Here is a 122,238-nt window from a genome sequence, read left to right on the forward strand (position 1 = left end):
ACTGTGCCCTTTAATTGTCGCCACTGTGCCAATTTTCCCCATTGTCCCCACTGTGCCCTTCGTCGCCGCTGTGCCCCTTCCCCCCCCCCCGGCCGTAACTTACCTTTACTGGAGTCAGCCATCCACGTCCTCGACCCTCGCCTCGATGTCTTCTCCTGCCTTGATGACACTTCAGCCAATCAGGTTACCGGTAGCCAGAACCGGCCAACCTGATTGGCTGAGACGCCTGTCAGTCTTATGCAAGGAACGCACACCCCGTGCGTTCCGAGGATAAGCTTCCAGGGACCGGAGGGCTGTACTCGTACAGCCAACCAGCTGCCGATATTCAGATGGTCGGCGCCTCATGTCCGGCCATCTGAATAGAACAGCACAGCGGTGACAATAACATAGATTCATGCAATGCATGAATCTATGTTATTAGACTCATTGGCTGTGAGAGCCAGAGGGGGCGGCGCTCCAGCGCCCTCTATGGACAAACCGCCACTGGTATGAAACAGCAAAAATAAATAAATAATACCATACTTCTCTTTTAAATGTTGGTTATAAACCACATACTTCTCCCATACCTCCCAACTTTTGAACTTGAGCAAGAGGGACATTTTAGGGCTACGCGTGCCACTGCAAAAAGTGGGTGCGGCCAAACAATAGTGGGATGGGCTTGAGGGCAGTGGTTAAAGGGTTTGTAAAGCTTCGTGTTTTTTCACCTTAATGCATCCTATGCATTAAGGTGAAAAAACACCTTGCACTCTCGAGCCCCCATTTTACTTACCTGAGCCCCAAATCTCCGTGGGCGTGATCCCACGTCGTTCTCTCCATGGCTGATCGGCTCCTCATTGGATAGATTGATAGCAGCACAGCCATTGGCTCCCGCTGCTGTCAATCAAATCCAGTGACGTGGCCACCGGGGGGCGGGGCCAAATCATACACTCGGCGGCTATCCACGCCGAGTGTATAACACGGGAACGCAATCGCAAGGTAACCCTGCTTGGGAGAGAGCTTCCCAGAGGCGGTTAGCTCTTGCAGGGAGAAGTAGTGAGTGTACAGCTTGTATAACAGTGTAAATTTGCTGTCCCCTCAAAATAACTCAACACACAGTCATTAAAGCGGAGGTTCACCCTAAAACATCTATATACCATTACATCCAGCATACTTCCGACATGTACAGTATGCTGGTATTATTATTTTTTTCACTGCACATACTGTCTTATAGTTCTTTTTCACCCGGCTTCCGGGTTCTTACTCCCGCGGGGAATAGGCGTTCCTATGAAGAGGCGTAGATGATTGACGTGCGGTTAAGGCGCGTCACGCGTTCCGAAAATATCCGAACTGGGACTCGGCTCTATACGGCGCCTGCACTAGGCACTAGGAGCCGTGTAGAGCCGACTGCGCAGGCGCCATATAGAGCCGAGTCCCCGTTCGGATATTTTCGGAATGCGTGATGCGCCTTATCCGCAAGTCAATCATCTACGCCTCTTCATAGGAACGCCTACTCCCGGCGGTAGTGAGAACCCGGAAGCCGGGTGAAAAAAAACTATAAGACGGTATGTGCAGCGAAAAAAAAAAAAATACCAGCATACTGTACATGTCAGAAGTATGCTGGATTTAATGGTATATAGATGTTTTAGGGTGAACCTCCGCTTTAATGTCTAAACTGCTGGCAAAAAAGTGAGTACACCCCTAAGTGAAAATGTCCAAATTAGGCCCAAAGTGTCAATGTTTTTTGTGGCCACCATGACTTTCCAGCACTGACTTAACCCTTTTGGACATGGAGTTCACCAGAGCTTCACAGGTTGCCACTGGAGTCCTCTTCCACTCCTCCCTGACAACATCACGGAACTGGTGGACTTAGAGACCCTGCTCTCCTCCACCTTCCGTTTGAGGATGCCCCACAGATGCTCAATAGAGTTTAGGTCTGAAGACATGCTTGGCCAGTCCATCATCTTTACTCTTAGTTTCTTTAGCATGGCAGTGGTTGTCTTGGAGGTGTATTTGGGGTCGTTATCATGTTGGAATACTGCCCTGCGGCCCAGTCTCTGAAGGGAGGGGATCATGCTCTGTTTTAGTATGTCACAGTACATGTTGGCATCCATGGTTCCCCATGTTTTTTTTTTTTTATAATTGATTGAACTTTACTAGATGATTTGCTTTCCATAACAGATTTTTTTTTCTTTTACAGATCTCTGATTAAAGCCTAACTCCACACTGGCCCAAATGAGCTATTACTGCACTAGCAGGTGTGCTGTATTGACTTTATGTAGCATGAGCTTCATATAGTATACAACACTGTTTTGGCTGTTGGATGAAAGCTTTCCTTCCCACTCCTGGCCAGCCTTTATACTTGTAGTCAGCGTCTTCGAGTAAGAACTGCGATGACCCTAACAACCAAGGCCTGAGGTGTGCCTTGGCCTAGCTGGTCGGTATGCCTGAGAAGAGGGCATACCCTGAATGTAAGAATAAGAAAAATGTACAAGAGATATAGTGTGTATGAAGCTGGGGGAAACGGGTGGGTGGGAAACCTGAAATGGCGCCAACACCAGGGCCCGACAGGGGAGGCGGATTATATACTCAGCAGACTCCGCCTACAAATCCAGGCTAGCCTTCGGCCAGCCTTTATACTTGTAGTCAGCGTCTTCGAGTAAGAACTGCGATGACCCTAACAACCAAGGCCTGAGGTGTGCCTTGGCCTAGCTGGTCGGTATGCCTGAGAAGAGGGCAAAAGATACCTATTTAGGTGAAGAAGGGTAGATAACAATCCGGCCAGTGGAGTAGCGTGCGCCTGGAAGTCAACCGTATACGCAGGGTTTGACAAATCCCGGTCGCCAGGTCGCCATGGCGACTAGAAATAGCCTCCTGGCGACTTGGCTTGGAAGGTGGGCAAAAAAAAAAAATATATATAAATATATATATTTTTTTGTGAAGTCCCCAGCTCTTCCTTGTGTAAGCTGGCGCCATCTGGTGGTGGCCGTTAGTATTACAAGTTAAGCATTACAAGTTAAAGCGGTTGTAAACCTTAAATTTGCACTTTTACCTACAGGTAAGCCTATAACAAGGCTTACCTGTAGGTAAAAAGAATATCTCCTAAACCTGTACGGTTTAGGAGATATTCCCCTCGCAATGCGGGCGGCGCATGCGCAGGGGGGATCCACGGCGGAAGATCCGGCAGCCGCCGGACCTTGCCGATTTTAAATCTCCCGCGCGCATGCGCGGGAGTGACGTCATCGCCGCTCCAGCCAATCACAGCGCTGGAGCGGCGCCGCTCCAGCCAATCACAGCGCTGGAGCGGCGATACCCGGAAGACACGCCGGAGCAAGATGACATCTCGCTCGGCGTGAACCAGGTAAGTGTTGTTCACCTCGTTTTGAGGTAAGTATTTCATAATCAGCTATTATGCGGTGCATACTAGCTGATTATGCATTTTGCCTTGCAGGTAAAAAAAAATAAAAAAATGATATATGCGGTTTACAACCGCTTTAAACAGCAATTCTAATGTCATTTTTCACTATTTTCACTGCCATCTTCTTCCCTCTAATTAGAACCCCCATACATTATATATATTTTTTATCCTAACACCCTAGAGAATAAAATGGCGATCGTTGCAATACTTTCTTTCACGCCGTATTTGCGCAGCGGTCTTACAAGCGCACTTTTTTGGGGAAAAAATTATTTTTTTTAATTAAAAAATAAGACAACAGTAAAGTTATCCCCATTTTTTTAATATTATGAAAGATAATGTTACGCCAAGTAAATTCATACCCAACATGTCACGCTTCAAAATTGCGTCCGCTCGTGGAATGCCGACAAACTTTTTACCCTTTAAAATCTTCATAGGCGACGTTTAAAAAAATCTACAGGTTACATGTTTTGAGATACAGAGGAGGTCTAGGGCTCTCGCTCTACCAATTGCGGCGATACCTCACATGTGTGGTTTGAACACCGTTTACATATGCGGGCGCTACTCACGTATGTGTTCGCTTCTGCGCGCAAGCTCATCGGGACTGGGTGCGTTTCCTGGCTCCTAACTTTTTTAGCTGGCTCCTAGATTCCAAGCAAATTTGTCAAACCCTGCATATACGTATCCGGTAAGTATCCGCCAAGACAGGAGAAACCCACCGAGCCATGACTTGTGATAGAAGGAACCCCCTATAGAAACCGCTCAGAACTCAATAACCCATGGAGATGGATTGAGCCTGATGCCCGAGACAACCCCGCCATAAGAATGAACTGCTTGTGCCAAGAGGATGCATGGGGGAAATGGAGCAAGGGCCAAGCGAATCGAAATCCTTCAACCGGACACCAGTGAAGAGGCTCTGTGAAAATCCCCCAACCCCTGGCCTACCCATGCAGATATGGGGAAGTGAGAGGGTAAGTTGCAAAAAGGACAACTGGCAATAGCATTATGACACATGGAACCAAAATCAGGAACATAAACCAGCAAACATGACAACAGACCACCAGACATGAAAAACAACAACACCCCTCTGCACCTACCTAAGTATGATAACATAAGCAGAACCGTCAAGACCACTGTGCGTGAATGAACATGAAGACAGCCCCCCACCCCCACCCTGGTGTGAGTGGTAAATGAGCCCGAGTGACCTGCAGCGCAGACATAGGCCATTAACAGAACAATCAAGGCTAGTGTACCCACGGAGCGAGGTGGGTGGTCGTATAGGTGTAAGAATGAACGTGCAACGTATGACGTATGGTATACGGGCGAGAAGATTGTGGTCAACAATCATTAAAACTAAACCTCAGCCCGTATGGATCTGTACACGTGACAGATCCCGAGATGCGAGTACTAGCTAACTAACCCAGGTTGCAACATGACAAAGTACAATGAGACATGATGACCAACGAACGACAACCACGCCATGACAGACAGACGCTATGACCGACATGCTGGGGCAGAAATGACAGAAACGTGAGACTGGAACGCTGGGCCAGAAACGCAGAGACTGGACCGGAAACCCATGCCAGCAAAGCTGGGCTAGAAATGCATGACAGAAATGCTGGGCCAGAAATGCTGCGACTGAACGCTGAGACGGAAACGCAGAGCCCGAAATGCTGGGCCAGAACGCAGAGCCAGAAATGCCGGGGAAGAAACGCAGAGACAGAATGCTGCGACTGAACGCTGAGATGGAAACGTATGACAGAAATGCTGGGCCAGCAACGCAGAGACAGAAAAGCCGGGGCAGAACTACTGTAACGCAGAAAGAGCGAGAGAGACTGAAACGCAGAGAGAGCGAGAGACTGAAACGCAGAGAGAGCGGGAGACTGAAACGCAGAGAGAGCGACTGAAAACGCAGAGAGAGAGAGAGAGAGACTGAAAACGCAGAGAGAGAGAGACTGAAAACGCAGAGAGAGAGAGAGAGAGACTGAAAACGCAGAGAGAGCGACTGAAAACGCAGAGAGAGAGAGAGAGAGACTGAAAACGCAGAGAGAGAGAGAGAGAGACTGAAAACGCAGAGAGAGAGAGAGAGAGACTGAAAACGCAGAGAGAGAGAGAGAGAGACTGAAAACGCAGAGAGAGAGAGAGACTGAAAACGCAGAGAGAGAGAGAGAGAGAGAGACTGAAAACGCAGAGAGAGAGAGAGAGAGACTGAAAACGCAGAGAGAGAGAGACTGAAAACGCAGAGAGAGAGAGAGAGACTGAAAACGCAGAGAGAGCGACTGAAAACGCAGAGAGAGAGAGAGAGAGACTGAAAACGCAGAGAGAGAGAGAGAGAGACTGAAAACGCAGAGAGAGAGAGAGAGAGACTGAAAACGCAGAGAGAGAGAGAGAGAGAGAGACTGAAAACGCAGAGAGAGAGAGAGAGAGAGAGAGACTGAAAACGCAGAGAGAGAGAGAGAGAGACTGAAAACGCAGAGAGAGCGACTGAAAACGCAGAGAGAGAGAGAGAGAGACTGAAAACGCAGAGAGAGAGAGAGAGAGACTGAAAACGCAGAGAGAGAGAGAGAGAGACTGAAAACGCAGAGAGAGAGAGAGAGAGACTGAAAACGCAGAGAGAGCGACTGAAAACGCAGAGAGAGACTGAAAACGCAGAGAGCACTCTGCGGAGGCTCTTTACCACGTGATCAGTCGTGTCCAATCACGGCTGATCACGATGTAAACAGGAAGAGCCATTGTTCGGCTCTTCCTCACTCGCCTCTGACAGATGCGAGTAGAAGAGAGACGATCGGCGGCTCTACTGACAGGGGGGTATACGCTGATTGTTTATCAGTGTAGCCCCCCCGCGGATGCCCACAGTGGACCACCAGGGAAGGGGGCAACATGTGGATGGCCAGGTATGTACCCCATGGCCATCCACATGTTAAAAAATATTTGCAATAGATGCCAATCAGTGGCCACAAATGGGCACTGACTGGCAACGTGGGCACAACATATAAAACATATAAAAACTGATGCCCAGCAATGCTACCATCAGTATCATCAGTGCCCATCCATGCCACCTATCAGTGCCACCCATAAGTACCCATCAGTGCCGCCTATGAGTGCCCATAAGTGCCGCATACCAGCGCCGCCTATCAGTGCCACCTCATCTGTGCCCATCAGTGCCGCCTCATCTGTGCCCATCAGTGCAGCCATATCAGTGCCCGTAATTGAAGAAGAAAACGTACTTATTTACAAAAAAAAAAAGTAACAGAAAAAAATAGAAACTTAATTTTTTTCAACATTTTCTGTCTTTTTTTAGTTGTTGCGCAAAAAATAATATATCAAAGATTATTTTTTTATTTGTATTGTTATTTCTGGATGTTTTGTCAATGGAATGATTCATGCACCTTTGTGAGCGCTGTAATTATATTATTATATTTATTCCAGGTACAGCACTTTGTGTACAGCAGCTGCAATTATTATTATATCTGTTATTTAAAAATGTCCCCACTTGTTTCACTTTCAGCGCAAGTATATGTGTCATGTCTGCAGTCTCTGACCATCTCCTGTCATGTCTGCAGTCTCTGACCATCTCCTGTCATGTCTGTGATCTCTGACCATCTCCTGTCACGCCTGCGCTTTCTGACCATCTCCTATCACGCCTGTGATCTCTGACCATCTCCTGTCACGCCTGCACTCTCTGACCATCTCCTGTCACGCCTGCGCTCTCTGACCATCTCCTGTCACGCCTGCACTCTCTGACCATCTCCTGTCATGTCTGCAGTCTCTGACCATCTCCTGTCACGCCTGCACTCTCTGACCATCTCCTGTCATGTCTGCACTCTCTGACCATCTCCTGTCACGCCTGCGCTTTCTGACCATCTCCTATCACGCCTGTGATCTCTGACCATCTCCTGTCACGCCTGCACTCTCTGACCATCTCCTGTCACACCTGCGCTCTCTGACCATCTCCTGTCACGCCTGCACTCTCTGACCATCTCCTGTCATGTCTGCAGTCTCTGACCATCTCCTGTCACGCCTGCACTCTCTGACCATCTCCTGTCATGTCTGCAGTCTCTGACCATCTCCTGTCATGTCTGCAGTCTCTGACCATCTCCTGTCACGCCTGCACTCTCTGACCATCTCCTGTCACGCCTGCACTCTCTGACCATCTCCTGTCATGTCTGCAGTCTCTGACCATCTCCTGTCATGTCTGCAGTCTCTGACCATCTCCTGTCACGCCTGCGCTTTCTGACCATCTCCTATCACGCCTGTGATCTCTGACCATCTCCTGTAATGTCTGCAGTCTCTGACCATCTCCTGTCACGCCTGCGCTCTCTGTCCATCTCCTGTCACGCCTGCGATCTCTGACCCTCTTCTGTCACGCCTGCACTCTCTGACAATCTCCTGTCACTTCTTCACTCTCTGACAATCTCCTGTCACGTCTGTGATCTCTGACCATCTCCTGTCACGCCTGCGCTTTCTGACCATCTCTTATCACGCCTGCACTCTCTGACCATCTCCTGTCACGCCTGCAGTCCCTGACCATCTCCTGTCACGCCTGCACTCTCTGACCATCTCCTGTCATGCCTGCACTCTCTGACCATCTCCTGTCATGCCTGCACTCTCTGACCATCTCCTGTCACGCCTGCACTCTCTGACCATCTCCTGTCATGCCTGCACTCTCTGACCATCTCCTGTCATGCCTGCACTCTCTGACCATCTCCTGTCACGCCTAAACTCTCTGACCATCTCCTGTCACGCCTGCACTCTCTGACCATCTCCTGTCACGCCTGCACTCTCTGACCATCTCCTGTCACGCCTGCAGTCCCTGACCATCTCCTGTCACGCCTGCACTCTCTGACCATCTCCTGTCACGCCTGCACTCTCTGATCATCTCCTGTCACGCCTAAACTCTCTGACCATCTCCTGTCACGCCTGCACTCTCTGACCATCTCCTGTCACGCCTGCACTCTCTGATCATCTCCTGTCACGCCTAAACTCTCTGACCATCTCCTGTCATGCCTGAAGTCTCTGACCATCTCCTGTCACGTCTGCGCTCTCTGACCATCTCCTGTCATGCCTGCACTCTCTGACCATCTCCTGTCACGCCTGCACTCTCTGACCATCTCCTGTCACGCCTGCACTCTCTGACCATCTCCTGTCATGCCTGCACTCTCTGACCATCTCCTGTCACGCCTGCACTCTCTGACCATCTCCTGTCATGCCTGCACTCTCTGACCATCTCCTGTCATGCCTGCACTCTCTGACCATCTCCTGTCACGCCTAAACTCTCTGACCATCTCCTGTCACGCCTGCACTCTCTGACCATCTCCTGTCACGCCTGCACTCTCTGACCATCTCCTGTCACGCCTGCAGTCCCTGACCATCTCCTGTCACGCCTGCACTCTCTGACCATCTCCTGTCATGCCTGCACTCTCTGACCATCTCCTGTCACGCCTGCACTCTCTGACCATCTCCTGTCACGCCTGCACTCTCTGACCATCTCCTGTCACGCCTGCACTCTCTGACCATCTCCTGTCATGCCTGCACTCTCTGACCATCTCCTGTCACGCCTGCACTCTCTGACCATCTCCTGTCACGCCTGCGATCTCTGACCCTCTTCTGTCACTTCTGCACTCTCTGACAATCTCCTGTCACTTCTGCACTCTCTGACCATCTTCTGTCACGCCTGCACTCTCTGACCATCTCCTGTCACGCCTGCACTCTCTGACCATCTCCTGTCACGTCTGCGTTCTCTGACCATCTCCTGTCACGCCTGCGCTCTCTGTCAATCTCCTGTCACTTCTGCACTCTCAGACCATCTCCTGTCACGCCTGCGCTTTCTGACCATCTCCTGTCACGCCTGTGATCTCTGACCATCTCCTGTCACGCCTGCACTTTCTGACCATCTCCTGTCACGCCTGTGATCTCTGACCATCTCCTGTCACTTCTGCACTCTCAGACCATCTCCTGTCACTTCTGCACTCTCTGACTATCTCCTGTCACGCCTGTGATCTCTGACCCTCTCCTGTCACGCCTGTGATCTCTGACCCTCTCCTGTCACGCCTGCACTCTCTGACCATCTCCTGTCATGCCTGCGCTCTCTGACCATCTCCTGTCACGCCTGCACTCTCTGACCATCTCCTGTCACGCCTGCGATCTCTGACCCTCTCCTGTCACGCCTAAACTCTCAGACCATCTCCTGTCACGCCTGAACTCTCTGACCATCTCCTGTCATGTCTGCACTCTCTGACCATCTCCTGTCACGCCTGAAGTCTCTGACCATCTCCTGTCACGTCTGCAGTCTCTGACCATCTCCTGTCACGCCTGCGCTCTCTGACCATCTCCTGTCACGCCTGCGCTCTCTGACCATCTCCTGTCACGCCTGCACTCTCTGACCATCTCCTGTCACGCCTGCACTCTCTGACCATCTCCTGTCACGCCTGCACTCTCTGACCATCTCCTGTCAGGCCTGCACTCTCTGACCATCTCCTGTCACGCCTGCAGTCCCTGACCATCTCCTGTCACGCCTGCGCTCTCTGACCATCTCCTGTCACGCCTGCGCTCTCTGACCATCTCCTGTCACGCCTGCGCTCTCTGACCATCTCCTGTCACGCCTGCACTCTCTGACCATCTCCTGTCACGCCTGCACTCTCTGACCATCTCCTGTCAGGCCTGCACTCTCTGACCATCTCCTGTCACGCCTGCACTCTCTGACCATCTCCTGTCAGGCCTGCACTCTCTGACCATCTCCTGTCACGCCTGCACTCTCTGACCATCTCCTGTCACGCCTGCACTCTCTGACCATCTCCTGTCACGCCTGCGATCTCTGACCCTCTCCTGTCACGCCTAAACTCTCAGACCATCTCCTGTCACGCCTGAACTCTCTGACCATCTCCTGTCATGTCTGCACTCTCTGACCATCTCCTGTCACGCCTGAAGTCTCTGACCATCTCCTGTCACGTCTGCGCTCTCTGACCATCTCCTGTCACGCCTGCGCTCTCTGACCATCTCCTGTCACGCCTGCACTCTCTGACCATCTCCTGTCACGCCTGCACTCTCTGACTACCTCCAAGCTGTAAGGTTTTGCTGTATTGCTGAATGCTCTGTGTGGTTCGTTAGTGCTTACAGGAAGTTGCCCAGCACCGACAGAAGCTGCTCTCTCACACACTTTCCTTGGCTTGCACAATAATGGGCAGGACACCGTGTCACGTGGCCTCCGTAAATTCCCCCGCTGTATTTCTGAACGCGATGACATCAGTCGTTGGTGGAACTCTCGCGAGATGGTTGATGTAGTGTGGCCTGGCTCTCCCAGGTTCACGTAGTAGAAGGAGAAGCGGAGTATTAGACTGGAGGCGAACTCTCGGTGTACCGCGGCCCTGACCACCGACAGCCATGTCCGTGACGGCCGCTCGGCCTTCTTCTCCCCGGGAGGAAGGCGAGTTGGAGGACGGCGAGCTGAGCGACGACAGCGTGCGACCAGAGAGCCCTCAGCATGTCCGGCACCGGCCACCCAGCAGCCGAGGGCCCCCGCGTCCCCCATACAGGTCCCGTCCGCAGAGACCCCCGCATGGCTACCGCCCGCCACCACGAAATCCACAACCGCCGCCACCTTCCAGGCCCTCGTTCTGGGAGCGCAGCTATGACACGCTGGGCCGCTTCCGTTCACGGGGGAGAGGCGGAAGGTTCTGGGACCGGGAATGGGGGGACCGAGTGATCAAACCGGGAGGAGCGAGACCAGGCAACTGGAGAGCACCGTCCCCTCGGAAACGTATCCTTCCTAAAGTATAAATCTGGGATTGGGGGATCAGGATCCTGCGCATGCATCGCTGATGTAACATGGTTGTGTAACATAAGACCTTCCCTACTATGGGGAAAGAGGCCTTGTCATCGCTGATCATATGATCATATAGTCATGTTATAGGGCAATAGAGAGCCCTGGGTAGAACATAATACATTCCCTACTATGGGGAAAGAGGCCCTGTCATCGCTGATCACAGGATCATATAGTCATGTTATAGGGCAATAGAGAGCCCTGGGTAGAACATAATGCTTTCTTTCCTATGGGGGAAGAGGCCCTGTCATCACTGATCACAGGACCATATAGTCATGTTATAGGGCAATAGAGAGCCCTGGGTAGAACATAATGCTGTAGTTGCTGACAGTGATCACATGCATAAAATTCAAAAGGCTGGTTGTAATAAAGTCAATCGATTAACTTCTGTACAACCAGCCTGCCCATAAATGGATCGAATCTTGTCCTTTCCCTGCTGAACTGGCTGAAATTAAATCCATCTATGGGTGGCTTAACATTTGTGTAGGACCAGTTAAGACAGCTCTTATAGGGAAACATTGATTTTCACATGTCATGCTACATGAGGCTCCCAATGTAGGACCGTTTGTCGGACAAGTGTGAACCCAGCCTGAGGCTGGTTCACACTTGTCCTACAAACGGTCCTACATTGGGAGCCTCATGTAGCATGACGTGTGAAAATCAATTTTTCCCTATGAGAGCCGTCTTAACTGGTCCTACACAAGTCGGTCCGACTTTGAAAATGCTCCCTGTACTACTTTTGGTCCTACATTGATCCTACTTCAACCCATTGAATATCATTGAAGTCGGACCAAAGTAGTATCCTGTTCATGAAAGTAGGATGTATGTAGGACCAATGTAGCAGAGCAAAGTAGGATGAAAGTAGTGTAGTAGTGTGAACCCAGCCTTAGGCTGGGTTCACACTATACTACACGACTTTCATCCTACTTTGCGCTGCTACATTGGTCCTACATCCATCCTACTTTCATGAACAGGATACTACTTTGATCCGACTTTGTGATAGTCTGACTTGTTCTTTGACCAATCAAAACAATCCCAGAGTGAGATGAATTCCTTTTACTGCTGCTGTAATCACATGTCAGATGTCAAAAGTCGGATTGTTAGGACAAGGCTCCTACTTTGGTCCGACTTCAATGATATTCAATGGGCCTGAAGTAGGATCAATGTAGGACCAAAAGTAGTACAGGGAGCATTTTCAAAGTCGGACCGACTTGTGTAGGACTAGTTAAGACAGCTCTTATAGGGAAACATTGATTTTCACACGTCATGCTACATGAGCTCCCAATGTAGGAGCGTTTGTCGGACAAGTGTGAACCCAGGCTTGGAGCACAGTTTTAACCTGTAACCGCAGAAGCAAACATGTACATGTTTTCCCTATGTGATAGAGCAACACATTCTTTATATTTACCCAGCCTTCTTCCAAGACTGCTAGCTGAGTAATGGTTGATTCCACCTTCACAGAAATGCCAAATGCACAGGAGTTTAAAGGAAAAGTATAACCAAAGCTGTTTTGGTTGTACTACTCCTATAGGTCACGGGTGAACTTGGTTCTGCACTCTTGTGACCCATTTTCAGCTGACAGTGGGCTAAAGCCTGCTGACGTCAGTTGGGAAAGGCTCTAAAAGCATCCAGACCATATGGCCGGTTTCCACCCAGATACCTTGGTTTAGCTTCTTGGCAATCCGCTGAGAGCCTGAGCCAGCTGCTCCCATCCCCTCTACTGCCCAGTGAGCAAAAGAGGGGAGAGCTGCTGACTGACAGTCATTGCTCTCTGCTTATAGTGGAGGGGAGTACTGAGCGATCAGCAGTGTTTGATCGCTTAGTTCCCACTGCAGATCTGAGAGCGCTGACTGACGTGTTCTGGCGGGGGGGGGGGGGGGGGGGGGCGCGTACCTCTGTCAGAATACAACAGCTCAGTGGGGCAGATCGCTCTACTAACGTCAAAATGTGGCAAAATCGCATTTTTTTTTTGCAATGGTGCAGTGGGAGAGCAGCCTTTATATAATAATTTTATAATATTTACATAAATGCAAAAATGAATGTAAATTTAACAATAACCTTTGTTTCCTTAACACTCTCTTCAGTTAAAAGTGTTGTTAGATCTCCACCTAGAAAATTTAGTCATTCATCAAAAAATGAAAACTGTGAAGAGGAGAGCTTTGAAGATCTGCTTCTAAAATATAAGCAGATAAAACTTGAACTTGAATCCATTAATAAGGATGAAAAAAATCGCTCTCAAAGAACAGCAGAGTAAAGAACATGAAAGTGTTTCGGAAACCACCGTAGAGATCCCTGTTAAGGAAGAAAGTTCTACTGGTGATGCTGTAATTCTGGAGGCACCTGTGGAGGAGAAACCGCCGGTGAAGACTTTCCAGGCCTTTGAGCTTAAACCTCTCAGACAAAAATTAAAACCTATTGCCGAGAAGAAAGAAAGTATTGTGGAAGAATCCAGCCCAGCTGTGATTACCAGTGACACCGAGACTCATGAACAAGGTACAGTGGTGCTATGCCAATGCAGGCTCTCATTTTTTTTTTAGTGCGCTGAAGAACATTGTGATGGGAAACCTCCTCTGGGCGAATTCGTTTTTTTTTGTACTAGACATAATATTGGGTAGATGTGGGCACTTTATTTCAGAGATCTTCCCCTCTCAGTTGCCAAGGGGAAGAAAAGCTAGTATATTGGGTAGACGTGGGCACTTTATTTCAGAGATCTTCCCCTCTTAGTTGCCAAGGGGAAGAAAAGCTAGTATAGTAATGAGGATTTACAGGCAAAACCTCTTCTCCCTTTATTTTTTTTTATTTTTTCTATATTTATCTCTATCTATTTATTTATATGTGTGTGTGTGTAATATATATATTTTTTTTTTTTTTTTTAACTTTTGTATCTGGGGCAAACCTGTCCAAGAAGGATGCAGACATAATTCTTCCTTTCCCAAATGTATTCAAAACAAATATTGCCAAAACTGTAAGTCAACTTTTTAACAGGTACATTTTTGTGGTGATTTCTGGCCCCAGGGATATCCTGTACTTGATCAGAATTTCTTTTTTGTCTGTAGAACTCTTCTGACCTGGTCAGCTTTGGTCTTTGGCAATGATTAATCGGGTCTGTTAGAAACCCTGTTGGATTCAGAGTTTACTCATAAGCCGGCTCAAGCTGCCTGACCTTGGCTGCCCACACCTCCCCTTGCAGAACCTTTTGAGATCTTTGATAAAGCATTTATGTTGTGCTTGGCACATTGAATGCTGCCGGGACAGTTGAAATTTGTATGCCTGAACTATAGTTAGTCTGTGGGCTACTGTTAGAATGAATAAGGTATGTTTCCTGGTTCATGCTTCTAAGGCCCCTTTCACACTGGGATGGGAGGTGTGGTGGCGGTAAAGTGCGTCTATTTTTAGAGTCACTTTACGGTTGGAATTGCGGCGGTATTCGGCCGCTAACGGTACAATTTTACTCCCGCTAGTGTTTGGAAAAGGGTTAATACCGCCGGCAATACGCCTCTGCAGAGGCATATAGCCGTGGTTTCTCATTGCTTTCAATGGGAAGGAGAGATGGAGGAGCAGTAAACACACCACTCCTTCACCAATCCAAAAATGCAGCTAGCAGGACTTTTGGATTGGTCCTGCTAGCGCACCACTCCAGTGTAAAAGCCCTCTGGGCTTTCACACTGGAGCAACAGCAGCCGCTGTTTCAGGTTGGTTTGCAGGTGCTATTTTTCGCGAAATATCGCTTGCAAACCAAACCGCCCTAGTGTAAAAGGGGTATTACAGTTATATTAAGCTGCAATATAATACATTTTTAATTAGTGGATCTATCAATTTTTTTTTTTTTTTTTTTTTTTAGGTAGGATTGGGTTTAGTTGGTAATTTTATAATAAATATATATAATGTAATGCTGTGAAATATTTGCCCCCTTTTTAAGATGAAAAACATTTGTCACACTTAAATGGCTCGTATCATCAAACACATTTTATTACACAAAGATAATACAAAATGCAGTTTTTAATTAATGATTTCATTTATTAAGGCAAAAAAACTGTCCAAACCTGCCTGGCTTTATTTGAAAAAGTAATTTTTCAAATAAACTGCAATCAAGCTTTTGCAATAACTGGCAATGAGTCTTTCGCATTGCTGTGGAGCATTTTTGGCCCATTCTTCTTTGCAGAATTGTTTGCCACATTGGTCATTATACAGCATCTCAATTGGATTTAAGTCCGGGCTTTGACCAGGCCACTCCAAAACCTACGCTTTGCTTTGTTTGAACCATTTGGAGGTGGACTGCTTCGGATCATTGTCCTGCTGCTTGAGCCCACAAACTCATGGCCAGACATTCTCCTTTTTAGAATTTTTCTGGTAGAGCTCAAAGTTTATGGTTCCATCAATTATGATAAGTCGTCCAGGTCCTGAAGTTGCAAAGCAGCCCCAGACCATCACGCTACCACCACCATGCCTGACTGTTGGTATAATGATCCCATGACATGCTGTATTAGTTTTATGCCAGATATAATGAGACACAAGTCAATTTTTGAAGCCTGAAATGTGGCAAAAGGTCGCAAAGTTCAAGGGGGCTGAATACTTTCGCAAGGCACTGTATACTTGCTCACCTAATGGCAGGCACAGTAAGCACTATTCTTCCCAATGCTTTTCCGGAGGCCACAAAAATTGCTGAGTGAATTTTACTCCCTGAGGGAGTCTAAACCTATACATAGTAATATACATGTGCACATCCTCCACCTTCGTATGAAAGTGCTCAGGTACCTAGCAAAGTTTGTCAGGCAAGGTTGTGTTCTGTTTTCACCACACCCAGAACTATGCAGTAGAACAGATAAAGGCAGCTTACAAGGTGAATGGCAGGGGTGTGTGTGGTGTGTGTTTTTTTTTTTTATTTATTTATTTTTGTTTTTAATTCATTTTTTTAAACATATGGCCAACATTAGTATAATAACATAGATGTTTCTACAGCTCAATAACACTAATATGTGCATTGTTGGTGTACTGTTATTTTTTGATTGTTTTGTTCTATTTTTTTTTTTTTCAGAGCTTGATGAAATTGATCAGGCAGTTACCCCTGAAAGCAACACTACAGATGACAAAAATGAGGTATGTATTTTTTTTTTTTTCTGGAGTAAATATTGAACAGAATCGCATGTAACCTAGCAAAAAAGTATATTCGTTTTTATACAAATTTTACATTGGCCAAGTAAAACATGTAAAAGACTAAACTACAATGTTTTTGCTGTGCTGCTATTTTTCAGCGTATAACACGCACCCTAGTTTTTAAGAGGGAAGTTTCTGGAAAAAAAAAATCCACAACCCTTTATACATTACACAGCCCCCTCCCCCTGCACAGGGGATCCCCAGTCTCCTGGGACAGCGCTACCAAGCATACAAATCTCTGCCAGCCTTCTTATACACTGCTCCTCCTGTATCACTGTCTTACAGTAGCTGCTGACTTTTAATGTTAAGACACTTGCCTGTCCACGAATCCAACGGTGTCTTCACCCCAGCTCATTTTTCGATCAGCTCTCGGGTGCTGCCATTTCTTGTAAGGGAAACATTACCTTGCAGCTTTACAGCCTGTTCCCTACTGCATATGCGCAAAGTGCGCTTTATTTGCGTGGCAGCCAAACTTCCAGGTGGCTTTGCCACAAAGAGAATTACTCGAAGTGGGAGCGATTACCTGTCGAAGCCCCTGGGGTCAGGGCTCTGCTTTAATCTTTATTTCATTCTTGGTGACTTTGTTAATCGTAACAGTTAGCGATCATTCATGAATGAATCGTTTCTTTCTGCACTTCACACTGTCACCTTATGGCAGCTAACTGCAAAGCAAAACTGACAGCTACCCACACAGCGTTTAATGTGCCCTGGAGAGCGTGAATCTCCCAAACTCTGATACACACAACAATGAGAACACAGTATATGTGAGTCTCAACTCTGTGCTGTAGAGAAGAGAAACTGCTATGTTCAGCTTCACTCCTGGCTCCAGAAATCTTAAAGGGGAGTTCCACCCACAATTTCACTTTTTAAATATAAATACCCCTGTAATACACAAGCTTAATGTATTCTAGTAAAGTTAGTCTGTAAACTAAGGTCCGTTTTGTTAGGTTGTTACAGCATTTAGATAGTTTATAATCTAGAAATAGACCGTGGCCATCTTAAGTGTGGACATCATGAAGCCAGACTGTATGACTTCCTGGATTTCAGCTTTGCATATCTCGCACATGCTCAGTGCACAAGCAATGTAATAGGTTTCAGTCAGGTTTGCAAGGACTACTGGGAAACATGATGCCTATCCCAGAAAGCCTTGCAAATAGCCTAGGCAAATGAGGAGGAAGTAATGAAGGACTACAAAATAAAGATATTTACAAGCAACAAATTAAATAAAAATTGTCCATTCTGAACACTATGAGATTAGAGCATGCAGCACAGACAAACATAAAAAAATGGGTGGAACTCCACTTTAAGCAGTGAATGTGGTTAGTTCCACCTATCAGACATGACCCCTTTCTGTAGTTTTGCACTGCAATTGTGACAAATCCCCAGTGCACTCACAGCATTGTCTATACCTTTTAAAGCGGAGGTCCACTTAAAAAAAAAAAAAAAAATGATTAAAAGCCAGCAGCTACAAATACTGCAGCTGCTGACTTTTAATAAATGGACACTTACCTGTCCAGGGTGCCCGCGATCTCGGCAGTCTAAGCCAAGCAATCGTCTGTTGGCTGCCCCCACCGCCATCCTCGGTGAGGGAATCGGGCAGTGAAGCGTTCCCCTACTGCACATGCGCAAGTCGCGCAGCACGTCCTTGCTGTCTCCTGGGACCAGTGTGTTTTCCAGAGGGGGTGGGGGGGAGGGCTTGACTCCCGTGGGAGTCTATTCCCGGAAGTGGGTGCAAATACCCGTATTATAAATGTGACACCGGAGGGGTTGGAGGGTTCCGAAAAGCGGTTTGTGTGGCTCTCCGCTTTAAGAAGATTCTTTCGTTAGTAACCCCACACCATGCATTGTTCCTTTTACTAAACTTTCACCACAATGTCCATAATAGCTTAACTCAAAATTCTCATTTGTCTGTATTATGTTCTCTGGCAGCTATTCCATGTTACATACTGTAGCTAAATCATCTACATGCACCCCTTTCCACGCTTATTTCTGTGTACAGCAACCTCTGTATTCTGTGCTATCTAAAGAGTTTGAGGCTCTTCTTCCCTTTTTTTTTATTTTTTATTATATATAATTAGTAAGGGTATGGTAACTATCTGAATGTTTTATCCTATAAAATATTAGTAGTAACAAAGATTGGTTATTTTCCAGAACCCTGTCAGAGAGGAAGAGGAATTATCAGAGCTTCATTTGCGTCTTCTGGCTTTGCAGTCTGCAAGTAAAAAATGGCATCAAAAAGAACAAATGGTAATGAAAGAGGGCAAGGAAAAGTTATCAAAGGGCAAGGTAGAGCCCCAAAAAGAGAAGGTCCAGACAGAGCCCCAAAAAGAAAAGATCAAGACAGAGCCCCAGAAAGAAAAGACCAAAGTGGAGCCCCAGATTGAGAAGGGAAGCTCAAATTCCTTTACATCACGGAAAGTCAACAGTGCTGCTTATGCAGGTAATTCAGTCTGGGCTTCTGAGAGGCTTTGGACTTGTGGTATTACACTGCAGTAAATCATTTAATGCAGCTGCACACTGAATAGTTTGTTCTCTTATAGCAAAACAGGCGCTCAGAAGACAACAAACGAAAGCATGGAAAAAGTTGCAACAACAGAAAGCTGAAGAAAAGCGCAGAGAGGAAGAGGAGAAAAGGAAACAGGAAGAAGAAGAAAAAAGAAAACGAGAAGAAGAAATAAGAAAAATTCGAGACCTTTCCAACCAGGAGGAACAGTATAACAGGTTCATGAAGCTTGTAGGAGACAAGACTAAACGGAGCAAGGTGTGTTTTTTATGTAGGCCAGTATAATCACTACCACTGTTTTAGGCTTTGTATATCAAGTTTTATGGAAAAGCGATTTATCCTAATCGTAGAGTACAGGATGAGTAGTCCTAAACCATGGATTATAGGCCATTCCCTTCAGGCGATTGGACACTGCAAAAGCTTTGCCTTTTTTTTTTTTCCTTTGTGCATATCCTGAAGTACAGTACAGGAAGCAGATCTTTCCCCTGTATTTCCTTTTTTTGCTTCCCATGAGGTTGGTGGGGTTATTTGAGGGTGAAGATAATTGACAAAGCTTTTGCCAGTGTACAGTCATCTGAAGGTAATGGCATATAACCCATGGTTAATGACTACTCGTCCTTTATCGTGTACTGTACTCCAAGGTATGGAATTTAACACTTCTTTTTTTTTTTTTCAGTCTTTCGATGCAGATCAAAAACGATCTGAAAAGCTTGACAGCTCTGGATGTGTTTACCAGTATGACAACTATGAGGAGGTTGCAATGGATACAGACAGTGAAACAAATTCACCAGGTAAATTTTACTTCTCATATGATAGCCGGGAAATGCTGATGTTTTTGCAGCCTCCAGGACAAGGAACATACAGTATAAAGTGACCTGTTCACCCCTGATGCTCCAGACTACCAGTCCTCTTGTTTGCAATTTTTTTACATTACAGTACTTGGCTGATAGTGAGTAATGTACACCCTCTCTGTGTCTGAGGTCTTGCCTCGACACCTGGTTATAGAAGACAGAGAAATAGGACTGAGCCAGTGAGTGCTCCTGCTAGTTGCTAATCTGCATACCTATTCAGCAGAAATAAGGAAGAGTGTAAAATGTGAAGGTGGTATCAAACCTAAAGTGCAGTTTTGCTCAGACGATATACAGTACCTGTTGCCGAGAATGTGTTTCCAGCACGACGGCATTGTGCTGATTCTCGGCGACAGGGTGCCGACATCTCACACTCGCTGGAATAGGAAAAGCGCATTCCAGCGAGCGCAACATAGAAGCGACGGGGATCCGACTTTGATTCCCGCCAATTCTAGACGTGGCATTTGGTATGAATCATGAGGGGAAACTCCACGCCTAATTTTAAATAAAAAACCTGCATGGGTTCCCCCCCAGGGGCATACCAGGCCCTTAGGTCTGGTATAGATTGTAAGGAGAACCCCTACGCCGAAACAATAGCATGGGGGTTCCCCCAAAATATATACCAGACTCGGAACCAAGCACGCCGCCTGGCCGGCCAGGAAAGGAGTGGGGACAAGCGAGCGTTCCCCCCCCCCCCCCCGCCACTCTCCGGGGGGTCTTCTTCCGGTGCCTTCTTCGGGGCTTGCTGCCGCCATCTTCTTTGAAGCTCTCTTACTAGCGGCGGTCAGCCCGGTCTTCTTTGCCACCTTCTGCCTTCTTCTTTTCTTCCGATGTTGACTCGACGCTCCCTCCCGCTGTAAACCCGGGTGTGCGGTGCGCAATGATTTATATAGGCCTCTTATGACCCACTGAGCATGCTGGGACTGTGACATCATAAGAAGCCTATATAATATTATTGCGCACCACACACCCGGCATTACAGCGGGAGGGAGCGTCGAGTCAACATCGGGAAAAAAAAGGCAGAAGGCTGCAAGAAGACCGGGCTGACCGCCGCTAGCAAGAGAGCTTCAAAGAAGATGGCGGCGGCAAGCCCCGAAGAAGGCACCGGAGAGCGAGCAGGAGAAGAACCGGGGAGTGCCTGAGACTACACCGGAGAAGACAGAAGACCACCCCCGGAGCTGACTAATTATTTTTATTATGTTGTGTGTTTATTTATTTTGACACTTTTCCTCCAGGTGAATGGGTAGGGTTACGATTTACCCCATACTCATTCACCTAGGGTGGGGGGCCCCCTTTTTAAAGGGGGCTCCCAGATTTCGATAAGCCCCCCGCCCGCAGACCCTGACAACCAACGGCCAGGGTTGTCAGGAAGAGGCCCTGTCCTTAACATGGGGACAGGGTGCTTTGGGGTGGGGGGGCCACAGGGCGCTCGCTTGTCCCCACTTCTTTCCTGACCGGCCGGGCGGCGTGCTTGGATACGGGTCTGGTATGGATTGTGGGGTAACCCCCACGCCGTTTTTTGGGCGTAGGGGTTCTTACAATCCATGCCAGACCTAAGGGCCTGGTATGCTCCTGGGGGGGAACCCATGGCGGTTTAATTTAAAATTAGGCGTGGAATTCCCCCTCATGATTCATACCAAATGCCACGTCTAGAATTGGCGGGAATCCAAGTCGGATCACCGTCGCTTCTATGTCGGCTTTTCCCATTTCGGCGCTGGCTCCCGCGATAGGGCTCGTAGGTGGTCAATCTCGCGGAGAAAAGGAAGCGAGATTGACACTATCGCGGTCACCTACTTTACATGAAAATATTTACATATTCTTAAACACCTCGATGCCCAGTTGTGTTTTAAATTGCCTCTAGTAGAGCAGCTATTCATCCTTCTACCATTTTAAAATGGCACTGGGAACTGGGGTCTCAGTTGGGGTTCAGTTTGGACCATGAAGGCAATAAACCCAGGTGCTGAAACGATCGGCTCCTAGGTTTCTGATGGTTCGACAGTTGACTCTAAGGCTCCATTCACACTAATGCGTTTTTTGATGCTTTTTGACGAAATGCAGACAGCAAGTCCAACTTGGCCCAAACTAAAGTGGAAAAACTGGAGTTTGGCTTTAACGCCAAATGTTTATTTTTCTTTAAAACCATGCCTAGAGTGCAAACTCTTTTTACAAATGCTGCTGTATTTAGTAAATACAGTAAAACCTTGGTTTGAGAGTAACTTGGTTTGAAAGCGTTTTGAAAGACCAGCAATTTTTTTAAATAATTTTTGACTTTGCTATACAAGCGATGTCTTGATATAAGAGTAGCGTCATGTGACGTCACAAAAGTATAAAAGAAAAGAGAAGTGTAGCAATATGGTTACATTTAATTGAAGGTACATTATTTATCAACATATTGCTACACTTAGAGGAGCCTATCTTCTCTTTTATACTCTGTAGCTCCTGCTGCATTTTTGCTTCTAATCCCCTTGTGGTGGCTTCCATTTGTGGATGGACATTTTATGGTTACACAACTATCACATTGCTATAATCTTTTTATATGGACTATAAACTGAAGGACTTATGAATAAATGGTTGTGGAAAGAATCCTTTTGAGTTTCAATTATTTCTTATGGGGAAATTTGCTCCGATATACAAGTGCTTTGTATTACAAGCATGTTTCTGGAATGAATTATGCTCACAATCCAAGGTTTTACAGTACCTTACAGAACTTATTTTGTACTGCCCTTTTTTTTTTCTCTTGACTTTGCAACTGAAAAGTAAAGCAAATTATTCTCGGACTGTATTCATGATGAAGTGTAAAGTTGTGCTAGCCTATAACACTCAAATCTCCCTGAGGTGTTCTACTTTTTATACATTTCTTTAAAAAAAACAAAAAACTGTTGCATTTTCTTTTAGATGCATCGCCAACAAGACTACATTATTCTGCTTGCAACTCTGTGGGACATCTACCCTCTGCGTTGTGTGTAACAGATCAATATCCTTCAGATATGTGGGTAAGTGCCATACTAGTGTAATGAGTTGGTCTTGCCAGTAGTTTTTTTTTTTTTTTAAGTATTTGGCTGTGCATTTGGATTTTGGTTTGACCATTTTGGAATAATGGTTTTGTCCTAAAAATGTTGTACTTTTCTCTGAGATGCTTCTGTGATATTTGGCAGTTCTGGGTCTCGTCGTGGCTTTCTTCGAGACGGTTCTATTTACCTGATTTTATTTGCGACCTCTCCAACACAACATCTTTGTGGGCATGTAATAAACAGGCTTCTTCTGCATAACTATCCATTCTGTCTAGCCAAGCAAAAAATTCCCACCATAAGAAACGATCAAAGTCGATTTGATTTTTCTTATGGTGCGCAGAATCGCCGCCGGAAAACAATGATATCTGAATGATGCCTCTAGCTGCAGGCGTCATTCAGATATCCCCCCACAAAGCCCAGGACGTGATATGATGTCCACCCGGAATGAGATATCCCCTCTGTGGACATCATATGACTATGGGCAGGTAAGGAAGTGGTTAAAAAAATTAAATAAAAATTCTGTCTTTTTTTTATTTTTTATCACAGGACATGTAGATATCCCTTATGACAGTAGTAGATCATAGGGGATCCCTCTCCTCCCTATAATAAGGTTTACCTGTAGGGGTACGTCTACAGTTTGGGAGAGGTTTACTTTCGTAGCAGCCGGTGATGCCACCAGACCATGCGGCACTGTCCGTTCTGAGCTCTATGCCACTCTCGTTAATCCCCTACACGTGTGTGGGAGTGACATTGTGGCTCGGCCATTTAAACGTCCAGAGCCCGCAAACCCCCAGAAGGACTGTGTGAAGATGAAAGTCCCGGCACTGCTGGAGTGCTTCGTTTCATAGTAAGTCTGTCATAGTGTGTTGGTATGCGGTGCACATTATCCTGCAGGGGCCCAATCCCCCCCCCCCCACACCGGTTTACTACAGCTTTTAAGTGCACACGCATTGGCTTGTGGACTGGTAAAAACTGCTGCATTTATGTTAAATTTCCCCCATAAGTTTTGTGGTAGTATCAGATTGTGCTCCAGTAAACTTTTTAATGTAATGAATAATTTGCAGATTTAATATATTTTTATTTTTATATGTGCATTTTCAGCCACATCTCGGTGATATCTCAATGTATGCCTCTGTATTCTCTGGAGCTGCTTCAGAAATATCAGTCCCACCTCCACCACTTCCACCAGAAGAGCCAGAGCAACCCCCTAAGCCTCCTTTTGCAGATGAAGAGGAAGAGGAGGAAATGCTACTTCGTGAAGAACTTTTGAAATCTTTGGCTAACAAGAGGACTGTCAAACCAGAGGTAAGGATTAGATGCTAGAAGAGTTCTGCCCAATCCCTGAGTGGTGGTGTTTATAACAGGACTAACCTGTAATAAAACTGGTAGAAAACGCTGTCCCCTTCAAAGTTAGAGTATTTTCAGTATATATATATTGGATGTTTTAGCGTCATGATTCGGTGGTCATTCTTGAATCTTCTGGGTATGTTACTGCAAAATCCAAAATGGTATAAGGGCCAGTTCACACCACATGCAGTCCGGTGTGTTTTTTTTTTTTTTTTTTTTTTTCTGCATCAAAAATGCATGGAAAGTATATTTTATACGGTTTTTATTGGCATAGTTCACACCAGTGCTTGTAGTTCCAGTGCGTATCAGTTCCAAAAAAAAAAGTAAAACTGAATTTTTTCCTGCACTGGATTGTACTGGAATGCTGGAAATCGCACTGGAAGACTCATGGAACACTCATACCTGATTCTTTTTTGAGATGGCAGTCTTCTGCACAGTATCATATAAGCTTGGAGAGGGTAGCTTTATTGCTTAGCTTAGTGCTGTTGGTAGTAATAATAAACTTGATTACAGAAGGGAACGGATTGATGCCCCATCAGTGGTAGTGTTAAAGCTCTAGCTATCAAAAAAGCAGTCTTTATCAGTGTTTGTAAACACTGCTTCAGACCACATTCTACAAAAGATACAAAGTAACATTTTCTATCTTTCTGTTTAACCTGCCATATAGCAAAATGACGTTGGCAAAGTGGTCCTGTTATGCTAATCGGATGTCATATGAGCCACGGGGGCGCGCATTGCAGCGATTGGTGGTGCGGTGTGTCAGTCTGACACACCGCAACTCCAATCTAGGTAGAGTCTGACGGAGACTCTTTACCACGTGATCAGCTGTGTCCAATCACGGCTGATCACGATGTAAACAGGAAGAGCCGTTGATTGGCTTTTCCTCACATGCGAGTAGAGAAGAGCCGATCGGCTGCTCTCCTGATGTTGGGGGGGGTCTGCGCTGACAGTTTATCAGCGCAGCTCCCCCTTGGATGGCCGCCCAGGACCACCAGGTATGTTCCCCCCCCCCCCCCACTGGTGCTATTGCGGCCTACTTTCACCAAAATCTTCCTCCTTTGAGCACCCCTACCCTTCCCACTGCAATCTTGCAGGATAGCAGAAGTTAATACTGGCCAACTACAGTGGGGATCGAAAGTTTGGGCACCCCAGGTAAACATTTGTATTAATGTGCATAACGAAGCCAAGGAAAGATGGAAAAATCTCCAAAAGGCATCAAATTACAGGTTAGACATTCTTATAATATGTCAAAAAAAGTTAGATTTTATTTCCATCATTTACACTTTCAAAATGGCAGAAAACAAAAAATGGCGTCTGCAAAAGTTTGGGCACCCTGCAGAATTTATAGCATGCACTGCCCCCTTTGCAAAGCTGAGACCTGCCAGTGTCATGGATTGTTCTCAATCATCGTCTGGGAAGACCAGGTGATGTCAATCTCAAAGGTTTTAAATGCCCAGACTCATCTGACCTTGCCCCAACAATCAGCACCATGGGTTCTTATAAGCAGTTGTCTAGAAAACTGAAACTGAAAATAGTTGACGCTCGCAAAGCTGGAGAAGGCTAAAAGAAGATAGCAAAGCGTTTTCAGATGTCAATATCCTCTGTTCATAATGTAATTGAGAAATGGCAGACATCAGGAACAGTGGAAGTTAAAGCAAGATCTGGAAGACCAAGAAAAATATCAGACAGAACAGCTCGCAGGATTGTAAGAAAAGCAATTCAAAACCCACGTTTGACTGCACAATCCCTCCAGAAAGATCTGGCAGACACTGGAGTTGTGGTACACTATTCCACTATAAAGAGATACTTGTACAAATATGGTCTTCATGGAAGAGTCATCAGAAGAAAACCTCTTCTACATCCTCACCACAAAAATCAGCGTTTGAACTTTGCAAATGAACATATAGACAAGCCTGATGCATTTTGGAAACAAGTTCTGTGGACTGATGAGGTTCAAATATAACTTTTTGGCCACAATGGGCAAAGGTACATTTGGAGAGGAAAGGGCACATAATTTAATGAAAAGAACCTCTGTCCAACTGTTAAGCATGGGGGTGGATCAATCATGCTTTGGGGTTGTATTGCAGCACAGGGAACATTTCACGAGTAGAAGGAAAAATGGATTCAATAAAATTTCAGCAAATTTTGGATGGTAACTTGATGCCATCTGTGAAAAAGCTGAAGTTAAAGAGAGGATGGCTTCTACAAATGGATAATGATCCTAAACACACCTCAAAATCCACGGGGGATTACATCAAGAGGTGTAAACTGAAGGTTTTGCCATGGCCTTCACAATCTCCTGACCTCAACATAATTGAAAATCTATGAATAGACCTTAAAAGAGCAGTGCGTGACAGACAGCCCAGAAATCTCAAAGAACTGGAAGACTTTTGTAAGGAAGAATGAGCAAAGATACCTCAAACAAGAATTGAAAGACTCTTGGCTGGCTACAAAAAGCGTTTACAAGCTGTGATACTTGCCAAAGGGGGCAGTACAAGATATTAACTCTTCAGGGTGCCCAAACTTTTGCACTTTGCCTTTTTTTTCCCCCTGTAATTTTGAAAGTGTAAATGATGGAAATAAAATCTAACTTTTTTTGACATATAAGAATGTCTAATCTGTAATTTGATGCCTTTTGGAGATTTTTCCATCTTTCCTTGGCTTCGTTATGCGCATTAATACAAATTTTTACCTTGGGTGCCCAAACTTTCGATCCCCACTGTATGCCTGCTCTTTCCACCCAGCTTTTCCATTCTTAGAATCTGTTCAGCTTCCATGAATGAAGCGGGTTGAAGTGGACCTATCAGTCATGCACCCTTCATCCATTCAAGGATCATTTTTAAGTCGCAGAAGCTGTAGTGTAATGGCTTCTATGAAAGGAGTAGTGAGGAAGAAAGGGTGGGCATAGTCGGTCACTCTTGATGGAATGCCGGTCGCTGCCCTTAGTTCTCTTTGGCCCCACTGCATAAGATTACTGTTGCATGTGTTTCAGTCAGATGGTATGTAATTGTTCATCTTTGTTTTCCAGAAGCCGAGTAGTAATCTGCCTCCGTCACCTTCTATTGTTAACAATATTATGCCTGTGCCAAGGATAATGTTAACCACAGCCAGTGTGAACTCTGTCACTCTTCGCAAGAATAATACTCACATTTCTAGAGTCCTGAGACCTATAAGACGTGTTATAAAGGTAATATTTGTTTCCTAAAATGTACACCTGCAGGGCATAAAACCCTGAGAAACGATGATTGAATGCAAGATTTAACCTAACAAATCGTTTTCCCATAAATGATTAGCCAATGCGGTCTTCCTCAGATATGAGTGTCGTCTTCACTTCTGGCTTAAAATGTTCTGTCCGGCTGTTGTCTCAAGGCTGTGAAACCGTTTTCTTTCTCTTCCTTTGAGCGATGTAGGAATTCTTATGCCGCGTACACACGACTGTTTTTCATGATGAGAAAAATGCAATTTTTTTTAATTTGTCATTAAAAACGATCGTGTGTAGGCTCCAGAGCATTTTTTCTCGTCGTGAAAAATGACCATTAAAAATTTAGAACATGCTCTAATTTTTCTCGTTTTTTTCACGTCATGAAAAACGGTCGCATGTAGGCTTTAACGGCGGGGAAAACGACGTGCATGCTCAGAAGCACGTTTTGAGACAGGAGCACTCGTTCTGGTAAAACTAGCGTTTGAAATGGAGATGGCACATTCGTCACGCTGTAACAGACTGAAAAGCGCGAATCCCACCAAACTTTTACTAACACGAAATTGGCAAAAGCAGCCCAAAGGGTGATGCCATCTGACTGGAACTTCCCCTTTTATAGTGCCGTTGTACGTCACCGCGCTTTGCTCGAAAATTTTTTATTTCTTTTTTTCACGATCGTGTACGCAAGGCAGGCTTGACAAGAATCCCGTCGAGGAAAAATGTTTTTTTTTCTATGCCATTAAAAACGGTCGTGTGTACGCGGCATTAGACTTTTGGTTATACTGCGGCTTGGTAGATTTTTCTTTCTATTCTAGATTCAGGCTGGAAATGTGGCATCCTGAAAGTCTCTCCACTCAGGGCTTTGTGCTACCCATGAGGCCAATTGAGGCTGTCTCAGGCTTGTGCACACAAACGCAGGCTGCGCTTCTTGCTACAGGAGAGAGGGGGGGGGGGAAGGTAGATCAGGCAGCATCTGACCCCGAGCTGTCCCTGCCCCAATTGACAAATGTGGTGTTTTCCAAATTTATGTTTTGTTCTGACTGCGCTACATTTCTGGAGGTTTCTCCAGTAATCTACAATTACCGGTAGATTTAGGCTGGCTTTGGAAATCCTTGTAAATCTCTCCATTTTGCCCAGAAGTTTTGTTTTTTTCGAGATTGAGAGTTCAAGATCCTATTTTACGAAGAATATTGGGACACTTGCCTTTACACGCACATGAACTTTAATGGAATCCCAGTCTTGGTCCGTAGGGTTTAATATTGAGTTGGCACACCCAGCTCTTCTGGGAAAGCTGTCCACAAGGTTTAGAAGTGTTGTCAATGGGAATGTTTCACCAACTAAGGGGCCAAGCCCAACCCCTGGAAAATAACCCTACATCATAATCCAGTGCACAAAGCAAGGTCCATAAAGACATGGATGAGCGAGTTTGGGGTAGAGGAACTTGACTGGCCTGCACAAAGTCCTGACCTCAACCTGATAGAACACCTTTGAGATGAATTGGAGCAGAAAAACTGAGTTGGGCCTTCTCATGCACATTAATAATTGCTGTGAGAATACTGGTCACAGCAAGTATAAGAAGCCACACTATTTTTCATTGTGGGGGTTTAGGGGAATTATTTTGGTAGGAATTCTCTTGGGGTAACCAGCAGTGTCTTTGGTTGACTTGGATTGCTGTTCCCAGCACACGTCCTTGTGTACACATCACCAGGGCATGTCCCATCAGTGGCAGCGAGGGATCCCAAATACCTTCAAGTAGGGAGGAACCTGGGCGCAACCCCTATGCAATGTATTCCCTGGGAACAATCCAATCCAGTGTTTCTTGCTGTTCTAACTACATGCACCATCTGGTATTTTGCCTCCTCCTGGGCCATTTCCTCCAGTTCTTTACTGACAAGGGAGGAATTCCTATTTGCTATTGCTGGGGTACAGCAGCAGCTTTCCAGAATACTTGCCGGTTTGGACCGCCTTGGTCGCAAGTTAAAGCAAGACCGTTCTCCCCCCTCAAGCCCCCCCCCGCCCCCGTTTAACAGGAAAGGATCCAGAGGACAACGAAGACTCCAGCAGAAGGGGATGCAGAAGAATCAGAGGACTCTACTCCTAAAGGACCCCTGGGCCAGAGTTGATCTGGGATCCAAAAGGCCTTTGTACATTTTTTTTTCTTGTGGAAGTTGTCTGGCATTATTTGAAGTTGGCACTTCCCGAGTCCTTTATTCCAAAGGATGTTTAATATGCAAACTGTGCTCACCCTGAAAAGGTCTTCATTCTTCCAAAAATGTTTGCGCAACAATACCTTATGGAGAGTTGGTTTACGCAAAATTGTATATGCTCTTGATTTATTGTAATAACTCATATGCTCAGTGCAAAAGGTTCTGGTATTTAAAGATGACTGACAAATGTCTGAAAGCCCTCATTGAGGCCTCATTTGCTCTGGTGGATACAGTCTTGCAACTAGAAAATGCAGTGGTAGATGAGCGCCAAAGCCATAAGGTGTGGTCTTCTCACATGACAAAAGGGGACAATACTAGTAGCGAAACATATATAATCTCCTTTTCTTTTTTTTTTTTTCCTCTTGACGCATTCTCCATCGCCTCTCCCCAGATTGTTGGACTGTTTTTTGTCTCAAATCATTTAATGGTATGGCTTTTAAAACGAAGGTTTTTTTTTTTAAATTAAGATCATCTTTGCAGCTGTAATTCCTTCTGTGAAAAAGTCTAATAAGATGACTTTATCTGGAGTAGAAGGCATACTTCACTTGGGGACTTGCACCCTGGAGTTTCTCTTTGGGACAAATCTTCTCCACCCTTGCAGCTTGAACTGCTAATTTTAACAGGCTTTTGGGCTCGCTCCTTGATTTGGGACCTTTCCTATGTAGCTACCCCAATTCAATTTCACTTCTAAATCTGTTTCTCTCTGGGCTTCGTTAACTGCTGTTTGAAGTAGAGATGCACTGAAATTTCAGGCAAAATTTGTTTTATCGGCATTCAGCCAATAAGACAAACTACCGTGAGTTAACTAATCAGGGTGTGCTCTTGCACCACCAAGTGAAATATAAATAAGTATGTAGTGTGTCACAAATGCTGCTCAATCTTATTGTGTAAATAAATGTAAATAAATACCGATGAAGAATGAAATATAAAAGTGATGAGCGCAGTAATGAGTGAACAAGCACTAAAATCAGGGCTAGAGTAGCCTAAAAGTGACAGTGTAATATGCACAGTAGTGTGTGAACAAGCACTAAAACAGCCTAAAATAACAGTGTGCAATATAAACAAGCAAATGTCCCATATGTGTGATCAATAGTCTTCGTGAATAAAGTGATCTTCTAAAATGCTCTTCTAGGTAGTGGGCTCACAGAGCACTTACCTCCTGGCAGATGGATCTCTGCTTTACTAAGTAGCCCCTGTGTCAGTCTGATTATCTCCTGGAGTGATTGCCATAAATTGGTATCCGGCACTGTAGGTTATGGCTCAAATAGGTCCCTCGGTATTGCTCAGGATGTAAAGAAAAGATGGCCCATAGTGAAGTACGTAATATGAATTTAATAAGGTAGTAAAAGATGCTTGCAGGTAAAATGATCGTGTAACAAACGAGTTCCGTAATACTTCCGGTATTTCCTAGTGGTTTCCGGCCCTTACATTTTATGCCACGTCACGTGGCTTCATCAGAGGTCGTGACTCGCACATCAAAAACGTAACACGGGTGCGTTCTTACTGCGTTTTTAATGCATTTGTACTGGGAGGTGCATTTATTTTTTTTTGTCATATTTTTGCTCTGGAGGTCCTATAAAATTGGTGGCAAACACACAAAAATGTGTGACTTATGACTTATTTATTTTCCTTTCTTGGCATAGTCAATAGGAAAAAAAAAGCATAGATATCTAAAAAAAAAAAAAAAAGATGCATACATACAACTAAGGAAAAGCATAAGTGAATGAAATTTCTGTGTTCCGTTTTTGTATAAATTGTTAGCTGTATTTTTTGTTTTTTGTACTGCAGCTTCCAAGGCACAAGTCAGTAGTCGTAACACTGAATGCTTCTGACTCTGATGAGTCGGACCCAGAGCCACCCAGTCCGGGTCTTGGTGTTTTTGGAGGGTTGGAATCTATGATCAAAGAAGCCAGAAGAACTGTAGAGGTGAGCATATGTTTGCAGAAATATTTTGTACATGAATACTGAAAGTTGTCCCCTTCCCGATTTGTTCCATATATATGAATATGTATTGGGTATTACTAATAGTGTATGTACTGCTATCTGTTCAAAAAAAGTGTGTGTTTTTTGTTTTTTGTTTTTTTTGGTGTGTGTGTGTGTGTGTGTGTGTGTGTGTGTGTGTGTGTGTGTAACTTCAGCCATATTTTGTATAGCATGGGCGAAGGGTAACTGGCCATGCAGTGATTGCTGATGGGTCCGCTGGACAGTAGGTGGCAGCATTCGATGAGCAGAAAGATGGACGCCAGGGGGTTTCCATGACCAGCGTGACATCGCCCTGCCTCCGTTCGAGTCTTATGCAAGTTGGGTGTTTGTAACTCTGGGTCTACCTGTAGTTATTCAGTTCAACTCGTATATACAATTCGTAGTGTGTGTGTTTGTAAATCTTGCTTGCAGACATTGGAGTTCCTGCACTTGGCACTGTTTAGGGTACGATTATGGAGTTTAAATTGCTAAATTTAAAACCTAATAGGGTGGGACTTTAAATGAGGCTATGGCCATCCGGCACGTATGCCTCCATCCCCGGCAACATGAAATAGGGAAAATACGTTGTTGGGACTTTAATTGAAACAGAACTGTTTAGGGTACGTCAAGTTCATTTCCATGGACGAGATGCATTAAAAATGACTGAGGGGATCTGAAGGCCATTTGTAGGCTGTATGTATGTTTTTGTTTTCAAGTAGGTGCACAGGGCAAGCTTGTGTGTGTTTGTGTTTGTGTGTTTGTTTTGTTTTTGTTTTTTTTGTTTTTTTTTTCATACATGTATAACATTTATAGATCAAGTAGATTGTTTTCTAACTGTTGTATAACTTGGTATTTTTTTTATTATCAATATTTATTTACTTTTTTAGGCATCATCAAAACCAAAAGCAACTTCTAAATCTGAAAAAGAAAATGATCCTTTGAGGACCCCAGAAAGTTTACCAGATGATAAGAAGATTGAATATAGACTTCTGAGGGAAGAGATTTCTAGGTAATTTCATACTGTCCAGCAAATATGCTGTTGCTTAACCACATGTTGGAGTCTAAAGTGCAACCTCTTAATTTGTGTGCAGTCGGGAAAAACAGAAACTCTTAAAAGTGGACCAGACAGTAATGAGTGCATCTCCAGCAAATTCTGATATAGAAGTAGATGGGAACTGTAAACCTGTAAAGGACCCGAAAGTGGCAGAGGCTGAATCAAGACATACAAATCAAAAGTAAGTTTGTGGTGATAAACACATTTTTAGATTGTTGTACAGTCTTTTCTGATTTAATATCTTAACAGTAGAATGCTTTGTTGAATAGGAGTTTTATTGTTTTTATAACTTGTACACTTGCAGAGGAGTTGTTTATCATTCATTGGGGGGGGGGGGGGTTGCACATGATTCACAAAACAGGGTTATACTATTGGCTACATGATGATTGCACACCGTTGTGTCTTTTAGGCAATTTTCTATCCATTTATGAAGTGTTGGGACCCTTACTTTTTAACCCATTTATTAAATGAGCTAGAGTTTGGGATTAAACTAGTCATGTCTTTGCAGATGAAACGAAGCTATGCAGTGGAATAACAAATTAGTTTTTTAATGTTAAAAATTGTAAAGTTATGCACTTGGGGGCTAAAAACAATCATGCAACAATTATTGTAGAACAGCTGGGGGAGTCAATGGTTAAGAAAGATCTGAGTATTGTGTGTGTGTGTGTGTGTGTGTGTGTGTGTGTGTGTGTGTGTGTTTTATGATTATAGTGTTTTCTCACCTTTTTTGTTTACTTTGTTTGTACAGAATGCTCTTGGTTAAGGATGAGTCTGTCCTGAAAAATCTCTTGCAGCAGGAGGTGAAAAAAAAGGAATCGATCAAAAATGCAGAGCTAAAAATTACCAAACTCACTGAACAACTGAAAGCAACGGAAACCTTTCTGAATGCCAGCAGAGCCTTTCTCAAAAACTTACAGGAACAGGTGAGAATTTTAAATGAACATTTCTACATTTCCCTTATCTACACATGTCATCTTAGTTTTCTTACTGTTCCAAGTATATTGGGCCCTTTCATAACCTTTGCCAGTGTCCCTAGCTGAGCCTGCTTCCCCATATTAAAGATAGGCTATTGGTACTGATGACATCATTAGAAAATTGATGCTTCAGAATGTACAATGCATAGCAACTCGAGGTGGGTAGTGCTGTCAGTGTCATGCTCCGCCCTTCATGTTTTGTCATACGCCATTAGTGGGAAGGACTCCGTCAGTGTGTTTGGAGGAGGATCAGGTTCTTGCCTGCTTGTGACCTACTGTGTCACGTCATGGATGAAATAGAAAATAGGGTTTTTATACTTTTTTTTTTTTTTTTTTTTCTCTTAAAGTTCGCTGAGGGAGACCTATCCCACACCTGTGTGTTTTTGATATGCTCTTGTACTGCTTGCTGCGAACTGAGGCATGCTGGAAGTATGAGTGGTCATTTGGGGCTGGCCTACAGATCTTTGTTTACCAGTGTCCAATCTTTGTGTAGGTATGCCTTCCTGTGAATTTCAAAAAAGGAACTTTATGTGGTATTACAAAAATTCTATATTAAGTTCCATTAAGCTGAACTCCAGGCAAACCACCTGATGATCTGATGAAATGCATACAAGGATTCTGTTGTAACTGTCAATGGATTTGAATTTCTGTCCATCTAGTCCTGAGATTAACACAGCTCTACCATATAGCACAACCCTGTCTGGCAGTTCTTTTCTACAGTTTAGTAGCACTGATGGGTGTCTGAATGCTTAGGCAACCTAGAGGCCACGCCACACCTCTGATCCTCTCTTTGCCAGCTAAGAGAGTAGAGTTACCTGCTACTAAAATGCCATTTCTTTTGCTAGCTAAACTAATGAGGTGTCTCTCCTATGCAAATTCCTCACTGGTGAGCAAGGTTCTGCAGAGTGGTTAGCTCGCTAGAGCGATGATGTAAGTGTAGGTGATTTTTTTTTTTTTTTTTTTTTTCATAATGACTTAGCTGGCACATGATATGTTAATGAAGCAAAGTAATTCTGACATGAGCCTCCAAGGTGATGGTTTTCCTTAACCACTTGCCTACCAAGGGTTTTTTTTTTTTTTCTGTTTTGCTAGAGAATCTTGGCACTTCCAAACCTAAAATGTTTTCTGAAAGCATACGTGCCCAGGAGCATAAAATTGTAGTAGTTGGCACATTTTTATAGCAGATATTTAAATGGGTGCTTATCAAATGCAAATTTTTAGGTAAAAACACTTAAATGAATTTTAGTGCACTAAAAATAAATATAAATGGCTGCAAGGACAGTACCTTGTATAACCCATCCCACTTCCAGTTACCTTCTTTAATCCTGCTGTGAATGCTTTTGGCACATAGGGAAACACATTGCGTTAACTAGATTGTGCCTTCCGCAAGCTGATCCGGGTAGATGCTGTATAACGTTCTCATGAATCGCGCCTCGGGTGGTGCGATCTGATCACTGAGACGGCCCGCTGCCGGTACCATGTGACCACTGTAACCAATCACAGCAGGTAAACAAGTTGTAAACAATGGATGGCTTAATTTCAAGCTATTCATTGTGTACAATTGTGTTTTTAACTGTGATTCACCGCTATAGGCAAACATAATGTGTAAAAAAAAAGTATACTTTCCCAGAGTTAGTACCATTTTACTATAGTAAAGTTATACTGCTCTGGTCAAAGTGTGTTTAAAAAAAAAGAACTTGCTACTAAATTTTCCTGAGTACAAAAAACCCATAGTGAAACCCCATAATATAACCCCCAGGGTGCTCTCATTCTTAAATTTTCCAAGGGTGTATGTGAGCCCCCTTCCAGTGGTTGTGGTGGGAGTTGGGAGTTTTTAAATTTTGGCACCGTTATGTCGACTAATGTGGCCTGTACTGATGCTACTTCACCTGCTTGCATTCCCCCACCAGTAGTGCCTAGTGCACCTGTGCAAGCGGTTCTTTTTAACTTATTCTACAAGGCAGTGATTCTCAACTCCTGTCCTCAGGACCCACTAACAGGCCAGATTTTAAGTATTACCTTGGGGAGATGCAGACTAGAATACTGCAATTGCTGAGCAGCAAATTATATCACCTGTGATGTATTCTAGTTATCTTGCAAAACTGGCCTGTTAGTGGGTCCTGTGGACAGGAGTTGAGAACCATTGCTGTGAGGAGACATTCTTATTGTTGAACAGGGTTGTCTTGAGGCTTAAGACATTCTTTCTCCCTAAATGTTCGTTTCGTTCTACCTTAACCAGCACCTTAACTAGCATATCCTGTTCCTAGAAGAAACTTCTAGCCATTCTCTGGATGTGTTTTGCGCTGTGAGGGTTTAGATCTAAGCCACGGCCTTCTAGGCTTTCTGAGGGTTCTTGCAGGGTCTCCGTGCGTCTTGCTTTACCATTCCTAGATGGATCAGATGGATGCTAGATCATTATGAAATACTCACCTTGGTTCAAAGCTCCCTTGGCGGTCCAGGCACACTGCTCTGGCCGGCGACATCGCTCCTGGAGTTACTTCCAGGTATTGCCGGCTCCAGCATTGTGATTGGCCAGAGCTGTGATAACGTTGCTCCCACGCATTTAAGCGGGAGCCTCCGGTAATGGCACACTAGCTGAAGCAATGGCACGAATGAGAAAAAAATGGAACCTCATGTAGTGGGCAGGGTGATATGGGGACAGCCCTTTTAAACATTTCTGCCCATGTCCGATTACCAGAAGTTGGCATTCTGTGAATGTAATGCCTGTGTTCTACACTGTACTCTGAGATGAGGGATTTACAGCCAAGTCAAAAATTCACACTTTATTTTGGTTCTGAATCTTTCATTGCAATTTGTTGAGCAAATGTTTGACACCTGAGTAATTCTTTTTTTTTTCTTAAGATTGCCAAAGTACAGCACCGAGTTTTAGATACAAGGAGTCTTGCATTAAAATCTGGGGAAGAACTTGCACGAGCTAAAGCATTGGTTAGTCAAGAGTTGGGGAAAAGGAAGCTTGAGCCGAGCACTGTTAAAGTAAGTGAAAACTTATTGTGTGATTATCTTGTGATGTGTGTGTGTTAATCATTGCCAAGTTTTGAGTAACATTTTGTGAGCAAGATCGAAAAGCATTTATTTGAGCTTTTCCCGTACTGCAAGGCTTAACCAATCATTTGTGTAGAAGACATAGAAAAGAGGATTTGCTTACCCAATTCTCCACTCCGTTAGGCTGCTAGACCAGTTCCTACCGTTTCTTCTTCCCTTATACTCCAGCAGCCTAAGTTCACCCTCCTAAGGGAGCACTGTCTGGCAGGAAGCAGAGGATCGACTGAGAGTGCTATTACTCTACCCCAAAATAAATGGCAGTCAACCCTTGCATTGTGCTTTTTAACTTGGTATAAGCAATGAAATCCTTGACCAATTCAGAAAAACACCTTTTGTTATAGTCTAAATTTGTTCCTTCTTACTAAGGACTTGATGTCGCTGCACTCAATTGCTAATTCTTTGTGCAGCAAGAAAGTTGGTGTCCGTTAATGTGAATCTTTATTCCATGTTGTGCTTTAATGCCTTGTCTAAAGCTGGATATACACTATACAATTCAGATTTACCAAAACCATATGAGGTCAAACCTCAAGAGTTTCACTTTGTATGCGATCAGGCATGCCCTTGCACTACATGGTTTTAGTAAAGCTAAAGGAAATCGGACAACAAAAGTTCAATAGTGTGTATGGGGTCTAAGGCCTCTTCCACACGAGGCGGACTCAGTCGCTACGTAGACCGCCGGCTCAGCGGGAGATCTCTCCGCTGGGCCGGCGGATGACAAGTCATCTCGGCTCACTGAGCAGGGAGGGGCTTTTGCAGCACCGCTGTCTCCTATGGAGAGATCTGATCAAAACGAACAGCATGTCCATTTTCAACAGATCTCATCCGATCCGCCATGGACGGATGGGGAGGTATCGCCATCCGTCTGATTGGGTCGGATGTCAGCGGACATCGTCGTTCAGGTTCCGTTGACAAAACTAACAGGCGGACCTGAACGGTCCGACCGTGTGAAAGGGGCCTAAGGATCAAGAAAAAGATGTCCTGTATTGTCTGTATGAAAAACCAACATCTTTGTTCATTTCTATTTTTGTTTCCCTTTGTGACTGTCTGACCAGACCTTGACTTTTTTAAATGCTCTTAAGCGACCTGTTTTGTCTGGGTCCATTCTTTTTCTAAAAAACGCTGGGTTTGTTTTCCTTGTTAAGACTTTATTCAAGGGGTTTCTTTGATCAAACTACCCCTACCGCACCCTGGGCCTCTTAAAGTGGTGGTTCACCCTCAGTGACACGATTTTACCATCGAGACAGGCATTGTAGCGCGAGCTACAGTATGCCTGTCCCGATTTTTTTACCCCCGTACTCACTGTGTACTCGTACATTATAGATTTCGGCTCCCGCGGGGAATGGGCGTGCCTATGGAGAGGGAGGATGATTGACGGCCGGCCCTGGCACGTCACTCTCCCCGAAGACAGCCGGAGTAGGTCTCGGCTCTTCACGGCGCCTGCGCACAGGCTATGCGCAGGCGCCGTGAAGAGCCAAGCCTATTTCGGCTATTTCCGGAGAAGCGTGACGCGCCAGAGCCGGCCGTCAATCATCCTCCGTCTCCATAGGCACGCCCATTCCCCGAGGGGAGTCGGTATCTTCGATGTACGAGTACACGGTGAGTACGGGGATAAAAAAATCGGGACAGGCATACTGTAGCTCGCGCTACAATGCCTGATTTTATGGTAGAAGAAACATTTTTTTTTATTTATTTTTTTTATTTTATTTTTGGGTTTATAGGGTGAACCCCCGCTTTAAGAACCTTTATTTGGTTTTCTCTGCTCTGCAGAAACCACTCTTTGAACCAATCGGGCAACCCCCATACTTGGTGGCGATCACATCTGTTAGACGTATCTTTGAAATAGATTGGTAAGCGTGCCAAAAATACATATGAACATAGTTATGGGGCACCATCATCCAAAAATGTATAGACCAAAAGTTGTAATGTACAAGGGACTTTCTTGCTATCCCTAAAAGAGAGACTTCACAACACCTACGATTTTGGATTTATTTAAGGCGGAGCGCCACCGTAAAGTGGAACTTCCGCTCATTGGAACCCCTGGCCCCCCACCCCCCGGTACCACAATTGGCATCTTTTCAGGGGGGTACAGATAAGACAGGTATTTGCACCCACTTCCGGGCATACACTCTGCGGGTAGACTGCAAGCAGAACGTCAGTCATCGCCCCCCGTCATGTGCAGTAGGGAACCGGGCAGTGAAGCCTCAACGCTTCATTTCCTGGTTACCTCACCACTTATGACGGTGGGGCAGCCGGGCGACGAGCGATTGCTCACCTTCGGCTGCCGACGTCTCTGGACTCCAGGACAGGTGAGTGTCCATTTATTAAGTCAGCAGCTGCAGTATTTGTAGCTGCTGGCTTTTAATGTTTTTTTTTTACGGCGGAGCTCCGTTTTTTAATTTGTGTGTGTGTGTGTGTGTGTGTGTGTGTGTGTGTGTGTGTGTGTGTGTAAAAAAACACAAAAAAATGTGATATTTTTGTTTTAAACCTTTTTTTTTTAATGCAAACTTGTTTGTGTTATGATGTTTCTTTTAGGGCTACCAAAAAGTCCCTTTTTTATACTGTACAAATTTTGGTCTGGATGTGTCTGAATTAGCAGTTCTTGTACAACGCCATTTTTCACAAGGACAAAGTAGTTTAGTGACTTAAAGTGGTTGTAAGCCCTTACAGACCACTTTTACCTATAGGTCAGCCTAGGCTTACCTGTAGGTACAAATATCTCCTAAACCTACACGGTTTAGGAGATATTTGCAGAAAAGACTGCACCGATATCTACGGCGCAGAGGCACTGAGCGTGCCGTTGGTGAAGGTGATCATGCCATCACTGACCGCTCCAGCGAGCATGCGCGGGAGTGACGTCATTGCGGCTCTGGCCAGTCACAGCGCCGGAGGGACTATGAGCCTGTGTTCTGTACTTCAAGAAATGTTTTTTACAGGTAAGTCAAGATTCCATTTTTTTTTTTTGTCAATTTAGATCTAAATGTACGGTTTATGTTTTTAGCTAAATGAAATGTTTTGCATTTTGAAGAAATCGGTATCCTGGTTTAACCACCCTTATTATTTTTTTTAGGCTAGTAAGATCTTTAAACCAAATCCTGGATCGGACAGCCCCAGAAAGCAGTCTGCAGGGTCTATTGCACTTGAAAAGAAACGACTACAAGAATTGGAAAAAGAATATGCTCTGAAAATTCAAAAACTAAAAGAAATGCAAGCTAAAAAAATTAAAGAACAGACTATTCAATATCCACCTGTGATTGAAGAGCAACCAGAGTTTGTCCTACCACAGCCATCCCTCCTTGACCTCTCCCAGGACAAAATAACTCTTGACGCAGGGGAAATTGAGCCCGAAGATGAAGACTTATCTACCTCTGTTAAAGAGCGACGGCGATCATTCCGTGATTTAAACTCTTTTACCAAACCTAACTTGAAGCACCCGGAGCTTACGCCTTATAAGGACAGTAATGCTAAGCCTTCCAAGACTTCTACAGAGGGACCAGAACTGTTTATGGGTTTAAATATTGATGAACTTAAAAGTCTTAATTCCTCCAGCCTTGACCTGTTAGCAGAGCTTCTTTCAAAGGGAGATGCACTACTAGTATCCCAGGACAAACTGTCTTCAGGAAAAGTGAGTATTGTGCTTTCTTCTAAGCCCAGATTGTGCACATGGTCCCAACTTTTCAAATTTAGAATAAATTGCCCTTGCACTCAATTTTTAAAGCTTTTCAAAGTAAAACTTCTGCCAATTCTGACACCTTGAGCATCCTTCTATTTATATTGGCTAGAAAATGAAATTGTTACAGAGAGCTAACTTTATGGCCAAACTCTACCAATTGCGGTTTTAATATTTCAATGAGTGCCTTTACTGGCTGTAGAGGAGAGGCAGTTGGTAGGATTTTGGGCCCGTTGTCACCATGTTCTGCTGCATCGTCATAACGCACATTTATTAAGTTGCATTTAGACAAAGAAGCCCATTCCAGTGAATGGGTTGCTAATGCACTAGACAAGACATGCGGCATATTCTTAATACTGCATTAGAGAAGTCGTCGCCCACGCGCAAAAAATGAAGAGTCAGCAGCTACAAACACTGTAGCTGCTGACTTTTAATATTGGGACTCTTGCCTGTCTGTAATCCAGTGATGATGGCATTCCAGCCAATGTTTCCATCAGCTCTCGGGGCTGCCGCCGCCATTCGTAGTATTGGAACCCAGCAGTGAAGCCTTGCGGCTTCACAGCCTGTTCCCTACTGCGTATGCACGAAGCAAGCTGCGCTTTCTGAATGGCTCGGTGGAGGGAGCTGAACGTCTGAGTGATTGTGCCGCGATCTCCCGGAAGTGGGGACAGGTACCTTTAGTCCTCAGCACAGAGCAGTAATCCAGGCACATAGCAAGGGTGTATGAAAACCCTCGGCACAGGTGAATAATCTGGGCACCCAGCAGGGTATGGCATAGTTAAGGGTAAGTCTCTAGCACAGGACAGTGTCATCTGGGCACACGGCAAGGGTTAAGTTACTCGCCATCTAGCAGCAGCCTCAGTTGGACGGATCCAGGGAGGATGGTTGGGAGAGGAGGTCCAGACGGGGAATGCCAATAGTTTCACTCAGAACAGTTTCAGGTCCCTGGAGCTGTGTCCTGGCTACAGCCTCCAGGACCATTCTAGAGCTGGGCGCAATCTTTTGTCTAGGTAACCTAAGGCCTAGTGTCGGGTTGCCCCTGCCCCTCCTCTCTGGCCACACACAGAGAGCATGCAGCCTGTGTTTCCATTGGGAACAGCGGGACCATGCTGTACTCTCCAAGACGGAGGGGCGGCGCCTTTGTCGGCAGGCATGTAGCTTGCATGTGGTGAATCCACATGCAGACTGCCCGATGCTTGGCTGAGAGGCAGAAGAAAAGCCTCGGCAGGTAGCAGCTCTCTGGCGTCAAGCATGGAGGCTGGGGTATGTGATGTCAGGCAGCATGGCCATGCGGGGATAGTGTTGGGAAACGACCTAAGACTTTAGAGCAAGAAATTGTGAGAACCAGTGGCAGGGTGTACATGAGTTTTTGAAAAGGTCTAAACTAACCTAAAAAGTCGCCCCCCCCCACTAAATTTGAGGTAGCCTGATTTGCGCTAGATGTGTTCTTGATTCTATTGGTAACTTTCTTGATAAATACCCTTTGTGTAACTGTTGTGCCTTTTTAGGTAACTTATGCCAGAGTTTTATACTGCATCTTCCCAGTTATTGAATAAATTGCACAATTCCTAGAATTGGCAGTATGGGTACCCCCCCCCCCCCCTTTTTTTTCCCAATATGAAATGACCCATGATGTGATGAGGGTGTAACATAATTTACCCCGAGCTGACTGTTTTTATACAGGTTTTTTTTTTTCCTTTCAGGTGACTCCTGTGGATATGGATTTGATTGCCACTCAGACGAAACAGACCGATGTAAAACCTGTCCCTTTTGGGGTATATGAGAGCCCACTTCATGTATTTAAGTCTTATAGGTAAGAAAAAAACATAAGATAATGCTTTTTGGTTGTACATTGCATTGAATTGCAAATGTAGAAAATTACCATCGTTGCTTTTCATAACGTGCCTTCTTAAAGAAAACCTGTCATGTAGGAATTGTTGTGGCTAGTTCCTTAAAGAGGAAGTAAACCCTCTCTCATAATAAAAAGAAAAAACCCTGCAAGACAAAGGTATAATGGGCTAGTATGCATAGCATACTAGCTCATTATGAATTTCTTACCTGAGAACGAACCCCCCCCGCAGCGGTCCCCAGACACCACCTCTGGATTAGTGTCACCATTTGAGAAATTGCACAAATATTACAGTTCTGGTAACAACCCAAAATGTTGTGGTGTAGTTTTTTTTATTTTTGTTTTCACTTTCATTCTGGGTGATGATAAACAGCAAATCGAGTTAAACTCTGTAACTGGGCAGAGGCAGCAAAAGAAACCTAACAGAGATCGCAATCCCCCTCCGCTCCCCAACAAAAAAATGTTTTAATTATGCATTTAAAGCCAATGTCCATGTTTCTTGTCACTTTAAATAATGAATTTGGACCAACTTCACAAAGTCCTGCAGTGTCTCCAAGCACTGTATGTACTGCATGTAACTTCATCCACATACAGTACAAAATGCTGGGTTCCGTCTGTGAGCCCTGGTTCCCACTAGAGCGTTTTGACATGTCAGATTGGCGGCAATTGCTGTCAATGGCACTGTCGTAATCAAAAGCATTTTCTGTACTACTACTTTTTGCAATTTCGGACTGCGATTTACATTGACATATCTGTGCAGAAACCTGCATAGATGTCTCTGAAAAAAGATACAGCAGTAGTAGTAGGGACAATTATTAATTCCAGACTAGATTATGCAAATTCCCTCTACCTCGGACTCCCAAAATACCAGATTGCCCGTCTCCAAGGCGTCCAGAACACGGCAGCATGACTGGTGACAGGGAAAAAACCCTGGGAACAAATCATCCCGTCCTTGAGATCCCTCCATTGGCTGGCCGTAAAGGACTCATTCACATGAGTCACATTTAAAGCCCTCTGCCTGACGCACAAATGTGTACATGGTAATGCCCCCCCAATATTTAGTTGTGAAAATAAAATACCAAAACCCCAATCGCGTTCTTCGATCTACTAACCAGAAACTACTGAAAATCCCCAAAGCCCGCTACAAGACCAAAGGAGAAGGAAGATTTGCAGTCCAAGGACCTCGACTGTGGAACGTATTACCGACTAATACCCGAAATGGAAATTGATCACCAGGCCTTCAGAAAAAAACTCAAGACCTACTTATTCTGAAGGATAAACAGAATGAAAATGAATGCCAAGTGCCTTGAGGTGATTCAGTTTGCATTTGTAGCGCTATACAAGTTTTTCACTCACTCTGAAATCGCGGCCGAAATCGGGACTGGCATGCAGGAGTGAAATCGTGCGAGTTCAGCTGAACTCACACGGCTTCATTCCCGCAGTTCAGTGTGAATCTGGGCTGAGACAGACTTCCTAACTAGACACTGTTTAAATTAAACATATTGGAGGTATTCATCAGAGAAGCTAAAGAGCTTCCAATAGAACCATCTGGTCTTGTGCTCCTCGGTTTTTTCACAAAGGGCTGAAGTAAGGTCTTCCAGTTGCTCGATTTCATCATTCACCCTTGCGAGTCGTTGTGTGACTGTTGGGGCAGATTGTTTCCACATACCAGGAATGGAAGCTCGAGCTGCGTTTTTAACAGGTGCTTAAGAAAAGATTTGTGCTATTGCTTCTGAAAGTGCAAAGCTTAGGACACTCCCAGAAAATGTGTAAGAGTGCTTTCAGACGAGCCACATCTCCATCTATCGCTCTGAGGAAACAACTTGGCAAGGACTGATGGAGTTCTATACCAACGTGTCATTATCTTGTATGTGGTTTCCTGTTATCTGCTGCACAGGGAAGGTTTATGTGCAAAAGAGTATAAGCTCCTTTTGTGGGCCAGAGAAAGTCATCCTTGGCTCTCTTTCCCATTTAACAAGGAAGGAGGGGTCAGAACATGCATGAAGTTCCAGAAGGTATTTGTAAGAAGTAGAAAGATTGTCGAAATCGGGGCTCTTCCCAGACTTGGCTCTTCGAATGCATGCAATTCTCTAGGGAACAGTGTATGTTTAGGTAAAGCTTGCAAGAAATGGGACAACTGGAGTGCCCTCTATTGAGGCAGAAAAGAAGTGAAAGAACTGGGGAACAAAGTCCTCGTCGCAAGCCAGCCATTGGCACCTAAGAGTTGAGAGGTGCACATTGGGCCTTGAGGTGATGATGAGTTGCAGTAGGCATCAGTAAGTCTGGGTAGAAATCTTGGCTGTCCTATTATTGGTGTCGTAGGGGAGGGGAAGCTCTCCAATGAAGCCAATTTTAAAAACCTACCTATTGCTGCTAAGACAGGGCCTATTAGTGGGTGACTGGTAAGGTGAGATACGTTTTGTTTACCTGCCCATGGCAGCCCTGCAAGTGGTGCACCCACCTCTTCCTGTTCCAACATGACCCATAGTTAAAAGGGATTGTAAACCCTCATGTTTTTTTCACCTAAATGCACCCTATGCATTAAGGTGAAAAAACATCTGTGACAGCCCCCCGTTTTACTTACCTGAGCCCTGGAATGTGCCCTGTCGAAATGCACTGGATCTTTGCCTGGGGTTCTCGGCTCTTCATTGGCTAAATTTGATAGCAGTGCAGCCATTGGCTTCCGCTGCTGTCAATCAAATCCAATGCAGGGGGCTTCTCTGAGTCATGCACTCAGTGGCTATGGACGCCGAATGCAGGACTCAGGAGCGCGCCCACAAGTTGACCTCCAATGAGAAGCGCTCTTTCAAGGGGGTTATCTGAAGTGGGGAGGAGCCGAGAGAGCCACAGAGGGACCCCAGAAAGCGGTGTTCGGGGGCCACAGTGTGCAAAACGAGCTGCACAGTGGAGGCAAGTATGAAATGTTGTTTAAAAAAAAAATGGTAACCTATAGTATCACTTTAAGAGTCTGATGTCAAATTATTTGTATTAATTATGAATCCACAATCTTTTGCAGATTCAGTCCATATTTTCGCACGAAAGAGAAGCTGCTTCTGAGCTCTGTATCTTACAGCAACATGATCGAGCCCAAGACTTTTTTCTGTCACTTTGACCTTACAGGCACATGCAATGATGATGACTGTCAGTGGTAAGTTGGAATACCTACCAAGGTTTCCCTGTTCAGCAGCAAATGAGCAAATACTGAACGTAATACTTTTTTGCATTTTTTTTTTTTTTTTTCTAGGCAACACATGCGTGATTGCACGCTTAGTCGTAAACAGCTATTTCAAGATATTTTGTCTTATGACTTGGACTTGATTGGATGCTCTGAGAAAAGTACTGATGAGGAAATCGTAGCTGCAACTGGTAATATTTGCATTTGTGTATTCAATTCAAGTTTGTAGCCAAATGATAGATGCAATTTTACGCAAATGTTTCCCATACACCATTACCCTGATTTTATGACTAATAGTTTAATATGCAGAACTCTGGTGCAGGCCCCATAATGTGATGGTTTCTATATAGAGCAGTGTTTTCTTCACGAATATCAAAGCGCTTGCACCTTACATAGATAATGGCTTTCCACATGTCAGCATGTAGATCAACAGGCCATTCTCTCTGGAAACTGGAAGAACATGGCAAAGAGGACTCTAGCTGTACCTTGAATTGCTTTGGAAACGGACATGCTCTCCAGCCAGGGCATTGAAGAGGATCTAAGCTGTGGAATCTGTGTGCAAAAAGCTAGTCACGGCATTTGTCTATAGCTCGTCATGTCCCCATAATGTGCATTTTGCTCTAACCTGTCCGTTGCTGGTTATTTTTCTAAGAGTCAGGATAAAAATAAACTATGCACTTCTGAAACTTCTGTATAGGGAACATTTCCTCTTGCCCCTGTCATGCATAATGGTATATATGTGTTTTTTTTTTCTGTATAAAATGCACGAGCATGCTGATTTTGTTAGGCTTTGGATGTATGTAGACAACCAATCAGCCACACCAACTCACACCTATCTGTTGAGGTAATTCTCAGCCTAGTTTTGCAAGATGGCAGGGTCTGCCTGTAAGTGATCCTTAGTCTGTGAGCTCTGTGTGGGGGTGCTTTCCATATTGTTTGTTGGCACTGTGCAGTGCTTTCCTGTTCCAAAACTGCTGGCATTCTTTGAACTTGCTCTGAAGACTCCTAGGGACTGGGCTAGTAGTCGAAGTACAAACATCCCTCGTCGGCCAGTAGCGATCACTAGTTTTTATTAGAGGCTGGGCTCTTAAAGGGAACGTATATATATGTCCATGTTCCCAGCCGTGCCATTCTGCCGACATATATAGTCGTGCGGCAGTCCTTAAGAGGTTAAAGATGAAACATTATATTCCCCCATTGTCTTGTGTCTTTTGTAAAATATCATTTTTGTTAAACACAATTCGTAGTTGCTCTTTTCCCCAATCCCAGCCATCCCCAAATTTAGGTCAAAATAAGCCTAAATATTACATTTTGGACTAAGAACTGGCTGTATATGCCCCACAGCAACCAGTTAGAACTACATTTTGCATTCTCCAACTATCTTTTCTCAGGCAAGTTGTAATCTGATGTCCTGATGTCAGTCTGACATTTTATTTCCAACTTCTTTCCAGAAAAATACGTCGACCGGCTTTTTGGTGTTAACCGGGATAGCATGTCGATGGATCTGATGTCGGTTCTTCTTGTGAGTCATGTCAATGAGAGCCGAAATCACGGTAAGTTGTGTGCTTATTGTTTTATTTTTATTTTTTTACTTTTTAACTTCAGTAGGGATTGTTTGTAAATTCTAACTTTTGTTTTGGGGAAAGGGTTTCCTGTTCTGCAATTTAACTATTCCATCTCATTGTAAGTGTTGTAAAGTAGAGCTGTCAGCTACTTGGAACTGATTGTCCTTGCAGAAAACAAAAACCTGACCTACTCAGTAGCCAGTTTTAAACGATTTAAAAAAATCTCTCCCTCACTGGCCAGATCAGAAAGGTGTTAGTCTGTTTTTATTCTTTTGCTTGATTTCCCAGGAGGAGTAACTTCCATAACAGCGTTCCACTTACGCTTTGTGGTGATGGGAGCAAAATACAGTATGACATGGCCCTTTAAAGAGGGTTGTAAAAGATTTTTTTTTTTCGCCTAAATGGCTTCCTTTACCTTGGTGCAGTCCTCCTTCACTTTACCTCATCCTTCGATTTTTGCTTTTAAATGTCCTTATTTCTTCTGAGAAATCCTCACTTCCTGTTCTTCTGTCTGTAACTAACTACACCCTTTTTACCAGGTAATCGACATTCTTTGTAACTGTTAAGAACACAAATGTTTTATATCTGTTCATCCTGTGGAGATAAATTTGTATTATGTTCCATTTGATTCATTGATTTTAATTGAAGTTTAGTGCAATTGTGATTTAATATTTCTATAATCTTATTTTTCACAGTCCCTCCACACACTACATATAAAGATAAGAGAAAATGGAAGCCCATGTACTGGAAAAAACCTGTTTCAGATAGTAGCAGCAGTGATGAAGAGACTACAAAAGTGGTTAGCTGTGGTAAGATTGATATATTTGCCAAGTTAGGTTAAAAAAGACAGTTCGTTGAGTTCAATCAATAGAAAAGTAAATACATGGATCAAAAACCTGCATATCCTCAAATCCCACAGTTGATCCAGAGCAAAGGTTAAAGTGTTTGCTAACCCCCTCCCCCCAAAAAAAACATAATGCAGATTACACAGCACAGTGATGTTATCTGCCCCCCTCTAAACTGCAAAAAAAAAAGTCTTCCACTTCCTTTCTATAATGACCACGATAACCAAGGCTGCTCAGCCCTCACCACTGTGATCAGAGTACTTCTCTCCATCATACATAGCCGTCCTATCTGCTCTCCTCTCTCCCCCTTCACCCTCCTTCCTGCCTGTCGGCTCCTTCTGTCTCCGCCCCTTGCCCCCCTGCCACTACTATTAAAAATGAATAAGCTACAACTGTCACCGCCAGCCCCTCTATTAGAGGCTGGCATGCCACACTATGTAAATCCTTTGAAAAAACAAGCAGTGTAGCTATTTCGAGCTGTCTTCAGGCCGATTACATGACTCGTGGGCGCTTTACAGCTCCGATGCATTGCTTCTGTGGAAGATCACGTGATCTCCCAGGTGACGTCAGAGGCAGATCACGACTTCTCCCGCAGAAGCAATGTCTCGGAGCTGTAAAGAGGCAGCGAGTCATGTGACCGGCCTGAAGATCGCTCTAAAGAGGTCTTTATAACCCTAGTTTTTACAAAGGACCAAGTCCTGTAGGTGGCGGCTATGGACGCTGAATACAGGACTCGGGAGTGCGCCCGCAAGGTAACCCCCTTGGAAGAGCGTTTCCCAGGGGAGGTTACCAGAAGCGGGAAGGAGCCGTGACAGCCGCTGAGGGACCCCCAGAAGACAAGAATCGGGGCCACTGTGCAAAACGAGCTGCACATTGAAGGCAAGTATGACCAGTTATTAAATTCTATATATATACTGTATTTATTGGCGTCTAACACTCACTTTTTTACCCTGAAAAAAGAGGGTAAACTGTGGCTGCGTGTTATACACAGGGGGCACAACCCCTTTATTGGTGAGAGATATTGTAAGCTTCGGGCAAAAAACAATCCGGATTTATGTGCGTATATGGAGTGATTTCCTGGAATAATTAACACTTTTAATGTGGTTAACTGGACTTGAGATTTTCAACGTAAACATTTCATGTATTCAAGTGCATATAAAGCCAAAAACAATGGGGTGATTTTCTAGAGCTAATCAATGGGGAGTCCTCTCAAGGTTGTCTCCAGGACAAAAAGTGAGACATTCTTCCCTACAAACAAAACCTTAGCCGTTTTGCCATCTACGCAGAACAAAGAAAAAACAATCAGTTTGAGAGCTAGTGTTTCGAAAAACCAGTGACTGGTTGATTTGCTGTTGAAAGTGCAATTTACATTTTATGTACTTGGATCACTAGCTTTCCCCTTACTACTCTATTATCCCATTTTCTTTAATAATAAACATTGCATTCTTTACCTGGACACTCAAAGATGACCATAAAGAAAGCTTTGGTACATATCATTGACATGCTTGTGCTAGCTTTGCTTCTCTATCAATATTTTTTGGCGGTCAACAGTACCAGATCTGATATTCCTCATCCCATTTTTTTCATCTACAGTTCCAGCAAGTTCCCTAGAGCTCAAAACAAAGGTTCCTATTCATGATGGTGTTGTCACTACAGATGATGTCAGGTATTTCACAAATGAGACTGATGACATTTCTAACCTGGAGGCAAGCGTGCTTGATAACCCTCAAGGTGTTCAGCTGTGGATCAAGTTGACATACAGGTGCTTAAATCAAAATGAAGGGTAGGTGCTCTTGTTTTTTTTTTTTTCAGTGAATTTTGCATTTTATTCTAGCAATAATAAATGTGAGATTTATTTCAGCTGCTAAATTGCATTTTTCCCTCCTACGGTTAGCTTCTATTCATGGACAACCACAATTGGCTTATTGTTTTAGAGCACTTGACGATAACTAACTATTGTATGTCTGTTTTTGCATTTTGGGCACTTAATATCAAAATGTGACAGTTAAATATTTTAAAACAAAGTAGAAATGGGTCATGTATTTGCTCTGCCTTTTGTACACATTTTATCTAAAACAATTGCTGATTGTTTACAGCACTGGCTTAAAGTGTAGGTAACAAGAAAAGTTATGCCTTCCCCCACCCACCAGGATAAAAAAAGCTCCAAAGCAATGCTGACCCATTTTACAATACATCAGCCTGTACTGGGCAGTTTTTCCTAGCCATGTGCAGCCTTGTATCTCTGTTGTATTGACAGGCACTGCAATGTAGAGTAACTGTAAATTATTTTTATTATAAAAGATTTTGTAGATGCAGACAGTGGACAACCCTAAGCAAGTGTAGACACATTCTGAAGTCTCCGCTGCTGTTCAATAGACCTGAATGATAGGGAATCTGGGTAGCCACACTGCTGAAAGGCTTACAGGGGGACTCTTTTTTTTTTCTCTCCTCATCTTCTCTCCTAGTATAAATAAGCCAGATTGGTCAGACTAGGCGTTGCACATGTTGCTTCCACACTCCAGCACGTTTTGCAAACTAGGTATCCTGGATGCATCCTGTATTAAATGTTTCTTTGCAAGTAACCTGATTTTAAAGTGTTACTAAACCCACAACCGTAAAATCAGTCTGTATATGCCGTAAAGCATGCTTGTTATACTCTGTGGAACCTAAGGGGTTAACCCTGCACATTGTGTTAAAGATGGGTTTGATCCTGTCTCCTCTGATCCTCCCCTTCCACAGTCCCCAATCCCATCTGCTGATTGCACAGAGCCTCTGAGGCACTCTGCATATGCTCAGTTTGTGTTTGTGTGTGTGTGTTTTTTGGTGCATGTAATCGGCACAAAGCCAATGGGCACTGTCCAGACAGAGGGCCAGGGGTCATGCAGCGTCCTAGGGTTTAGTAACACTTTTTTAAATAGTTCTGAAAATAATAAACTGCAGATGCCTTATGGTGCCTGCAAGTAGTTTTCTTGATCTCTCCATCTATGTCTCTGTGAAGCACACTTGGGTGCTAGGTCCAGGCTGTACATTTGGCCCCAACTTTTTTTTTCTTCCAAAATCCCTCGGGTGCAAAGCCCAATCAATGCCATATTAAGCTGATGTTCATGGTCCGTTTTAAATGGCTCGTTAGGACTAAGTCTAAGACTAAGTGGCCGAGTCTAAGAGCGTAACGTACCCCAGCCTCGGAGGAAGATTTGTATTCTTTTACAGACTACAAAACTCTTTGTGAATAGCGGAGTGCATCTCAACCGGGTGTGTTTTGGGTGTAAGGCAGGAAGTCTCCCATTAAAAATGTGCTGCAGCATTTAATTATAAGTGTACTTGGTCCCCCCCCTCCTGAAAAGTCCCATAGTCTGCCGTTGGAGTCCACCTAATGCAGCTTCCTGTGATTGTACTGCAACGTTGATACACAATTTAGGAATTGGGATGGATGTTTGCATTATAGTGGGATGAAAAAAGTAAGCAGGAGGTCTGGTTATCGGTTTTAAGGACCGCCTAACGCCGATATACGTCGGTAGAATGGCACGGCTGGGCACAGGCACGTACAGGTACGTTGCCTTTAAGAGCCCAGCCGTGGGCTCTTAAAAAATGCCATAGAACTATCCCCTGTTTTGTAAACACTATAAATTTTGCGCAAACCAATCGATAAACGCTTATTGCAATTTTTTTTTTTTTTTTTACCAAAAATAGGTAGAATACGTATCGGCCTAAACTGAGAACATTTTTTTTTTTTATCTTATTTTTTTTTTTAAATTGTAGCTCTATATTTTGTTTATAGCACAACAAATTAAAAACTGCAGAGGTGATCAAATACCACCAAAAGAAAAGCTATAGTTGTGGGGAAAAAAAAGGACGCCAATTTTGTTTGGGAGCCACATCGCACGACCGCACAATTGTCAGTTAAAGCGACGCAGTGCCGAATCGCAAAAACTGGCCAGGTCCTTTACCTGCATAATGGTCCGGGTCTTAAGTGGTTAATTCACAAGCCTTTAACTTGTCAGACAGCACCTGATAATATGTAGTCCTGTCTACTGCTTTCTGGGTGGGCAATACTGCCTCTGTTGCTGAAACCCTCCGCTGTGAGCTGCTGTGCCTGGGAGGGGGGCACGTGAGAGATGCAGGTAGATTTGGTTCAGTCGGGAGAGGATAATGAAGTTTTTGGTTTATTTTAATGTCTGTGCAGCACATAGTAACTGGATTTGGTGCTTGTTTAGCCTGTCATACAGGAGGAGACTTTAGTTGTGCTTATGTAATATGCCCCCAAATTACCAGGCCTCTTTGGTGACCGTACCGCTTTTAAAAAAACCACCCACGTGCCGAAAACACTCCCCGGATCATTGGTGGTCAGCAGCATCTTGGCACTTTAACACTTTCTGCCAAAGCACAAACTTTACTCCACAATCGGTGGTGGTCAGTGTCAGTTTGACACCCGTCGCCTTTTAAAAATAAATAAAATAAATCCTGCAATCATTTTGTCAGTGCCATATTTAAGTTTCCCCTTCCTGCTGCTTTAACAGAGGAAGGATGGCTGTTTCTGTGGTGAATAGTCTACACTGCAGTGTTTACACTTTTTTTGATGACTGATTTGGTTCACAACAATCACAGTAAAGAATTGCATGTGTGTGATCTGAGCTGACCAATGACTGCTCAGATTGTAGCCATTCACTGGCTTTCTGGCAGCCCTAGTCTGTGTGTGTGTGTCTGTCTGTGTGTGTTTTTTTTTTTTTTGGTTTTCAACAAAGTACACCTAAGAAGGTAGAGATGGAAGACTAGGTCCACATCACATTGATGTATCTGAAGCAAAGCATTTCAAGCAACACCGGAAGTTAGGAATATATTAGGATATATTATGTACTGAGAATAACACAACCGCCTGGTGCAGGATGGCCTACCTTCTGTGCATCGTTTATAGTTAATTCTTTCTGATACCTGGCATAGAATAGAGTAAAGATTATTGCATCAAGGAAGGTAAAAACTTTTCACAAAGAAACCTTTCTGCCCGCTTTTTTTTCTTCTTCTTCAGTTTCATACCATAGCTTCATATTTGACTTTGTGGCTTCAGAGTATGACTTTTTTTTTTCGTAAATTGCGAACACTATCACATGATTTTGATATTTTACTCGTTTTCATCATTTTCGTTTTGGTAATTTTTTTTTTTTTTTGGCAGGACTTCCTCTGAACGTTTGGATTCTTCTTTGAATGTATTGTCCCGAGCATTAGAACATAACAAAAACAATCAAGAAATCTGGATCCACTACCTTAAATTATTTTCTAAAAGGGGGACCGCAGAAGAAATTCGGGAGATGTGTGAGACTGCTGTGGAATATGCCCCTTCCTTTCAGATTTGGTGGAGTGTAAGTTTTCCTGATCTGTCAGTTTTGTTGAAAAATCTGAGGCTATGGTAAATAGTATTGCGAAACTACACTCTGCCGTTTTTGAAAAAGTATAAATGATTGGGGTCTTTGTAAGAAATGTAATCTGACATTTAAGTCTTTTATTTTTATTTTTTCCAGTATGAAAGTTTGAATTCTTAAATGACACTAGTTGGGATGGAGGGTGGGGTTGTGTGTTTGATGCTAACAAACAGGTCAAGCAACTGTTTATCTGGCACTGTAATATACAGCATATTGCTTTTCTTTTATTTATTTATTTTTTATTTATTTTTTTACTTGGGGTCTTGACACTTTTTCGGTATTAAATTTGTACACATAGAAAAAAAAAATGTGTCTTAGAAAGCCTGTCTATAATCGGTGTATACTAATAGTTCTTTCTCATCTAATTTTTCCCCTCCAGTTTCTGACTTTAGAGCATTCCTTTGATGGGAAAGATCAAGTGTGCAGCCGTGCAATACAGTACCTTATGCAGAAAATACAGGAAGATCAGAAATCTGAACTGCTTTCATTGCAGTGTTTGGAAGTTCTGATGTACCGTGCACATCTAAACCTGTTCACAGGAAGAATGCAAAACGCTCATGCTATTTTACAGGTACTACACATGATTCTTTCTGGAGGTCATCCTTTTGTAGTCTAGGTGCAGTTGTAGAGTGATTCCCCCTTATGAGTGCAAGAATTCTTAAGAAGCCTCTAAACGTGTGTAAAACAAGTGTGGCTAAGCCTGTTTTTTTAAAATGCAATTTCTTTAATTATTTAGTACATTGAATGTTTTACTTTTTGTTGCTCTCGACTCGAACACCAAAAGGAGAAAAAGCTACAAGAATTTACAAGATGAGTTAAAGCTAAACCCCAGCCATAGTCCTTATTTCATGCTTGCATTGGTCGATCTCGAACCAATGTAAGTATGAATATTACATACCTGAGGGGCCTTTGGGGAAGTTGACAATCGCTGTAGTATGTGTTACTACAGTGATCGCAGCAATTTTCTGCATCCTATGCTGAGCAGTTTCTCTTTTGCGCATTGACTACAGGGGGTAGTTTGCTCAACATGGATACATAAATTGTTTTATGAATGCAGCAAAGGCATTGTATGAGGTGGAGCAACAGAAAGTGATGTCACAATCTTCATCTCAGCCAATCGGAGAACATCTTGTGTTCAATGAAAAAATAAAATACAAAGTATTCTGTGAATGGCAGCAGTTATGAGAAAGCTACTCACTGTGACCATTGTGCAGAGGGGAAGCTGCTTGGTACAGAACCCAGAAGATTGCTGCTATTACTGTAGTAGTGCCAACTACTGCAGTGATTGTCAGCTACCCAGTGGTTCCTCCTGGTATCAAATATGTGCATACTTGCATTGGTCCAAGCTGTTCCAATGTAAGTATGCCGTGAAGATCAAACCTGGAGTTCAGCTTTAAAAGTGTTCTAAGTAGACTTAATCGTTATGTTTTCAGTATGTCATTGGTCAACCCCTCAAAGTAGGTTTGGAATAACCGGTATGCTTGTTCTATAGCACCAATGTCAGAGTTGTGTTTTTGTCTGCATACTGTACTTTGCAGGTTATTTTGTGGCCCTCGTTCAGCTTAAGGCTGCATTCACACCTTTGCGTCAGCGATATGCGGCGACATTAAATAGGCGTTTTGTCCCCCGATTTGCGGCGACAAAACGCGTTGTTTTTCAGCCTTGTTTTTTGCTGGAGGGGTGATTTTACACTATCGGCTATGCCCGAACGCGAAGCCGCCCGGAAAAAAGGGTCTGGGACTTGTTTTGAGCTTCAGGCGTTTCGGCGTGGAGATGTGAACCATCTCCATAGCCGACAATGTAAAATCCCCCCTCCAGCGTATTGCCGGCTGCAATAGCGGCGGGCGTCTGGCTTGAAAACGCCTAGTTGTGAATGGAGCCTAAGGGTTTGAATGAGAATCCAAACTGTCATAAAACCAATGCCCTCTACATCCTGCAGGGAACTAAAGAACTGACTTCAGTTCATTTCCTTATTGGTTTATTAGTGCTCTGCTGCATTGCATTGGAAATGTTTGTTAATTTTCCTTCCCGCGGCCTGTGCTGCAGGGTGTAGTCATGACTCTAGGCCTTAAAAAGATGCATAGGAGAGCTGAACTGAGCTGATAATCCAATATTTTCTAACACCATGTCCCTTAACATTTTTGCATACATGTTCCTAAATTTGTCTATTGCCCTACAAGTCTGAGTGTAGCTTTTTATGGGATCTCAAACTGTTGACTAGTCAAATTCAGGTACTTGTGACAATTTTTTGTTTCTTTATAGTCCAAGGGACACCAGAATTCAGAAACCATTTCATGGTAGCTATACATAGAACTGACTGTAAAACCTGAACTACAGGTCATTAAAATTAAATTTTAATCACAGTATACTACCCAGAACGTCCTAGACCAGTGGCCCGCGGAATTTTCTGATGTGGCCCACGAACTCCTGCTCTGGGATGGAATAGAATACTGTTATTAAAGGTCAGTTTATTACCAAAATCAGTATGGCATATCGGTTCTTCAGTGGTTACTGGGCTGCTTTCAAACTAATCTGCAGATGCAGTGCAGCGCACCTGCGGGTTACCTGCGCTGAGCCATAGACTTCTGTTATTACCTGTGAGCTTTCTGAAAGTGCACCAAACCTGTAGAATATAATAGTCTATTGCAAAGTGCAGAACAGCCAAAAGGTCCACTGCATTGCACCCGCGGTGTGGGTAAACCACAGCGCATCCGTGTGAACGCAGCCATGGGCCCCTTTCACACGGCCAGTCCGACCCAATTGGACCCTCCATTCACTTCCCAAGGAGTGGCAGATGTAAACCGTTTTGTGTCCTACCTCCAGTCCAATTCTGCCGTTTCTGTGTCTGCTCTGCATATGCAGAGTGGACATGGACCTGCCATCTGCCCCCTCCACTGATTGTGGCCTGCGACCAATTACAAAGTCGGTTAAGTGGCCCTCGCGCTTCAAAAGGTTGGGCACCCCTGTCCTAGACCATGGGTTATATGCTGCTCCTTACAGGTGGTTGAACATTGGCAACAATCTTTGCTGGGAATGCTCCCAGTGCACCCTTATGTAACCCCACCCACTCCAAGGGAGTTTTTTTTTCTTGGTGTCTTTTTAGGTGATGGATCTCTTCTTTTATGGAGAAGTTTTTTTTTTTTTTTTTTTTTAAACCATTTTATCTTCACTGCTTCTCATGACACTTCTATGAGGATCAAACTATTGCTTCTCACTAGCAGTTTTTGGATCTTTTACACTCTATGTATATCTTGGGAACTGTACCTGGACCCACATTGGCAGGGTCGGCTTGTAATATTTACTTCAGGCACTGGTTTGGTGCTTGACTTGGCACATGGTTTAACTAAGGCGAAAAAAGCTGTAGGGTGATACAAGTTGGTGGTCTTTGTCCATTCTTATAACCCCTAAAGCTTGAAGACCCCCTGGGGAGTGTGCCCACCATGATGGATGAATATTGGTCACATTTGTAACCTGCAGCATGGATAAGGTAACATGGGGTTTCCCTGTATTTGTGACCGGGTTTTGTTTTTTACATGTGGGGTGTTATGCACCCTCATTACCCGTGGGTTCACTCATTCATTTTAAGGGGGTACATAATGGAGGCATCCCACAATTAAGTTCTTGTGACCTTTCAGCCTCATGGTAGCCTCCTTTTGAGGCTGTGCCATGTGCCCAATTTCTTTCAAGACCTCTCAAACACATCTTAACTTGGAACAAGCATGCTCCTTCTCTTGGCCTACCCATGCTTCTGTCCAGCCAAGCAAGGAGTTCTCTAACAAGGTAAATCTCCAACCCAGCTTTAACTATTGGCAAAGTCCTTCATTCCTATCACTGGAAAGTAATAACAAATACCAGTCTTTTTTGAGCTGTGATTGGGGAGATTGGACAATACCACTGCTGTGGCTTACATCAACCTCCAAAGAGGCACCAGGAGTCTTGCTGCCTTGAAGAAAGCAAACCCAATAATCTCATGGATGGAAATTCCCTGTCCAGTGATCTCTGCAGTCCACTTTCAGATGCCACTGCCTGAAGAATGGGCCCATCACCCAAACTTGAGATGTTAGAAAGAAATGGGGGGGGACTCAGGATGATGACTACCTTGCCTTGATAATTCCCTGGTCTCAGTTTAGGCTACCTGTGTATTCTGCCTCGCTTGCTAAAAAAACAATAGATCAAGAGGTAAATGGTGATTCTCATCACACAGAATTGATCCAGAAGACCCTGTTACAGATATACAGACTTCTAACAGACAACCCGTGGTCTCTTCCAAACAGGCCAGATCTTCTGTCTCAGGACTTTTTTGTCCCATCTTGCTGCTCAGCTGCTGGCTTTTAACAGCATAGCTGTTGAAGCCCAGATCTTAAGATAAGGGGGGTCTGTTATTCCTACCTGACTAAAACAAGAAAAGCCAAGGGCTACTATCGTACCCAAAAATACTTTCGCCTGATGTCAACATAGGTTGTCTTCCGGCCTTCCTACGACCAGAAACTGGCCTTAACAAATCCGAGAGGACATTTTTCTGCCTTGTCCATTTGTATTTAAAGATGTCAGACTTCACTCACCATTGCAAAAAGGTGTACCTCATATTAAATCGCCCTTGCATCTGTGCTTCCTTGGGATCTCAATTTGGTTCTCCCTGTCTTGCAACACTACCCTTAGGGATATTCCTTTTTAGATAACCAAAATGGGCTACTTGGCAAAAGAGGTAATCTTATTTGTCAGACATTTCTGAGTTGCCAGCTATCTCTCTTGTAAGGAGCCGTTCCTCATTCTTCACAAAAGACAGGGTAGACTTATGCTCAAGATTATCCTTTCATTCATAGGTGGTATCGGTATTCTACCTAAATGAGGGCACAGTTCTACCATCCTTTTCATTGCCTGGACATGGCCAGAACCGTTAGTCTACCTTAATGCTACAGGTTCGATTGGACAGATTCTGTATTTCTCTTTCGTTCATAGACGGACACAGCATCCTTTGACCTTCGGGTTATGTTCTTCCTACCAGGAGATTTTAGGCAGAATTTCCACAGCACTCAAGGTGTTAAAACTTTCCCTCATGCCGCTCCTCCCAGGGGGCGTGGCTCCCCCAGGCATAACCCACACCCTGCTCCAGCAGCTTCAGTTTGTTTCTGCCTAACCGTCAGGAGAGTCAGGCTCTCTCTGGAGTCCTGGACTCTGGAGTTTTTTCTTGCAAATTTTTTTGCATTTTGCGAGTTTTTTCCTCGTTTTTTTATTCTATTTTTATTTTTGAATCCTGCGATTCTTCTATCAACAGCCGACTGGGTGACAGGCTGGGTCCTCGACCCTTGTAGTCCCCCCAGGTTCGGCCTTCGAGCGTGTGCCGGCCCTCAGCTCCGCTTTGGGACGTCCACGACAGGCCCCATTGCTCCAGGGGCGGCCGGGGAACTTCGGTTCTAGGGCACACATATGACCGGTCTCTATGGCCTTGTCACAGTGTGTCTGGCTGACAGCCATGCCGTTCGCGGACGTTGGTTCTGTCTGGGATACCTCCAGCCGGGTAGTCGCAGGACAGGTAAGTAGTGGCCCCTTACTCAGGTAAGTGGTCTGGCTGGAATGTTTTCCCTTGGGAGGTCGACTGAGGGTTTTCCCCTGCTTTCCTCTCTCCCTTATTCCTCTCCCTCCTTCCCCCTTTGGGTGACGGCTGTGCAGGGGGTTTTTTCCCTGGGGCTCATATTTTTTATATTTTATTTTATTTATTTATTTTTTTCACTCGGGTATGGCTGGGGCTGTTCTGTGTCACTGCAGGGGACTGTGGTGGACATTCTGGGCATTTTTGTGTGTGCTGTGTGCTGTTTTGGTGTACTGTCATTTTTGGGTACACTGTCTTTTTAAAACTGCGCAACGGCGGCCATTTTGCCGGAGCCGCGCTTGTATTATTCGGCGGCCATTTTCTTGTGGCCGGCGCCGTTTTCAGCACTAGTTCGGCCTCTAGTGGCCGTTTCGGCGGGGAAAAAAGACCGCGAATCATCTGAGGGGACAGACGCAGCGCTGCAGCTTCTCCTCGGCACACACTTGTCCTTCACAGACCGCGCTGTACCAGGGGGGTGGTGAGTCTCAGGGGGCCCCAGACTGTGCTCTAGCGGCCGGGAGGTGACCTGTGGGGGACTTTTTTCCTGCCATTGGCAGTGGGGGTGACACGGCAGCTGCAATATGGAGCCTGAATCAGGCCCCTCATTCCTCACAATGCCGGAATTAACCCTAAGCGCCCCTCCCCCTGCCACATCTGTTGAATCGGTGTCGGCTGTCCTGGAGTCTTTTCTCACCAGGTTTGAAGCTGCCAGTGCTCGGTTGGGGGGTAAAAAGCGCCCCCCCCCCAGAGGCTGTTTCTGGGGATATCTCTGACGCAGAATCTGATAACGCTGTTGCTGCTTCTGGTTCTGTCATGTCAGAGGATGCGGGCTTAACCCACATGGACAGCGAGGATGACTCTGCTGCGGAGTCTGCTGACAAGGAATTTGTTGGAGCTCTTATTACTGCGGTACGTGAGACTCTTCATTTAGAGGATGTGGCGGAGACACCAGCGGTGTCAGTCCCTTTTGGATTCCGCAAACCACCGCGTACCGCTAAGGTATTCCCCTGTGTTCCTTATTTGGACAATTTGTTGTATAAGGAATGGGATACACCGCAAAAGGCTTTTACTGTTCCTAAAAGCTTTGCTACCCGTTACCCCCTGGAGGAGGACTTTTTAAAAAAGTGGGTCACTCCTCCGTCGGTGGACCCTCCTGTGTCCAGACTGAGTAAGGCTACTACGTTGCCTGTGGAGGGGGCTCCTGCTTTCAAGGACCCCGCTGATAGGAGAGTGGAGGCCGTGGCCCGCTCCCTGTTCTCGGTGGTGGGTTCGGCGGTAAGGCCGGCTCTGGCCGGCGCCCTGGTTGCTCAGACGCTAACTGAAAGGGCGAAGCTCCTGCTGCAGGATCTGGAGGTCCAGGGTGCTTCCGAGTCCTCTAGGGACCTGGCTGAGCAGTTGATTCAGGGTCAGAAGTTTCTCTGTGAGGCGGCTATGGATTCGATTCCTTTGCTTTCCAGGGCTTCTGTCTACGCAGTGGTTCTGCGCCGCCTTATATGGCTGAAGTGCTGGTCGGCTGACCAGTCCTCAAAAAAGGCCTTGGTGGATTTGCCCTTTAAGGGCGGACGGCTCTTTGGGGCATCCCTGGATGACATCATTAAGGATGCCACTGGAGGTAAGAGCAACTTGCTCCCTCAGTCGGGGAAGGGTAAGGAACCTCGCCGCAAGCAAGGTCCTACTTTTACTACCCCTAAGCGGTTTTTTCGTGCGCCCAGCGCGGCTGGAAAAGGTCCGCAAGGGGCAAAAGCCCCTGCTGCCGGGCGTAAGCGCCCCTGGTTTAACAAACCAAACAAGCCTGCGGACAAGCCTGCTTCCGCATGAAGGTCTGCCCCCGCCCGGGTCTCGGGTGGGGGGACGGCTTCACGACTTTGCGGATCGGTGGAACTCTCTTCTGACCGACCGTTGGGTTTGCGAGGTGGTCGCCTCGGGGTACAAGATAGAGTTCCTCTCTTGTCCCCCAAACAGATTTTTTCCATCCAACCTCCAGCTTCCTCAGGATCGGCGGCTAGCCCTATCCGGGGCTGTCCAGGATCTTCTGGACAGAGGGGTGGTTGTGCCGGTTCCCTCGCTGGAACGGTTTCGGGGGTTCTACTCCAATCTGTTCGTGGTTCCCAAGAAGGGAGGGGTTCGCCCTGTCCTGGACCTAAAGGCCCTCAACTCCTTTGTCAAGGTGCAGCGATTCAGGATGGAGTCGGTCCGTTCTATCATAGCGGCCCTCCACCAGGGGGACTTCATGGCGTCCTTGGACATCATGGACGCATACCTGCATGTCCCCGTTTGCACAAGCCACCAAAGATATCTGCGTTTTGCGATCGGGGAGGACCACTATCAATTCGTGGCCCTCCCGTTCGGGCTGGCGTCGGCACCACGGGTGTTCACCAAGGTGCTCGCCCCGATCCTGGCCTTGCTAAGGCAGCGAGGGATCGCTATCGTGGGATACCTGGACGACCTTCTCCTGAGAGCTTCTTCAAGCTCAGAGTTAGAGGAGGACGTGTCCATCACGTGTCGGACTCTGCAGGAGTTCGGCTGGCTTCTGAATCTCAAAAAATCAGTGTTGGTTCCATCCCAGAGGCTGGAACACCTGGGGCTGGTTTTGGATTCGGGGGAGGCAAAAGTGTTCCTCCCATCGGAAAAACTGCGGACCCTGCAATCTGCAGTGAGACAGTTGTCGACCCAGAAGTGGTCGTCTCTTCGCTTCTGCATGCGGGTTCTGGGTCTGATGGTGGCCTCCTTCGAGGCGGTTCCGTATGCCCAATTCCACACCAGGGTACTACAGAAGGAGGTTCTGTCACGATGGGACAGGGTCCCATCTTCTCTGGATCGCCAGATTCGGTTGAGCCATCTGGCCAAGTCTTCCCTGGCATGGTGGCTGACGTCTCCGGTGCTTCGGTCCGGGAAGTCTTTTCTTCCGTGCCGCTGGACAGTGGTCACGACGGATGCCAGCCTCTTCGGCTGGGGGGGCGTCTGGGGCACCCAGTCAGCCCAGGGGCGCTGGACTCAGGAGGAGTCCCGCCTGCCGATCAATATCCTGGAGCTCCGAGCAATCAAGCTGTGCCTTGTCAGGTGGTCCCTGGAGCTGCAGGGCCGTCCTGTCAGGATCCAGTCCGACAACGCCACGGCCGTGGCGTACGTCAATCATCAGGGCGGCACAAGGAGCTCGGCCGCGGCGACGGAGGTCGCTCACATACTTCGGTGGGCCGAAAGGTCCGTTCCGGCCCTGTCAGCGGTATACATTCCGGGAGTTCTGAATTGGCAAGCCGACTTCCTAAGTCGCACGACTCTGGATCAAGGGGAGTGGTCTCTCCACCCGGAGGTTTTTCAGATCCTGTGCCAAAAATGGGGCACTCCAGACGTGGACCTTCTGGCGTCCCGTCTCAATCGGAAGGTACCACGGTTTGTGGCCAGGTCAAGGGACCCCTGGGCAGACGCGTCAGACGCGTTAGTGGCTCCCTGGGGTCAATATCACCTGATTTACGCCTTCCCTCCTCTAAGGCTCCTACCCCGCCTGCTGCGCAGGGTGGAAGCCGAAGGGATTCCAACGATCCTGATCGCCCCAGATTGGCCGCGTCGCTCTTGGTACGCGGACCTGGTACGTCTGGTGGCAGACGCCCCCTGGCGCCTGCCTCTGAGGGAAGATCTCCTGTCTCAGGGCCCGATCTTCCATCCTGCTTTACGGTCACTGGCTTTAACGGCGTGGCTGTTGAGAACCAGGTACTGAAGGACCGGGGCCTGTCGGGCCCGGTAATCTCTACCATGATGCGTGCACGGAAGTCCACTTCTCGAAAAATTTATCATCGTACATGGAAAGCATACATCTCTATGTGTGAGGAGATGAAGTGGCACCCCCGTACTTACGTGGTGTCCTGGATCCTGCTGTTCCTACAGCGGGGAGTGGACCAGGCTCTTGCCTTGAGCACGATCAAGAGTCAGATTTCTGCTCTGGCTGTTTATTTTCAGCGTCCCGTGGCAGCGCACTCTTTGGTTCGCACGTTTGTGCAGGGGGTCCGGCATGTGGCCCCCCCCGTGCGCCCTCCGCTACCTTCTTGGGACTTGAACTTGGTCCTCTCGGCGCTTCAGCGTGCCCCCTTTGAGGACATTCGGGAGATCCCCTTGCTGACTTTGTCGCAGAAGGTGGTCTTTCTGGTAGCTATTACCTCTATCAGACGAGTGTCTGAACTGGCGGCCTTGTCTTGCAAGGCCCCCTACTTGGTCATCCATCAGGATAAGGCGGTGCTGCGCCCGCGACCTTCTTTTCTTCCGAAGGTCGTTTCGGCCTTTCACATTAACGAGGACATTGTTGTTCCATCATTATGTCCTCAGCCGAAGAACCCGAAGGAAGCCGTTTTACATTCTCTAGATGTGGTTCGGGCCCTTCGAGTTTACTTGTCGGCGACAGCTCCGTTCCGGAAGTCGGACTCGCTGTTCGTGTCTGTGTCCGGTCCCAGTAAGGGCCTGGCAGTCTCGTCGGCCACCATTTCCAGGTGGATCCGACAGGTTGTGCTTCAGGCCTACGCCCTGAAGGGGCGGGCGCCTCCCTTTCGGGTCACGGCGCATTCGACCAGGGCGATTGGAGCCTCCTGGGCTTTCCGACACCAAGCCTCTGTGTTACAGGTGTGTAAGGCTGCGACCTGGTCGTCGGTCCACACTTTCTCAAAGTTTTATAAGGTGGATGTGAGTGCATCTTCTGATGCCTCCTTCGGCCGCAGGGTGTTACAGGCGGCAGTTTAAGGTTGGAGTTCCTCCGTTGAGTAACTCCGGTTTTGTTTGGGGTGTAACCTGTTGTTTGCTGTGTTATTTTTCCCACCCCTCGTTTTTTGACACTGCTTGGGGACGTCCCGAAGGTCAAAGGATGCTGTGTCCGTCTATGAACGAAAGAGAAAAAAGGATTTTTGTACTCACCGTAAAATCCATTTCTCTGAGTTCATAGACGGACACAGCACCCACCCCTCCTTGGTTTGTACTGCTTGTTACGAACTGAAGCTGCTGGAGCAGGGTGTGGGTTATGCCTGGGGGAGCCACGCCCCCTGGGAGGAGCGGCATGAGGGAAAGTTTTAACACCTTGAGTGCTGTGGAAATTCTGCCTAAAATCTCCTGGTAGGAAGAACATAACCCGAAGGTCAAAGGATGCTGTGTCCGTCTATGAACTCAGAGAAATGGATTTTACGGTGAGTACAAAAATCCTTTTTTTCCTTTCCTCAAAACCTCTCAAGGGATACCATGCTTTCAAATCCACCATTGTGAGTCGGGCAAGAAATCTCGTCACTAGAGCTCATACTTTAGAGAACAAATCTTTTCCTGCGATTTTTAAGTGCCCATTCCACCAGATCAGTGGGCATTTTGGCACCAGGCCTTTACAGCCCAGCGGTGTAATGCTTCTACATAGTCCTCTGTTCTTTTTCAAAATTCTACCAGGTGGTTGTCCAATCTTCTGCAGATGCATCTCTTGGGCCACAATTTCTTGCAGCGTCACTCTGTAGTTGGGTCTTTTTGACTCTTGTTGGTGCCTAGTGGCACAGATTCTTCTTTTTTTTTTTTTTTTGTCTAGGTGTTTTCCATCTATTCATATCTTGGAGCACAGGCCACTCTCCCTAACCTAAGCATTCCTTGGTTACTCTGCATTGCTTGCAACAAAATAAAGTGGGGAAGGATTTTGGCAGTGGTGGTCAACTTAAAATGCACATAAAATTCAGTGAATGCTCAGTGTCAGAAAAGGCAACCACGCACCAGTTTTTATAGTCAGACTATAGGCATGTTAAAAGACGTTCAGCCTGTGGACTTGATGCAAGGGATGTTCTGAGACTGCAGACATAATACAGGAAATGGTCAGATTACAGACCGGGTGCAGGAGGATGAGGACGTGCTTCAGGAGCCTTTTACTGCTAGAATCGCTACTACAACTGGGTAAAAGGGAAAAACAAATGGTCTTCAGGGGCACCGAGGTCCAAATGAAAAGTGCCTCATGCCGCCCCGGGCAGCAGGTTGATGCTCAGAGATTTGTCTTCAAAAGCTTAGTCTGGGTCCAATCATCTTACAAGCTGATTAGAAGTCTATGAATTATTTGCCAGTGTCCTGTGTTGTACTTCAAGATGAAATTTACAGGAAGGTCTAAACTCCTTTTTATTGACCGGGAGCTTTTTATTGAACGGGAGTTCCACTCATAGTATGTATAGCGATCATGAAATCGATTTACTTTTTTTTTTTTTCTTCTTATGTCTTGTTCCCAAAGTTTTTCAAATATAACTTGATTTAATTATATATATTTTTTTTCAATATGCTTCACAGAATGCTTTAAAGTCTCCTTGTGAGAAGAGTATAGCAGATCACCTTACTCCCCAGGACCGCTGCTTAGCATGGCTTTCTTACATTCACCTCATGGAGTACAATACTCTACCTGCTAATTTCTATGACCCAACAATTGCAAACCCTTCCAGGATAGTTAACAAGGAGCCATTTATAATGCACTGGCTGAATTCCCAAAGTATAAAGACTGATCCTACCATGCTGCTTGCTCTATTTGAAGGTGTGTCAGAGTTGTATTTTTGCATGCTTGTTTTTTTTTCTGTCTTTTTAGCTGTAACATTTCTTGTACTGTACAACAAATGCATTGGGTAGAGGTTAAACAAGTGCAGGAAAGGGGAAGTTAAACATTTAAAAAAAAAAAAAACTTGGCTGTATGGCTGCAGCATCAGTCCCCTGTTGGCTCTAAGCCTGAGAACTCTGAGATCATGTGACTGCTGATTGTCCAGTTTTCAAGTCCACACCAAGCACAGAGCAGTGACGGAGCTCTGTGCTTTGCCCCTCCATCACTTACTAGAGCGTTGGGCTGTAAAAAGGGCGGGAGCAGCTGATTTAGGCTATCGGCGGCACAGTCGTGCATCTGAGTGGATCTCAATGTTTTGGGATACATCCAGATACTATAGCTGCTCTGTCACGTCACAGTAGTGCACGCACTTTTACACTCTTGTGACCCACATGCAAAGTATGTCCAAAGAAGAAGCTTTGGCCATACCACTTTAAAAAAAATAGTGTCATGTAAATTTTTTTGTATTCATTTTAATTAAACAATATGGTAGAAAACATCCATTTTAGTTGTATGACAATCCGTTATAACGGCAGAAAAAACACAGATATTATTGAATCAACAAAGTAGTATTCCTGGCAAGGCAAGTGTTAAGATCGGATAAATGGCTAGGTCCCTGTTTACCCCATTGGGAACAAACTGTAAACAAGTGCAAAGAAGCATAGTAAAACAGTAATAAGGGTAATTGGACAGAATTAAAGATGAATATCTAGGATCAATATGTATGCTAGCATTGTGTGTATATATGTATAAGTTCTCCGACAAGATAAACTAAAAGTTAATACTTCTGTAGTGGTATATGTTTTCAGTAGCAAAATTATTGAAGATGTTAATCAGAGTAGTTTTTGCCTAAATATAACTCCCTTTTGAAATTTTTAGTTCTTGGTCAGTGGCACACGCCAGTTTTCTAGCTTTCGTAAACATGGCCACTGCCTACATCCAAAATCTGGTGTATAAAGTCATACTTCATCTCCCATACACATTATTTCAGTTGTTGAATACAAAGTATGTGCTACTGACAATTAGAGGGAGAGAAAGGAAAATAAAGATCCCAAAGCAAAGTTGGGGTAAAGAATCTGTGTGCTTGTGTGCAAAACATTTTGTATAAATGCAAATCTACCAAAAATGGCTCCTGGTTGCTCGTATGGGTCTGTCTTGTATTACTTGCTTACTGTGCACATATACCCCCTTCCTGCCCTGGCGAAATTTCAGCTTCCGGCACTGTGTCGCTTTAACTGACAATTGCACGGTCGTGCGACGTGGCTCCCAAACAAAATTTTTTTTTTTTTTTCCCCCATAAAGTGCTTTCTTTTGGTGGTATTTGGTCGCCTGTGTGGTTTTTATTTTTTGTGCTATAAACATATAAAAAGCGTCAATTTTGAAAAAAAAAAAAAAAAAAACACTATGCTTTTTGCTTTAATAAACATCCCATTTAAAAAAAATAAAAAAAAATCGCAATAAGCGTATATACTATTAATGGCCGGCGATCTGCGTTTTTTTTTTTTTTTATTGGGACTGAGACAATATGGCGGACACATCGGACCAGGGCTGGACTGGGACAAAAATTTGGCCCTGGACTTCATCCAGACTGGTCCATTTAGACAGGTCTCTCCCATGGCGGCCGGACAACTCCTGCAAAGGCCACCCAAGCCCCCTCTCCACCTTCACTAGCCACTGTCCGTTCTTCTTTATTAGAGAACAAGGGCTGGTACTGGTACTCTTATAGTCAGTACCAGTGGGGAAGCTAGACATTATTTAACCCGGGGCAAAGAATCAGTTTGGTGCCCCCCCCCCCCTATGGAACAAGATTAGGCAGAAGTTAGAAACTCACAGCTCTCTGTTCCCTCCCCCATGCTCCTCTGTCTCCTCTGGTCCTCCCCCTGCTTTTTTGTTTTCCCCAGGTGAGTGCTGTGGGAAGAGAGAGGAGGTGAGTGCTGTGGGAAGGAAGAGACGGAGGAGCGGAGGGGGCGGTGGTCCGCTGTCACTGAAGCCGTCCCACTGAGCCATCGGCCCACCGGAAAACTCCCTGTAGTCCCAATGGCCAGTCCATCCCTGCATCGGACACTTTTGACACATTTTTGGGACCATTCACATTTATACAGTGAACAGTGCTATAAATATGCACTAATTACTGTATAAGGGAAGGGGTTAACACTAGGGGGTGATGAAGAGATTAAATGTGTAGCCTAGTGAGTGCTCTAACTGTAGGGGGAGGGGACTGACTGGGGGAGGTGACCAATCTGTGTCCCTATGTACAAGGGACACAGCATCGATCTCTCCCTGACAGGACGTGGAGCTCTGTGTTTACACACAGAGCTCCACGTCCCTGCTCAGTTACTGGGCAATCGCGGCCGCCGGGCACGCGCATCGTGTTCCCAGTAAAGCGGCAGGTGCGTGCGCCCCCTATCGGCTTTAAAAGATGAGGACGTCATGACGTCCTGTCAGAACAACTGAGCCATTATGCCGCTGTCAATTGACGGCGGCTGGTAGACAAGTGGTAAATGTGTATATGATTCTCAGTAACTGCACCTAAAATACTTTTTTTTTTTTTTCTTCTCTAAGTTGTGTTGTGCAGAAAACATGTATTTGGAAAACTGAGCGATGCCTTTGTCGTTCACTACATTTTGCATGTGCTACATTTGCTTTTTGGGGGGGGGGGGTGTTGTACTTGTAAATTGATGTCTACCAGATTGTTTAAGTGAATTAAATCAAGAATACAGTGAAAATAATACCCCCTGGAACAATATCCCTGAAGTATTGCAAAAAGATGTGTATATTACTTGTTTAATGTTAGTAGGGTACATATTACCTCAATATAAAGCAGTGTTCCCAACTCGCCCATTAAAGGGACACATTCAGTTTATGCTGCTGCCTGCAGGTTGACTGGGCACTCGAAAGAAAAAAAAATTCCCACCTTCTGCCAGCATACCTCACGTGTGGTTTTCCCCCCATATTCTAATGTATTGGGAGGATGGATGTATTTTCTTCAGGGGCTTTGAGTTTCAGCAGTAAAAAAATTGTAATGAGGATGGAATTTATAAAAAAAAGTATACATTTTATTGAAAGAAATGTAAATAATCATGTAGGGTAAAGAGCACCATCTAAAAAGACTCAGGACATGAGCTCCAAAAAACATCAATAAAACTGGTACATGTGTATAAAGGCAACCAATGTAAAATTATACAGTACTGTATACATTTACTATGGGCGCAAAATTCCCAACGCGTTTCGACCTTCGTAATAATAGTAGCGGTCTTCTTCAGGGAGAGACAATTTTTTGCGAACATAGATTCTATAAAAGAAACGCATGTATATCAATGAAGATTGTTACAAAGCAACCAGTAAGGGGAGGAACATACACACCCACGTACATGTGTCGCACATACGTGTGCATGATCCTCACATGTGCATATAGTCTTCATTGGTGATGGTTCTAGAATACATACCAAGGTAGGTGTCTGAAACCGGAACCCGCTGTTGGCCAGTGAACCAAGCCACCAGGAACAAACCCTCCTTGGGGTCCAGACGAGAGAGAGAGAGAGGAGGTTAGATGGAATAATGGGCCAAAGTACAGAGAAAAGTACAAAGGGTTTGCTCCTGGCGGCGGCGTGGTTCCCTGGCAGACCGCGGGTTCTGGTTTCCGACACCTACCTTGGTAGTTATGATATGAAGGATGGGGTACAATTCATTAGATCTATTAGTGCCTCTTGGACTTGGCTACATGTTCTCAGATTTACAAGGCTGCCACATGGTCTGCTGTTCACATGTTCTACAGGTTTTACAAGTGAGTGTTTTAGCTTAATCTAATGCTACCTTTGAGAGGTAGTCTTTCAGGCGACTCAACTGCAGACAGTCGCCAATTCTAGTTCTTCCCTTATTTGAACTGATTTTGGATGTCCCAACTGTACAGGACTTCATGTATTTTTCAATTGATGAGAATATAATTTTTTTTTTTTTTTTTTTACACATACTGTAAAATCCTTTTGTTGGCGTTCATTGAGGAGCACAGGTCCCACCTCTCTGCGTTTGAATATGCTCTTGGTGCTGCTTTACCACAAAGACATACTGGAAAAAGGAGTTCTAAGGTGACCTAGACATTTTTTTGTGTGTCTGTATCGAATCCTCCTATAGTCAACCGTATATTCCAACATTACAAGACTTCTGTTTCCCTCAATAGACTCCAAGAAAAGGATTTTTACGATAAGTACATTTTTTTTTCTGTGTGCTTGGCTAAAACTCAAACCAAAATCCAAATCCATCATGCCAAGACTAGCATGAAAATTGGAATATTTACACCACATATTCACGGATTTTGTTTTCTTCCCTTTAGCTGCTGTTTTTTCATGTTCTGATGAAAAATTAAATGCCAAGGAAAGAATAGACGTTTGCCTTCCACTTTATAAAAATATGATCCTCGTCAATCATATTCTAAATAGGTAAGAACTGTAAACACTATTGTGTAAAAAGTTGTTATTACACACTTGTTAACATTGTGGGCTTTTTTTTTCCCCTAGGCCTTCTGCAGCAGTGGACATGTGTAAACGGCTGCTCGATGATTGGAGTGATAATTGTGACATCCTAGAGGCTTTATGTTCTGTATATCTTAAAATTGAACAGCCAAATGATGGCATGGAAGTCTGGATGACTGCATTCAGAAATAGTCCTGAAAATACACAAATATTATATAATGTCTGCAGATTTTTAGTAGAACAGGTAAATTTGTACTACTTGGGTGTGTAGGTTTTTTGCATATTCCAGTTGCTTTTTGTCGGTTGAATAACCAATATTTTCTATAAGAAAGGTGTTGGTGTTAAGTTACTATTGATCTTTTCTATGTTGTGTGACTATTTCCCTGTGTAAGCAGTTTGCTCCAAATACAGTATAGCCTTAAAAGGATTGACTTTGACACGGTCATTTTATTTGTCATGGTCCACCTGTGTATTTTTACCTCACCATGTGTTGGTGCAAAGTACATTTACATACATTTAGGTTTACTTGGTTTTCTCCAGCTATGAAAATTTGAATTCTCTTTCCCTCCTCATGAGGCTCACTAATTTTTAGTGTCAGATTAATCAAGGCCAGAGAAAAGCGCGGTTGTTTGTTTTTCTGTTTTATGGTCCCAAGGAAATGTTTCATCTTGCAGGGATGGGTTGATAATATACCAGTGTTAATAGAAGAGTTCCTCAAGTCATTCTTTGAAACAGTCGATGATCAGTACAGTCCAGCAGATCTTCTGAGGTAAGTTATATTTTTTATATAATTGTAATTTATATATTCTAACTATTTACCGTATTTATCAATGTATACACTCTTCCCCCTGAAAATAGAGGGCAAACAGTGCCTGCAAGTTATACGCCGATCATTTTAAATTTTTACTAACTGGGGGGGCAGGGATCAAGCAGTCCCCCCCCCCCGGTGCCATACATTGGGGGGGTCAGGCCGGCCTCTCCTGGCACAGCTCTGCCAGCATAGTCTAAAGTTAGAAAAACATCACTGCCAGCCCCTTCTCATACATCGCTCCTCCTGTGTCGGTGTCATTGTAAAATGAAGCCTCTACCTCCATTAGCTCCGTTCTTTATGGCCGCTTTCATCTTCCCGCTCCTCCTCTGAGTGTTGCTTTAGATTGAAGGAGAGCGGTCCTGACCATCCATGAAACGTCAGAGGAGAGCAGTCATGTGACCGGGTAACTTGAAAGAGCGGCTCTAATGAGTTATTTAGAGGCTTTGATTTACAATGAGTTACACAGGAGGAGCGGGGTATGAAAAGGGTCTGGCAGTGTTTTTTTTTTTTTTTTTTTTTTTCATTTCTTAACTTTAGAGTATGCTGGCAATGCTTTCCCAGGAGACTGGGAGTGCAGGGGGGCTGTCCAATGAGTTGTCCCCCCCCCCCCCCCCAGAAACTTCCCTCTTAAAATTAGGATGCGTGTTATACACTGATAAATACAGTAGTTGTGGTTCTCCAAAGCCAGGTTTTATGAACGTTTTGTATGCAGTGATCTTTTCTTTAAGACTGAGTAACAGGAGTACTTGGCATTACGTGGTGGAAGGGTGCCCTGGCTTTGTGGTGAGTTTAGTAACGTACCATTCTGACATGGTTTGAGGCTGGGTTCACACGCATGTGGCCGCGGTGTTGGTGGTACCACTTGGAGCATACTGGGACTGTGACGTCATAAGAGGCCTATATAAATTGCCGCACACCCGGCATTACAACGAGAGGGAGCGTCGAGTCAACTTTGAAGAGAAGGAGACGCAGAAGACCGGGCCCCCGCTGGTGAAAGAGCTGAAAGAAGACAGCGGTGGTGACCGGCAGAAGAGAGAGAACCAGAGAGCGGGAGAGAGCGGAGAAGTCCAAGTCGGAAGAAGACCCCCCCCCGAAGGTAAAAGAGCTAAAAGAAGACATCGGTGGTGCCCGGCAGAAGACCCCCGAAGTACCCCATACTCATTCACATAGGGTGGGGGGCCCCCTTATTAAAGGGGGCTCCCAGATTCCGATAACCCCCCCGCAGACCCCGACAACCAACGGCCAGGGTTGTCGGGAAGAGGCCCTTGTTCCCATCAACATGGGGACAAGGTGCTTTAGGGTGGGGGGGGGGGCCACAGGGCGCCCCTCTGCCCCAAAGCACCCCCCCATGTTGAGGGCATGCCGCCTGGTACGGTTCAGGAGGGGGGGTGCTCGCCTGCCCCACCCCCTTTTCCTGACCGGCCGGTCTGCGTGCTCGGATAAGGGTCTGGTATGGATTTGGGGGGAACCCCCCACGCCTGTTTTTTTCGGTGTAGGGGGTTCCCCTTGAAATACACACCAAACCTAAGGGCCTGGTATGCCCCCAGAGGGTAACCCATGCCGTTTTTTTATTTAAAATTTGGCATAGAGTTCCCCCTCCTGGAGGCGACCTCAAGTTGAGCTGTAAGTCGCGTTGTGATTCATACTCAAGTCGTGTTCAAGTTGCCTCCCAAAGTCGTGCTGAAAGTCGTGTTGCCCCAGTGTGAACTGGCTCTTACAAAATGTCAAAGGTAAAGCATTGGTTGCACTGTATGAGGGTTTATAACCACTTTAATGTTTGCTGTGACGATGCAAAATACACAGCCGTGTAACTCATTCTGAGTTCTGTGAATGAATGAGCTGCATGTCTCATCTTCTGTCATGATGGACTGCTTGTAGTTCTCAGTGAACTGTAAGGGACACTGGTGAGTGCTTTTGTACTTCATTGTTTCTTCCTGGACAGCAACTGTCTTCTGTATGGGTGGTATGAGAAGACAGTCTCTGCAGAAGCCTGAAATGACACCCGTGACGTGCTGGTTACAAACGCAATGCTCTGCAGGCTCCGAAGACATATTTTTTTATAGATGCATTTAATCATGTGTATTTTTTTTTTTTCAAAAAGAGAAATTTTCTTTTAAATGAATCTTATACACTTGAGCTACTTATTAAAATGGAGGCTTTTTATTTTTACCCACGATATTGAGTGTCCTCACTTTCACGTCCCTGACCGTTTTAACTCCAGTGACTACCGCGGGGTAGTGCTAACAGCAATTTTTTATTTAATTTTCTCCACAGAGCTTCTCGAGGGAGCCATGGCTATGTATTTTCACTGGAAGTGGAGAGCCTACTTAATATGACCATGTAATCCTGAGATATGGGTGTCCAAAGCATTCTATATTGCAAAAAGGAAATATTTTTATAAAAAAAAATGCATGCTTGGCTAATTGTGTTACTGCTACTTTTCCTTCACAGGCATCTACTGAATGTCTCTGTGCCACTGGATTTCAAAGCACCTGTATGCAAAGTCGAAGGATGTTTTAATGCTTCAGATTTGCAAACGTCTTATCTCTGGCTTGTTTTCTGGTGAGTTTTTTTTTTTTCTGCTGGTCTTGAATGATTGCTACTGGAGAAAACAGGTTCACTAAGTGAACTATTTTTAAGCGATCAGCTGCATGCTTATCTGGTAAAGCTTTTTTTAAAGTGGTCCTGAATTCAAAACATGAGGTTTTCATATGTTATAAGGCACTGTTAGTTAGGTTAATTGTGCTCAAGTAGTATACATTTTTTTTTTTTTTCTCTCTATCTTGAATTCCTTCTGAAAACAGCGCACCCTACTGGTATGTGAGCGTGCCGAAGCACTCCTGCGCCTAAGAGCCTTATATATGTATTATACAGTATAGATCAGAGCATACCTCTGATATTTAGTCTCTGGAGATTTGGTGATGTAACGATCACATAGCTCTCCTCCCTCCTCCCTTAAATTAAAAAGGAAAAAATACAGTAGAGCAAGAGAAAATGGCAAATAACCACCCCCCACACCAGGATCCCTCACCAGGAGTCGCTGTCCACACAGGGCGTCAACAATTTAGGAAGACTTCAGGTTGAAGTGGATTCCAACAGATCCCGCAGTTCCCAAACCCAGTTCTGGGCATAGCCGTTTCCAAGTGAATTTGGATGACTACTTTTAATTTTCACATTGTTTTCTAGAGTATAATTGTTTAAGTAATGTGCTACATAGCCTGTATCACCAGCCAAAGTCACTGTGACATGCACTTAATTTTTGTATTTGCAGCCTATGGCAATCTCTATACGCAAGCACAGCTGAGTCAGTTGATGCATATGAATCTGCACTGGGGGCTGTTACTCAACAGAATATGCTGCAGAAGCTTTGGATGGAGTGAGTAAAAGTGTTCCATCATTTCACATGAAACATTTCACACATACAACTGTCATATTTATTGGCTCTTTTTCGTTTCAGTTATCTTGTCTTTACGAACAGTAAACTTGTGGGATTCAGAAATAAAGTCCAAGATTGTAAGCATTTTACAGATTTAGTTAACAGATGCCTACTGACGGTTCCTACACGGTACCCAACTCCTTTTAGCACAGCTGATTATTGGACCAACTATGAGTTTCACAATTCAGTAAGTGTGTTTTTTTTTGTTTTTCTACTTTTAATATCCCCATATTTTAATTTGAAGACTTTTATTTGGGTTTTGCATATATAAAGTTTTATGCCACTCTGCACTAATCTGCTTAAAACATTGAGCTGAACATCCAGGTTTAGAAAAGCTGTACAATTCCAAACAAATTCTAAGGGCTCTTTCACACGCCTGGCACGCTCTGCCAGCGGATCCGCCTGCTCAGCGGGTGATCTCTCTGCTTATCCCTGCTGCAGGCACATGACAATTCGATATCTGCTCCGCTTATATAGAGTGGGCACGAACAATGCCTACTTTCCTCTATGGGTGGTCGATGTAAATGGACAGGTCATCTTATCTGCCAGACAGATGGGGAATGGATTCCCTATTCTGTGTTTAGCACATAAAATCCAATGTCGGCAGCTGTAAATTGACACATGTCAGTTTACTCCTGCAGCTCCATAGAGGACAATGGATGATCCGATCATGTCTGCCTAAAAAATTGACAGGCACATTCAATCGGTCCGCCCTTGTGAAAGGGGCTTTGTCAAGTAACTTATAAAATGTTTATGCACAATCGGTAGTGCAGTTACTAAATTGTGCTTCCATTTCTGAGCAAAGTGTTACCTGATGTATTCTACTCCACCTCAATGACATCAGTGCAGCATGACTGGGCTGGTGGAAAACGAGTCATATTCCCTCATGTATAATTCAGGAATAGGAATTGTTCAGTGTTGGTCCACAGCTGCCAATCCAATTCATATTTTTTCAAATGCATTGGATTGGTTGTTGGAGCAGCATAGAATTGTTCTCACTAAAGACCATTAATAAGAGGCTGTAATCTTCAGCATGTGCCCACCCTCAGGTTTTCATGTGTGTGGTGATTGCTGTGTGTTGTAGACTTGCACTGTAATATTATAGACGCAATTGCATTTTTATTGGGTTATGTGTTTTGCTTTCAGGTTATTTGCTTTTATGTGAGCTGTGTTCCCAAGTCACAGCATTCTAAGATTTTGGAGCGCTTTTTCTCCATGATGCCTGCAAATCTTGGTCTTGCACTCAGGTGAGCTAATTGTTTTTAAAGTGTTTAAAAATAACACTGCTGCTGTATTACTAACCTAATCCAAACAAATGAACTCTTAAATGGTATACTTGCCCTATTTATCTTCCTATAACGCGCCCCGGCGTATAGAGCGCAACCCCAACCTAGAAGAAAAATTCCTGGAAAAAAAATACTTAGTTTGGATGCCCCTCGTCGGTGTCTTGCCCGGCGGCCTTGTCCGGTCCGGCGGTCATCGTGGTGTCCTCCCCGCTGTGATCTTCAGCCGCTTCCCGCGCTGTTTGAAGCACTCCGCCGACATATACCGAGCGCAGTACACTCGGGCAGGCTCGGCTCCTCTCGCGTAAAGGACGCACAGGACGTGACCGGGAGAGGAGCCGAGCCTGCCCGAGTGTACTGCGCTCGGTATATGTCGGCGCAGTGGTTCAAACACGGCGTCGGTATCGGCGTATATCGCGCACCCACGATTTTGCCCTGATTTTAAGGGCAAAAAAGTGCGCGGCATACGCCGATAAATACGGTATCAAATTTTGAAACTTAAACTGTCATTTCTTTTGCAAATTGCAAGCAGTTAATGTTTCTTGTTATAAAAGGGCATTCTAAAAAAGATTTCCAAGATTCCACTTTTTTTTTATATATATTTTATAGACATGGAGACGTTTTTGTCTTTTACGTCATCACGCTGACTGCTTCCCGTCCCTTTTAAGAGTTGCAAAAACTGGGAAGCAGTGGAAGGCATTCGGGTCATGTGACTACTTTGGCTGTCGCATAATCTGAAAGCTCCCAATCGCAAGTATGCATCGGAAGCGCCCTCCCAGCATGGTAGTTGTTTGAACAGGGACATGTATATGCAACTGTTCAGTGTTGAGGCCCACCCGCTGAGTGGTCGCATATATATGTATAGGTGTGGTCGGCGTCAAGGGGTTAACCACTCTAGTTCTTCTGTGCACCCCCCCTTATGGACCATTTTTTGCCTTTCTGCCTGTTCTGAAATGGTTTATAATAGTGTAATATTGTATATATGAGCAAGAGTTTATTTTGGTTGTTTTCTTGCAAAAATATCAATTTGCAATAGGAAATTCTTCCTCAAGCTCTCTGTCCATACCTCTGTACAGGCAATCAACTGGAGAGCTGGAGGAAGTACCAATGGTCTGTGAGTGTGGTGTTTACTGCACTTGTGTTCCATTGAGCACTACATGTCTGTCTGCCCCTTTGGGGGTGGGAGGGTTGCTTGGCAACATGTTAAACCCCAAATATGGGTGTAGCATGTTGCTAAAGGTGGAGTTGGCTTTCAAATATCAATGGTTAGATAATGGAATAATGAAAATAAATGTCAATTGGGAGTGGGACTAACAGATTCCTACTGTACATCTGTGCTGTGTTGAATCACCATTGTCAGAATAAAATGATACAGGGAAGATTCATCTGTCCACCTCACTTGTGTGGATGAGGAAATCTGCTGAAGTTTTTTCAATGGCATGCTGACCAATGGGGGGGAAATCCCCCTACGGCCAGCCTAATGGCCACCAGCGGCAGCTGTCGGGGTACCTCAGCAGCGACTGCATTATCTGCCAATTTTTCGACCCAGCTACTTTCTGACAGGGCCATCCATTAAGTTTATTCTGATTCCTTAGGAAACGCCTTAAAGCAGAAGTAAACCCATAGATTTAACTGTATAAAAAAAATTACATTTCTGGCACAGGCCTGGGAATGCAACAATCACATTGGGCGCTCAACCAAACTGTCAATCCATCTAATGGCTGATATAACTGATTTTACATCTGCAGCGCTATGGCAGTTGAAAATTAAATGGAGGAAAAGATGGCAGCTTTCTTGGCTGAAAACTATAGGATGGTTTGCTTCCATTTTAAATTTGCAGTGTATGGTTAGCTTAGGGATTGAGTTGTTAAAGGAGGTCCAGCCTAGGTGAAAATAAATTTAAGTGAGCTACAAATACTGTAGCTACTGACTTTTTAATATTGTGACACTTGTCTGTCCAGTGAGCCTACAATGTCCGCCCTCCCAGCCGATTTTCAGAATGACTCCTGGGTGCTGCCGCCGCCATTTCTGGTAAGGGAACCAGACAGCGAATCCCTACTGCTTCACTGCTGGTTCCCTTCTATGCAAGCGCGCTGCGCTTTCTAAGCGGGCCGGCGGCGGAGGAGGGGGGCGGGGCCCTAACTTTTGGGACATCGTGCCACGGCCAGTCTCCCGAAAGTGGGGAAGGGGACCGGTCAAACGGGTCACCGTTCTCCTCTCCCTCTTCAAAGTAGGTCATGCACTTCTTTGGTCTGACTTTCATGCAACTTGAGATCAATAGACTTCAATGTTAACCCTCAAAAGTTGCATGAAAGTAGTACCTGAATGTAACTTGTGTGCAACAGTCTATTGTCACTGGTCAAAGCCAAAGTCTTGTTCAAGTTGCACCCATCCAAAGTTGTGTCAGAGTTGCATTCCAAAGTCGTACTAGTGTGCATGGAGCCTTATAAGCAACATATGGACTTTTTATGAAGACTAGAAGAAGCAAATACTAATGGCAATAATAATGAATCGCCGAATTAAAGCAGTGTTCAGCCTGTCAGAAGCTACAAATACTGCAGCAGCTGACCTTTAATATATAGACACTTACCTGTCTAGGGAGCCCGCGATGTTGGCACCCCAGCTGATTTTCGGATTGGCTTTCAGGTACAGCTGCCACCATTTGTTGTAAGGAAAATTGGCAGTGAAGCTTTTGTATTGTTTCCCTTTTCATTGGATAAGAGGTTACGAGTTATGAAGCAAGGTAACATACATTTCTAGCATATACTATGTAGTTAAAGGTTTATGGACACCTGACCATAATACAAAGGAGCTTTTTAGACACCCCATTCCAATTCATAGGCATGTTTCCACGAACCCCTCCCTCCCGTGCTGAACAAGGGTACCAATGAGCTGGGCATCTGCTGAACAGGGGAGCTAATGAGCTGGGGATCTGCTGACTTGGGGTCCTACTGCGCTGGGGTTCATCTGGATCCCTTTAAAACAAAAAGAAAATTCGAACTCTCAGAGCACTTGTGAAGCTTCATTAAAGGGGTTGTAAAGGTAAAAAACATTTTTCCTAAATGGCTTCCTTTTGCCTTGGTGCAGTCCTCCTTCACTTCATCCTTCGATTTTGCTTTTAAATGTCCTTATTTCTTCTGAGAAATCCTCACTTCCTGTTCTTCTGTCTGTAACTCCACACAGTAATGCAAGGCTTTCTCCCTGGTGTGGAGTGTCGTGTTCGACCCCTCCCCTGAAATATGAGGTGGAGGACTGCACTAAGGTAAAGGAAGCTATTTAGCTTTACAACCCCTTTAAAGCTTCAAAAAAGCTCAATTGAAGCGCTTTAAAAACGCATCAAAAAAGCAGCATATTTTACAGTACTAAGTATTATAGAATTTCTGGAGCAGGGAAGAAAGATTGAGCACTTATCCTTTTTATAGTTATATTAGCAGCTTGACATTGTCTTACTATCACATGTACAGTCAGTGTGTGTGTTTTATAATTGTCCACCTCTAGGGTACTTAAGCAAGAATTGGAAGACAACAATATGCAAACTGTGAAAATGCAGTCGAAGATGTTTACGTATAACTTCCCAATGTGCCTGTCCATCTGGAAAATGTAATGTACAAATATTTTTGCATTTTATGTAGTGTGCAGGTAATACATTTTATATGATTTGTGATGGGGATAACAGTTTTGGGCAGTCTAAAGAATTATGTGATACAAAAAAAAAAAAGCATTGGCCCTTGTGTGTCACCTTAATAGTTTTATATTTTCTGATTTTGAAGTGGTCTACTAATGTATAACCATTCAAGCTGGTTGATTTGTACTCGTTGTTTCCTTTTTGAGTTGCATATCTTCATCCTCTGGTAGTAATTTTTTAAAGTATAATATAATGTAATTAATCTTTCTTTTATTTGCTACCCTTAGAGCCATTGCAGCAGAAACGTTACTAAAAGGACAGAAGGAGGTAAGTTAAAATGTTATATTGCTATAGAGAGAGCTGCAGTAACAGTACTGGTATTAATGGGATTTCATTAGGACTTTGTATTCTACAAGTGGTACTTATACAGTATATTCATTCCAAAACAGAAATTAAAGCTAGCCAAATGTTGCAACCTCCAGAACTTTGCTTGTATGAGCTTAAATACTTGGCCTTCCCCCATTTAGGCTGATTCACACCTAATGCAGTTTTGGTGTTTTTTGCATTTTGCAGATTTGCACTGCAGTCTATTTTCCATGGGTTTTCTGTGTAACACGTTCTGTAGTGCAAATCTGCAAACTGCAAAAAGCACTAAAACTGCATAGGTGTGAATACAGCCTCAGTTTGTGTTGAACTGGGATAGAACTGCAGCAGAGTAGTGAATGCTTCAAAAAAGTAATGGGTCCTACCCTACTGTATTCCACAGTCTGAGTATTCTGTGCTACTATTGCTGTTCTCTTTGGGATTCAGTGAACTGAACATGCAGTACTTGCTGAGGTCCTTTGACCTGACAGCAAAAATAACACATCTATCTCGCTCACTGACATGGAACAAGCAGGTGAATATCAGGTGTCAGTAATGTCTCGCCATCTAGTAATGTATTAAACAAAAAAATAGTGTATGCAAAATACTTATCTTGCAATCTGGTCAGTCCTGCCTGAATGCTGATGCTGTATGGCTGTGCATTAATGTCCCTGCCTCGGGCATCCTTATTTGAGATCGCATGAATAAAGTCCCTGAATTTCGACACTTCGCTTGCACTAGCAGTGGAAGGGTAACGGCTTCAAGCAATATTTATCTTTCACCTCCTTTTTTTTTTTTTTTTAACTACTTGAGCTCGGGAAGGGTTTACCACCTTCATGTCAAGGCCATTTTCTCTTATCGTCCATGGACGGACACGGCTCCTTAAATCTTGACAAGTGGGTTATGTTCCCTGTTTACAGGAGAGTACTAGGCAGAAACATGTTGGATAATTAAATACATGTTACATTAACAGAGTTGAACAGCCCCGCCCAGGGGGCGGTCCCTCCAGACATAACCCTCCTCACTGCAGCCTCAGTTTCGTTCTGCCTAGCAAGGCGAAGGACGTATGGCTCCCTTTTGGCCCAGCGCCCTGAGGAGAAATTGTATTTTACTTTTTCTTGAAGAATCTTCTTTCAACTGTCGGCTGAGAGACAGGCTGGATAATATAGATCCTTGTAGTCTACTCAGTCCGACCAGCAAGCGTGGGCACACCTTTGCAAAGAGGCTGGGTCTGCCACGCCATGACTCCTGGTGTGGCCGGTGAGCTTTGCTCCGACGTCCACATATGACTGGGCTGTGGTGTTGTCTCACTCACAGTGGACCGGGCCGACAGCTACCTCCATTGCGGTTGTAGTTCTGTCAGGAATGCGTCAGCGAGTCCTTTGCTCAGACGGGTAAGTACAGTCCCTCCCGCTTCGGTGGGTTGGTATGGCTGGGCATTCCTGGGGTTCAGGGGTCCTCTTCTCCTCCCTTCCCTGCTCCTTTTCCCTTGCTGCATTGCTAACATTGCTGCTGTCAGGGCTGAGGGGGCCTTCCTGAGGAGACTGTGTTATCTGGCCTGTGTTTTTTCTTTTTTGTATTGGGCTTTCCTGTGAGGGGGTTTTCACTGTTAAAAAGCCCTAGGAGGCTTTTCCTGTTTAAATGCTGCATTTTACTGCCATTTGATACACAGGTCCCTGCAGATGCCGCACAGTTACCTCACGGTTCTTTTCCTCTCACACACTGTGTGCTGAGAGCAGACAGCAGCGCTGGGTAGTCTCCTCCTGAGGTGAGTCCCCTGGGTACCCCTGATCAGCGCAGTAAGTGGGTGAGAGGCCCTGAATAGGGCTCTAGGAGCTTTTGTTTATTTGTAAGGACAGGTGTGCATATTATACATACACACTATGTAAATATTATTAATATTTGGAGTCAGTATCTGGGTCCTTCCCCAACATGCTGGTGGTGGCAGCAGGTGTTGGCACCTGGGATTCCCACAGAGGGTTTATTGTTAGAGGTTTTATTGTTAGTCCTGGACACGTTTGTGCCAGGGTGGGGGTGGACTGCGAAGGGGTGGTAAAAGAGTGCCCCCCCTGCCCCGTTATCCCCTGGGGAATGCTCTGCTCTGTTCTGGAGCCGTGGACCAGGTACCTGGGTAGTTAAAAAAAAAAAAAAAAGAAGCAAGCAGGATAAGGTATTTATGGGTGCGCTTCTCACTGCTGCAAGGGACTCTCTTAAGCTGGATAGTGCAGCTGGGTTTCCCCTGAGGGCTTGGTCTTTTTTGGATCACACAAATCAGACCGCTCTGTGTAGCTTTTTTGCTTCTGTGCCCTTCTTCGATAATTTCTAAGAGGCGGAATGAGAACAGCCGCCGAGTGCTTTTGTAGTCCCTCACCGCCGGGCAGTTCAGTGCCCCTTTGAGGAGAGCCTTTTCAAAAGGTGGGCTTCTTCTCCAGCGGTGGACCCTCCGGGTGTCATGTAATATTTTATGGGAGGTTTTTCAATTTCATTGAAAACTTCCCTTGGTGGCCATTTTGTCGTAGCCGCGCTATGGCGCAGCATACATTGCGGTCAGCCATTTTCCTGTGGCCGCATTCTGAACGCTCGGTGGCCATCTTGGATAGGTGACCACTCTCCCTATTGCGGGAACCCCCGCTTGTATGGATCTGACTGATGGAAGATCCGAAATACTGACCCGTTCCATGTTTACCATGCTGGGGTCTGACTTGCGGCCTATTGTGGCCACTACTCTGGGGGTAGTCCTGACCCCTAGTGCTGTATACAACTCAGAGTGAGCATTTTGCACCAGACAGTGGAGGAGCACCGACTCTCTCCTGATGTTATTAGGCTAGCGGACCAGCTGGTCCAGGGCCTCATATAGGTCTGTGATGCTTCATTGAATGCTGCGCCCTTGTTATCTAGGGCTTCTGTTTCAGAATGGTTTTATGCACACAGAGGTGTAGTGGTTAACTCCATTACTTGGCAGCAAGCGAGTCATTGGTTCGAATCTGGACACTGACGCCCATCTGCCTGGAGCTTGCATTGTCGCTCCCTGTGTCTGCGTGGGTTCCTCCGGGTACTCCGGTTTCCTCCAAAGGCATGTGTGCATACACCTACATAATATACATACACACTATGTGTGTGTATTATTTAGAGGCAACCCTCCCAGGCCGTCAAAGGCCCAGCTGGGGGACTAATCCGTCCCTGGGTGTGTAAGCCGATCACGGCAACACCCAAATCTTGCCAATGTATGTAGCCTTCCCTCCCTGTCTCTAGGTGGGAGGGGCGGCTTGCAGGTTCACAATTCGGTGAAACCTCCCATAAGGTTTAGGTGGTGGTGCGCCCGTGACCTTCCCTTCTTCCGAAGGTGGTTTCGGCCTTTCGCTGCAATAAGGACATTGTTCTTCCATCCTTCTGTCCTCAGCCTGCGCATCCTACGGAGGTTGCCTTTCATACTTTAGGCGTGGTACGCGCTTTGCGGGTGTACCAGCCTGTTACGGCTCTGTTTCGGAGTTCTGACTTTTGTGTCGTTTGGTCCACAAAAGGGCCTGGCGGTCTCGTCGACCACCATTTCTCGGTGGATCAGGCAGGCTGTCATACAGGCCTATGCTCTTAAGGGGCGGGCCCCCCTTTCCGGTCACGGCACTTTCGACCAGGGCAATTGGTGCTTCCTGGGTTTTTTTTCCGACATCATGCGTCGGTCTCACAGGTGTGCGAGGCGGCGACTTGCTCGTCCATTCGCGCTTTTTTCAGAATTTAAATGGTTGCTTTGAGTGCATCTTCTGATGCTTTTTTCGGCCGATAGTTTTTGCCGGCGGCTGTTTAAAGTTGCACCTCCTCCTTTGAGGAGATCTGCTTGTTTTGGGGTGAAGTTAAAATTGTTTTTTATTGATATATTTCCCACCCCTCGTTTTTAAAAACTGCTTGGGATGTCCCACTTGTCAAGATTTAAGGAGCTGTGTCCGTCCATGGACGATAAGAGAAAATAGGATTTTTTTGTACTCACCGTAAAATCCTTTTCTCAGAGTCCATGGACGGACACAGCACCCACCCCTCCTTTTTAGGTTTGTACTGCTTGTTATGAACTGAGGCTGCATGCTGCAGTGAGGAGGGTTATGTCTGGAGGGACCGCCCCCTCATCCCCGGGGCTGTTCAACTCTGTTAATGTAACATGTATTTAATTATCCAACATGTTTCTGCCTAGTCCCCTCCTGTAAACAGGGAACGTAACACACTTGTCAAGATTTAAGGAGCTGTGTCAGTCCATGGATTTAGAGAAAATGGTTTTATGGTGAGTACAAAAAATCCTATTTTTTTTCCCCCTGGTTAGCACTGCACTACTTTAACTGGTAATTGCGCGGTCATGCAACGCTGTTCCAAAACTAGATTTATATTTTTTTCCTTATGAGTTGGTGGTTGATCACCCCAGTGTGTTTTTTTTTTTGTTTTTTTTTTGTGATATAAGTGAATGAAAAAAGTTTGGGGGAAACAAACAAGTTTTTTTTACTTTCGGCTAAAAAAACATGCAATAAAAAGATTATAAAATCAAATTTAACCACTTCAGCCCTGGAATATTCACAGGACTGTGATAGTGCTGCAGGCAATCTGACACTAATACAGGGGGACTTTCTAACTGCCAATGACATCACCAGTGACGCTAATACAGTGATCCGTGCTAATCTACACTGTCTCCGTACTAATGACACTGGCAGTGGAGGGATTAACATCTAGGGCGATCAAGTGGTAAAATGTGTGCGTAACAATGTGTAAAGTGTGCTGCTTTTTATTACAGATCTTTGTTTGTTATCCCTGCTTTGCAGAGATGAGAAACGGCGGGATCATTCCCTCTGTACAGAGCTCTGTGTGACACAGGGCTCTGAGCTCTGATTGGACACCGCTTCTCAGCAGGTCCTAGCCATAAATGATTGGCATGGACTTGGGTGGTAAAGGGGATTGGGGGCACACGCCCTAAACCAGGAAGCGACGTATGGGTGCGTCACTTTGCCTATGTGGGCCGCCCATCCACAGTACATTGCGTGTGGTCCACAAGTTGTTAATACATATTACTCATGGTGTGGTTATACTAATCTGAATTATATTTACAGCATAAAACTCATGTATGGGCATAAGTTACCCATTTTAATAATCTGGTGATTTCCTTCCAAAGAGAATAGGTCACGTAGTGCATAAATATGTAGCATGGATGACTATTTAAAATTAGAATGTTTTAATTTTTACTCCTGGTGACCCATATGTATTTTTCTCTTCCCTTCTTTTCTCAAATGCACCTTGTTCTGCAGGTCCATCGTTTGTATGAAAGAGCACTTCAGAAGTTGCCTCTGTGTGCTGAACTCTGGAAAGATGTAATGTTTTCATCTGTTTTATTTGTGGGGGTTATGCATATATATATTCTTTTGTTTACCATGTCTGTAGTTGTGTGCGCAGTACATCATCCTTACCGGTTGTGCTTCCCCATCTTTTGCAGCAACTCTTGTTTGAAGCATCAGGAGGAGGTAAAACTGATAACCTGAGAAAACTAGTTTCCAAGTGCCAAGAGGTGGGAGTCAGCCTAGATGAGCTCTTAAATTTAAAAACAGAAAGCAAGAATCACTGAACACTGGTTGGTTGCATTCACACCAAAGTCCTATACTAAATTGCCAAAACGGTCCTGTAAAGTCTGTTTCAGATTAGCATGTGAAAGTCAGACCTCCTCTGAACCAACAATGCTTTCTGTAACTGGGAAGTCAAAATGTATTGCCCATCTTTAACGGAAGATTTGAATTCCATACTCAGGCCTACTTCTAGGCCCAACAAGGTTCTCTCCTTAACATCATGTCCGTAAGTATAGTTAAATCGACTGCTGTTTTATTGTTTTTGTCTGTTTTTGTGTTTATTCTCCTCTTACCCTTGATTTATTTTGCAATCCCCATTTGTTGTGCCGTTTTCTAACTTGCTTGACTCTCTCACTGATGCCTGTGAGACCTCGTGTTTAGCTATGGAGACTGCTGTTTACAATCCAATTAGGAACACTCAGTCTCTCTTCAGTCTTCTTAATCTTTAATTTCTTCTCATTTTAAAGATATCTCTGGGGAACTGACTAATTTATATAGCTAAGGCAAAAAGCAGCAGGCCCTCAGCAGAAGTAAGGCCATCAGTCTGCTAAGTGCACTTGAGGGAAACCCCCTTTTTTTCTATTTCTGTTTTTCGTATTTTTTTTTTTTCGTTTTTATTTCCTATTTTTATGTCCCCTTTACATTACTGAGCTTTGGACTCTAAAATGGAGACTGTTAAACTTGAAGACATAAGATACTATTGCAAAAAGCCAGAGCATCAGAGCCGAAGAGTGGTCAAATGATATGTGCAATTTTTCTTTGTTAAGTTTAATTTATAATAAAGTTTAACAGTATATAATGGAAGACATATGTTTTGTATTCTGGTACTACCTTGTGTAGTATGAAAACTGTTTATAAAGATATTTTACATATAAAAGTTTTAAAAAATAAAATCTGTCTCGCTTTTATTTTTCTTTCATGTATTGGGGTTTTTACGTGTGTTTTAATCTTGGTACCAAATAAGAAAGAAATGGGGAAGTAGTAGTGCTAGTACCTACAAATTAAAGCTGACTTTCCATAAAAATGGAAGGTCTGGTAGGCCATCTGCCACTCAATATTGGCTACAAAAAAATAATAAAAAGGACCTCTGTCTTGGCTTATGGGAGGTGCAGACAATATTGTCATGCCTCACCATTGCCTCCTGGAATTGCTAGGCACCTGAAATTCTGACTTTCAGACTTTTCCAAGACCCAGATAGATCTAAATAAAATGGAGGTGCTGTACTTCGCCTTAGACCAAATATTTTGTATGGATGTAGCAACACATAAAAAAAATAAAAAAGGCAAAAAAGGTTTTTCATCTCAAGGCACACCGCCTTGAGATGAAAAACCTTTTTTGCCTTTTTTATTTTTTTTATGTGTTGCTACATCCATACAAAATATTTGGTCTAAGGCGAAGTTCACCTTTCAAAGCATGTTACACCCACATGTAACTTGCTGCAAACCTGCTCCCCGCACCGAAGATCCCCCTCCCTATCCATGTGACAGAGGGTGGGGAGACCATCATACGGCTGCATCATTCAATTACAACAATCTAGGAATATGATTCAAGCACTTTCAGCCGTTGCAGCTGATGGTTTGTAATCCTGAATGAGCTGCGAGGATGCTGATGAGTGCTCTTGTAGTTCATTCACAAGCCCTGCAGCTTGTAAACAGTCAGTTTCAGAGAAGGGCAACCAAACTGATAAGAGGCATGGAGGAGCTCAGCTATGAGGAAAGATTAGAGGAACTAAATTTATTCACTCTTGAGAAGAGGAGAATAAGGGGGGATATGATCAACATGTACAAATATATGAGGTCCATACAGTGAACTTGGTGTTGAGTTATTCACTTTACGGTCAACACTGAGGACAAGGGGGCACTCTTTACGTCTAGAGGAAAAGAGATTTCACCTCCAAATACGGAAAGGTTTTTTCACAGTAAGAGCTGTGAAAATGTGGAACAGACTCCCTCCAGAGGTGGTTCTGGCCAGCTCAGTAGATTGCTTTAAGAAAGGCCTGGATTCTTTCCTAAAGGTACAGAATATAACTGAGTACTAAGATTTGTAGGTAAAGTTGATCCAGGGTAAATCCGATTTGCCTCTCAGGGGATCAGGAAGGAATTTTTTCCCCTGCTGTAGCAAATTGGATCATGCTCTGCTGGGGTTTTTTTTGCCTTCCTCTGGATCAACTGTGGGTATGGAGTTCGGTGTATAGGATTTTACTGTGTTTTTATTTTGTTTTTTTACTTTTTGTGGTTGAACTGGATGAACTTGTGTCTTATTTCAACCTGACTAACTATGTAACTAAGTTTGTTATCGGAGGTACGGGCTGAAAGCTGCAGGGCTTGTTTGCAGGAGCCTGATGTTGCCCCCCCACAATCCACTGCTCCCAGATTCATTGCTTTGTAGGCTCCTGAATGAAAAAAATGCAAATTCCCCTGCAACAATCTTTAATTTTCTATAAAGGAAGTATAACTGAACTGAATAATATATTTAAAGAATCTTAATTGTTTATACATCTGAAAAATGTATCTATGGTCTCAACCACATATATTAAGTTATCAGCATGATTGACTACTTAGATTTGCAATTTTTGAATGGTTACAGTAGATGGATTTTTTTTCCCCATGGATGATGGGTTGCAACTTCTGTTGCTTTTTCTTTTGTGGTCTGTGTTCCTGCTGAGGACAATTCCCTACTTTTTTCACTGGTTGCAGTTGTATAGCAGCTAGGCTGCCAAAGCGCTTCAATGGATAGAAAAACTGCATATGACTCCCAGATACAGTGCCTTGCAAAAGTATTCGGCCCCCTTGAACTTTGCGACCTTTTGCCACATTTCAGGCTACAAACATAGAGATAAAACTATTTTTTTTGAAGAATCAACAGCAAGTGGGACACAATCATGAAGTGGAACGAAATTTATTGGATATTTCAAACTTTTTTAACAAATAAAAAACTGAAAAATTGGGCGTGCAAAATTATTCAGCCCTCTTGAGTTAATACTTTGTAGCGCCACCTTTTGCTGCGATTACAGCTGTAAGTCGCTTGTGGTATGTCTCTCAGTTTTGCACATCGAGAGACTGAAATTTTTGCCCATTCCTCCTTGCAAAACAGCTCGAGCTCAGTGAGGTTGGATGGAGAGCGTTTTGTGATCAGCAGTTTTCAGTTCGTTCCACATATTCTCGATTGGATTCAGGTCTGGACTTTGACTTGGCCATTCTAACACCTGGATATGTTTAATTGTGAACCATTCCATTGTAGATTTTGCTTTATGTTTTTGATCATTGTCTTGTTGGAAGACAAATCTCTGTCCCAGTCTCGTCTTTTGCAGACTCCATCAGGTTTTCTTCCAGAATGGTCCTGTATTTGGCTCCATCCATCTTCCCATCAATTTTAACCATCTTCCCTGTCCCTGCTGAAGAAAAGCAGGCCCAAACCATGATGCTGCCACCACCATGTTTGACAGTGGGGATGGTGTGTTTAGGGTAATGAGCTGTGTTGCTTTTACGCCAAACATAACGTTTTGCATTGTTGCCAAAAAGTTAGATTTTGGTTTCATCTGACCAGAGCACCTTCCACATGTTTGGTGTGTCTCCCAGGTGGCTTGTGGCAAACTTTAAACGACACTTTTTATGGATATCTTTAAGAAATGGCTTTTTTCTTGCCACTCTTCCATAAAGGCCAGATTTGTGCAGTATACGACTGATTGTTGTCCTATGGACAGAGTCTCTCACCTAAGCTGTAGATCTCTGCAGTTCATCCAGACTGATCATGGGCCTCATGGCTGCATCTCTGATTAGTCTTCTCCTTGTATGAGCTGAAAGTTTAGAGGGACGGCCAGGTCTTCGTAGATTTGCAGTGGTCTGATACTCCCATTTCAATATTATCGCGTGCACAGTGTTCCTTGGGATGTTTAAAGCTTGGGAAATCTTTTTGTATCCAAATCCGGCTTTAAACTTCTCCAACAGTATCTCGGACCTGCCTGGTGTGTTCCTTGTTCTTCATGATGCTCTATGCGCTTTAAACGGACCTCTGAGACTATCACAGTGCAGGTGCATTTATACGGAGACTTGATTACACACAGGTGGATTCTATTTATCATCATTAGTCATTTAGGTCAACATTGGATCATTCAGAGATCCTCACTGAACTTCTGGAGAGAGTTTGCTGCACTGAAAGTAAAGGGGCTGAATAATTTTGCACGCCCAATTTTTCAGTTTTTTATTTGTTAAAGTTTGAAATATCCAATAAATTTCGTTCCACTTCATGATTGTGTCCCACTTGTTAAAAATTAGTTTTATATGTTTGTTTGAAGCCTGAAATGTGGCAAAAGGTCGCAAAGTTCAAGGGGGCCGAATACTTTCGCAAGGCACTGTATGTGCATTGGACAGGTGACAACAGTCAAAATTATCTTTTCTGGATTTTTTTTTTTTTTTTCAACCCTGTGAAGATTGTCACTGGTGCAGACAGTAGTATAAACCTGACAAGTTTTAAACCTTGCTAACTTTATCTGACTTTCTACTTTTAACGTGTCGTTGACATGAAGATGTGTGTAGATTAATATAGAGATAGATTGTCTCACTAAAGTGAGTACACCCCTCACGTTTTTAAAATATTTTATTTTTTCATGTGACAACACACTGAATACTTTGCTACAATGTAAAGTAGTGAGTGTACAATTTGTGTAACAGTGTGCATTTGCTGTCCCCTTATAATCAACACACAGCCATTAATGTCTAAACTGCTGGCAACAAAAGTGAGTAAACCCCCAAGTGAAAATGTCCAAATTGGGCCCAATTTGCCATTTTCCTTCCCCAGTGTCATGTGACTCGTTAGTGCTACAAGGTCTCTACTTTGGTCTCTCTCTCTCTGGTGACTGGAAGTTCAACATGGCACCTCTTGGCAAAGAACGCTGAGAATCTGAAAAAGAGTTTTCTTTACATCATGGGTGCTTAATCGTGGTAGTTTAACATGACAATTTCCATTTAGAACAGGCCTTGCCATGGTCGACCAAAGATGTTGAGTGCTCATGCTCGGCGTCATATCCAGAGGTTGTCTTTGGGAAATGTATGAGTGCTGTCAGTGCTAAGACCATATGCTGCACACTGCATTAAATTGGTCTGCATGATTTTCGTCCCAGAAGAAAGCCTCTTCTAAAGATGATGCACAAGAAAGCCCACAAACAGTTTGCTGAAGGCAAGCAGATTAAGGACATGGATTACTGGAACCATGTCCTGTGGTTTGATGACCAAGATAGGAGTAAAAAGACAAGTGTGTCTTGCCTACAGTCAAGCATGGTGGTGGGAGTGTCATGGTCTGGGGCTGCATGAGTGCTGCCGGGAGCAGGGGGGGGGGGGCTATAGTTTATTGAGGGAACCATGAATGCCAACATGTACTGTGACATACTAAAGCAGAGCATGATCCCCTCCCTTTTGTAGACTGGGCCTGCAGTGCAGTATTCCCACATAACCCCAAACACCTTTAAAGACGCTAAGGGTAAAGTTGATGGCCTCGCCAAGCATGTCCCCAGACCTAAACCCTATTGAGCATCTGTGGGACATTCTCAAACGGAAGGTGGAGGAGCGCAAGGTCTCTGACATCACGGAGCTGGTGGGTATTCTAGAGGACTCCAGTGGCTACCTGTGAAGCTCTGGTGAACTACATGCCCAAGCGGGGTTAAGGCAGTGCTGGAAAATGGTGGCCAAACAAAATATTGACACTTTGGGCTCAATTTGGACATTTTCACTTAGGGGTGTGTTCACTTTTGTTGCCAGCGGTTTAGCCATTAATGGCTGTGTGTTTTTGAGGGGACAGCAAATTTACACTGTTTTACAAGTTATTACATTATACTTAAACATATTTTACACCAGGATATTTCAATATAAAATCTCATGTTATGACATGCATTGCTTTTATCCTGAAATGTTATAACCAATAAAAATGTTTTGAAAAGAAAATTACTGCAAGTATGAAAAAATATTATTGATCTTACTGGAAAACCAATGGCCTTATAACTTCCTTTGTTGAACTTATCAGCCCTGCCTAATGCTCTCTGGACTTCAAAACACACCCTACATTCTGGATGGGGAAGGGGATTTTGCATTCATAACATGCTTCTGTCCTCCATAGCTACAGTAAAGGGAGTAAGTATTGTCACAATAGGACAGGAAGGGTTACCACCATATGACAAAGAAGTGTAACTTGCAGATTACCATGTGAAAAAACAAACACAAATCTAATTCAGCCATCACATTAAGGACTGGTGATATAGTAAGGCTGGGACTAGAACATGCAGCTGCTCACAGCAGGAGTCTGGTGCGTCTCCATTCAGTTTCGGGTCCAATTTCGGCCTGAATTTTGGGCTGAATTCAGACTTGAAATGGACCAAAAGACGCGCCTGACTCAATTTGCGGTGCAATTCGCAGCGGAATCGCTGTGGAGATGTTTGAACTGGCTCAATAGAGAGCCAGTCACAATCTCCTGCTATGCGAATTGGATGCAGGGAAACTTGCATCCAAGTCCGAGGATGAGAGAACGTCCGTGATAGGCGGAACTGTGTCTGCTGGGAAGGGACCAGGAGTAGACCGCGACTTTTAAACAATGCACGCCTGCAGCCTGTCAAGAATTTCAGGTACACCGACTCGAGTATAAGCCAAGGGTGTATTTTCAGTCTTAAAAAAAAGGGCTGAAAAACAACTTGGCTTATACTCGAGTATATACGGTATTTGCAATGTCAGTCTGCTGCATGGTTGGAATCGATAAGGGTTACTGGCCACATATACACAAATTGTGCTGATGGTGTTTGGACAATCCAAGAAGGGAAAACGTTTCCAATTGGTCTAGAGGAGATATGCCAAACAGGATGGTTGTGTTCACACAATGTAGAGCCACTAAAGACACACTGTGGTATATCCACTCCAGTATGGCCCCCCACATTGTAGCATATGGCTGCAAAAGGTAAACCAATAGTCCTGATCCCCCCTACGCACCATTTGTAATACAAAGGTTGAATATAAAATGTATATATAAAATATTGCGTAGTTCCCAAGTTCTTGGGGTGTAAGGTATACTTATCAGTTTCAGAAATGTGGCCAACTCCTTGGTGGTGCAGCAATTGGTATTGTATTGCAGGCTGCATTCAAAAGCATTGACAAGTGGGTGCTGTCACAAGGTCAATGGGGTCATGAGGATAACACTGTGGCAAGGCCTGACTGGTTTCGCCAGTCACCGCCGGCTACGTCAGAGGCTCATTCAAGTGCAGTACTAACCAAGTGTACCAAATTCTTCTCTTGCATATGATGTAACATAAAGTAGATTAGATATCTGATGTGGCGTTCTAATGTTACAACAATTCAAAAAGCTGCTGTCTTGCGTTATTTTGTGTTCAATTTCACTATGGTATTGCAATGCAGATGCTGAATAAACCTGTGTTAGTTTTACATGTCTATTGGCCTTCATCCTTGGCAAAATATATAAAACTTTCCAGTGCCACAAATTATAAAACAAGTATTTTGAAGACCGCATTCATATCAAAGCTATAGCAAGCTGTACGATTTGCTGAAAAAGTCCAGTCTAAAATACATGAGTAGTCTAGACACACGCTCAAATACATAAACGGATAAAAATAAGTTGCTACAAAATGTTTGCAATAGTTGTACTCCCAATAGCAAATATTAAGTGCACCTGCTCATGCCCAGCGGTAGGATTTTTTTGTGCCAGACTGGTTTTAAAATGCCGGCAGTAATATGTTTACTTTTAGATTGTCTCAATATGATTTGGGGGGACCTCACCCTTTGTCGAGTGATAAGGTGCTCTTGCATTGGCTACTGAGCATATTGGCACAGCTAGAGCACTTACCAACCAATACACTCAGGTGTGCTCTACTGCAGCACATGTATTTCAGCACTCCTATTTATGGGGCTATGTTTGATTTTGCTTCTTGGCTTACCCATACAAACCAATGTGATGCAATTTTAGAAGCAGCTTGAACTAACCCAAAGGCAACAAAAAACATTCTGAAGTGAATTAAATGCTTGTGTGAATGAGCCCTACAAGATCGATCTTTCATTAAGTGTTAATATATTGTGGAATCTAAACGGTCCATTCAAGGGAATTGGCTAACTTATGCACAATGAGCAGAAAAGCTGCAAAACATCCCCTAAAAAAAGCATGTACAGAAATGTAAATGGGGCCTGACAGCTGAGTGTCCCCATTCACTCCCTCATATGTACATGTATAAAGGTGGCCATACACTGTACAACCTGAATTCCTTTACATTTACCGAAGCTATGGAATAGGACTCCCCTATCTATTCATTCACTCTGTCTATTCAGACAGGCCCTTGCACTAAATCAGGGGTGTTTAGCCTATCTTGAAGGGTACTGGGGAGGGTGTGCAAACCTAGCAGCTGTGACAGCCTACATTGGCAAGCCAGGCAAAATCATGCTGGAGATGCTGCGCAAACATAGTTTTTTTTTGTATAATCTGTATTTTATTTGAAAGACAAAGAAAACGACAATACAACAGTACTGTTTGCAACTTCACAGTAGTGCATGGTGGGCACCTCAGCGCCCTCTTAGACCAAAAATGACAAACGGATGACAGTATAATCCCTCCAAGAGGTAGCTCGCCGGCAATGACGCCATCGGAGGGGGACCAAATCTGCCTCCATGAAACCTCCACTTGCGCCCCGCCCAGCACGCAACACCTAATGATAAATGCTCATTGCCAGGAGGAAAAAGGATGCCCCCATAACTACGTGGGCTCTCCTCACATTTGCTAAATAGCATAACCATAGGTCCAATGACAGCATAGAAACAGCTTCCTAAACCATGTTGCCACAAGGCTACACATAGATGAAAAGAAACTAGATGAGAGGAAAAGATAGGTAAAAGAATAATGAGAGTGATAAAAGGGAGGAGAAATCAGAGCATACCTGCAAGTTAGGAAGAATCCCTTAAGTCTACATCGAGTGAGCCGGGTCCAGGGCCAAGCCATCTTCGCCTCAGGGCATCAAAGCGTCCCCGGGACCTAGGGGCCGGTTTAGCTAGTTTTAATATTGCCAGGTCTAGGCTTGAGGACACATCCCCAAGGTGCTCACACCATATTAAAACGATTCAAGGTATCCTTACAGGTCGCTATCCAGTGTTCAGCCTCTCCAATATCATTTACCTTGGCCACCCATTCCTCCCTTGTCGGAGTCTGCGAGCGTATCCAATAGATGGGGATTAAACGTTTAGCTGCATTAAGAAGATGCGGTAACGCGCTCTTCTTATATCTACTAATTGGTATTTGAGGGACGTGGAGGAGGAGGTGCGCTGGGGTAAGAGGGATGTCCAAGTCTAAAATCTCTTTAATTTTGAGTTTAATGTCTTCCCAAAAGGGCTTGATTCGAGGGCAGTCCCATCATATGTGTAAAAGCGTGCCTCTATGACCGCATGCTCGCCAGCACTGGTCCGACACAGAGGGATAAATACGTGCTAAGTCAGCCGGCACCAGCGCAATAACATTTTATAATTAGTTTCATGAGTTTTAGACTACAGAAATGGAGTGAGTGAGCCGGTACAGGTGTGTCAGCTGAGTTTCGGAGAATAGAAGATTTAAGTCTCTCTCCCAGACCCGTATGTGTGCGGGCCTGGGGTCTAAGGTGGCGGAGCCTAACAGGCGGTACATTTCCGAGACGAGGTGAGTGAGCGGATTGTCTTCCGCAAAAAGACGTTCCAAATGGCGTAAGGGAGGTAATATCTCTAATAGAGTGGTCATGAATTTCAAAAAAATTGTGAAGTTGCCTATACCTCTAAAAATGCATCTGCGAGCCAGTATGTCTGGCCTGCAAAGACTCGAAACTGAGAAGTTTGCCATTACTCATGAGCTTCCCACAACTGGCATTACCATCCTCCACCCAAGGGCCAAAAATGGCCATTTGTTCACCTGGGGGGAACCAGAGAAATCCACCCAACGGAGCCAGTGGGGACATTGGGGGGGAAAGGTTCAGGGTTGCGTTTATTCGGTCCCAGACTGAAAGGGCATACGCCGTCAACTGAGAGGTGGTGTTAGACAACCCCCAATTCTCTCTGGACAGCCACGGTGCGTACGTTAAGTTTCTCCCAGCCAAACATTTTCTCTAGTGAAACCCAGAGCTTGGATTGTGTGTGGAAACGCCAGTTGAGGATCCTCTGCAGTGCGACCGCTCTATAGTACCTCGATTTGTCTGGAACTCCCAGACCTCAGCTTGTTTGGAGCACTTTAATATCTGTAATGCTATGGAGGGCTTCCGTGCATTCCACACAAACCCAGATAGCATACTAGAAAAAAGTATGGGCAGGGTAATCGGCAACATCTGGAGAAAGAATAGTAAGCCCGGTAGAATAGTCATTTTAATAATATTTATGCGGCCTAGCCAAGTAAAGGCGGCCTTAATCCACTGGGCTAGATCTCTTTTAATCGCTTCAAGAAGGAGAGGGTAGTTGGCTGTATACAGGGTGTCAAAGCGGTCTGTTAATTGAATGCCCAAATATTTGAAGGACGATTTGGTCCAGGTGAAAGGCAAAGCCGTTTGTAAGTTTTCTGTCAGGGATGGGGACAGTTTAACGGGGAGAATCACTGACATTGAAAAATTAATTTTGAAGTTGGAAAGTGTCCCAAACCACTGAAGTTCTCCCATCAGGTTCGGCAACGAAATCGGAGGCTCTGAGAGGAGAGCACATTGTCGGCATAGGCTGAGAGCTTGTGCTCAGCATTTCCAACCTTCAGTCCTTTTATATCTGTATTCGCTCTAACGGTACGCAGCAACGGCTCCAGTGCCAAGGTGAAGAGGAGGGGGGAAAGGGGACACCCCTGCCTCGTGCCGTTCCTGATTGGGAACCGGGAGGAGCGCAAACATAGTTGATGGGATCGGGGCTCGGATGACAGCTGGTGTGCTGCTTCCTGTGTCTTACTGGTTTTGACATCCCAAATCTTCATACCAGGACGTCCTGAACTTTTCTATCGAACACACCAAGGGCTAAGCTAAGGCCTTAGCCAAAGAAAGCTTTTATTTTTCTGCAACGGAGGTACATTAATGGTATATTGGTACATAGGGGAATTTAGAATAAAGGAAACAGTGAAGTTGGCCTTTAAAAAGGTACCCAGCATCTTTACAATAGTTTTTAAGTACTTTTTAAATACTCACAAATCCTTACATGCTCACCCTGCTCAGTAATGTTTAACAGAAATATCCTGTATGTTCTTCATTTACAGCTGTGAACTATATTTTAACAATGTCCTAACATTGCGTTGTATGTTAGGAGATATCTAGAGTCTAGAGCATGCTTTCAAATTTTCCGACAACAAATGTGTGCTGTCGGATTGTCTGATCGTGTGTACAGAAGTCCTTTGGACAAAACTACAAAGTACAAACACGCATGCTCAGAAGCAATGCTAACCATAACGCAACTTTAGCAGAAGTTGCCCAAAGGGTGGCGCTAAAGAGCTGAAAAAACATGTCATTTCATGTTTGTTGGCCGACAATTCTTTGCCGTTTGTATGCAAGACAAGTTCATGGCCAACGCCCTTCGGTCAAGTCCTACTCTTTGCAGAAAATCTGATTGTGTGTACCAGGCTTAAGGCAGGCCATACCTTAATAAAAAAAATTGGTTCAGCCAGTGGGATGAACAAAAAAAAAGACCAGATTCTCCCAGTCACACATTTGAGGTGGATTGTGGGGAATCACTCCCGCTGAGACTTTGTGTTGTGATGACAGGGAGACTTCCCCACCATCAGAATATACTGCTTGGTGCTAGAGGCACTGATCTTTTGGGAACAACCCAGACAGGCTTGTTGTGCAGTTGGTTGACTTCTGCACAACCAGTTTGTCCCTGCCTGGATCAAAATTAGGCTGGACCCTGCTGAACCTGGCCAAATTTCAATCCTAAAGGCTCATACACACAGTCAGACATCCAACAAAATTTCCCTTGGGATTTTTTTCCTAATTGATTTATCCGGCCACACCCATAGCATACACACAGTCAGACTTTTCTGCAAACTTTTCTAAAACTTTCCTAACATCACGTGTTTTTTTTGCTATTTTCTGCTCTGTACCGCCACCCTTTGGTTAACTTCTGCTATTGTTTGTTGCTTTTAACATTGGTTCTGAGCATGCATATTTGCACTTTGTCCAAAAGTTGGTTGGATTGCTGTACACACAGTCAGACAAGGCACCATCAGACTTTTGTTGCCCAAAAGTTGGTCCGTTTGCAGACCCAACTTTTTGTTGGATGAAACCCGAAAAAGTTGGTCCGATGGAGTGTACACACGGTCAGACAAATTAGAAAACTTGCAGATTTTGAAGTTGGTTGGCAAAAAGTGTGACCGTGTGTATGGGGCTTTAGACTGTCCAGAAATTCCTCAAATCAGCCATGACACCTTCTGTTTTTTGGTTTTCTCAAATTTGTCTGCAAAAGTGGAAAAACACTTCAAATGGTTGGTTTTGGGGACCTTTAATAAGTTATGGGATTGCTGACCTTCATGAAAAAAAATTATTTCAGAAGCTGTTAATAATTTCAGCTCTGAATTCAAAATAGTTCAGTAGCATGCTCATGTTGGACTCTACAAACATCGGTGTGGCTCTCTTATTGCCTCTTACCTCTGCCCCTCTCCAAATTTTCCCTGGTTGGTGACAGCAGTGCCAACTGCAGCCAACAAGCTCTTAGAAACTTTATAGAACTTTTATAAGGGACTTTAATATTTTTTATATATATAATGTAATCTATAGATATAAGGAAAAAGAAAGTCCAGCTCCTTCCATTCACCTATCAAGAAAATGATACAGCACCACTTCCAAAATGTTGTCCGATTTCTGGCTGCAGTAAATTTAAGAGTAAAGAGAAAATTGAGCAAGTTTTCTGCCCTTAGCACAGCTGTAGTGGTTTCTAAAAAAACATTAGCAATTCACCAACTGGATTCACTTGTTTCCTGGCATAACACTTCAAAATACTGAGAATCAGTACAATACAATACAATTTAAAATGGTAAACTAAATAAAATCCTGTGAAAATTGTTTTTTTTTGTGGGTGGAGCTAAAGGTTCTGCATATGGTGGGGTAGATTCAGAAAGCAATTACGCCTGCGTATCCATAGATACGCAGCGTAATTGCTAAGTAGCGCCGGCGTATCTACTTTCTGTATTCAGAAAGCTAGATACGCCGACTGTAGCCTAAGATACCACTGGCATAAGTCTCTTATGCCGTCGTATCTTAGGGTGCATTCTGACGCTGGCCGCTAGGTGGCGCATCCGTAGTTGTCAGCGTAGAGTATGCAAATTGCATACTAACGCCGATTCACAAACATATACGCGCGGCCGGCGCTTGTTTTTTATATCGTTTGCGTACATCGTTTTCGCTGTAAGGCTGCTCCTGCTATTAGGAGGCGCAGCCAATGGTAAGTATGGACGTCGTTCCCGCGTCGCGATTTTCAAATTTAGCGTCGTTTGCGTAACTCGTTCGTGAATGGCGCTGGACGCCATTTACGTTCACGTCGAAGCCAATGACATCCTTGCGACGTCATTTACCGCAATGCACGTCGGGAAATTTTCTCGACGGAGCATGCGCAGTACGTTTGGCGCGGGAACGCGCCTAATTTAAATGATCCACGCCCCCTACGGGATCATTTAAATTGCACGCGCTTACGCCGGCCCCTTTTACGAAACGCCGCCGCAAATTACGGAGCAAATGCTTAGTGAATGCAGCGTAGCTCCAGTAATTTACGGACACGTAGCGTAAAAACAATACGCTGCGCCGCCGTATCAGTGCGCGCCCCTACCTGAATCTGGGCCACAGACTTCTGCAAAATAAATCCAGGTCTGCCTTTGTTTCATTATTATACAGAATTGGGTCAGCTACAAAGCTCTAGCAGAAGGCTGTGTGGTTGATTTACTAAACCTGAAGAGTGCAAAACCTGGTGCAGCTGTGCATGGTAGCCAATCAGTGTCTAACATTTGTATGTTCTGGTGCAGCTCTGCACAGGAACCAATTGGCTTTCAGATTTTATAGTCAAAGCCTTAGACCCCTTTCACACTGAGGAGTTTTTCTCAGTGTGCTATACCGCCTGAAAAACTCCTGCCCAGCAACCTCAATGTGAAAGCCGGCAGCATCTTTGGAGCGGTATGTATACCGCTCCTTCCCATTTAAAACAATGGGAAACCGCAGTAATACCACCCGCAATGCGCCTCTGCAGAGGCGCATTGCGGGCGGTATTAACCCTTTATCGGGCGCTAGCGGGGGTGTGAAAGGGGCCTTATTGAACAAGCAAATGTTAGACACTGATTGGCTACCATGCACAGCTGCATCAGATTTTGGACTCCAGTTTTAGTAAATCAACCCCATTGGGTTGCTGGAGTTTGCTACCCTAGCCTTTGTAAAAGAACAAATCATATTCTGTGGTTCTAAAGCTCTTTTCCAGCAGTGATTTTACATTTCAGTAACCTTGTTGAAGAAAAAAAAAGTGACAAATATGGGATCGGCCCTGAACAAAGCACATGATAATATTGGCCACTGCACCTGAGTCTGATAAAGTTGAAAGACATCTGGAATTTGCAAACAGTAAGTTTAAGTGTAAAATCACTGGCAATTGTGCCTTGAGGCATTGAACCAAGAATTTTGATAGGGCTGTATAAAGCCATTATCTTCTGGCAGCTGACAGCAAGCTTTCAAATGGAAAGTTACCCATTTCATCTGCTCTAACACATACTTTCTTTGCTCCAAGACACTGAACAGCTCTTTGGCCTATTAAATGCCCAATTTAACAACCAAATTTCCACTTAAAATATCTTACTTTGCTGGCAAATCAGAGAAAGCAATGGGAAGTTTACAGCATCAAGCAAAGAAATCTATCTGTAAAGGATTTATTTTTGTCCTTTTAGTCTTTGAATTACCAGTTCTAAAAATCGTACTTTATTTAAAGCGTATCGAAACATACAACAAAACAGAAAAATATATACTGCAGTTTACCAATCTTAAAGTGAGATGGCTGCTTTAGGTTTCTTTTAGTGGGCTTTTTTATTCCTTTTATTTTTACCTGGTAATGTGGTATAATCCACCTTACCTTGCTCTTCTGTGTATACAATCACTTCTTCATTATATGTATGAAAGGAACCATAGTCGTCACACAGGCAGTACTTCAAACGTTTTAGCCTTTATTTATCTTCATTACACGGTAGATTAATAGGCTTAGTAGTTTACAAAGGAGAGGTAACATTGTTTGTTTATGCTGTTTTAATCAATAGATATTTTGGATGCTTGTTAAAAATGTTCTTAGCTTGAAAAAAGGAAACTAATACAACCAAATCTAAGGACTGGTAATCTACAATATATTACATTTTTGGTTTTGGGTTTAGATGTGCTTTAACCTCACTGGCGGTAATCCTGAATGTGTCTCGGGGTTAATTTTTAGTGCCAAAAGCGGTAACCCCGAGCCACACTCGGGATTACACTGCATGTACAGTTACTGACTTTGTCCCTAGGATCCCGTGAAGTCCTCCGCATGATGCATCAGTGTTCCGGGTTCTGTTCCCTGCGAGCGTCGTGATGCATGGGGGCAATACCAGCGGCAAAACATAACACACAATAATTGAAAAGGGGGGGGGAAGGATACGTTGGGACTTTAAATTAGGTAATGGGTGAATTACCTCCATCCCTAATAATTGTATGATAAAAGGAGAACAAGAGAGAGCGGGACTTTATATGAAGCATGTGTGGGGAAAGATTACAATAGATTGGGGGAAAATAATAAATCTGGAAAAATTATAGATTAAATATTTTAATACCTTTACATAATGACTGTACTTGACTATATTGCATTATTGAAGAAATTAGTAAACATACACAATTCACAGATTTAGTTGGGGATTTTTTTTTTTTCAAGCAGTGACCCGAATACACAAACAAATGGTACAATGAAATATACTGCAGTAATACATATTGAAGCAAGAAGTCGGTATCTCTACACGTTTTGCGACTTTGGTCGCTCATCAGGAGCAAGCATGCATTGTATTTCTGTAATGACACAAACACATTTCAGGTTGATCCAGGGCATCTAACATTTTAGAGACCATGAACAAATCAAGGTCCTGGATAGTACTCACCAGGTGACCAAATGTTGCCGGCATGGAAGTGAAGCCCTAACAAGCCCCCCAATACATTGTAATCTGTTAGGATTACTTTACTGTATCAAATCATTTCAACTCAGTTTTGTCCTTAGTGCTTTGTGGTACGGATTGGGCAGCGCCCCCCCAAGATTCCCATTTACTGGAGCACCTGGTACGAAACTGGACATTGAAGACAACAACCCCTTGGCATACTTACAGCTATTTCTCAGCGATGAGGTTATTGAAAAAATAGTTACTGTGACAAACTGGTACCAAGCGCAACAATTGGCTACTATGCATCGGAAGCAAAAAGTGGAAACCAGTTGTAAGGTACCTGTGATTGGTAGTGTCCAAAGTGGAACTTGTGTGTTGAGGATTCAGGCGAAAAGTAGTCAGGCAGATTGGGTTGGCAACAAATCAGGCAAAGCGGTACACAATTGAAATTCAGAGAGTGGTCAGGCAGGCAAAGCTCATACACAAGCTGGCAGTAAAGTACAAAATCAGCAGGCTAGATAGCAGTCAGGGATTCAGGCAGAAGTTCAAGATGACAATCAAGATCACAAGCAGTCAGAACACCCAGGGAGCTAATCCACATAAACAGGCGCTTAGTGATAGCATCACTTCCTATTTATGGGCTGAATTGATTGAAAATTGGCCACAGCTGGCAGTAGGTGGGGCTAGTGAGTCCAAGGTAATGCTTAATACTGCAAGAAAATTTCCAAAAGTTCAGATCTCCTCCGTAACACAACAGGTAAGGCTGCAGCTGTGGGACCAGGAAGATCCCGGTTCAAATACACCCCGGTACATGACAGGGCCCCCTCCCCAGTGGACCCCTCCAGGGGCCTAGCGTGGCTTAATGGGAAAGGTGGCACGGAAGTCTCGAATAAGAGAAGGGGCATGCAGATCTTTGGCTGGAACCCAGAAACGGTCTGTGACGGGATATCCCTTCCAATGAACCAGATACTGAAGGCCACGACCCTGTCTTCAAGAATCTTGGAGACTTCAAGAATCTTGGAGACTTCAAGAATCTTGGAGACTTCAAACTCATTTTGTCCATCAACAAGAACAGGAGGAGGTAGCTGTTGCGTTCTGGAGTAGCGATTGAAAAAACCTTTTTTGAGGAGGGAAACGTGGAACACGGGATGTATCCGGAGAGAGGAGGGTAATTTCAACCAATAGGAGACTGGCCCGACTCAAACAATAATTCTGTAAGGACCAATGAATCGAGGGCCCAATTTGGTAGAAGGTTGTTTCAGCCTTACATATTTGGTTGATAGCCAAACTCTGCCCCCCCACATATGGAGTATATGGCGTCTTCGTTTGTTGGAAAAAAGCGCATATTTGCCTGCTGACTTCTGTAGTAACGAGCAAATCTTTTTCCAATGTAGCAGAATTGTTTTTCTCCCGCTGATCTGCTGCTGGTACACCAGAAGAAGGCTGAAGTAGGGGAAAAGTCTGAGGGTGATAGCCTAGGGCTGCGTAGAATGGTGTGGTATGAAGAGCACTGTGCCAACGGGAATTAAGGGCGAACTCAGCTAAAGGCAAATACTCAGACCAGTTAGAGTGTAAGGCATTGACATAATGATGAAGATATGTTTCTAGGGTCTGGTTCATGCGTTCGGTTTGACCATCTGTTTGAGGGTGATGTGAGGTAGAGACTGAGAGCGTTACTCCCAGTTTCTTGCAGAACACTCTCCAGAATCAGGAAACAAACTGGGATCCACGGTCTGAGACGACATTGGTAGGTATGCTATGACATCTCACAATATGGGAAAGGAAGAGAGTGGACAGTGCTTCCGTTGTAGGTAATCCTGGGAGCGGCACAAAATGAGACATTTTGGAAAAGCGATCCACTATGACCCATATAGCAGCCATGCCCTCAGACTTGGGTTAGTCTGTAATGAAGTCCATAGTCAAATGGGTCCAAGGCTGGCGAGGTGCCAGAAGTGGTTGTAACAGTCCAGTAGGCAATGTGCGGGGTACTTTATTAGCAGCACAAGTTGGACAGGCAGCCACATAGTCAGTAACATCCCTTTTCATATGAGGCCACCAGACATGATGCTGCAAGGTCTTATGAGTGATGGTGACACCAGGATGACCGGATAACACACAATCATGTGCCCAGAGGAGTACAGGTTTTCTGAGGCTAGGGGCTACGAACAGGTCACCTGGTGGTATCTTCAAGCCTTGGGGAACACGATTCTGGGTTTCTTTCAACTGTTGGGAAAGAGCCGTAGAGATCTGTGCGACAATTTTGTAAGGTGGGATTATTTACTGCTCGGTAGGTTGATCTTCTTCATAGGTAGCGAACTGTCTGGAAAGAGCATCGGCATCGGCTTTCTTGTTTCTATGCCCAGGAACATAAGAAAGAACAAAATTAAAACGGGAGAAAAACAGAGCCCATCGAGCCTGACATGAGTTCAGACGTCTTGCAGTCTGAGGATACAGTAGGTTTTTATGGTCAGTGAGGATAAAAAAAGGCTTGGTAGCCCCTTCCAGAAGATGTTGCCATTCAGACAATGCCAATTTGATGGCCAGTAGTTCTCGATTCCCAACATCATAATTAATCTCCGCTGGAGAAAACTTTTTAGAAAAAAATGTTACTGGATGGATTCTACCGGACTAAGACTCCTTTCACACTGAGGAGTTTTTCAGGCAGTACAGCGCTAAAAATAGCGCTGCTATACCGCCTGAAAATCTCCTTCACTGCCTACTCAATGTGAAAACAATGGGAAACCGCGGCAATACCGCCCGCAATGCGCCTCTATAGAGGCGCATTGCGGGTGGTATTAACCTTTATCCGCCGCTAGTAAGGGTTAATACCGCACCGCTAGCGGCCGACTCCCGTGGCAATCCCGGCGGTATAGCGCCACTATTTTTAGCGCCGATATACCGCCACCGCGGCTCCCGGTCCAATGTGAAAGGGGCCTTAGGCTGTCTCTGGGAGAGCACAGCACCTGCTCCTACCTCAGATGCATCAATCTCAACTGTGTACTTATGTACTGGAGATCGGGATTTGGATGCTGAAGAATTGGAGCTTTGCTGAACATGTCTTTTAATTGCTGGAAAGCTGATTCTGCTTCTGAGGACCACACCTTGCAATTTGTACCTTTCTTAGTCATAGCTGTAAGGGGGGCCACAATGGAGGCAAAACCTTTGATGAAGTGTCTGTAGTAATTTGCGAACCCTAGAAAGCTTTGGAGCCCTCTTAAAGTGGTCGGTTGGGGCCATTGCAAGACAGCGGAAAGTTTTTGAGGGTCCATTTGGAAACTGACAGCACTTATAATGTATCCAAGGAAAGGAATACGGCTTTGATGGAAACTGCATTTTCCAATCTTCTCGTAAAGATGGTTTTCTCTCAGTCGTTGTAATACCTACTTTACATGCGAGATGTGCTCTAGATGAGTCTCGGAAAAGATCCAAGTAGATGATCACAAAACTGTTGCTGAAATCATGAAAAAATTCATTAATGAAACGCTGAAAGACAGCAGGGGCGTTACACAACCCAAATGGCATAACCAGATATTCGAAATGTCCATTACGAGTGTTGAATGCTGTCTTCCACTCTTCCCCGTCTTTAATTAGAATCAGATTATAAGCCCCTCGTAGGTCTAGCTTGGAGAAGATAACGCCCCCCTTAAGTACATCAAACCAGGTAGGAGTCTTTTACAGTGATTTGATTTAACCCTCGATAGTCTATACATGGTCGAAGACCCACATCTTTTTTTTCAACAAATAAAAAACCTGCCCCTACTGGAGAAGAAAGAGGGTCCGATAAAACCTTTTTCCAAGTTGTCTTTTACGTATTCCTCCATGGATTTTTGTTCAAGCAAAGACAGGGGATAGGTCCTTCCTTTGGGAAGAGGTGCTCCAGGAATCAATTTAATTGCACAGTCAAAAGAACGATGTGGGAAGCACTAGAGGCTGCGATTACTATCATCCCAAAGAAAGGCAAGGATCCTTCTTTGTGTTCAAGCTATCGGCCCATTTCCCTACTGAATGCTGATGTGAAGCTGTTCGCGAAGATACTAGCAGGCAGAATGAAGACAGTAATGAACGACCTGGTGCACCCCGACCAAGTGGGCTTCATCCCAGGCAGGGAAAGCAAGGACAATGGTATTAGAACTTTCCTAGTAACACAAAAAATAAAAGATTGTAAATCCCCAGGTCTGCTACTGTCAATAAATGCAGAAAAAGATTTGACAGAGTAGACTGGGGATTTATGCAGCACACATTGGAGGCACATGGATTTGGCCCCAAGATGATTCAGTGGATAAATGCCCTATATAATCACCCCACAGCTAGGTTTAAAATTAATGGAACAGTATCTGGCCCCTTTGAAATTTATAATGGGACCCGACAGGGTTGTCCCCACTACTGTTTGTCTTATCATTAGAACCATTGTTGGCAGAGATTAGACAGAATCCCGATATTAGGGGGATACAGATAGACGATAAGGAACATAAACTAGCATAACATAACTTGACGACATCTTGTTTAACATCACAAGCCCCAGGATTACCCTCCCCAATCTACTGAAAACTTTAAAAACCTACGGTGAGGTAGCAAATTTTAAAATTAACCCCTGAAAATCTGAAATTCTCAATATAAGTGTCAAACCACAAGAGGAACAAATATACAAACAGGACTTCCCATTTATATGGAGGGACACCAAGTTAAAGTACTTAGGAGTTAAATTAACACCCACATATGAAACCATTTACCAACTGAAATCAGAACAGGCTTAAATAAAATCGCTTCTAGACAAAGGTCATGAATTGGTAGGATAAACAGTCTCAAAATGCTAACCCTCCCCAAAATATCATATAAAATGCAATTGTTACCAATTTCAATCCCAGAAACATATTTCAAAACATTAAATACGCTACTACATAGATTTATTTGGCAGAATAAAAAGCCAGGTGGTACTGAGAGACAAGGCACAAGGTGGTTTGGGTTTACCAGGCCTAAAAACCCATTTCTTTTTTTTCTTACTTTTAGACTGTTGGTAAGATATACATGTAGGGCCGGTAGTGGCAACCTTTGTTTTGTATGAATTTTTGTCAAAAAAAAGTAAAAACCTAATAAAGAAATTGAAAAAAAATATATGTAATATATATAAAAAAAAAGAATGATGTGGAGGTAAAACCTCTGCCTTTTGCGTGCAAAATACGTCTGCAAACTCATGGTATTCACGAGGCAAGGTAGGATTGGACGGTCACGGGAGCCAACATACAAGCAGAAAGTCTTTTGGGTTGAGACAAACAGTTTGGATGACAAAACGACCCACAAGAGGTTAGTTCTCAATTTTCCCAATCAAAAGAAGGGTTATGTTGTTGTAACCATGGGTAACCAAGGATAATGGGCAGACGTGGAGAATCAATAAGAGACAAGACAACTTCCTCTTTGTGGAGTACGCCTACCTGAAGGGTGATTGTTGTAGTCTCAAATTTTACAATGCCATCTCCCAAGGGTTGTCCATTCAGGGTGGTAATGTTCAGGGGTCTAGACTTTGGAACAAATGGGATGTTATTTTCTTTAGCAAAAGTGTAGTCCAAGAATATGCCAGCAGCTCCAGAATCCACAAGTTTAGAGGGCAAATGGATAATTGCAGGATCGGTAATCTTGGTCTTGGAGGATATACCTGTAAGGTCTAAGCCAGCTCCTCCAACACTGGTTAGACCCTGCCTTTTACTGGACGGGAAGGGCAGACAGATAATAAATGTCCTTTAAGTCCACAGTATAGGTAATGGCCCAATGTATGCCTCCTTTGTTTCTCTGACTCAGCTAGGTGGAGACGGTTTACATCCATGGGTTCCACAGGTGCCTGTGGTTCAACTGAAATTTCAGCTTCTGGCTGAGGTGGTGCTTGGAAGTTAGGGGCCAAACGATAAACTGGCCTAGGAAACTTGCAAGTTCTAAGTCTCTCTTGGCACCTTTCATGGTACCGGACATCCAGACAAACACACAGCTCTATGAATTTCTCAAGGTCTTCTGGGGAATCCTTATAGACCAATTCGTCCTTGATGCGATCTGCAAGACCCTTTCGGAAGGCTGCACATAATGCCCTTGAGTCCCAATTAGTCTCAGCAGCAAGGGTACGGAACTCGATAGCATATTGTGCCACAGAACTGGTGCCTTGTTGCATGTCCAAGAGTGAGTACTCAGCTACAGAAGCTCTAACTGGATTGTCAAATACAGTCTGGAGAGAAGCCAGAAATTTGTCAGCGTCTTGCAGCACAGGATCATTGCGTTCTAGATAAGGAGAGACCCAGGCCAGGGCCTTCCCCTTTAACAAGGAAATTACAAAAGTCACTTTGGAAGACGAAGAGCTAAAAGTCCCAGGGTTGTTGCGGAAATGCAAACGGCAAACATTTAAAAAGCCTCTGCAGTCCTCAGTATCACCACCAAACTTGTCAGGCAAGGAAGTTTGGGTGGTACAGAAGAGGCGGGTTGGATCGTAGCAGGAGCAGGATCCGGAGTCTGGACAGTTGCAGAGGAACCAGACAAACAAGATTTAAGCATAGTACAAAGTTCATCTAACTTGGCATCTAGGGAAGAAAGATACTGTTCATGAGCTCCAATCAATTGTCCTTAATGTGACTATACGCTCAGTGTTTTCCGCCCTACAAGGGGGAGAACTTCTAGCTTCAATAGACATCAATGATGCGTACCTGCATGTGCCTATATTTCCCGCTCACCAAAGGTTCCTGCGCTTTGCTGTAGAGCGTCACCTTTAATTTGTGGCTCTACCCTTCGGTCTAGCCACCACACCCTGGGTATTTATAAAGGTTCTGGCCCTGCTCCTGGCAAGGCTAAGAGCCCCAGGGCATAGCAGTAACTGCATATCTGGATGACTTGCTACTGGTAGATCAGTCAGTGGCACGTTTGAACCAGAGTGTGCTCAGCACGGTCAAATATCTAGAACACCTGGGCTGGGTTCTCAACTTAGAGAAATCATCCTTACAGCCAGTGAAAAGTCTGGAGTACCTGGGTATGGTCATAGACACAGCCCAAAAAATAGTATTTCTCCCCCAGTCAAAAGTCAATTGTATAAGGGACCTGGTTCAGGTAGTCAAGCCAAAGAAAAATCTTTCCCTTTCGCCTTTGCATGAGGTTATTAGGGAAGATGGTAGCCTCATTCGAGGCTGTTCCTTATGCCCAGTTTCATTCAAGGCCGTTGCAAAAGGCATCTTGTCTGCTTGGAACAAAAGGATCCAAGCTTTGGACTTGCCAATGTATCTGGCACCAGAGGTGCGCCAGAGCCTCAGTTGGTGGTTAGTAACCAAAAATTTTCAGAAGGTAAAATCCTTCATCCCAGTCGCCTGGAAGATTGTGACAGATGCCAGCCATTTGGTCTGGGGAGCAGTCCTAGTAAAGGGTACAGTTCAGGGGAAATGGTCCGAAGCCAAAAAGACCTTGCCCATCCGGGCAGTACGTTTGGCCCTGAGGGCCTGGATGCACAGGTTACAAGATTGTCCTGTCAGAATACAATCCGAATATGCCACAGCAGTGGCTTATATCAATCACCAAGAGGGCACCAGAAGTCTTGCCGCCCAGAGGGAAGTGAACCATATTCTGGTTTGGGCAGAGAGGCATGTACCCTGCCTATCGGCGGTCTTCATTCCAGGAGTGGAGAATTGGCAGGCGGATTATTTAAGCCGCCAGCAGCTGTTCCCAGGGGAATGTTCCCTCCATCCTGACATCTTTCTGGACATATGCCAGAAGTGGGCTACCCCGGACGTAGATCTATTGGCCTCCAGATTCAACAAGAAGTTAGACAGCTTTGCGTCAGGGACAAAGGACCCACTCACATGCGGGACTGATGCTTAGTAATCCCTTCGGATCAATTTTCACTGATATATGCATTCCCTCCGGTTCAGCTTCTACCGTGACTTCTTCGCAGGATCAAGGAGGAGAGAAAACTAGCGGTCCTCATAGCCCGAGCGTGGCCTAGAAGACCCTGGTATACAGAGATCAGGGTCCAGTATTCCATCCTTGAAACCTACATCTTAAAGAGTCGAGGGCTCTCAGGTTCAGTCCTCTCCACTCTGGTTAACGCTAGGAAGCCGGCCTCCAGGTTCATTTATTACAGAATCTGGGAGGCATATGTTTCCTGGTGTGAATCCAAGGGTTGGCACCCTCGAAAATATGTCATTGGTAGAATCCTTTCTTTCTACAGTTGGGGGTGGAAATTAAGCTGTCCTTGAGTACCATCAAGGGGCAGGTTTTGGACTCATCAGTGTTTTTCCAAAGACGATAACAAAAGTGCAAGAAACGAAAACCGAAAGATCCGACATAAAAAATGCTTTATTTTAGTTTTCGTTGCGGTAAAAATTCGATATAGAGAGATTCGACATTATAGGGAAAAGATTCGACATTATAGAGAAAAGATTAGACACTATAGAAATATAAGATTCGACATTACAGAGAATAGATTTCGATCTATGAGAAAATAGATTCGACATTATAGAGAATAGATTCGACATTATTACTAGTCATACAACATTAGAATTCTTGTAGGCGTAATATTCGAACGGAAATGTACGATTCGTCTAATATTTTTTTGACCATTAGACAGAAACCAACAAAGATTCGACGTTCCGTCGAATATTCTTTTGACCATTCGACAGAAACCAAGTATTATTGGATTTTCGGACGAAAGCTATTCCCCAACGAAAAACGAAATAAATCAAAACGATTTTCGGGAGTAACTAAATAAATTTATTTTCCAAACGAAAACGAAAAAAGGAAACAAAATATTCCAGTCTGCACATGTCTACTAAATATCAGTTCTCTACACCCTTTCAGGTGAGGTTGTTTTGGTAAGGTTCATGTAGCATGTGGTTATTTAGGATGCACCAGGTATGGGTATACTAAGGTCATTAAATGAGGATAAGAGGTGTTCATAAAGCACATATCCATTTAAACATCCTGTGGGTTTTTTTTTGTACCAGTTATACACAGATGCAAATAGGTTCCATCTGCAGCTGTGATTTGATGACATGGACAGCTGTCAATTTAGAACCGAATCTCGACTAAAAACAAATTCTTTAAAGATGACCAAATACCTTCCAGATGGTAATGATTTTTACGTGTACAAAAAAAATAAATCTCTCTACTATTCCATTCTTACTTAATTACACTACTATATAGACACCCAAATATTGAATGCATCTAAATGTTATCACATGTAGATTGCAGGATATTACGGCTTAAAAAAAAAATGGCTTAATTTTTTTTTATAATTTTCAGTGATGCTAAATTTTTGTGTTGATTTTTCTGTCAGTACTTCTGAACTGACCATAAGCGCACATATAAATGTAGTCAACCAAATAACAATTACACCAAGCAAAATGCTGAAAAGATTCCAATGTCATTAAAGGGGTTGTAAAGGTTCTTTTTTTATTTTCTAAATAGGTTTCTTTAAGCTAGTACATTGTTGGTTCACTTACCTTCTCCTTCGATTTCCTTTCCAAATGTTTTTTTTCTTTGTCTGAATTTCCCACTTCCTGTTCCTCCTCAGTAAGCTTTTCACTAAGCTGTTCTTGCTGACTAACCACCGCTCGGATGATGGTAGCAAGTTTACTGAGGAGAAACAGGAAGTGAGAAATTCAGACAAAGAAAAAAAAAACATTTAGAAGGCAAATCGAAGGAAAAGGTAAGTGAACCAACAATGCACTAGCTTAAAGGAACCTATTTAGAAAATAAAAAACGAACCTTTACAACCCCTTTAATTAAGGAGTGGTGTATGTTGCTTGATTGTGATACCTGACTTTCCTAAACTGCAAAATATCAGAAGATTGTTGGATCTTAATTTCATTGTAGCCAAACTACCCCTGCATGCTGCAGCACCATCTGTGCCTCCATGGTAGGGATCTGGGGTTTTCAAGGTGCTACCCCTCAAAAGAGGTTTCAATTCACCCCTTTGAGTGACCCCCATACTCTCAATCTCAAAGATAATCTATAAAATACCTTAAAATAAGGAACATGCCCAGTATTAACACAAATTATTAATTGCTATTTTCCATTCACATTTATTGACGTGATCAATCATGGGATGTAAGTTCATTGCTGGCTTAGACATTTGCAAAAGTCCATCTATATTCAGACTAAGGTGTCTATACCTAGAAGTCTAGGTTCACATCTGTGCGGCTGTGCTTGATGTGTTTTTCAGACATGTTTTTGCATTGCGTTTTGCGTTTTTTAAACCCTTCCCCTCTCTCTTTCTCACATTCTCCTTTTCCAAAATAATTGCATTAGAAAAACATAATAGGAATACTATTTTGGATAAACAAATTTAAAACATTTCTTCATTATAGAAAGAAAGATTGAATACTGTATTAATCTGCATAATTAATCGGCATATAACACACACCCTAACTTTAAAAGGGAAGTTTCAGGAAAAAAAAACTTTCCACACCCCCCTGCGTATAACACGCAGGCACAGTTTACCCTCTATTTTCAGGGTAAAAAAGTGAGTGTTATACGCCAATAAATACAGTATTCAACATGCTTCAGGCTCACGAAAATCTTCATGTTTTTGTATTAATAACATTGTGAATACATATATAATTATTTTTATTGTATTGTAATTGGATACTGTTGTTTTATTGCTTATTTACTTTTCAGCGGCCCTCTCTCCTCATCGCCCCTTCTGTGCCCCTCAGGGTGGGTCTGGTCTCTGTTAGGCTTCCTGGCAAGTTAGGCTCCGTACACACGGTCGGACAAAACTGATGAGAATGGACCGAGGTTCAGTTTCATCGGTCCAAACCGACCGTGTGTATAGCCCATCTGTCTGTTTTCCTTCGGTCCAAAATTTTAAAACATGCTTCAAAACCGAACCGATGGACCGCTGCCCGATCGGTCCAAACCGATGGTTAGTACAGAAAGCATCGGTTCAAAACCCGCGCATGCTCAGAATCAAGTCGACGCATGCTTGGAAGCAGTAAACTTTGTTTTATTCAGCACGTCGTGTGTTTGACGTCACCATGCTCTGACCCGATCGGTTTTTGGAACGATGGTGTGTACACACATCAGACCATCAGGCCACTTCAGCGGTGAACCGATGAAAATGGTCCGTCGGACCATTCTCATCGGTTTGGTCCGACCGTGTGTACAAGGCCTTAGGAATACATGGTTCTCCACAGGTCTTCCTGCCCACTATACTCCCTTTGCAGTGCCAATTTTGGCCACTGGGGAGCGTAATTATTCCGGCGGCGTTCTTTGATCATTGCTGGGCGCATAAGGGTGCGGTGTGCGTGCATGCAGCGCATAACAACATCTTGCATGTGCAGCAGAGGTGATGGCAGTGGCTGAAGCCTCATACACACGACCGAGGAACTTGATGGGCGAAACACATTGTTTTCCTCGTCAAGTTCCTTGTTAGGCTGTCGAGGAACTCGACAAGGCAAGTTTCTCCATTCCCGTTGAGGAAAAAGAAGACATGCTTTTTTTTTGGCTCGACGGGATCCTCGACAGTTTCCTCGTAGAAAAATGTACACACGACCGGTTTCCTCGGCAAAAAAAAAATCCCAGCAAGTTTCTTGCTGGTTTTTGCCGAGAAACTCGGTCGTGTGTACGAGGCCTGAGGCTTTGGCCATCCAGAACGCAGAGGGAGCCACCCAGTGGCCCTTTCCATGGTGGCCGGGACTCCAAGGGACTGGGTTAAATGGATGGCACCTGTGGCTAATCGGCCAAAATATGGGAGACACCAGATAAAGTGCACAGCCTCCAGTTTGCAGATTGACAGCTGCAATGGAACATGATTGTACACACCTGTAGCCAGAACTCATATTTTAAATCCTATTCTCATTCTTGTACTAATTTTGTCCAATAAAGATTATACAATATTATAAACTATATAAACTTTCTTGGTTAGAATACCTAGCTGCTTAAAAAACCCTTGGGGGAATCCTTCTATTTATTTCAATTAATTGGGGTGCGCAGCCCTTCAGACTCTCGGATATGCATTTTTCTATTCCACACCAACTATCAGGCAACTCCAGCATTTTCCAGACAAGCAGTTTGTTTTCCTTGTGTTTTTTAACCTTCCTAGGAGTTTCTTCCTAATAAAATACCAAGCTTCACCTTAGTGTAGAGCTATTGCGCAGCAGGGACCGAATGAGGTACTAAGCCAGGTGTGGTTCCAGTACATAAACAGTGTTATTCTACTAGATATGGCACTGTTTGGTCATGTACACAGATGTGAGGTAATGTATATGCCGGAGCTTCTTTTTAATCCTAGTTTGGCACTGCAGGGATATTAATTATGATTGGAACCATGACTAATCTAAAAATTACATTAAAATTCTGACTCCTATCACTTCTCAGTCACAGGAATGAACAGGGAGACAAATTCCATAGCAAAGCATCCTTTGGTAAAAAAAAATGGATTGTCAATTGATATATTTACACACTTTTCATAAATGATATTATGCACACACTAGGACATATAGCTTCATACATGTCTACAGGAAGGGCAAAACATATGGAATGCCATGTGCCAATAGCAGCCAACTACAAACAAGCCCATGCAAGTAACACTCTCCTTGTGTGGCCACTGCCGCTCATGATAATAAGTAACAAATTACAAGTACAAACCAGATATGTTGGTAAATACTGCTATGCATTACTTACAAAGGGCCAGATTCACAAAGAGATACGACGGTATATCTCCTGATACGCCGTCGTATCTCTGAGTTCTGCTGGTCGTATCTATGCGACTGATTCAGAGAATCAGTTACGCATAGATATTCCTAAGATCCGACAGGTGTAAGTGTCTTACACCGTCGGATCTTAGGCTTCAATTCCAGGCCGGCCGCTAGGTGGCGTTTAGTTTTTTTTACGCAACGAATATGCAAATGAGGATTTCGGCCGATTCAGAAACGAACGACCGCCCGGCGCATTTTTTTACGTTGTTTGCGTTCGGCTTTTTCCGGCGTATAGTTACCCCTGGGTCTATGAGGCGCAGCCAATGTTAAGTATGGCCGTCGTTCCCGCATCGAATTTTGAAATTTTACGTTGTTTGCGTACGTCGATTCAGAAAACAGCTGGACATAAGTTACGCTCACGACGAAACCAATGACGTCCTTGCGACGTCATTTGGAACAATGCACGCCGGGATTTTTTAGGGACGGCGCATTCGCAGTTCGTTCGGCGCGGGGACGCGCTTCATTTAAATGAAACACGCCCCCTACCCGCCGAATTTGAATTCCGCCAGGTGATTTACACTACGCTGCCGCAACTTTACAGACAAGTGCTTTGTGAATAAAGCACTTGCCTGAAAAACTTGCGGTGGTGTAGCGTAAATCAAATACGTTACGCCCGCCCAAAAATACGCCCATCTACGTGAATCTGGCCCATAAACTGTAAGTTACTTGCCCTTCCCACAGGTTGGTTGGTTCAGTTCTCTTTTAGTAATGGTTTTGTTTTATATAACTGAACTAGTTAGAAAGGTTTACAAAGATTTATTTTATATCGGAGTGATTAGCAGTACATCCGAATGTGGTCCAGACTTTTATACCATACTCTTCAGTGGTCACTACTTTTGTGCAAGTTGATGTTTGGAAAATGAAGATCTGCATTGCTAAAGTCTGAGGCAACCCCTTCCATGTACATGCTTGTGAAAAATGTTATATATCCTGACAAGCTCCATTCTTCGACTTCCTTTTCAAATTCCAAATTGTGCTCGAGGCAAGAATCGCTGACAACAGGAACATCTAGATTACAATCTTTGTGAAATTACATCAAAACAAGGAAAATTGTTATTTATGTTTTTACAGTGGATTCTTTTTCCTGTTTGGGTAAAGTCTTAGTGAAAAGGCTTTGTGTATATCACGAGCATGTTTTATAATGTCAAGTAAATGTCATGTGCTTGGTTCATACAAAATTTATCTATCAAATATTCTGCAGTATCTAACAATATTTTAAATAGGAAAATGCAAATAAACCTGACAGCATTCAATAATATCAGACATTGGTTAACCACTTAAGCCCCGGACCAATATGCTGCTAACAGCCCAAAGGCGTTTTTACAATTCGTCACTGCGTCGCTTTAACAGACAATTGCGCGGTCGTGCGATGTGGCTCCCAAACAAAATTGATGTCCTTTTTTCCCCACAAATAGAGCTTTCTTCTGGTGGTATTTGCGCTATAAACAAAAATAGAGTGACAATTTTGAAAAAAATGCAATATTTTTTACTTTTTGCTGTAATAAATATCCCCCAAAAACATATCTAATTTTTTTTTCCCCTCAGTTTAGGCCTATACGTATTCTTCTACATATTTTTGGTAAAAAAAATCGCAATAAGCGTTTATCGATTGGTTTGCGCAAAATTCATAGCGTTTACAAAATCGGTAATAGTTTTATTATTATTATTTTTTTACTACTAATGGCGGCGATTAGCGATTTTTTTCGTGACTGTGGCATTATGGCGGACACTTCGGACAATTTTGACACATTTTTGGGACCATTGTCATTTTCACAGCAAAAAATGCATTTAAATTGCATTGTTTATTGTGAAAATGACAGTTGCAGTTTGGGAGTTAACCACAGGGGGTGCTGTAGGAGTTAGGGTTCACCTAGTGTGTGTTTACAACTGTAGGGGGGTGTGGCTGTAGGACTGACGTCATCGATCGAGTCTCCCTATAAAAGGGATCACTCGATCGATGCAGCCGCCACAGTGAAGCACGGGGAAGCCGTGTTTACACATGGCTTTCCCCGTTCTTCAGCTCCGGGGAGCGATCGCGACGGAGCGGCTATAAACGAATATAGCCGTGCCGTCGTCCCGGATTGCTCCCCGCGGGAATCCGACCGCCGCATGTAGCGGGGGGGGGTCCCGATCGGACCCCCGACCCGCGGAAAGGCAAGGACGTACCTGTATGCCCATTTGCCTGTACGTGCCATTCTGTGGACGTACATATACATGCGGCGGTCGGGAAGTGGTTAAAAAATATATATGTCTGAAATCAGCTCGCGTCAGATCATATAAAGGTATTTTTCTAGTTGTCCACCATTATATTTAGCAAAGGCAACAGGACTGGGACCCACCACCAGACCTTACAAAACAGATTATAGCGCACACATGCAAAAATGACATTTATCCTGCAAGGCTAGTTAAAAACACCTGAACATATTAAAAAATACGGGGGTTTGGTTCACACTATATAATCATATAGTGCTAAGCCCACTTATATGACCATATAGTGCCGAGGTGTCCAAACTTCTTTCAAAGAGGGCCAGATTTGATGAAGTGAATATGCGCGAGGGCCGACCATTTTGCCTGACATTCTTTGAACCATTAAAATTCGGTTTAAGTGTGTTCATCCGATCACTAATACACTGCCCAACAAGAATTCTCTTGCCATTCTCTCGTGTGTGTGGTGAAGAGATGATCTTGAGCGTGTTATTTGGATATACCGTATTTATCAGCATATAACACTCACCTTCACTTTAAGATGGAAGTTTCAGGAAAAAAAATGTAATTTTAAATAAAGAACTGTGAAGCAAAATAAGGGTCAATGCTCATCGATGCAGCCTAAACAATGTCCATCTGTAGCCTCACTATTGCCATTAATGCAACCTCACAATTGCTATGAATGCAGCCCCACCGTTGCCATGAATGCAGCCTTACCATTGCCATCAGTGCAGCCTGATCGATGCCCATCTGCAGCCTCGGAGGGGATCCGGAGGGGGCGCAGGATGAGCACCAACAGATTACATACAGGGAATCTCCTGTTTACTCGGCTGCCTCTTTAATACGAAGTCCCGCCTCCTATTATAGACAGAACAGTCTTCCAATGGCAGCCCAGGAGACGGAACTTCCTATTAGAGATGCAGCCGAGTAAGCAGGAGATTTTCCTGTATGTAATCTGAAGGCACTCGTCCCGCCCCTCTCCATGTCCCCTCCAAGAAGATTTTATATATATATATATATATATTTCCAAATCACCAGGGGGGCCATACTAAACTGGGCCGGACTTTGAACATGCCTGATATAGTGTGTCCAAACCCCCGTATTTTTGAATATGTTCAGGTGTTTTTAACTAGCCTTGCAGGATAAATGTCATTTTTGCATGTGTGCGCTATAATTTTTTTGTACTGTCTTTGGTCTTATAGCAGCACCATCTTAGATGTATTGCATTTTAGGGTGTGCCCCCCCAAGTATGTTTTTGCACCACAATTGTAGCCGGAAACACACAGCTCACGGTCCTGTCAGGGGGGGAAATGACCTATCGTCTGTTCATACAATGTATGAACAGCGATTTGTCATTTCCCCATGTCAGTCCACCCCCCCTTCAGTTAGAACACACCCAGGGAACATGATTAACCCCTTCCTCGCCCCTAGTGTTAACCCCGTCACTGCCAGTGGCATTTTTATAGTAATCAATGCATTTTTATAGCACTGATCGCTATAAAAATGCCAATGGTCCCAAAAATGTGTCAAAAGTGTCCGAAGTGTCCGCCATAATGTCGCAGTACCGATAAAAATCGCTGATCGCCGCCATTACTAGTAAAAAAAAAATATTAAGAAAAGTGCCATAAAACTATCCCCTATTTTGTAAACGCTATAACTTTTGCGCAAACCAATCAATAAATGCTTATTGCGATTTTTTTTACGAAAAATATGTAGACGAATACGTATCTGCCTAAACTGAGGAAAAAATAGTTTTTTTTATATATTTTTGGGGGATATTTATTACAGCAAAAAGTAAACAATATACATTTTTTTCAAAATTGTCGCTCTATTTTTGTTTATTGCGCAAAAACTAAAAACCGCAGAGGTGATCAAATACCACCAAAAGAAAGCTCTATTTGTGGGAAAAAAAGGATGCCAATTTTGTTTGGGAGTCACGTCGCACGACCGCGCAATTGTCATTTAAAGCGACGCAGTGCTGAATCGCAAAAAGTGGCCTGGTCTTTGACCAGCAATATGGTCCGGGTGTTAAGTGGTTAATGAAAGAGCAACAGTACGCCCATCCAGAATATGATTCACCATTCATATTCAAAGGAGGCAGAAATACCAAAGAGGAAACATTATTCTGTGCCATGTCAAGAATAATTAAACCAACTTGCTGGTTAATCTGCTGTTAAGACTTCCATATTGTTAGTGTGCAAGGGTAAGTATTTATAAACCAACCAAGCAGTGATCATGCAAAAAAGCCTACATAAAAAAATACAAGCTACAAAATAACATTATGATTAGCTTAACATCTAGTCTAATGTCTACATGCTAGATTGGGACCCGTAGCTGTTTAAAATCAACTCTGGTGAAAAATCTGATAACATAAACAAGAACGAGACTGAAGTAATTAAGCAATGAATTTAATCATAATGTGTCAATCATTTTGTTAACCCACCACAGCAATTCATAATTTTGAATGGTGTGCTGTCATCCAGATGTCTGTGATGTCAGTGTGTAATATCATCAATGCTTTGCAGCTGTGTGGTGAAGACTAAGGTAGATTGTCTTTTTTTTCCCCCCAGCAATAAAGAAATCAATTTTAATAAGTGTATTTATTATTAGCTTTCAGTGGTATTCATTAACTTAATTCCTAAACACATGTTGTGGCACAAGCACAAACTCTGGGCAAGTTATAAAAAGGCTTGACCAGTTATTCAGACTCATGATGAAGTGCTCTTGGTTTAGTTAAAGGGGAGGCTCACCCAAAAAATACATTTTTAACATTACATTCAGCCGAGTTGTCCTAATGACAATCGGCTGTTTTTTTTTTTTTTTTCCCCGTACATAACGTATTTTCACCGCCGCTTCCGGGTATGTCTTCTGCGGGACTGGGCGTTCCTAATTGATTGACAGGCTTCCGACCATCGCATACTGCGCGTCACGAGTAGGACAACTCGGCTGAATGTAATGTTAAAAATGTATTTTTGGGTGATCCCCCGCTTTAATACAAATCCCACACTCGTTTATTTTTTCCTGTAATACTTGTGATTCAAAGCCCCAAACTCCCACACTTTTGGTATTTTGTAAAAACACCTTCCCAGCAATAACAGTCATATGCTTCCCATAGATTACTTATCAGCCAGTGTGCTGAACGAAGAAAAATTATTGAATGCATACCTCCACTAACACAAGCATGGTGGATAGAGGAATGCTCCCCACTGGGACAGTGGATTGAATATACCGATCAGCAGCGGCAGTCGCTGAGCGAGAACAATATTTCAACAAGCAAGCTCAACAAAAGTTGATTTAACAATTGACCTTTGTCAAACAGACATGAACACACATGAATCTAAGTTCGTCCGGTCCCCACTCAACTGATTTATGGGCAGCTTTAAAGGAAACCTTCTGTGGGAAGAGCACAACTTTGCACACTGGAGTCTGGAGTTACTCTGGGCAATTCTTCCTTGCAGATAAAAAAATGGTACTCCTGGGCACAAGACCTGTGTAGGCAGAGCCAGGGTTGAAACTAGGGGGGGGGGGGGGCATGTGCCCCAGGCATCACACTGAGAGGGGCACCGCTGTTGGGAGTAGTGATAGCAACATTGCTATTGTCAGCCTAGCAATGGAAGTGTGGAGGAGAAAGCTGGGAAAAGGTGTGGGCTTTGTTCTCTCTCCCCTTATTCTTCCTGCCAGTGCAGTGCTCCTGCTGCCTGTACTGTTCTCCCATATAGTGGCAGTCTGGAACTTAATCTCACAGCAGCCCCTGCTCACGTCTTGCATCCATGAGAGCTGCTGAATGGTTAAGTGTGAAAGTGTGAGTGGTGGAGGATGTTGTCTCACTGTGCATTGTGCAGCCTTCCCGGGGATGTTTGTGTGTGAATGAGGAAGAAGCGAGTCAGGTAAGCCCTTGCTAAGGTGGGCACAGCTCGTCTTCTTCTAGGACCAGGAGTAGTAGAGCAGAGAGCGGTTGATCCTTCACTGAGCTCTCACTACACAGAACTGATCTTTCAGCTGCAGTAATGTAATGGGGGACGTTGAAGCAAGGGGGACACTGATGTTAGAGGGGGGCATTGATGTAAGGGGGGCATTGATGTAAATGGGACACTGATGTTAGAGGGGGGCATTGATGTAAGGGGGGCATTGATGTAAAGGGGACACTGATGTAAGGTGCCCATCTGTACATAACCCAGCCCCATGCATTATTTATTGTAATCAGAAAATTGGACATCTGTTTCATTGCAAATTTTATTACAAATTGTATATATTTGTTACACCAATAAAAAAAGCAGGCAGGCATCACCTATATACAGGCACTAGATTTTATGTACAGTATATACACATATTCTCAGAATGAGTGAGTAGAATACATATTTTTAAGCATTTCAACTTGTCATTTGTTGTTATTGTATTTTTAATGACATAATAAATACAGCTCTATATTTACAAATCTCATAAAAAATTATGCATTTTATTTAAATGTTACAAACATCTAATCACAATATTTCAAACATGCTTATAAAAATAAAACCTTGTGTCTATTTATATAGAGCTTGCAAATAGTTATTTTATACAATGTACTACTAGTACAGAATTGTCCTAATGTCAAAGAATCAAATATCTGCTTTGAATTTAGGACAGGATTATAGAAACATTAATAGGTCTGTGGCCACTATCCTTTCTATGTGTTATAAACATGTATTTTGTTGTGTGAGTGAATTTCAGTATTGAGTATTGTCTATGCAATGGCATCTAATGCCTTGTATACACGGTCGGACTTTTGACTGTTCAAAAGTCTGCCGTGAGTCCGTCGGAAAGAAAGAGAGGTTCTCTATCTAAGGTCCGTTGGACTTCTGACTTCTGACAAAAAAAGTCAGATGGAGGCTACACACGGCTTGACTTTCCGAGAAAAAAAAAATCCTGTCTGACTTTTTTTTTTCTCGGAAAGTCCGGCCGTGTGTACAAGGCATAAGACAACATGTGGGGGCTTACAACTACTTTACAAGAGACGTGCTGCACATAGAAGCAATCATTTCACAGTTTCCAGTGAGCTACAATGAAATGAGGTGTTCAACTATGTACAGAACAGCCAAGGTATGAATTGAGAATTGATTATGACAGTTCCTTTTATACACACCATGTAGGAAAGGTGAAACATTTTTTGATTCCATAATTCCATAATTAAAATTACAAGTTTTATTGCAACACTTGTGTCTGCCTTCACTGAACTTCATACTATATTTTAAAAGGAATATTACAGCCAGGAAATGTATTAATTACAAAATATCATAGGGTTGTAACAGTTTTCTTAAAGGTCTCAAGACAGTCTGGCAACTGTATATTTGCTCTGTTTATTTTACATCAATAAAAAACTCTTTTGTTATAAAAAAAAAAGGTCTCAAGATATTTAAAGTAGAATTCCAAGTTTACTTTGATTTTAAATAATTAATTTGGGCCAAGCTGGCACAAATAATTTAAAGTCAAAGTAAACCTGCAATTCTACTTTGCCCCTAAATGTAGTGGGTTGTGAAATACTTCAGTGAGAATAAATATATTGCTTCATGTTTCTCTATATATTGCCATATGGGGTTATTTACTAAAACTGGAGAGTGCGAAGTGTGGCGCAGTCTTGCATAGAAACCAATCAGCTGCCAGGTTGTATTGCCAAAGCTTAATTGACCAAGTTGAAGTTAGAAACGGATTAGCCTAGTGCTTACAGCACAGCTGCACCAGATTCCGGGTGCTCCAGTTTTAGTAAATCTCACCTCTTGTGTCATAATTTGCTTTGCCATTGTGCTTCCCTCTCATTTAAATGGAGTGACTACTCTTTTTAAATGCACGAACACACAGGCAACTGGGAAATGATAAAACAAACTACATATTGTATAGTATATAGTCCCAAGTGCTTAATTTATATGTATTCACATATACCAGCGCTATATCAGTTGATTATTAGCCAGGAAAGGTACTTTTACATCTTTTTTTTTATTATTAAAATCACCTTTATATATATATGGGCCCTTGGGGCGAAAAATATGTTCACATGAGGGCTGCAATAATATCTTTGTGGTTCTCCTACATGTCCTATAGACATTCAGCAAAGATTTATTACGTTTGGTCTTATCTGTGCACCAGCATGAACTGTTTCAGCTCTGCCTATTTAAAGCCACAAATAAGAAATGTCGGAAAGGCCAACTTATTATATATATTTTTGCCCACAGAGTCACTATCTGGCCACAGTATAGTGATAGATTTGTAAGTAATCCCCCTAAAGCCTTGTACTCATGATGATATTATCGGACAAATGATTTTCTTTTTTTTTTGCATGCTAGTCTCATATCAAAAATGAAGAGGTACAAAAATTTTATGCAACAGAATAAAAATGTTGAAGTTATGTAATGTTTTGCATTGTATTGTATTTGTGGATGAAAACTGTAATGATTAAATA

At 44.0% G+C, this 122,238-nt stretch overlaps 1 protein-coding gene across 1 annotated transcript; it reads left to right on the forward strand.

Moving 5' to 3' along the window:
• Positions 1 to 10,637: 10,637 nt before the first annotated feature.
• On the forward strand, positions 10,638 to 85,682 carry ZFC3H1 (zinc finger C3H1-type containing). Its single transcript, XM_040343991.1, is given in 36 exon segments — positions 10,638 to 11,147; positions 13,295 to 13,436; positions 13,438 to 13,703; positions 16,246 to 16,307; positions 18,516 to 18,804; positions 18,905 to 19,125; positions 19,544 to 19,658; positions 22,611 to 22,708; positions 23,828 to 24,031; positions 27,102 to 27,260; positions 31,268 to 31,405; positions 32,329 to 32,450; positions 32,533 to 32,676; positions 33,244 to 33,418; positions 36,332 to 36,463; positions 39,600 to 40,154; positions 41,903 to 42,012; positions 45,065 to 45,196; positions 45,293 to 45,414; positions 46,675 to 46,776; positions 47,484 to 47,597; positions 49,227 to 49,416; positions 52,801 to 52,987; positions 53,427 to 53,618; positions 64,917 to 65,154; positions 69,545 to 69,650; positions 69,729 to 69,927; positions 70,358 to 70,452; positions 72,946 to 73,056; positions 73,766 to 73,870; positions 73,952 to 74,117; positions 75,077 to 75,177; positions 78,712 to 78,813; positions 79,126 to 79,165; positions 84,478 to 84,540; positions 84,663 to 85,682. Coding segments are annotated over 36 exon segments (5,802 nt in total). The 5' UTR covers positions 10,638 to 10,771; the 3' UTR covers positions 84,792 to 85,682.
• The last annotated feature ends 36,556 nt before the right edge of the window (positions 85,683 to 122,238 follow it).

Source organism: Rana temporaria, chromosome 3 (genome assembly GCF_905171775.1).
Source record: "Rana temporaria chromosome 3, aRanTem1.1, whole genome shotgun sequence".
Lineage (NCBI taxonomy): Eukaryota > Metazoa > Chordata > Amphibia > Anura > Ranidae > Rana > Rana temporaria.